The sequence below is a fragment of the Haliotis rubra genome, unplaced genomic scaffold, assembly GCF_003918875.1.
Source record: "Haliotis rubra isolate DU_JTF1 unplaced genomic scaffold, ASM391887v1 Scf371, whole genome shotgun sequence".
Classification (NCBI taxonomy): Eukaryota; Metazoa; Mollusca; class Gastropoda; order Lepetellida; family Haliotidae; genus Haliotis; species Haliotis rubra.
Genome location: NW_025767048.1, coordinates 283,500 through 427,678, shown reverse-complemented (window position 1 = coordinate 427,678; position 144,179 = coordinate 283,500). Strand labels below are relative to the sequence as shown.

General features: G+C 38.9%; 6 protein-coding genes across 9 annotated transcripts in view; 2 read left to right on the top strand and 4 right to left on the bottom strand.

Moving 5' to 3' along the window:
• LOC124285962 (delta(14)-sterol reductase TM7SF2-like) overlaps window positions 1-12,686 on the bottom strand; it is a 17,707-nt gene extending 5,021 nt beyond the window's left edge. The window contains exons 1-4 of one of the 2 annotated variants that reach the window (XM_046722262.1): window positions 12,628-12,686; window positions 10,780-10,829; window positions 1,242-1,497; window positions 470-658 (exon numbers count right to left, since the gene is read on the bottom strand). In XM_046722262.1, coding sequence (XP_046578218.1) covers window positions 470-604 — 135 coding nt within the window. In that variant the 5' untranslated portion in view covers window positions 605-658; window positions 1,242-1,497; window positions 10,780-10,829; window positions 12,628-12,686. Of the gene's footprint in view, window positions 1-469; window positions 659-1,241; window positions 1,498-10,779; window positions 10,830-12,097; window positions 12,209-12,627 lie in introns of those variants that run through there. The other variant, XM_046722261.1, reaches the window with a different exon arrangement.
• An 8,497-nt stretch (window positions 12,687-21,183) lies between these two features.
• LOC124285979 (EF-hand calcium-binding domain-containing protein 11-like) lies at window positions 21,184-25,310 on the bottom strand. Its single transcript, XM_046722285.1, has 6 exons — window positions 25,115-25,310; window positions 24,016-24,111; window positions 23,247-23,304; window positions 22,494-22,595; window positions 22,177-22,267; window positions 21,184-21,365 (listed from the first exon to the last, which is right to left on the bottom strand). Exons 1-6 carry the CDS (start codon window positions 25,205-25,207, stop codon window positions 21,287-21,289), a joined length of 519 nt encoding a protein of 172 aa, XP_046578241.1. The 5' UTR covers window positions 25,208-25,310; the 3' UTR covers window positions 21,184-21,286.
• Window positions 25,311-25,385: 75 nt separating this feature from the next.
• LOC124285944 (F-box only protein 11-like) lies at window positions 25,386-47,834 on the top strand. The gene is given in 19 exon segments (XM_046722233.1): window positions 25,386-25,581; window positions 26,247-26,444; window positions 29,017-29,161; window positions 32,136-32,265; window positions 32,952-33,002; window positions 33,005-33,034; window positions 33,260-33,502; window positions 34,181-34,292; window positions 34,412-34,518; window positions 35,118-35,255; window positions 35,503-35,720; window positions 36,636-36,721; window positions 36,825-36,919; window positions 37,309-37,431; window positions 37,670-37,755; window positions 38,777-38,997; window positions 39,564-39,782; window positions 41,281-41,389; window positions 41,703-47,834. Coding segments are annotated over 19 exon segments (2,637 nt in total). The 5' UTR covers window positions 25,386-25,484; the 3' UTR covers window positions 41,932-47,834.
• Window positions 47,835-55,338: 7,504 nt separating this feature from the next.
• LOC124285968 (probable alpha-ketoglutarate-dependent hypophosphite dioxygenase) lies at window positions 55,339-71,182 on the bottom strand. Its single transcript, XM_046722270.1, has 10 exons — window positions 71,070-71,182; window positions 67,220-67,322; window positions 65,398-65,443; window positions 64,420-64,488; window positions 63,196-63,272; window positions 58,929-59,015; window positions 57,848-57,934; window positions 57,483-57,611; window positions 56,465-56,641; window positions 55,339-55,737 (listed from the first exon to the last, which is right to left on the bottom strand). The coding sequence occupies exons 2-10, from the start codon at window positions 67,277-67,279 to the stop codon at window positions 55,678-55,680; spliced, it is 792 nt and encodes a 263-aa protein (XP_046578226.1). The 5' UTR covers window positions 67,280-67,322; window positions 71,070-71,182; the 3' UTR covers window positions 55,339-55,677.
• LOC124285966 lies at window positions 70,369-73,685 on the top strand. Of its 3 annotated transcripts, none has more exons than XM_046722266.1 (2): window positions 70,369-70,422; window positions 72,147-73,685. In XM_046722266.1, the coding sequence occupies exons 1-2, from the start codon at window positions 70,394-70,396 to the stop codon at window positions 73,066-73,068; spliced, it is 951 nt and encodes a 316-aa protein (XP_046578222.1). In that variant the 5' UTR covers window positions 70,369-70,393; the 3' UTR covers window positions 73,069-73,685. The 3 variants fall into 3 exon arrangements, with proteins under 3 accessions (XP_046578222.1, XP_046578224.1, XP_046578225.1); XM_046722268.1 differs by lacking the exon at window positions 70,369-70,422 and adding an exon at window positions 71,450-71,632; XM_046722269.1 differs by lacking the exon at window positions 70,369-70,422 and adding an exon at window positions 71,450-71,981.
• A 5,519-nt stretch (window positions 73,686-79,204) lies between these two features.
• Window positions 79,205-143,625, bottom strand: LOC124285946. The gene is made up of 24 exons (XM_046722235.1): window positions 143,619-143,625; window positions 141,768-141,834; window positions 140,669-140,769; window positions 135,085-135,174; window positions 134,319-134,534; window positions 132,898-133,023; window positions 123,790-123,854; window positions 122,842-122,942; window positions 120,758-120,911; window positions 115,900-115,971; window positions 109,328-109,477; window positions 107,337-107,484; window positions 102,926-103,021; window positions 100,563-100,636; window positions 98,515-98,598; window positions 94,370-94,513; window positions 93,379-93,468; window positions 93,094-93,142; window positions 92,133-92,250; window positions 91,549-91,681; window positions 90,815-90,961; window positions 89,229-89,363; window positions 88,435-88,606; window positions 79,205-81,084 (listed from the first exon to the last, which is right to left on the bottom strand). Exons 1-24 carry the CDS (start codon window positions 143,623-143,625, stop codon window positions 80,870-80,872), a joined length of 2,754 nt encoding a protein of 917 aa, XP_046578191.1. The 3' UTR covers window positions 79,205-80,869.
• Window positions 143,626-144,179: the final 554 nt, after the last annotated feature.

The following is a 144,179-nucleotide window of genomic DNA, read 5'->3' as shown; positions in this document are numbered from 1 at the left end:
GAACTAATATGTTTTGGGCACAGGAGCCACTGAAACCTATTGTTAATACTGACCAAATAATATTGCAGTCTTACATGGAAGGTTACAAAAATATCTTCCATCTTTTCAATGAATGAAACAAAGACCCTGAACACAACAGTTTGACCTATTCTTTATTCTTACAACAGTTACAAACTGAACTTGAAACCTGACTTGACAAATTATGTGTACTTTGAACTGATTTGTATTTTGTTTTGTTTGTTATTTGATGCAGCATTCAGCAATATTCCAGGTATATTATGGTGGTCTGCAAACAATCAAGTCTGGACCAGAAAATCCAGTGATCAACAGCATGAGCATCAATCTATGCAATCGGGATACAATGACATGTGTCAACCAAGTCAGCGAGCCTGACCACCCGATGCCGTTAGTCGCCTCTATGACCAGCACAGGTTGCTGAAGACCAATTCTAACCCGGATCTTCCTTTACCTTAGTGCATGCCAAGTTGATGTAGTACATGACCAGTGGTAGGGACAGGGTGATGAAAAGGGCCCCTACAGGACCCCCAAACTCAGTTTCCCTCGTTTTGGGTGCAGGCTTTGCCTTTTCCTTCCTGTCAGCCATGTTGTTACGGACTTCAGTCTTTAACTGCTCAGCAGACCTCAAGGACACCTTTTTCTGGATTTGAAGAAACACAGTAAAATATATGTTCATAACCACCAGCAGAAAGACTTGAGTTGAGGAGCTGGTAAACAAAACTGGGATTAGCATACAGATGGAAAAGCAAAGGGGCTAATTAGTTGACTGCAAGGTTTAAGATTAGTTCCTTTGTTGTTATAATCCAAAACACATTAAAGAGATAACAAAATTTAATCTTGAATAATCCTGATAAAATTCCTACTGTCATCCATCTCTTGCAAAATCATTCAACTGGATTATTATTTGATTACTCCATGCCATTTAGAAAGTGGTCAAACGTAACATGTTATATATGGGATTACTTGGGTTATTTGTTCAAATGGGCTTGTTCAAATGTTATGTAACACATTTCAATACAAGGAGTGTGCATGTTTAAATCAAATTACAATCTTAAAATGAACTTTGGGACAATTTCCTTTAAATCCTTGACACGTGTAACAACTGAGACTTGCATCAAGTAAGGTTTCCTTCCGCACTGACGTGACCGCAGTTATACAACTGGAAAACTGTCCAAAGCAGCATATCAAATGCCACTCACTTACAAGAAAGTAACTTGGCCTACCTCGTGATCAACAATATCAGCAATCCGTGTTGACTGTCTGGTAGGAGTGACCACTATTTCCTTCTTTGACAACAGTTGTTCTTTCTCGTGTCCGTGATGCTCTAGACGGAGACTTGGACTGCGTCCTTGAGGGTGACTTGGACTTTGTCCTGGCGGGGGACTTGGATGCTGAGCCGGATGACTTTCCTGTGGATCTACCACGACTTCGGCTCCTGCTGCGGGATTTACTCCGGCTCTTTGAAGGAGGCGACTTAACCTGAACAGAGTGATCAGTTACTCAGTAATGCAATAAGACGAATTGTGATCTACCTTGTATTTTGAAAATATCGGTAACCATAGTTATATATAACCATATTAACCTTGATTCAAATCTACATGTAATGGGTCTTTTTGGTGTCAGAAATGGCTACATTTTCACCTATTACTGTTGCTAACTGGATGCTAATAAATATTGAAGTAACTATTATTTCAGAATCAAAAAGAAGCAACAAATCTATGAATCCTAATTGCATGATACCTTTCAAGTTTAACATCATATTCAGAAATCAATAACCAGTTACCATGTTACCATGGAGACCAGCAGCAATATATGGTGTAAAATACAAGCAGAGAAAAAACTAACAATGTGTCACTGTGTCAAAGTGTTCACATCTCCTGATACAAAATGCTGGACATGAATGAACCAAGACAGACACATTCTGTCAAACTAGCTTTACCCAACCTACATGCTTGGAATTTAATCCTATCCCATTTTGACTGAATAAGTAAATCTGTAAAACAAAGTATACTACTGACCTAAAGTAAAATCTTGGTCACCATCATGAAAAGTATTAAAATTGTCAGGTTACGAAACATCAATGAATGAAAAAGCACCTGCTCAGCTGATCAGACCACTCGTATGAGAAGCTACAAATAGACATGCCATACCACAGTAACCTCTAACCCCTGATATTTGCATTAGTATCAGCTGGGGGAAACTAGTGTACTATTTATAGATTTGTCCAGCCAAGTTATATCCTGTTTCAAGTTTCTATACAAAGCTACACTAACAATGAACTGTTGTTCTTTGGTGACCAGTTAATTTACTTCTTTGTTTAACAAGCACCATGCCTCCTGGTGAGAATAGCTTTCTTTCAATACACTTTGATATATTTCATGGTCTTGTGCATACACAAAAACTGGAGTACAATTGTACAATGTTCACTTGCACACTCCTTTCTTTCCTTGGATTCTTAATGTTTTCCTGTGGTAACACAATCTAGGGACCCCTAAATCTTGAACATTTATCAATACGGTTGTGACAAGGACCCTTGACATGTGTGCATAATTTGGACACTGGTGATTAATTTGCCTTGACCTGATAGGTTATAGACAAGTTTGATTCTCAGAGTATATCGCCTTTCTTCATAATGGGGGTGGTAGTGGTGGTCTCTAAAAGCTTCAAACCTTTTTTAAGTTTATACTAAGTTTACTGTTTGGCAGTAATGTTTAATCTCCAGGATGACAGTCTACAAATAATCATGTCTGACAAGACAATCCAGTGGTTGACATAATGAGCATCAAATACTTGACTGGGATGCGATGAAGAGTCAGCCAAGTCATCAAGCCTGACCGACAGATACTGCTTCTTTCAACAGGAGAGGGTGACTAAGACCAGTTCTAGCCCGGATCTTCTATGAAGAAATGAGTATTAATCCAAGACCCAGATTATCAATAAGATTAATGATGTGATAAATACAATAAGGTAAGGAAAGAATGTTTTGTTTATTCACGTGTGATTGTGACGCTATCCACTGATTGCAGTAGAGCTCTGTATGTTTTTGCCAATTTCTAAGGTTAAGAAAATTCTGTCTAATAACATTTTATGTCCCTAGACAATATATTATTCACACTTTGCTAAGGATCACAAAACTTAGCAACTTTCCTTAAACGTAGATTTATAATTTAAAATCGTATCCATTTAAAACTGGATAAATAATGATATGGTAACACATCTTTAGGAAAACAGCCACTTTAAGCTAACCGTATGCACTTGATACATGAATAACCATAAAAATGGTTTTCATGTCACCAATCAACCATTCTGAAAATCATGGCACGGGTCATTGATAAGCACACAACACCTGTCAATAGCAGGTTTGGGAACCACAAGATGCAGTTACATACTGAAAACTTTGATACATGCTTACAACAGACTTAGATATTTAAACCAAATTTGACCCCACATCATAGTTTTCTGTTGAATCAATGATTTGATCCTTAGCAAAGTGTGAATAGTATAAAAAGGCTTTGCATGCATGAAACGTATCCTCTTTAATTCTATGTTAAGGGCCTGGATCCTTGAATACTGAACATACTCAGCCAGTAAACGTTGACGTCTGGAGACTGCAGCTATTGACATCTTGAGAAACAGTCAAGGCAACTGGGATTCAATCAACTAAGTCAGCGAGCTTGTTCACTCATCTCTTACCCTGCTGGCTCTAACACACCCTGTGGTATTATGTAAACTTTACAAAGTGTTCATATTAAATAACTATTCATTGGACTCTAGCCAGAACGGAAATTTACTAAATCAAGTTAATAAAGTCTTGGTTATCAAAATACAATATTTACCATCTCTGCTTCAACAGTGTTCAGGCAGTAACTTCAGCAATATAAACCCTATGGCAGCATATTTACTTTCACTGTTTTCAAATATTGGAAATATGATATGGGGAACTCATATGGAATGCTGGACATTCAAGATGGAGTCATGGATACAAGCCTGTTTGTGACACTTGACATCTAAAAAAGGTCACCAAGTTGTCATCTTATCAGTTTACATGTAGTGGTCACTAACTCATATACATTCAGGTCAGAGGTTGACTAATCTTAGCTGGGCAGGGATTTATCTAGCATTCTTATCTAAGAACCTTTGTCAGGCAAACTAAGAAAAAAATCCTCATACTGTTCAAATTTGTTTTCAAAAAATAAATAATTTTGTTGTTGTAAATTCTGAGGATTTAGGAAGTCTTGTTTAAATTGGTAATTTTCACTGTCAATTGCTGAGGACATCACGCTGGATAATGGCCTCTGAGCAGGTCCTAATAAATAACCGCTGGGGTGGAAGATGAAATAATTTCATCGAAAATGTGTCTTTTTTCTTTGCTAAATAACTGAACTAAACATTTCACAAATACACACAAAAAATAAATACTTTTTGAGACAGACTGTGTTCTTCCCACAGAGTATGTTAGCTATTAATAATAACGACAAAAATTACTAGGTTGAACTAGAAGTACTTGAAGTAGGGAAGTAAATTCAAGTAACCCTTGAGTTTTCTTTACAAATAACGAACACATTTTCTCACCATTTTAGTTTTACTTGATGGACAGCATGGACATTTCTTTATGACGAATATGAGATTACTTTCCGAAACATTGTTCTTATTTTGTTTCAACCAGTGTGACCACCAACCAGTATTGGTTTTGAAAACACAATCCTTAAACCCGAATACTGAAAAAAGAGGCCCTGTGGTGGCTTGTAACCACTTAAAATTTCATCCCCTGCAGCTTGCTGTTAAAGGTATCCTAAGGGCCATTACAATATGTCATGTATCTTCAAAATAAGACTTTTATGAACATTACCTTGAACTTATCATCCCATTTCTCAGTAGACCCATTCATCTGACAATTTTCATCTCTTATTTCGAAAGATTTAGCAACAAAAGCCCTTGTCAATGGAGAATGGCAGGTATTTGCCTTCCATGCTCTCATACAATGAGGATTTCAAATTATCCACGTTTCACCATTCAACTGTACACCCCAGTGCACATTTACCTTGAAACGGGTCAAATTCACAAAAACCATGTCACTAGTTGGTGATACGGAATCTAACATACACTGAATACCTAACAGCAGTCTACAAAAACTGAATAAAGGATATAAAAACACAGCTGTTAACTTATACAATTTAGAAATTAATACAGTTTAGATAAAAAGAATACTACATCCCTGAAAATCTTCAGCTTAGAAAAATAATACAATAGAAAGAAAACAAATTTGCAACTTCTAAACAAAACATAACTAATGTAAACTAATGGACAGAAAAAAACACTTTACAATCAGCCTCCACATAAATCCACTTGTCACTTACTATGGAAAAAGAAATACTAAGAAAAGACTTCACAAGACTTTCCATGTCTTAATGATATGGATAATTCTGGTACAATAAGCAACTGTAGAAAATAGTAAAGGCACATGTCGTTATTATTTAATGTTGGGTGACCATTAGTATGGTTGTTCAGGACAACTCGACGAGATTACATTATCATGATTACTGGCATATACACGTCTAAACCAAGCTGTTTACATTTTAGTGAGGTTTTTTTACATTTTAAAGACCAATTTAAAAAAACACTATTCTGACAGCATATGTAAGAAAATGTCCTCTTTTGAAATTACAACTACCCAGGTCATGCTAATATAGTAATGGTACAGACTTATCAGGGTGCAATTTCACTATTTACAACCTGCACTGGTGCATGTTAACAATGGCTGGGTAGGCCAGACCAATTTTATTTTTTGTTTTACAGATATTTGTCCTCAGAAAACCTAAAGGCAGGAGGGGAAACAAAATCACCAGTCAAAGTAATATTCCTTCTAAATACTCAAAGTATTTTACTTCTGGCAATTTTGTATTATATATTTATATGGAGCAAAAAACAATCTAAAAAAATTTTTCTTGTAAGTATACATTTTGGCCAATAAAAACATTAGGATTTTATTTTTTGAGCAGGGAAAATTAAACTTTTTTAAATAATTTTTTGTCTTATTCTTGAAAAAATATGACAGGCGGATCCGTAAAACAAGAAATAAAATTGGTCTGGCCTTATCTTCAGTAACAATTTGCATCCACTGCTGGTAACACTAAATCCTCCAACATCTTATAGTTGTCATTGTGTGTTTTAATTGGGAAGTTAGTGACTGAAGTAATGCGATCTTTCCATGAGACTTGTTACAAGCAGAAACATTTGTGTACTCATAAATCAGTTATGTAGCTATTATCATATAATTGAGATTCGAAAATAATTATTTATTATTTATCATCATGGGGTTTGGTTCTGTTGAATGTATCTGATACCAAGTACTTGTTATGAAAATTGCTAAACAGGTATTTATCTTACTTTTTAGAACCAGAGACATTATTTTAAGGTGCAACCAAAATTTTGATGGTGCAGCCAAACCTAGAAGCATGTTTTTACATGACACATGATTCCTGCGTATTTGACGCAACAATTTTGTAAACGACTCTCAAAATACTATCATACGAGTCAAGCTTGACGCAAGTTTTATGGGTGGCCCTCACAAGTCAGTTCAATAAAATTGATTGTATAAGCAAGAAATGATATTGTTCGATGAAAGTTTGACTTTTACAGAGCTGTCAGATTGTTCCAGAGAACTCATAGGAGATAGTAATCCTGGCTGTTTGAATTGAATAATGCTGTAGTTTCATTTGGTGGTGTGACATAGACAGTTACATACTGAGAATGATTAACACAAAGAAATATTAAAATTTTCATGACTCTCAAATATTGAAAAATGACTCCTAAATAAAAATATTCTGAGTCACCATGACTCCCAGTTTTAAAAGTCTGCGTAAAACCCTGTATAAGCCAGGGTGCACTTAGGTACTGAAAAAAAATAACAACCCCGAAATCGCACCTTGCTTACATATAACAGATAATAACATGACCAGAGTGAGAAGGCTTAAACGTTCATTAACATGATCAGCCTGTGCCAAAAACTTCATAGTCTACTTGCCAGAACATGGCCCTTGCATAGGCGCTTGACTCTGATATGTTTATAAGTATGACCTATATATATAAGATATAAGAAAGGTGTGACAGTAAATCGAAACAAAATGGCGGCCAGGCTCGGCTCGGCTGGGTTTCGGTCTGACAAACGCTTCCATCGCTTTGACCGTTGAAGAAACTGCACAATTTATGCTCAGTTGACCTCTGTAAAGTACCTTGCGTATCACAAACCTGGTGATTTTATTCTCATTTAAAGCTTTCAATAATTTTGTCGTCCATTTCATCGCACAAAGTCAGGACATATGCCCGGAAGTAAACAAATCTCAGGCTACAGATATGCACCGAATAGCAGAGCGAGTCTCTGACTGGATAATATAGTTGCACGTTAAAAGAGGTGGGAATAATAGAGGGTGCTATCCAATCAGAGACTCGCTCTGCTATTCGGTGCATATCTGTAGCCTGAGATTTGTTTACTTCCGGGCATATGTCCTGACTTTGTGCGAGAATGGACGACAAAATTATTGAAAGCTTTAAATGAGAATAAAATCACCAGGTTTGTGATACGCAAGGTACTTTACAGAGGTCAACTGAGCATAAATTGTGCAGTTTCTTCAACGGTCAAAGCGATGGAAGCGTTTGTCAGACCGAAACCCAGCCGAGCCGAGCCTGGCCGCCATTTTGTTTCGATTTACTGTCACACCTTTCTTATATCTTATATATATAGGTCATACTTATAAACATATCAGAGTCAAGCGCCTATGGGCCCTTGTCACCATTTCGATTAGATTCTCAAGTTACATATGGAATATATTTATCACCAGAGCTCAGAAATTTGAACACAATTTTACTAGACTCAGTCACTTAGGCTTAGAATTAGTGAAACAAAATTTGCAGACCTGTCTCGTGTTCATAAAAATAATAATGTTTTGACAATACCACTAAATTTACAAAAAAGGGAACAATAAAAAATACTAAAACCAAAAAGATATAAAATAACACTTTTCTCTCCCAAGGTCAAGGTCAAGGTCAATAAATTTAGAATTCTAACTAATTCATGTCTTGGTTAAGGTATTACCATTCCAGTAGTCATCTCGTCTCACTTGCAATGTAGTTATAGCACAATACTACACAACAGCCAGTCCCTGCTGGCAGTAGGTGTAATCCAGCTGGGTAACAGGTTGTGGGGGTGTAGCACAATGTCTCCTCCACCAGCTTTCACCACCGATTACATCACAGATACTAGGCACTGACAATAGAGCTGTAAGTCCCTCTCTACATGTGTTAACTTGCTGACTGACCCTCATTACATAATGGTCGGGACAAATACACGACTGGTCCTTTCACTCAGCTTGCAAGGTGAGCCACTCAATTTCACCACACAGAACATGTCAGAAATACATGCATATGCACAATTACGACCAGGTTTTAACATGTTCAAAAGCTTTGCAAGCATGTAGCCCATCCCTAATGCTCAGATCATGGTTATCAAGGTTATGTCAATACATGAATGCACAATCATTTATATTTGCTATTTCAAAGTGAAGTTTGTTACCCCTATGGCAATCAGTATTCCCCCCCTTTCATTTTCTGATAACTTATCTTAGTCTAAAAGTAGGTAGTTTAACGGGTCTAAACAATCAATTAGCATGCTGATCAGGACACTAGCACCTTGTGATTAATGACAATTGAGTGACTCTAGGCATATACATGTGACAGTAGATGGTAATGAATAAAATAATTCAGTCTCACTTTGTCATGAAGCCTACTGACACCCACCCACCTCTAGCTGGAGAGGCCAAGAAAGACATCCATATTGATACTATTCAAAGTCTTCCTGCTAGCCTTGAAAACAGTATTTAATTTTGTGCATTACACCGCCATCTATCTTTGGAACTCAGTGTCAAAATCGTGGGGCATGTGTCATAACCCAAATGTTCAAAGATAAAGATTGAGAGAGCCCAAAATACTACAGGAGGAATCTCACACACCCCAGATGAAGAAATGGTGACGAAGATCTGAGGTACAGATGTTGTAAACATACTGACAAATCCACAACTTGCAAACTGTGTTCAATACTTAAAATAACAATAACAAAACTTAAACACACAAAAAAACCTTAAATGTCTTTACGATGTGCTGAAACCAAATCTTTCAAAATATATGTGCCTATCATCTCTAACTAAACATTTCTACCAGCAGTAACACAAAGATCAAACACAAAATTTCAAGAATGCATTGAGTTATTCACACATAAACACATCTGTTACACTAACAAAGAGGATGAATTCATTCATACACCTGCCAAATCGTTAAGTCATTTTTCTTCTTGAATGCATGGTTTCCAAAGAAACTCGCCAAGCATGAAATAACACAGTGGCCATCACATGAGCCATTACTCTCTACGGTCAATCTGGTCAATAATAGCATGGAACCTGATATGCTGAAAATATCTAAATCTATAGCATTAGGCTGTCATTGAAAACAGAAATACTGAATTCTCCTTAAAACCCCTGAACACCTCTCTTCATTTACAGAATGTTGTGCAATCAGTATTACCTTTATGAAGACATAATTCAAATACATAAATGATAAATCATATAAGGCTACATCACAACATGCTGCTTCAAGCAGCTTTTTAAAAGCTCACGTCAAATTTAATTTCTTTGTTATTGTTCTTATCTGTTTACCAAGTACTCCAACATAATTTCACAGCTGACTGCTGAATTACAACGACTGAAACTTTATAAGAGGGTAATCTTATCAGTCAGATATGACAAAAGTGAAATCTTAAATGTGTCAAATATGTAAGTGATTATGCAAAATCCTGTTAGGGTATCATGCAGAAAGAAAAGTTACTGTAAGCTAATTCTAGCTATCAACATAAATAATAGAGATCCAAAACTGAGAACTAAATCATATTCTAATATTGATAAATGTTTGAAAAGAAACTTTGTGTGAAATTACAAAAAAGGTCTAAAAGAAATCAACATGCAACATGTATTTCAGTGAGTTAAGTTTTACGCCGCACTCAGCAATATTCCAGCTATATGGCAGCGGTCTGTAATTAATCGACTCAGGACCTGACAATCCAGTGATCAACAGCATAAGCATCTATCTATGCAATTGGGAACCGTTGACATGTCAACCAAGTCAGCTTACTGTCGAGGAAATGATATGCAGATGTTGCAAAAAGTTTTTAGATCCGTGGAATACCGCTGCCTATCAAATTTAGTCCTACATAGTTGCTGTGATCCCGTTAGTCGCCTCTTACGAAAAGCATGGGTTACTGAAGATGAATTCTAACTCGGATCTTCACGGGTTACATGTATTTCATATCATAGGTGAGTGGTAAACATTTATGAATGGAATACTATCAAAACAGCATTTTGAACACAATTAAGAGCCCTGAGAAGAAAGATTTAAATTTGTGTCGTGTGTGTAAATTAAACTATATTTCACCACAACTGATAAAACAAAGTTTCAATAATGATTAATCATTACCAACTTTTCTCATTGACAATATTTCAGATTATCTATCTTTTAGCCAGTCCTACACCAGTCAATAGGCCTAACTTTGGCACATTCTGAACATGTTGAAGTTAATTCAACACCAGACACAAGCATTCATCACCTTACACAGCTGAAGAAAGGTCAATTTTGTGAGAGAAACCGGTGTTAAACATTCATTAAACTTTATAATAATGACACACATGACCAACAGAAAAATAATCCACATTATCTCACCTTTCTAGCTGGTGTTGGCATCTTGGTGGCTGTTGAGTTGTCAACAGTACCTGAAATATAAGGTCAACATAAGGTCATTAATTCTAGTGAGGGAGAATGTACAAGGGACAATAAGGATTGCTGAAGACAAGTAACCTTACATGTATGTTATTCAAAAGCTTCTTCATTTAGAGATCATAGTAACCCATGTGGAAGTTCCAAGCAGCAAATGCCTCCAGCATAGACTAACGCTTAGTCTCTGAATATATATAATTTTGATAGTAACAAAAAGCCCATTTAAATTGAACAGGAGCCCCAGGGAAATCTAGACTTGCTTTATTTAGGGCTTTAGCACTGCAGATGGGGCTTGGCAGTAGGGAAAATAATGTGGTTCAGGGACTGTGAGACAGACTACCCCCAGCATTGTCCAAAGAAGGACCCTAATATCAGGTTGATTACAATGTTAGTTGCAGTTCAACATCTTTTTGTATCCAACCCATTTTCTTGAAATTTTGGTCCTCCTGGGTACCCGAGGATTGCTCCTGTAATATCTGAACGATGCTAAGTGATACAAGAGTACATTGTGTTAAAAATAATAATAACTTAACAAGGATTTTCAAACAAAATCTATGTGTACTAATCAGCATGAGGCTAAAAATATTTTTGATCTGTCACTATTTGAATGAAAAAATACAAAAAAAGGAAAAATAAATAGAACACTGAAATATTAGCATCCTAGTACCACATAAATATTTCATGGTTCCCAAGCCTACTGCACTGCAGCATGTGGAATACTAACAGCACAAGTTAATACATATCAGAATTTCCTAACATGTATCTAATGTTAAAGGTATTGTGACATCCCTTAGTGCTCTTAACAGTATCCTTGTATGCTGTCATTATTTACTAGCCAGTATCATAAAGCAGGAATATTTGCAGGAATATTGCTGAGTCAGTGAGTGCACGATTAATCAACAAACTCTTCAGACTGGTATCCGATTCTGGTTAAGTAAAGTGACTTCAAAAGACAATTTGTACTGAAAACTATTGAAATTTAGTTCTGGTGGTAACATTATGCTAGATCATATGAACGAAAAGCTGGTATTTCTAACATAGAGTACCGCCCTGATAAACATTCCTCACACGTCTTGTTAAACAATATTTATATAAGCCTGCAGACAAGGGGAAATTACTTGAACCTTCCCGAGAAACTAGGTCGCGTCACTGGCCTCAATTCTGCCGAAAATCAGCTGACAACAAAACTATCAATTTAGAAGAGAAGGATCCTGCAAATATTTCCTGTTCTTTTCAAACAGAATATTTAATAAAGCATCTTTACACATGTCGTGTCAGAAGTGATTATAAACAAAGAACAGCACTGATGATTAACGTCATTAGCTGGGTCCGCATTTGGCCAATCCACTCGTTTAGGCATATCAATACCGCTTTTACAACCACTGTGCGCACGACAAACACACACATCAAGAAGTTGCAGTGACCGACATTATCATGAGCGGAAGCCGGTGGTTGGGCATATTTTCATATTAGTGACTTAATTCGTTATTGAATGCAATTCTTATCCGAATACATGGAACTTATGTTTCGGAAACGGAGCGTATCCTTCTAAAACATGTCAGAAGGTGCTATCTTGACGCGCAACAAAGAGGCCAGTGACGCTTCACTCGAGACTTGAGAAAATGGAGTTGGCCTAGCGTGACATTTTGTCGGCATACAACATACACAACTAATCGGCAAGAGTTGACATGAGAAATCTGTATTCTGTGTAAGGCAAATGCACAATTACATCAAAGTGTAAAAGATAAAATGCATGATAAACCATTTTAAAAAGTGTACTTAATGGCTACTTACGATAAGATTTCTTGACAGTAGCGGGAACCTGAGGACTGACGCTTGGCGGGCTAGCTTTTGATTGGTTGCACGGTATTAAAGGTCATGACGTAAACATTCTCACAAATTCGATTGGATAAGAAGGGGATACCCCGCGAGGGCGTATAGTCTGTTTCATAAAGGTCGATGTTTACATCGTTAGGGCAAAAATATGCACAAAAGCATTGCATAACAGCGTATTTTACGTGAACGAATATTTTCACTGTTTATTAAAAACACACTCAATGTTGTTTATTGTTGTTTATTTCCAAAATGCATGTGTGGCCATAGGCCCAAATACATGACACAATAATAATAATATGGGTGATATTATAATTTTAAACAATCATTTTCGCTTCTTAAAACCAACATGAATGAATGCCATTAATTTTGTAAGCACAGAGTGTGAAGTTGTTGACATAAGTTTTGAGAATATTTGTACTGATGGGTTCCTGATCACATAACTTGGTAGAATAGCTTTTCTGATGGTGTCAAGGGAAGGGCATATCAAAGTAAAATATGATACAGATCTTCGATTTCATATCGATCACAGTGTGGACAGATACGTTGCTCACGGGGCATATTTAATATCCGGCCTCTGTCAGTCTGTAGACCTGTATGTCCAACTCTTGCATGAGCAAACTGGCGCGCAAAAGTTTGTAGTGAAGAGTCTAATAAGTATTCTTCAGCACCAAGAGTTGTTTTGTATGTTGAGTATGTATCATATCTTGAAATCCTGGTTAAAAGTCATGCCACTGTTGAGAACTGATATCTTTTAAACGCTGTTTAAAGTCCTGAACAAAATATTCCGTAATACCAACATCTTGTGAAACCCAAGCATATCCCATTCCAACATTTTGTAGTAAGGTTCTAACGTCGGAACACCGTGTATGTCGACCTACATTGTCAAGATTATACAACATGCCATATGCCTTGCGTGGTAGTCGATGAGACGGGAGATGAAGGAGTCTGGTCCAGTACTTGATGCATCTGACGGCACTATCACCATACAGAGGATGACGTCCACACTCTCCAAGGGCCATAGCATTTGGTGTGTTTGTACCGGTTCCAATGTAGCGTTTACAAGCAAGATATTGAACTCTCTCAATTGCGTCGACTCGTGTGTGTCCCCATATTTCACTTCCGTATAACAGGATAGGCTTTATTTTGGTGTCGAATATTTTGAAATAGGTCTTGAATGGTAACTTTCCATATGTCCACATTATACGTAAGATGTTCACTAAGGAACGTTTGCCGTTAGTTGCAAGGTGAAGGACGGATTGGCACAGAGACAGGGTTGGTGTTAGCATGATCCCTAGATATTTGTAACTTGACACAGGCTCGATCTCTTTGCCGTTGTAAAACCATTTTCCACAACGTCTAAGGATTCCCCCTTTTCTAAAGACGACAACCTTTGTCTTCTGTAGATGAACTGACAGGCCCCATGTTTCACAGAATGTAGACAGGATGTTGAGCTGTTGCTGGAGACCGTTGACCCTGTCATACATTAGGATTACATCGTCAGCAAACAAGAGTAGAAATAGTTCGTATAGATCTGGGTATAGCTGTACTCCGCCTTTGCACTCCTGTAATATCATATCAGCGAGTCCATTTATGAACAGAGAGAAAAGGACCGGACTAAGAACACATCCTTGTTTGAGACCAACTGGACAATCAAAGACTTGCGTGTACGATCTCCACTACATCTAACAGAAGCTGCCACTCGTGAATACATAGATTCAATAATGTGAAGCATTTTCCCACTCAAGTTGATGTTTCGAAGTACGTCTGTTGTGCCTGAATATTCATGATTTCTGTGCACTTAAGACCATTGTGCGTTTAAGGGCACAACATACGTCCATCAGTTTTGTTCTATTGATAGAATCAAATGCTTTCCTAAAGTCAATTAGAGCAACGCATAAGCGACCTTTTCTTTTACTGAGATATTTCTGTACGCAGGCAGTTAGTGTGAAGATGTTGTCCGTAGTAGTGTAGCCCTGACGAAATCCTGCTTGTTCTTCACATATCTTGTGATTAATTTCAGTCCACGTCGATAGGCGCTTGTTAAGGATAGATGTGAAAACCTTTCCAAACACACTGTTTAAGGTAATTCCCCGGTAGTTATTCGGGTCTTTGAGACACCCGCTTTTATGTATAGGAACAATAATGCCACTTCCCCAGCCGTTGGGGAAAACACCTATATCAAGGATTTTGTTGAAGAGTTTTTCTAAGTAAGGCAATATATACTTGAGTGATGATTTTAGTAATTCTGGTATTATATAATCCGGACCAGATGACTTTCCACTCTTTAATTTATTCACAGCTTCCGTGATTTCTTTAGCTGTAATGGGGACATCAACAGTATCAACATGGTTACTGTCTACATCATGATTCCCTGCAGTAGTCCTTTCCTGGGTATCACCTGCTGAGAAAAGTTCTTTAAAATGGTCAAACCATTCCTGAGGTGGAATGGAGTAATCTTGCCTCACAGTACCATTCATTTTCGTGACCTGCTTCCAAAACGCTTTGCTATTGCATACAGTTTCTTCCAATAATGATGTCTGTTGAAGTTGTAAAGTTCTGTGCTTGGTTCTAACAGAGGTCTTATATCTGTTACGCAAAACTCTGTATGTATCGAAATGAGACTGGATCTTCGTAGTCCTGTATTTTCGCAATGCTTTTCTGGCCTCAACTTTGTTACCATGACATTCTCTACCATACCAAGTGTTCTTAAGCCGCTTACAGAAAGGTTTGACTTTCCTCTTAAACATAGATGCATGTTCAAGTATATTTTCCGTGAATAAACCAACAGATTGGTTAATGCTACTGTCAGTTAGGTCTGTAGCATTATCTAGAGCAAATAGAAAATCTGGAGACATATGAGCTAATTCAAATTGCCCACGTAAGCTTTCCTTCCACACATATCTGTAACTGTGTGTATCCTCTGCCCTGGCTGTGTTGGTGTTCGTTGTCAAACTAGACGGTAATGTCACTTTCATTGCTTGGTGTTGAGACTCGACTCTTGGACTTGTATATCGAGAACAAGTGTGTAGATATCAGACAATAGTCTATGAGACTAGATCCATTGTGGCATAGGTATGTACTCACGCCGGTACTGTGTTGTCTTGTACCATGTCACCAACAGAACACTGACAAAAGGACTGAATGAAACGGTTTATAAAAAAAGAATGCAGCATTGCTTAACAAAAGTTATTTGGGAAACAACACCTCAATAATGCCAAATGCAGCCACCGAGGCTTCCGTCAGAGACGGGGCGGTGGGGCAGCCAAGTTGTTGAAGCTTTAGCTAGACTCGCTGACTTGGTTGACACATGTCATCGTATCTCAGTTGAGTGGATCGATGCTTATGCAGTTGATCACTGCATGGCTGGTCTGGCCCAGACTCGATTATTTGCAGATCTGCGCCATATAGGTGGAATATTGCTGAGAGTGGCGTGAAACAACAAACAGACGAAACAAACGATCGAGAGTGGTCACAAATTAAAATGTGGGTAAAGGAGTTACTGGTATGAATGTTACCAGATTTCCAACCTCCTCATTTTGGGAATGCTGAATGAGACAGCGGTTTTAGAATGTTAATGAGGCACTGAATTATGTTGCAGACCTGGGATAGCCTATATACTGAGTATATGAGCTATAGTCGGGATTCGAATGTTATCCTTGGTCTTGCGTACCGCTCTGGAGGGATTCGCCAATGAAATGACGCATACCTGTAGGGTTACTTTGATTTCCAACTAACGTTTGAGTGGTTTTGTGTCACCGAACCGATCATGGAATGAAACTGCTCCATTACATACATATCACAAGTGTGTTGTCGTTATAACGGGGACAGGAGTCTCCCGTGTATTCTGTACGTGAAAATATCGTCCTGAATGCGCAAAACTGACGCATGGAATGACTCCACATGAAATGAACATGGAATGAGGCGTCCACATGGAATGACGCATGCACATGGAATGAGGCGGCGTCCATTATGGAATGACGCATGCACATGGAATGAGGCGTCCACATGGAATGACGCATGCACATGGAATGAGGCGTCCACATGGAATGACGCATGCACATGGAATGAGGCGTCCACATGGAATGACGCATGCACATGGAATGAGGCGTCCACATGCAATGACGCATGCACATGGAATGAGGCGTCCACATGGAATGAGGCGTCCACATGGAATGACGCATGCACATGGAATGAGGCGTCCACATGGAATGACGCATGCACATGGAATGAGGCGTCCACATGGAATGACGCTTGCACCTGTGGAAAAGCACAGCCAACTACCTGACATCAACTGGAGACGTAACGGGAGAAGAACCAGTTTTTAAAAAAATCGAAATTAAAGCGCCCCACAAATACCAATATTTAGGTCCAGAAATGTTCTTTCTGGTGCTGAACTCGACACGTGCTGTGTACCGGTGGTAAGACTCTGACGTTAAATCATCTGAGGTGTTGTCCTGTGCTTGACTACCCATGTAAATACACATGGAGGGACATATCTGCTTGACGTCACATCACTTGCACCAGCTGTCCCTGACCATAGGGGCGTCTCGTAATGTATATCTGGTATCAGATTGGTATCTCTCTCCATAGATACTGCGACAATATTCTCGTGATTTCCTTGTGACAGTACCAGTATTTGCTAATGACCCATGCTTGTTAATGACGATTACGTTTGCATTTCCGTGGCAGGGCCAGACTTCTTGTTTACGGTGTCCTGTCGTAATCTGATTAACCCTTATATATTCATACATCTACCAGTATTTTCGTACTGAGAGATATTGCTTAAGTCCACCAACATTGTGAACTTGGGCAACACAAACTATTATTTCATGCTTGACATCGAGGGTGGAGATCTTCGACCAGTTGATCAATGTTGCATCCTGAACTGATTCCAGATGGCAATGGAGAGTCTGAGTCCCACTTCTCACGAAACGTTTCAAAACTAACTACTTATACGAAACGAACTCAAATACAGTAACCTATAATGTCAGCTCTCAGCTGTCCTTTAGACCAGGGAGACTATATATAGTATGACCAGAAATTATTAAGAATTTTAGGAATATGTTTAATTGGATCCGATGACATGTGTCAACCAGGTCAGCGGGCCTGACTGGGATGCTGAAGACCAATTCTAACCCGGATCTCCACGGGTCTAGGCCTGCTTTGAGTCTTGCTGCTGCTGTTTGCTGAGGTTTGATGATGATGATTTTTATAGAGAAGCAGAGAAGCATGTGCAATGCGAATGCCGCCCCTAAAATATATGTACAGAGTACGTGACCCCCCTGCTTGTCATGTACAAAATCAATGCCCCACCCCTTCCTATAAATTTAAGCATAATTTTTATGTACAAAATTTGCTGCCCCCCCTACATGTGTACAAAATGCCCCCCGACAAAAAAAACCAAAAAAAAAAACCCAAACAAACACACACAAAAAAAACAAAACAACAACAAAACAACAAAAAACGAAAACAAAATGGGTGACCTTCCTTTAAAATCATCATCCTCCCTAGCCATAAATTATATACTGTCTCTTATGTTCACATAAACCAATATTCATCAGTATTATGGCAGAATGTGCAACATTTTCCTCAAACTGTATGAGTGAGTAAATGCCAGTGACAGCCAACAAAATTCTAGTTTAGAACCAACAAACAAGTAAACAAACTGAAAGAATGACTCGGCCAATCATAAAAATAATAAATTTTAACATCATTTAGGGATTGTTTCTTTAAGGGATGAGCATATGATAAGTCCTAAGATAAATCCTAATATGACCAGTCCCACCTGTAAATTGATTTTTTGTGTGTTATTTGTAAGTATGATTCAAGTGAAACTACACTGATCCATCCAGCTGTGTTACCTCCCCTAACTGTTGACCACGCTACATATCACACATGCATATTAATAATGTACATTTTAGTTATGCACAGGTTGTGATAATTGCTTCACAGTTGTTCATTATTGTCACACTTGAGGTGAATAGTTGCATTCTATGGCTGCTTTGAACTGTATGACACAAGGTCAGCTCAGTGTGACACATGTAATTGTTTACTGCAGGACAACTGGCTCATTAAAGTGGGCCACCTGTGCCAGGAAACACTAATGAAACATGATTGCAGATGCAGCATAGGTGGTTGATGCGGCATAGGTGGTTGATGCAGAGTAGGTGGTGATGCGGCATAGGTGGTTGATGCGGCATAGAGTTGATGTGGCATAGGTGGTTGATGTGGCATAGGTGGTTGATGCGGCATAGGTGGTTGATGCAGCATAGGTGGTTGATGCGGCATAGGTGGTTGATGCAGCATAGGTGGTTGATGCGGCATAGGTGGTTGACGCAGCATAGAGTTGATGTGGCATAGGTGGTTGATGCAGCATAGGTGGTTGATGCAGCATAGGTGGTTGATGCAGCATAGGTGGTTGATGTGGCATAGGTGGTTGATGCAGCATAGGTGGTTGATGCGGCATAGGTGGTTGATGCGGCATAGGTGGTTGATGCGGCATAGGTGGTTGATGCAGCATAGAGTTGATGCGGCATAGGTGGTTGATGCGGCATAGGTGGTTGATGCGGCATAGGTGGTTGATGCGGCATAGGTGGTTGATGCAGCATAGAGTTGATGCGGCATAGGTGGATGATGTGGCATAGAGTTGATGTGGCATAGGTGGTTGATGCGGCATAGGTGGTTGATGCGGCATAGGTGGTTGATGCAGCATAGGTGGTTGATGCGGCATAGGTGGTTGATGCGGCATAGAGTTGATGTGGCATAGGTGGTTGCTGCGGCATAGGTGGTTGCTGCGGCATAGGTGATTGATGTGGCATAGGTGGTTGATGCGGCATAGGTGGTTGATGCAGCATAGAGTTGATGCGGCATAGGTGGTTGATGCGGCATAGGTGGATGATGGCATAGGTGGTTGATCACGGCATAGGTGGTTGATGCGGCATAGGTGGTTGATGCGGCATAGGTGGTTGATGCGGCATAGGTGGTTGATGCGGCATAGGTGGTTGATGTGGCATAGGTGGTTGATGTGGCATAGGTGGTTGATGCGGCATAGGTGGTTGATGCGGCATAGGTGGTTGATGCGGCATAGAGTTGATGTGGCATAGGTGGTTGATGGACAGTCAATGCAAGGGTGAGTGAGTGAGTATGGTTTTACACTGCTTTAGCGATATTCCAGCAATATCACAGCGGGGACACCAGAAATGGGCTTCATAGATTGTACCCATGTTGGGAATCAAACCCTGGGTGACAAATGTACACTATAACCACTAGGCTACCCCACCTCCCCTCAATGCAAGGGATCTTATAATTAAAGACTGCCCAAAAATTCCACAGTCAACAGCATAATTACTACAGATCAGTGGGAATTTTACTAGGATTAATACAGTGAACAGTGCGACTTCTTTCACAGTTATATCACATTACAATTTACAAAACTGACATAAGAATAGGACTGACCAGGGGCTGTCTCAAAAGTTCAGTCAGCAATTAATGATCAATCATATATATTACAGGAGTATGCTTGACAAATACAATAACACATACATCAAATCATTATAAATCTTTACTCCTATTTCCACTGTAAAAGAATTCTTATTAATGAGAAAACAGTTTTCTTGGCTTCTGCCAACATGCATATTCCACCATCCCAGATTAATGTAGTGAATAGTGGACTTTTTTCATCGTTTACACTTTCAACCACAATACAAATCAGTTATACATCATTGGCAGATCCAGAGGGCGGGTTCAGGGGGTTCGAAACACACACCCCAACCCCACCTTTTCAAAATTCCTGGATCCGCCCATGTACATTATGCTTAATGTTCATGTCATGGGATAGGTATCAAAATGTCTGTGAAATGGTTCCCTTGATATATGACGGTAATTTAGACAAATGGGAGATGGTTATTCCAGTGAAAAAATTCATTGTCAACAATCCTTCATTGTATATGGTGTGATGTTCCTCGGGAGATAAATATAGATATTATATGACTACATATATATAGTACTTATATGACTACATCATTTATCAAACTGAATGCATTAACTGGGCAAAGTCTTCACAAATGGTCAAAGGTTCCAGATAATACAAAATACTCAAACTGTGTTCAATGTGAGCTTTTGAGACAGTTCCTTAGCCAATTTCCTTTCTTAACTGAATATGTTACTGGCGGACTTTCTATTATTTTGGTCAATGCCGTATGCAAAGTACTGCTTGTCATCAGTTCCAAGGATAGAACAATAATGTTGACAATTCAGCAGGAAGGCTGAGGAATCTTTTAGGGGGGTAACAAGATTATAATATTAAAGATGCAAACTTTAAAGAGCCCCAGGACAACCATGAAAGTTTAATAATGAAAACAGCATGTAGCAGTTTAGTACAGAACCACTTTAATGCACTACCATGATAATGACTAAGTGTGTCCTAAATTGGTTTCATAATCCTATCAACCCATCCTGGCACTGTCATGGGACGCAACTTGGTATTTCGAAAAAGAAATAGGACAGAAATAATGATCAGACATCTCATAAAATTTATTTGTGCAGTAAAAATAAATACAAAATTATGAAAGTAAATGTCCAGGAATATCACAAAAGCTGTTTTCAAAATGTTTCTATATCAACTGTCTTTGCCGTATTTCATCATAAAGTCGAAGTCCCTGTAGCTGATTCTGCCATCGCCATCCCTGTCCAGCTCCCTGAAACACAACACATACTGACTGACAGAGACTTTGCCATTGGCTGGAGAAAATGATGAGTGAGTTGAGTTTTATGCCGCACTCAGCAATATTCCAGCTATATGGCGGCAGATTGTAAATAATCGAAGCTGGACCAAACAATCCAGTGATCAACAGCATGAGCATCGATCTGCACAATTGGGAACCGATGACATGTGTCAACCAAGTCAGCGAGCCTGACCACCCGATCCCGTTAGTCATCTCTTACAACAAGCATGGGTTACTGAAGATCAATATTCTACCCCGGACCTTCACAGGTACTGGAGAAGAAAGACTTACTACATTCTATGGCTTGATAATCAACATCTGCATAGTGGTAAGTGTGTTTGCAATATTTCAGCTGTATGGCAGCAGTCTGTAAATAACTGAATCTGGGTCATAAAACCAGTGATCAACAGCATGAATATCAATCTACTTAATTAGGATACGATGACATGTGTCAACCAAGTCAGCGAGTTTGGCCACCTGATCCAGTAAGTCACCTCTTACGACAAGCATGGGTTACTGAAGATCAATTCTTACCCGGATCTTCAAAGTTTGTATAATAGTAAGAAGTTGTGCTGATTATGGCAATATTGCATCTATGTCTGAAGAATCTGACCTTCAATGTGACAAGTCTTCAGGGTTGACTATGGAGGGAATGTTAACTATTACAAAATGTAAGGATGAAACACTGCTATGTCATGAAAAAGCATGTTGCCACTTGTGCCTCTTACATGGCGAGTGTTCCTGGTCTGCGTTGATGGTAGCTAGTAGAAGAGTGATAACTTACTTGAAGGCAGCTGCTACTGCGTGTATTGGAAGGTGGGGAGCGACCTGGGCGAAGGTCTTCTTCAGGTCCTCAATAGTCAGGAACCCTCGACCTGAAGTTAGAGCAGTGAAACGTACTTCCATCATACTCACATTAACCTGCATTGAGGAATGTTACAATGTTATCATAAAACATTTCAGCATCACAACCACTGTTCCAAACCACTGTCCTTCCACAAGTAATGGCAACAACTTTGTTATATGTCAAAGGCCAAGAATATTGTGGTTCATTTTACCACCACAACTACTGTAAGTTCTCTACTAATATCATCAACCTACACTGTGTGTCGAAGGCCAGGAATGTCTGTCGTATTTCCTCATTTTCATCCTGAGTGCTCAGTTTTGGTGCCATGGCATCATGGAACTTGGGCAATGTCAACACTGAATAAGAAAGTCTGTTCATGAATAAACTTCATAGCAGTAATATTGACTCTACTACACAAGTACTGGTGCAGACTACAGAAGAAATTTAGAAATAGCCACAAGCTCTGTGACTTCTTAGGATTCAGTTGATCTTTTTCGCAAAACCATAGGGTCAGTTGTTAAAATTCACCTGATGAAGGTGTCTTCAGATCTCCATGTAGAGGGTTATTACATGGAAGTAAAGGAATTGAATGATACACTGACTGACTGGACTTGACTGACTAACTGAGTTTGGTTTTACGCTTTTAGCAATATTCCAGCAACATCACGCATGGGGACACCAGAAATGGGCTTCACACATTGTGCCCATGTGGGGATTCGAACCCGGTCTTCGTCCGTGACGAGCCAACACTTTAACCATTAGGCTACCCCCACCGCCCTGAATGATACACAGGTGTTTCTTTCTTTAGGTCCCTACAAAAGAGGTTGCTGGGGTGTGTTTGGGCGAGGTGTTTGTTTCCACTCCACAGTTGAAAAAACAAAGGAAACGGCATAACATGAGTTAGGATCAGTTTAAATGTTTAACAAAGGCAGAAGATACCAAATGTTAAAATTTAAAATATTAAATATATTTCAACCTGATTACAATGCTGTTTTATCTGATCATACCTTTGACGTCATCTTGTAGAGATTCTCCATATTTGTCCAACAGTTGATTCACTTCATACTAAGGAAATAAAATGGTGGGAAAATGATGTATTTGCTCTATAAAAACATTATGATTACATAAAACAGAAAATAAAGCTTATCATATTAAGTTTAATATTGTGCCTTTTTTGGTGTGCAGGTGAGCTTATTGGTGTTAACATTATCCTTGATAATCCAGTGTGTGATATCTCCATTCTATTATGGTGAATATCCTGGATTCGTTTTCACAAGTTCACCTCTGTCTCCATCTCTCTAATCAATGACTTAGCTGAGGATTTCTCTCACTGACAATAATCTGACTGGACAGCTAAATAAACTGGGCCGTTTGTTGAATAAAGCTTAAAACAAAGCTGTGGGCTCTAATGGATTATTTTTAAGGAAATACAAAGTAAACATATCTTATGTTTTGAAAATATGTTTCACTGTTCGCTAATGTATATTCTTTTGATTGTATGGCATGATTGATATGTTTGGCCCAAAATATCCTGAAGAAGTTGCTGACTGAATGTAGAGGGTGGAGAATCTGTACTTGGTTTAGTTGCAGTCTGAACTTGCACTGATAATGTCAATGTTTGTAGGATAATGGCAAAGTTGTGTTTTGTTTCATAACATATTGCAATAAAGGCCCGCACCTATGATATGAATGGCTGTAATCAAATATACTGGAAACATAACCACCCAAAACAATGGAGGTTGTAGGAAAGATTACTAAAACAAATAACATATATACCTTTGATGGCTTGTACCCATACAGTGATACAACAGCTATCTTGATGTCTTCTCTCGTCAGGTATCCCTTGTTGTCTGTGTCACAATTCTGAAATACCTGTCAACATAGAGGCATGATTTATGTTCTTGTCAAAACTGCAAGAAGATAATATATAAAGGAACCCCAACCAACACCTTTTTTCTAACATATATATAACTTCAGTCGCATATGATCGTAAGTCATTCACATGATAAACTGATTCTAATCAAATCATAAGGCAAATGTCAACTGGTTGAATGAATGATAAATGGTAAAGAATTTATATTGCAAATAGATATATAAAATCATCATCATAAAATCATCATCATTTCTTGATGCATCTCATTACTTGATGTATCTTTGTACTTCGGATTGAAGCATGCATGATTTTCACAGCCATTGCAAGTGTTTGCAACTGACATTATAGAGATAGGTGCGATTCCTGAGACAGCAGCATTATGTTGCATGCAGAGCCCTAAAAATGAGGTGCAGTACTGTTATGGAGTAACAATAAGGAAAACAGCATTTTATGATTTACAACCTCTGCATAGCAAAACACATGACACATTACAAGATACATGTGTATTGGTTTAAAAATTTGAACAATAACACAAACTGTTCAATAAACAGCTCATCTTATGCAGATTCTCTGGTACTTCCCAGTTGTCTATAAATAGTATAACTTTCACAGAGCTCCCTTGCCTAAATGTTTCCACCTTTTTTCAGTATTTGAAAATGAAAAATAAATGATACAGGGATGTGATTCACCTGCAAAAAAAAATCCCCAACAAATATACAAGATAAATTTGGACCGTACTGGCTAGTATACTAGTGATGTATACAAGTAAATGCTCCAATCATGCCCAAGTCTATTTTTTTCCCTGTGCACTTATGTTCAAGGATATAAACCACGACTTTGTAGCAAGTCTCAGTTTTAGATAATTCATAATGTTTCACGATTAAAAATCTGCACAGAAGTACTGCCGTGCAAATGTTAAAGCCACGGCTGCAACCTCGTGATTGACAAGGGTGGGGTTTGACAGATGAGTGATGATCGAAATCTGAACAACTGAATACCAACCGAAGACAGCAATTTTCTGTCTTCTGCTGTGACTGGTTTAGGTATCACACTGTAGCCGTAGCTTTTCAAGTTAAATCCAGTGTATAATGACATCCTTAATTAGTGGAAATCGTATGTTGTGTGTGGTTGTTTTTCAATGTTTGGTTTGACTCCGACCCAACAAATCAAGGGCGGCCATATTGGAATTCCTGGGCTATCCCAGTAGCGATATTGTGATTGGACAACGGTATCACGTGGGCCCAACGGGTTGGTTTCATTCGCTTTCGGTCCAGTGTGATAAAATAGAACAATTCAATATGGCTTCTCATGGATGATTCTTTCTTTTCAACTGGAATCTATTTAAACAATATAAACTGTAAATCAGCTTATTATGTCCAACCCTTCGGTCCGTTCCACTAGGCTTAATGCCAGGAAGCGCCGAAAGAAGGCTAAATCGAAGCCAGTGCAACGGAAACGACGAAGTGCTGGTACGTAATGTTTGCTGTCTGAAAGTCATTGTCACAGTCTCGCATTTCTGAGTGTCTCCATGGACTTGTAGGCAGACGCCTTTATTGATGTTAGCTGTGTGATTTTCCGCAACATTTGATGCACCCAGTTTCATTCTAGCCCTACATGATTGATATGAGATGCCTCGAATGGAAATTTATCGTATTACTTTGTATCACGAATTTAGCAGCATGTACACAAACGTTTTTACTCTGAAAGATCAACCTTTTGACCCCATGAATCCATTTGTGCACAGATTTATTACTTCTACCCTCTTGGTTGTATAGCATAGTTTAAATTTTGAATGTGTATATCACACACGATTAGGTTGAAGGTACATTTTCCTGCAATAAAGATAATCTATTTTGAAGAAAGAGCCTCACTTTGCAAATTATATGCAACCAAACCCATACCATGTATGCTAGATTTCTGATAGTCATGATGTTATACTATAAAACATCACCTTTACATGGCATTTGATGATGAGGAAAGAGGGAGAGAGTGCTACGGATAATTCATGAGAAACCTCAATATTGATTATTACAACTAGTAGTATCATGCATGGGGTATCCATGATCTCATCATTGTCTCTGCTGAGTTGGCAAATAGTTATGTGAGGGATTTCTTATTTATTACCAATTTGCAGACACAGACATTCTGGAAGAAGCTCAGGAGATTCAAGCTGGACCAAGTGGAAGTAACAGCAATGGTGGCAAATACAACTTACGTCGAAGACGAGCTACTGATTTACAAACAAAGGAAGAAAAGAAGGAAACTAAGCCAGTTGTTCCAGTTAAACGAAGACGGAAATTAGCAGCTGTAAATCCTGCACTTGTTCCCACTGGTAAGTATTATTTATGATTTATCATGACTGTCATCATGGGGAGTTTGCTTGGATTTAACTGGATGTTGTTGCCAATTATTTTGTCGATGGATTCACCTTATCTGATTTTGTTTACCAATACAGTCTAAACCAGTCCAGGTCAATATGTTATGGACGGTAATGCTTTGCAAGTTTGTGATATTCGAAATTAGTATTTCATCCCATGCCTCTATTACATGGGTTGGGAGTGGCCAGGAATAAATTATGATGCAAACGTGCCCCTCAAGTAAACAAAATTGTTTTGAAGTCTCCTAATCTGAGACCAGGAAAATTTAGGAAAGACTACTGATATTTCCTCATTTACTCCCAGTTGTTGCCAAGATGTCAGCTGTGTTTAGTATCAGATTTTCTTTGCAAATATTTGCTGACATCACAATACTCTAGTACTTGAAGGCATTTTTCAGGTAACTAGTCACATACTATGAATATGCTTCCTTAATACATTTCATTTGCTGACACCAAGTGCAATATGTGTTGACATCTATATCAAACTAAAACATTTGGTGCAAGAAGAAAAGACTTGCTAGTACATTGTTTCCATATTCAACTAGGACAGCCAAGAGTTTGACACAGTTCACCTCACTGCACAGATCTGTATAAAACTGCAATAGAGTTCTTAATTACTTAATGCTGAACAGGAATAATTTTTTATGGATAGACAACGTCTATATTGCAATGGTTGCGACACTTTGATGTAGATACTAACATTGTGATCAAGCAAGTGACCAGCTTCTAAACGTGACTCAAAGCAGTTTCTTAATGCTAGTTAGTTTGTCTGTGAACCTTGGGCATCATATCATGTTCAGGCATGGTTTTAAGCATTTGTATGCAACAATTTACACTTATTAATTTCCGTGGTCCCTAAGAGGGCGGGGCGGTGGGGTAGTTTTGTGGTTAAACTTAAGACCTGGTTTCGATTCCCCACATGGGTATTAGGGTACAATGTGTGAAGCCCATTTCAGGTATCCCTGGACACGATATTGCTGGAATATTGCTAATAGCAGCATAAAACTAGACGCCATCACCCTAAGGGGGCTGCCAGGTTAAAACCAGTTTTCATGAACCAGTGCTTGTTGCGTGACACAACATAATGAGGCATGTGGTAAAGGCCAGATGACATGTTTGATAGTGGATACCGTTAGGATGTGGGACATTGTTCAGAATCATGAATCACTGATGGACAGCATCGTGGTGTAGTGGTTAGAGCGTCCGCCCGGAGAGCGGAAGGTCGCGGGTTCGATCCCCGACCGCGTCATACCAAAAGACGTTAAAATATGGTACTTGTTGGTCCCTGCCTGGTGCTTGGCATTAACGGGTACAACAAGGACTGGTTGGCTCGAAGTCGGTATAATGTGTCTGAGTGGGGTATTCATGCTTCACTGCAGCATTGGCTAGCACTATAAAACCAGCTTCAGTCTGGACTAGTACAAGCAGCCGCACATACACATACACACGCATGCACGTCGTCATATGAGTGAAATACTCTCAAGCACGACGTTAAACCCAATTTCACTTCACCTCACCTGAATCACTGATGTGTCAGGTCCAGACTTGGGTTATTTACAGGCTACAGCCATAGGTTGCAGTGTTGATGGTTAGAATCAGTCAGAAGAAACAGTTGACAGAAATGAACTGGATGGTCAGGCTCTGTGACTTTGTGTGTCAATGTGCCCAAGTGGTTCATGCAGTCAGCCACTGGTTCACCTGACCCAGATTCAATTTCTGACTGTCCAGTGAGAGATTGCTGGAAATATCTGTTACTCTTACATTAGGCTGAAAATAGAAAATGTTCCTTATCATTATACTACTTTTGATCTAGTAAGTGCTCTAGTCATGTGTCACGCCGAAGACCCGGGCTCGAATCCCCACATGGGTACAATGTGTGAAGCCCATTTCTGGTGTCCCCCGCCGTGATGTAGCTGGAATATTGCTAAAAGCTGCGTAAAACCAAACTCAGTCAGTCAGTCAGTCTAGTCATGTATGGGTTATTTTTACAAAAAACATGTGCATACTCTGTCTCGTGTGATCCATGTGGTTTGCCTTTACATGTATACCATTTACATCTGGGGATTCCCTGAATTTCTAAATGATTGTTACTAATGTTAGGGTTATGGCAAGGCATCCTTGATGTTAATGCCTCATATCAAACACTAACAAATGATCATGATAATTCATCATTCAGGACTGCAGTGATGCATCATGTGAGCAGACATCTTAATTGCTTATTTCTTGTATTTAGCACAAACTTTCATCTGCACATGAGCTTAATTTGAATGGACAGCCATATATGGCTTTGTACCATAGGAATCAGACTCAAAATCAAGCTCAGGTGGTGATTATGTCTGAAGTATTATCACAACAGAACATAGATATACTGCATTGAGTATTGGGGAATGTTGGAAGATATAAGGTTGTGGTACATTCTAAACATGAATGATGACATTTGTACAGGTGATTGTAATGATTATGTGATGATTATGTTACAGTATTGCTAATGTAGTTGATTATTAATCGTAATCCTTGTGTGCACCAGGTGGTGTGGGAGCCAAATACCTCCAGGAGGACTTGCCTGATGAAGTGTTACTGAAGATATTCTCCTACCTGCTAGAGCTGGACCTCTGTGTGGCGGCACAGGTGTGTCGTCGCTTCAGGGACATTGCCAATGATCTGGAACTTTGGTGAGTATCTTGGGATACAATAATGTTGGTGTTCTAACTACACTGCAAGGTAAACTATTCTTATCCATAAGGGACCTGACTCATGAAGATCCAGGTTAGAATTGGTTTTCAGCAACCCATGCTTGTCATAAGAGGCGACTCACAGGATCAGGTGGTCAGGCTCGCTGATTTGGTTGACCACATGTCATTGTGTCCCATTTGCGTAGATCGATGCTTGAGCTGTTGATCACTGGATTGTCTGTTCAGGCTCAATTCTTTACAGACCGCCGATATATAGGTGGAATACTGCTGAGTGTGGCATTAAACAACAAACCAACCAACGCATCAGGGACCCCTGATCATGTTCATGGAAATGACATTATTTTCTCTAAATAACTTAACTTTCAATGGTGCTATTTTGCTTTTGTTTGTTGTATAACCTACATGGTGATATGGAATTTAGATGTTGCAAAAGTCTAGATTCTGATTCCAAATAAATAACTGCAACTTAATATATACTGAGTGAAATGAATAAGGGGAACGCATGTGTATATAGAAAAAAAATGTTTTATTGACTGGACTTTGTGAGAGCAATGTTAAAAGGTCACGCACACTGCAATTGAAATGTCAGTATCTGGTGTGCCCCCCATGCCTCCGGATCACTGCTTGGCATCAACATGGGACACTTTCGGTCAAATTCCGGATTACAGCCTGGGGAATAGCCTGCCACTCCTTTTGGAGAGCTTGGAACATGGCGTCCCTCGTCTGTGACTGTACAGCGCAGGATCTGACACGACGTCCAAGAAGGTCCCAAAGGTGTTCAATTGGGTTTCGATCTGGACTTTTCGATGGCCATGGTAGAACTCGGATGTTGTTTTGCGCCAGAAAATCCTTGCATATGCGAGCAGTATGTGGACGGGCATTGTCGTGCTGGAAGTAAAAATTCCCACCTGTTCTTCGCTGGAAGGGAACAACTACTGGCTGCAGCACTTCATCTCTGTTATCCTTCCATCTAATCACACTAGATCAGTTCTCCGATCGTAGGTGATCCCACCCCACATCATTACTGATCAGGCGCCATATCGATCATGCTGTTTTACAGTACATGGGTGATGACGTTCATGGATACGTCCCCACACACAGATACGACCATCTGCAAAGTCCTAATTGAAGCGTGACTTATCGCTAAACATGGTATAGCACCAATGTCACCAATGTCGATGCTGCCTAGCCTAATCTCTTCTGTGTTCTGCAGAAAGCTGAATTCCCACAACTGGGTGACCTGATTTTAAACTGGCTGATTTGAGTCGATTTCTAACTGTACGTTTGCTTATTCGTAACTGTGTTATTGCTCTGAACTCAGTGTTTATATTCGAAGCTGATTTGAACCGGTCTCGCAAGGAAATCAACAGTATATGACGATCTTCATGTGCTGACGGTTTTTTTATTGGGACCACGACCAATCGTCTTATCTTAACGTCAGCCTGTCTGGTGGTATAAGTTCCACAGTCATGATATCACACTGTTTGACTTGTTAAAGTCTCTTCCTGTCTAACAAATTGATGTCCCACCGTTTATGCTCCTGATTGCCTGCCATTTCTCATTTTCAGAAAGGTATCGGCGGGCATGATTTCAAGGTTTTGAGTGTCTTGAGCATTCGTGGCTCTGTAGTGTTAAAAATTGTCCCCACGCTTTTATAGTCCTCATGCTTAATCTGCACGTGAAAAATGATCGCTGAGGATGAGTTTGAGGGCAATATTTTCAGTCAGTTATGGTTAAATTGTTCCTTAAACATTTGGAACAACACCGCCTTTTCACCTTAACAAGTAAGCGTTCCCTTATTCGTTTCCCTCAGTATATATTCCATATCCATCCATCCTTTCAGTTGCAGTATGGATGTCTGTCATCAAATTGTTCATGTTCAAAAACTTTACAGGGATCGGTTTTGCTATATTCAGACTGTACCAGTGCATGTAACTTTTATTGTGTGGTTGCACCAAGTGCAGGAAACATTGCCAAAAGTGCATAGTAGCAGTTTCATTACTGTAAATTTAAGTATTAAATAAGTCTTCTATTGTCTGTACCAGATGAATCAATTACCAGAACTAAAAAATGTAAACAAGACTGCTTTCATGCTCATTGCAAAGTTCACACAATGTACACATTCTTGGGATATTTCATGTAAGGTCAGATATCATTGTGTAATACATCACGTCCAATGGTGAACAAGTTGATTTTGCCAAACGGAAAAGAAATGATATTTTTTAATGAAAATGTCAGTTAAAAAGCAAAAAATCTTTCAAAACATCCCTTCAGACATCAAGCAATGTTTCCTATTCTGTAGTTAGCAACGTTGGTTCTGAAAATAGTCTGCAGTCAGTGACAGCGATGGGACTGCTTATAACATGGTGCAGCCAATATTTTAATGGTGCAACCTGATTAATTCACTTGGCCACACATGTTGCAGGTCGTGAAAATAATTGAAATCATACCCTACTTTATAATTTTCTTACATAGCAGCTGTAATGTTTCAAATTCCACAAAGATAAGCCAAAACTCCACTTGGCTCATTAGGTATTTGCATAATATATCCCATGGATTTATCCAAGTTTCCCAACCCATTGTCCTTGGTATACAAATTGAAAAATCTTCATATCTCTCAAAATAGGATTCCTATTTCTGTGTATCTGAGGAATCAAATGTTTAATTCCAACTGGCAATAATGGCTTCTTAGCAAGTCTGTGTGAATCCCTCAGTTTGCCTTTCCAACACATTCTGCCATTGGAATTGTTCAACAAAGTGCTAGGCCTTCTAACTGACATGCTGGATTCTGTGTTGCCATCAGTGTTATGGGGGTACAATTGAAAACATTCACATGCTTGTATTTTGTTTCACAGAAACATATGTTTCAGTCCACCTGGTGGCATCAGATAATCTAACTTATCAGCTGCCGACATCACCTTTGCTGTTACTTTATGCTGAGTGTCTCTTTCAGGAAAAACTTATACCAAGATGTCTTTGAGTATGATAATCCCTTGCTCAACCCTGAACCTAGAGTCTTCAAGTTCATTAACCCAACTGATTCCGAGTTTGAAAACTCCTGGAGAGAAAGCTTTAAACAACTGGTCAGTATTCATCAATTGCTAATGCTGTACATATAACCTGCCAGTTTACTGTTGCTGTATACTCACATGTAGATATTATGTTGATGGACTGCTAGGAGGTATTATTTTACTTTAGAAGAGTTAGACTGGAAACCTGTATTCAGTTTGTTTCCTCTTTTGATTACTGGTGTTGGGAATTGATTAATATCTCATAATTGATGATCGATCCATTACAACCGATCAATCATCGAAAGTAATTGGTTAGCGTCATTTATCAAATGTTCCTGTTATCTTTGTTTATGAAAAATAAAATAAAGAAAAACACAACGTAGTTCTTTGTGTTTTTTCTGCTAATTGCACAAAATGCATTTGCAAATTTAGCTTATTTAAAGGATGATTAATATGTTAGGAACATAGATTTCTTGGAGTCTTTAAGATGAATTCAATCATGACTTGGAATGAGCTTGTAGTGCTTAAGAAATAATTTTTGTAAATTTAATGGCACAGATAAAACCAACCTTGTGAAAAATATTGTCGACGCAAACAAGCGTTCCAAGATTGTTTGTGTTGGATTATGAGAAAATATGTTCGGTTTGGTTGTTTAGTCACTGCGACCAATCCTTGATTATTTCAAGCAATCGGACCACCACTATTGATTCCTAGTTTTTGTTTTCACCTGGATTTGATAATGTATTTTGCTTTCACAGTATCGTGGCTTCCATGTACGACCTGGTTATGCGTCACTCTACAACCCACGGGGGGGAAACGGTTAAAAGGAAGAAATCTCATGGTTGGTACACCTGGTATAAAACAATTGATGAGAAATGTAACATTGGCATTTTATTATCTGCTGCTGTATCTTAATCTGTCCTTGATTGTGATGACAGGATGGTGGATTTATGTTAAAAAGTTATGAAGTGTTATATTGGGAAATATTTATGCATAATATGTTATGTGTCTTTGGAATGTTGTGTTCACACTGCTGAAAGGATGTTGTATTGTTCTTCTGTTTCAGTGTTTTGAATGTATAGAGCAGGCATACAGTTACGTGGACACAGAGGAGGTGGAGAACCCTCTCATCTTCGTTCACTCCGGTCTGTATCAGGGGGAGTTCCTCCTCATCGATATCTCAGTGTCAATCATTGGAGCCGCTCCGGGGAACGTTATGGATCATGTGATAATCGAGCGGGAGAGTGAATCAACTGTAATGTTTGTTGATGGTGCTAAGGGAGCGTATCTGGGATACCTCACATTGAAGGTTAGTGTCAGTCTAGAGATTATGAAATTCTGTGTTACAGGTTAGGTGAGAAAGTCGAGGTGCCCCTGTCATGATCCTTCTGTTTACCATACATGATTTAATGGGGTATCTAGATACTGTAAAGACTTCACTTTACACTGCTGTTGTTATGTATGATTTGTATTTAAATCCTCCAGAGCCTTCTTGACAAAATTGTGTTTGTGTTAAATTTCAGCAGTGTTAGTGCTGACATGACTTGCAGAATATGGTTGTAATGGAGTTACAAACTTGGAAAGAGATTGATTAACAGAAAACAGGCTTTATTTTGGAACACAAAGAAAACAAAACATGAAGCTACATATTGGCAAATTCTGTAGTTCCTAGCTGTAATCATTGATGTGACTTTAAGGTCTGGATTAATGATGTTCAACTGCGGTTAGTATAGGAAGTATTTATTGCTGTTGCTATGTTCTGAACCTCCTCTACAGGCTTTTCACAGCACAAAGATGATGAGAGGAAATTTTTGTTCAAGGGGAGGTAATTTGGATTATCTCCCTTAGAAGTACCAAAACGTGCCTCCTGAAAAAAATTCCAGACTGTGTGGTGAATGCAAATTTCCCATTTGTAATTTATGTGAGGTTATTTATTCAGATTGTTTATCAGCGGTAGATTTAACTGTACCCAATTATTGACTTCCAGTTCACACCTGACATCACCTCATCAGTACCCCACCACCGGCATTACTCACTGGAGATAGCTGAGAATTGTACACCCACGGTCGACCACTGTCGCATCAAGAGCACATCTGTTGGTAAGGGATTGGTCTTTATACAATTTTGTCAAAAGTGCCAACTTCAAGATGTTGAAAGCATGTTTTTTGTTTGATAAAATAAACAGGTTGTGAGGATAATGTGGTGTTGTTACTTTCAGTGGGAGCTGCAGTTTGTGTGTCTGGCTCTGGGTCAGACCCAACAATCAAACACTGTTTAATCAAGGACTGTGAGAATGTTGGCCTCTACATCACGGACTATGCCCAGGTGAGTGCATCGTTATGAGTGAACCACAACTTGTTTGTGGCAGACAGATAGTGTGAGTGGTTACAGTGTGTGATCTGAATGATAGTGCCTTTGTCATGCCTTTACAGCATTGCTCTGACCTATATTTACAGGATGCTCAGACAAAACATTTTGTGACAGTGCATGGATAAATAGGACATGTTGCAACACAACACATTGCAAACAGTGGAAAGTGTGGAGCAATTTGAGAGCCTGTCAAATATTGTATGAAGCAAAAATGAAACTGTTCAGCGAGAATAAATGGCACATTCCCATTTGATGCCGCACTTGACGATATTCTTTCTATGATGGAGGTCTGTAAATTATCAAGTTTTGACCAGATAAACCTGTAATAGATATTGTGAGACATGATTCACAAATTAAGCCTCTTCTTATGACCAGCAGAATATCTTGTCACCTATACTCACCCAAAATCTCCACTATACTTTCATGTACACTGATGTTTCAGTGGCCCAGTAAATGCATTGCTACGAATGTGTAAGAAAATATCTGTAGATTGTTGTGACTTTTGTCAAACGGTGTTTACAAGCCAGTTAATAGAAACCCATGACCTTTTGCAGGGTGTTTATGAGGACAATGAAATCAGTGGGAATGCTCTGGCTGGTATCTGGGTCAAGAACCATTCCAACCCCATCATGCGCAGAAACCACATACATCATGGGCGGGATGTCGGAGTCTTTACCTTCGATAATGGCTTGGTAAGTACTAGTAAATGACTCTCTCTCAGTCAAGGGTCTTTTTGTCAAGATAAATATTTCTTTTTGGCATATGAATTTGAAGACATTAGGTGACAGCCAACTTTTGTTAAAGTTTCATTTGAACAGTTGTGGGAGATAATGGGTAGATTTTTAGAATATTCTCAAACCAGGTTTCTCATCTTGCATTTGTTCAGTGTTGGAAGCACAGTATGTAGTCTCACTCACTCACTATGGACTTTCTGTACAGGGCTACTTTGATTCCTGTGATATCCACAACAACCGCATTGCTGGCTTTGAGGTGAAGGCAGGGGCCAACCCCACTGTTGTACGCTGTGAGATCCATCATGGCCAGACTGGGGGCATCTACGTACATGAGAATGGCAGGGGGCAGTTCATAGAGAACAAAATACACTCAAACAATTTTGCTGGAGTGTGGATCACATCCAACAGTGATCCTACAATAAGGTAAGGCTTTCAGGGGGGTGACAGGTCTAGTAGGACATATGTTGTCTGTATAATGGTAAATGTGGTGGTAACAGAACTTTTCATGGAGTGCCATCCTTCCATGTTTATATTCTATATTATACTTCTCTGAATCATATAGACAAACTTTATGGATAAGAACTTTCTTATTTCATGAGTGCAACATTTCTATATAGATTCTTGGACCGTTGTCAAGAAACAAGAAACAAATATCTGTATCGAAACGTCACACTCACGAAATAAAGAAGTTGTTATCCATAAAGTTTGTCTATATTGTACTTGCCAACTTCTAAAATGCCACTCACAGAACTCTCTGAATCTAAAGAAAAAGCAAGCTAGAAACAGTTCTGAGATAATCGTAATGGTCAATTTGTTTTTAATGACGGCCATATTGTTAGTGGTATTTGTAGCTGTTGTTCCCCATTCAGTCAGGTACATGGATGAAATTAGGTGTGTTTCTACTGTGCAGTGTTAACTGTTGAGGGTTATGTTCTACCCATATGTGTGTCAGTGTTGGTAATGTTAGAAAATGTCCTAAGGTCTGTACAGTATTTCATTAACAGAAGAATAAATGTTTTGGGGGTCGGGGATATTGCTATATGATATCGCTACTTGGACTAGTTATCTTTCTATGTCAATTTCCATCCCTACGATATATGTGATGAATGGTGTAAAATCTGGATCACTTAAGACTGTCTTCTCACTGTGTCACATCAGGCTGTATTTGGAGCCTAATAAGAACTTTCTATCAAGCTGCAACTTTTTATTAAAAGCACTTTTTACACAAAGCTAGTCTGTGGTAGGTGAGCTACAGAGCTTATTGTGTTATTCAAGTTTTTCATGTTGTGTTTATTCCGTTAATGAAGATTTGCTATAAAAGTCTCTTTCTTTTTTCAGAAAAAATGAAATCTACAATGGGCATCAGGGTGGTGTGTACATATTTGGGGATGGACGAGGGCTTATAGAACACAACAATATTTATGGTAAGTTGACTGCAATTTAACATGCACTTGAAAAAGAAATAACCAGGAAGTAATGTGTTGCTGTTTGTTTTAACGATGTAAATGATCAAATACTTTGTTTTAGGCAATGCTCTGGCTGGTATCCAGATTCGAACTAACAGCAACCCAATTGTAAGACACAACAAGATTCACCATGGCCAACATGGTGGAATATATGTGGTAAGTCTTCTGCTTTTGGGTAGAACAGGGAATAGAAAGATGATTTCAGTGTCAGTGTCCCTGTTTCACAAAGATATATTAGCTTGAACTTTGGCAAGGTCGTCTCTATTTCAAGACTTAGCAAGATACTCAGGACAATATATAAGACTTACAACATGTTGAAAAAATGTTGAAGTAAAGAACAGTTTACTGCAGTATATTTGTGTTGTGACTACTTTTTAAAACAAATTGTTCAATGCAATATCATTGTTCAAAATTAAGAGGAATCCTTGATGTTTTCTGCCACAGTAACTTTTAACATTATTAATGAGGACCCTTCGGCACTTTTCCATATTATTTAACATTGCTTGTTTATCCATTTGCTGATTGTTGACTTGTTGTATTATCAGCATGAGAAAGGTCAAGGTCTGATCGAGGAGAATGAGGTGTATGCCAACACTTTGGCTGGTGTGTGGATTACAACAGGTAGTACGCCTGTGCTGCGTCGAAACAGAATACACAGTGGCAAACAGGTGCGCTATTAATATCTTTAATGATTGGGACAGGCAACATTTTCTTGTGGACTCCACATTTACCTTTCGATGGCATTTAAATGGATTAGTGAAAATAATTGGTTTTCAACATTGTGTCCCAAACCCACTATGGCATTTTGAGACATCTTGCATTATTAGTGGAGTGTTGGTATGTTACCCTAACCTCTGTTGTAGATATTGACATTAAACCCCCCCATCTTATCACTGTCTGTTCCAGGTTGGAGTGTACTTCTATGACAATGGCCATGGTGTGTTAGAGGACAATGATATCTTCAACCATTTGTATTCTGGAGTACAGATAAGGTTTGTTCTTGGCTGTACATTGAATCAGTCACTTTTACTCGGTCATTACCCATGAGGATTTTTGTCCAAACAGGCAGACCTGTGAAGATCTGGATTAGAATTGATCTTCAGTAATCCATGCTTGTCTTAAGAGTCGCTGACTTAGTTGACACGTCATCGTATCCCAATTGTGTTGATCTATGCTCATGCTGTTAATCACTGGATTGTCTGGTCCAGACTCGATTATTTACAGACCGCCACCATATAGCTGGAATTTTGTTGAGTACAGCATAAAACTAAACTCACTCACCCAAAATGGACAGTGTTTGTCCTATCATGGACGGCATGAACATGTCTAGTTGACATATTCTGGATTAGTTGATTTTGGCTTTACGAGAAATTTTGTTAAGTACTGAACAAGTGATTGAATTTTCACATCATTGTACTAGTGCTGGTATTGGCTTACAACCTGGGATACGATACATCACGATACTAAAATTGTAGTCACATGACGATATATTGCCAAAGTATTGTGCACTTGAGCTGCGATACGCTACAAATCCCGATACAAGGGTGGCAATACAATACTAAAATCTTTAATTCTAACACCAACTATGAAACACCTTAAGATCAAACAAAACCATTTTAAAGTATTTTGTCAATGTTCATTCGGAAATGAGATAATTAACTTTATACACGGACTTTGTGAATGTAAATAAAATGCGAGCGCTATGTTTGACACAGAATTTCCAAGAAACTTTTGAAGGGAAAATAAGTATGCATACATTTTAATCATCAAACAAAAGTAAGTCTTGCTTGACAGATATCACGATTCGGCAATCAAAGTTAAACATCGATGTATCATGGCCCATTTGAAGTATCATATCGGGATATACGACAATGTAAAACTTTGTATCGATTCACAGTATCGGCGGCCCATGCATCGATGCATATCGATGAATAGTCACATCACTACATTGTACATGTGTTGTGTTTGATATTTTTATTCTTGCGTACATGTTTTTGTGAATTAACTTTCTAGAACTGGGAGTAACCCATTGATCCGCCACAACAAGATCTGGGGAGGCCAGAATGGTGGTATCTTGGTGTACAACAGCGGGCTGGGAATGATAGAGAACAACGAGATCTTTGACAATGCCATGGCAGGTATTTGGATAAAGACTGACAGCAACCCAGTGCTACGTCACAACAAGATACATGATGGCCGAGATGGTGGGATCTGTATCTTTAATGGCGGGAAAGGTAACCACACTGTTTCCTCAGAATCTTAAGTTTATGGGTATTCTGAGCATTGGTGCTTACGTCTTCAGTATTTTGTTTGCCTGGTCAATTTTTTCTTATTTGTAGGCCTCTGTCAGCTGTTGAATTTAACACATTGAACTGTTGCATAAAACAACACTAACTCATATTCTTTGATAAAGGTAGTAGCTTTGAGTAGCAGTCACTTGATGACCCAACCTCAAACCTGTATTTTGGTGCATTGTGTCAAATTTGGGTATCCCCTTTTATGAAGTTCCCATAAATATGACATTCAAACCATTGCTTTAAACAGCATCCCAGTTATATCCACTTACTGTCAGAGGGAAGTCTGAAGTGAATGTTTTCCACTTAGCTGAAACAAGTGAGCATGGGTATGACAAGATTGTATCAATAACTGAGGCAAACTGAGCATCAAACCCTCAGACACAGGGTGCTTACATGCCAAAGGGAGGCAACTCTGCACAGCAAATTGTGGGGCCTTAGACAACTGGCAACCTGTGCCCCCTCGATTGTGGAACCATAATGAATAACAACCTTTCTATTGGCAGGCATTTTAGAAGAGAATGACATCTTCCGCAACGCCCAGGCTGGTGTCCTCATCAGTACACAGAGCCATCCTATCTTGCGAAGGAATCGTATCTTTGACGGGCAGGCAGCTGGTGTGGAGATAACAAACAATGCCACAGCCACATTGGAAGAGAACAAGATCTTTAACAATAAATTTGGAGGCCTGTGTCTTGCCAGTGGTGTCAATCCCAAACTGAAAGGTAAAGAAGTCAGTGATTGATATATTAGTTACAAGTTACAGTGATACAGCTTGGCACAAGCCTGATAGCAACAGTCTCACATGAAGTGTATTTGCCACATAACTTCTAGGTTGATTTCGGACCGCTTCCATCGTGTAGTGGTTAGAGTGTCCGCCCGGAGTGCGGAAGGTTGCGGGTTCGATCCCCGACCGCATCATACCAAAAGACGTTAAAATATGGTACTTGTTGGTCCCTGCCTGGCGCTCGGCATTAATGGGTACAACAAGGACTGGTCGGCTCGGAGTCAGTATACTGTGTCTGAGTGGGGTATTCATGCTTCACTGCGGCATGGTATCTCAGTGGGCTAGCACTATAAAACCAGCTTAAGTCTGGGCTAGTAAAAGCAGCCGCACATACACATACACACACATGCACGTCGTCATATGAGCAAAATATTCTCAAGCTCGACGTTAAACCCAATTTCACCTCACCTCACCTAGGTTGATTTCTGTTCAATCCTTATAAATGGCCCTTAAGAACATAGATTTCCATGAAAGTCTGAAAACTAATTTACAGCAGTGCAGGAGTGAACGTATGATTGTCATGTAAATGCCAAGTGGCCTTTTTCTAATTGTTTTATTGACAAGAATTTCAGGTTTTCCAGGTGTATCCTTATATGTTCACTGCTGTTTGGTTACCATGGTAAATGTTACAGGTTAAGTGTCCTTTCCTAACTTGTGTCAATTTGAAGGTTAATGTTAATGCTTACAGCAGCCAAACCCAAATACTGTGCTTTTACTACTGTGGTTAATGGGCTTAGTGGTAAATGTAGGATCACTGTGCTGGAATCTTTCCAAATATATTTCAATTGAGAAGAAGCAAATGTCAGTGGCATATAAATCTGGTCTCCAGCAATCTATATCTGACTGAATGGGTGAGGTGAGGTGAAATTGGGTTTAACGTCCGTCGTGCCGGAGAATATTTCGCTCATATGACGACGTGCATGCGTGTGTATGTGTATGTGTATTCAGCTGGTTTTATAGTGCTAGCTCACTGAGATACCATGCTGCAGTGAAGCATGAATACCCCTCTCAGACACATTATACTGACTCCAAGCCGACCAGTCCTTGTTGTACCCATTAATGCCGAGCGCCAGGCAGGGACCAACAAGTTCCATATTTTAACGTCTTTTGGTATGAAGTGGTCGGGGGTCGAACCCGCGACCTTCCCCTCTCCGGGCGGACGCTCTAACCACTACACACGGAGGCGGTCTGATTGAATGGGATGGATGATTATGTGTTATGTTGCATATTAGGTGAATCACTGGTTTGTCTGGTCCTCCACTTTTATTTACATGCTGCTGTTATATTTCTGGAAATTTTTCTCACTTTGACATTAATCACAAAAATCAGTATATTTGTGTTTAAGCTGTGGGGATGTGTCAGTCAGTTATATTGAATGAGATAAGTACTCGAGGGTAGATGGTGTGAAGTTTCTTCATCTGTGGCATGTGCTTCAGACAACAACATCAGCGGCAACCACAACATGGTGGAGAAAGCTGTGGGTGCTGGCCAGTGTCTCTACAAGATCTCCAGCTATACAAGCTTTCCCATGCATGACTTCTACAGGTAAAATTTTACTGCTTCCAACTTTCTCTCTTCACTGATCTGTATTAATCAGTATTGAGTTGGTATTACAACCACTTTTGTTTTCTTCTGTAACAGCTGACCACAGTTAAAAGAAAACCTTCTAATTGTTTTTTGTGTTGTGAGAACAAATTTCACAGTCACAATGTCAATTCAGACCTTCATAATCTGATGTTTGTCTTCGAGTGGACTAAGACTTGAAGTTTTAGAATCTAATTACTTTTTGTCAACATTGATGAAAGGGTTAGTCGCTAGTGAGGTCGATCTTTCATGGAATATTTGCCTTGTGTTGCAGATGTCGGACATGTAACACAACAGAGAGGAATGCTATCTGTGTGAACTGTATCAAAACCTGCCATGCTGGTCATGAAGTAGAGTTTATACGACACGACCGCTTTTTCTGTGACTGTGGAGCAGGAACCCTGAATAACCAGTGTCAGCTTCAGGGGGAGCCCACGCAGGACACAGACACTCTCTATGACTCGGCTGCACCCATGGAGTCACACACACTGCGAGTCAATTGATGTGGGTCCCCTGCTGGGCTGGTTGTCACTTTCCTGCCACTGTGTGGCGGACTGGGTCCCATTCTTAGGGAGTCGTATCCAGGGTAGTTCCTTGTAAGCTTGGAAGTCTTCACAAGGATTGTTGTCAAGATGATACCATGCCTTGAAGAGGTGTGTTCCTTGCCCTAATCGGCCTTCTGAAGGTTTTGTGGGCATTACAGTGCAGGAGCACGGTATGTGACGACATTGTTGAGGCAGCCGGTGTCTCACAGAGAACATTGTGAGGTGATCCTTGGTATGGCTAATGGAAGAGAGGGCATCTACTCTGTCCTAGCTAGAAGCTCAACATCTCTGACTATGCAGTCAGATGTATCATTATATGAACCTACGCCTATATTCATGGCCTTTTTTATGATGTCCAAAACATATGCATCAAAATCTGCAACCAAAGACTTGTTTTGTATATATATCTACAATATTTATGCTTGAATGTGCTGTTTTATGTTAACGAATGACTGTACATACTGATCTGTAGAGTTTTGTTGTCCCTCTGTTGTGATGATACCAAGTCTGTTAAACATGACCGTTACCTCAGTTCTTCCACACAATTCAGGCCAGTCGGGGTAGGGTAGGAGGGAGGAGGGAGCACAAAAGGAACAGTGTCGAGGCCAGGAGGCGAGATGATACAATGGGGATCTCAGATTGGGGGAGGGAGTATGAAGAGATGGCGTTGGGTGGGGTGGGTGCTGGTTGTTGGTCTAAGATTTTGAGCAAGTAGGTTCGATTCCAAGTGAAAGAAGTTGGGGGTAGGGGGAGCCATAGGGTCAGTACAAGAAGAGTGTTTGGAATTAGGGTGAGGGGGAGCAGAAGCGATCTGTGGGCATTGGGTTATGGGTATTTACATCGTGCCAAACAGGCATGCTATATTTACATGTTATACTCTGTTAGTTTTGCAGTTTTATATGCACAGTTCTGAGGTCTGTTGGATGGGTTCACCGCCTTAATGTGTAGCAATGTTGATTCAGTGTTCATTTGGGAAGCAATTCACACCTCATATGAAGAATGAAAGATAATTCGTTTGAATGAGTGGTGATACGTATGATTATCATTTAGACATGGTTACTATGGTAATGATGTGCATATCAGTATACTCACGCACCGCACTGCCGTAAGCACAGACAAATCGCTTCGCCAAAGAGGACAAGGAAATCAAATTCACCGAAACTCCCTATCATTAGCCATATGATGGATCAGCTCTTCACAAACACAATGTCCAAACTTGGTGTCAAGATGGTCCTAACACCACAGGGACACTTCACATTGGATAGAGAGGGTGTGAAAAGGGCCGACACCAGTGTGCATCATCAAGAGGGTAGACGGAATAGTGCTATGACAGAGAAAGGACAAGGTTAAAACAGTGAGGTGCATCAGTGTTCAGAACCTTTCTACATTACAGATGGACTATTTTAGATTCATGAAGGAAAGTAGGGATGTATTCTGTCAAAGGTTCTGCTGGCAGTTACAGACTTTGGACTGGTGGGCTTAATTTTACAATGTTTGCCAGAAAGTTTGAGAAGTGCCCACTGGAATGTAGAGATGTGTTTGTGTGTGCAGGCTACAAGAGGTCATGTCTACATGCATGTCAGTGAATGGTAGACGCCATGTGGTCTGACTTTTTCTCTCAAGACGATGGTGTGTCTGAGTGATTACAGTCATGTCTACATAGGTGCAAGTTGACGCAGATGTTGGACACCATCTGGTCTGTTGTCAAGGTGATGGATACAGTGTAGTGTTTGCAGGCTACTAGAGTCGCATCTCCATGCATGAGATACTGATGTCATGTGCATGATTGATGTTGTATATCTGGCTGTCATGTGTCTGATGTCTGATATTTCATGTTGGACCGATGTCACATGTGTGATCTGACTGTTATGTTTGTTATTGATGTCACAGGTAGCATGACATGTAGCATGCTTTACTGACGACACGTCTGAAAACTGATGACATCATACATGTCCGATCTGACAGACTGATAACATGTCTGGTGTCTGGTGACATGTGTCTGACTACTGACACGTCTGACTGCCCCATGTGTGATGGTTGATGTCACTCTGTAGCTTGTCAATGGAACTTGATCTGAGGTTCAGTACAGTGTTCAGATTGCTTAGATCTCGACTGGTTCGTTCTTTTCAGAAACAGAATATTATCACTCTTTTAAATTCAGCTCAACAGTATTTCATTTGTGTTCATCCAAATATATGAAGCGAATGTTCTTCATTAGTCCAGTGCATTTGGTGTTACAGAGTACATGGTTATTATGTCCAGTTTGTCAATAGGTGTACTACAGTCATATTCCTAGACCAATTTTTGTGGTGTGTTAGGTAATGGAGCCAATCTATAATGAATTGCATCTATTGCTTTCTCCAAATATCCACAACCAAAGAATACTTTGAAGTCTTCCATAATTCCTATCAAATGTATGTGTTCAGCAGTGTTTGCTTGACTTGGGCCCATTGATTTGGGCCATGTTTCTTTAGGTCACTTTAATTTGGGCCATGCAAGCTTGTGTCTGAGAACCTGATTTGGAACGTGTGTTTGGGCCATATGTACCACGTTGAGAAGGTCCTCATGGTGTCTGTATGAATCCCAATGTTGTACACCGTTTCTATCGAGCAGCATGGTTGATGTGATTGTGCCCCTTGGTTAGGTCACAGTTATTGCCTGTTTCAACATGTCGTATAAATATTTTCTGATCAGCCGGTCTGAAAACTTTGTATCAGGGTACTGTTCGTCCTGCATGGAAGCAATGCTGTCGATGATTGCTTTGAATCTGTATTTAGATATTTGGAAACTTATACCAGTGTACAGCCGTACTGGTCTGCTGGGCATACACATTTTTATCAATGTTTCAAAACATATGTATATAGATATATATATTATAAATGTAAATCAATATCATTATTATTTTTGGTGAAATTATATAAAGTTAGTGATATATAAGTAGTTGATTTGTGAATTACTTTTCCACAAAACTATTTCTTCATAAACATCTAACTCTTTTGAGCACTTGCTATATCACGGTGTAACCTGTTTGAAATCTATGTTTTTGCTAATGCTCTCTTGTTGGTACTACTGTTGAAGGAACGTGTGCAGTGTCTGCTGATCGCCATTGTAGGTCATAAGTATCATCTATCATCACCTTTTGTATCCTGTACAAACCTCGTGTATATATGAATGTACAAAAGAGCTCGGGCCAAGTATTTATACGTAGCTTTCTGCTGTTAACCACTAGGCAGGTTACTGGCCATGTATGTGCATCACGTTCACACAGCAGAAACAATTATGCATGCTTGTTTCTACTATAACTGATGAAATTGCTATGGACAGAATGAAACTTAATGTGGAGCTGACCCAGACTGAAAGGACAAAATTCAAGTATAAATTGAAAAAGATTCTCTCTCCAAAGAATAAGAGGATGTTGAGTTTATGAGAACTGTACTGTTTGTTCTGTTGTATTATTTATAAGTTGCATAGAAATATAATGATATTTCATTGCAATTATACCAATCTTTATCCTTTTCGTATAGTGTATCCTTTTTTATCATTATTTGTGGATCATTATCACTTTTGGTTCATCAAGTGTTTGGAACATTTCTAGGGTCACCAGCATGTAGTTTTGTTCTGACCATGACATGATGTTTCTAAAGGTTATTGGCTGCATGAACTATTGTGTTTTCATTTGTGTGTGTGTATGTGTGTGTGAGAGAGAGAGACTGTTACCTCGTGGTTGTGAGCTGTGCAGAGCAATGTTACCCGTTGTTAGGTAGTTGATGTCTGTCGTTACCACTTGTCCATAAATCACATTTTGTCAAAATACACACATTATCATTTATCATGTTTTATTTCATACCGAGGATGGAAGTGAGATTTTTGCCAAGAATGGGGATGTTTATATTTATTAATTTATTAAAAGTGACCATTGTATTCATCGAGTTTAGTACTTGCTGGGAACATGTGGAATTCATGAGAATATAAATCTTGGTCCTAATTATTCTTTTGATGAGGTTCCTTAGTTTTACAAAGATACTTCAAGGTTCACATGGATTTTACTTCAAAATGATGTAATGGTTGGACAAGACTGCCCTGAGGTTGGCAAAGACGTCACTGATATCCCTAGGTTGTATGATGTAAGGGGCTGGGAGATTGTTTTCTGTGATAACTAGATTGTTGTTGCCTAGGATGGCAGACATTTGTTGTTCAGTCAATGCCATGGTAACAGGGCAATTTTTTTTTTTTTTTCATGTGTGCAAGTCTCATTTACCAGTTTCCTTTTAGACAATTCTTAAGTCAAAGAATCTGTAAGTGTTACATTTCTATGTTATATGTTTGCATGGATTATTTACACAAAGATACTTACACAAGAGGTGTGGTTTCCTCCAAAAATCGTCAAAATTTGTGATATTTTTCCCCTAGTACATTTATACTTTTCACAAAACTAAGGTGTTGCATTCATGTCAAAAGCGGTATTACATATTTTATACACTGTAGACGTTTCATCTGCAAGTCCATTAGCTGCTTTATCATCACACAATCTCAGCAGCTCAGTCTGTTTTGCTTTATGTCAGGCTTCGGAGTGGATGGCAGCACAAAAGGTTATCAAAGTTCGGTTCTCTTCATTACAGGAAGAGAAATATGTGTTGTATCTTTAGTGGAGTACATAGATCTCTCTGTTCTAGTTATCCTGTTTTTTTTAGCTCAGGACTCGCTGACCTACATTATCACTGTTGAAAATATTAAATTCTTATGCAATATAAAGTCATGAATATTTGAGTTATCACTACGTAGTTGTACTACATATTTTCAATAACTGGGGAAGGTTGTTTCAACTGGCTCTATTAATAAGCTTACAGTTAAGGTTTATATATATTTGCTTTGTTAGTTATATTGTTATGAAGCCAGGTCAGAAATTGTATAGCTATCAGGTTACATTGCCTGTCTGAAGAGTCTATAGATTTTAGAATCAATTAATTTTACCTTCCCAGTTATGTTGGCCCTCCCTGTGTCTCACCTTCACCCACATGTTCATGAAGTCACTGTTTTAAACATTTTTCAGGTTTGGTTGTTGTACATGTTGAACTTATTTTGTTCTGCACTGCCGATGTTTGTTTTGTGTCTGGCGTTAGTGATGGACGCTCGTCATGTTGAGAACATATCCCTACTTTAAGAGGAAGACTGTACAACTGCGGCGGTTCTCCCTGTCAGAGTGGTGTCTTGTTTATACGTCCGTCAATTAGGAGAGTGTGTGCAGCGTACACCGATATAGATGCAGTGTTTGTCAGATAATCTGTCCATGTCATCTTATTACTTCTCTACAATTGTGCATTTAACCTTCATTATAGTCATAGCTGCTTGCTTGGGACCGAGTGATATGTAGATTAGGAACCTGTTTCAACAATTTTGGAGATTTGTATACGATTTCATCAGGTGTTAAGAACACCAGTCATGACTTTAATACCAAACATAACCTGCAGTGAAAATATATTTCATTTGATAATCAACATTTAAGATGGTTCTGAATTATTAAGAGCATAAATCTGAAAAACTCTCCTGTGTTTCATCATCAGTACGAGTCCCATATTTCAGTCTTTTCACAAATACCTCAACTATTGCCCAGAGTTTTCTCCTGGTTAGTTCTCTGCTTTGATCTGTGTTAATTCTGACTCTGTGTGAACAGAGTTGTCCCTTCCTGGTAGGGATGGGGTTGTACACGTGATTACCGTCTGAATGGGTATGTTACTGTCAGTGTTATATGTATGTCAAACGTTGTCTGGGCAAGGTGTGTTGCTGCTGGTCGTACAGTCCTCATGTGCAGTACTGCAGCATTGTTGAAAATGTCTACAATAAATGCATTTATGAACATAAAACAGGATGCTTGCTTGTTTGTCTGTATTGAATCAACAACGCCTTCAACATTAAACTTGTATCAAATTTCAGAATAGGATCATGATGTTTAGATTTGTCAGCTCAGTTTGCGAGTTACAGAAAAGTTTCCCAGTATCACTTCATCCCACATCATGCTGTTGAAACACTGTTCAAAGGACCATTAAACAAAATAATCTAACTGATCTTGAACTCATGAAATAACTGACACTTGGCTCAGAAATCAGTGCTCGTAGATGTTTTAATCCGTGTGAGTAGAAATGCAACTGATGCGTGACTGGAAAATGACACCCATCCCCCCACTCAGTCTGGATTCCATGAGTGTTGGATATTTGTATATCAGTATAACAATGAATTTAAAATGTCAGGATAACAATAGCAATTAAGAAAATACTGTTTATTACACATGTCAATTTGTAACTGTAAAAAAGCACACTTGACACATTTTCTTCTATAAATCAGTCAAATAGTCTCAGGGCTCAAAAGATACTGCAAATGCTGGCTGTACATACAAAAATCTTTTTCAGTTTTGAACTGATTTTCAGACCAGCCAAAGTGTAAACTGGATATATATTCTGTCACTAAATAAAAAGGATCACCTTCACCATATAATAGCAATAAAAATGTTATGAAACATACTGGGTAAATAGCATGAGAAATTCTGCAATATAACACAAGACTTTAAAGTAATAGACATTGAACCAGCTTGAATACTTCCATACCTATGACAGTAATGAGGTTTGATGTCGCTGATTTTTAGACCTCAAAAAACAATGTAAACAGTATCATAATGAGCCATCAAGAGATTTTGTCTGAGGTCATGACTGAAGGATTGAGACAAACAGAATATCAAATAGTCGATCTTGATCAAAGTTGCCTTCTTGTAGTATTATGAGGGTATTAAACCTTCACTGCATGGACAGCATCTACTTGGAGTGAGTGAGTATTTTTTTAGCAATATTCCAGCAATATCACGGCGGGGGACACCTGAAATGGGCTTCACACATTGCACCCATGTGGGGGATCGAACCTGGGTCTACGGCGTGACAAGCGAACGCTTTAACCACTAGGCTACCCCACCACCCCTTGCATCTACTTGGAACATTTGCAGATACCAAAACTGTCAGGCCAAGAATAACAAGAACAGATTCTTGGGTAACTGCTGTTTTGGGCAACTGCTGTTTTGGGTAACTGCCAGTCAATGTTGTAAGTGTACTGGTATGTCAAAAGCAGAAAGAAAATGCTTCCCAACGGACTGTTTTCACTGTTACAGCAGCATAGTGTCCCAAGGCCATATTCTGTCACATAATAACCAACCATCATTGTCAACACTTCACGCCTCTATGACCTGTGAATACATGTATGCTTTGTTATGTTACTTTTTTTGACCAACCATCAAGCCAGGACCTGGCTACACGAGGAGTCAGTGAGTTAGTTTTACGCCGCACTCAGCAATATTCCAGCTATATGGTGGCGGTCTGTAAATAATTGAGCCTGGACCAGACAATCCAGTGATCAACATGAGCATCAATCTGCGCAATTGGGAGCCGATGTGTCAACCAAGTCAGCGAGCCTGACCACCCGATCGATCCTGTTAGTCGCCTCTTGCGACAAACAAAGGTTGCTGAAGAGCAATTCTAGCCCGGATTTTCACGGGTCGTTTCACGTGGAGGGAAACCAGTGAGTACTAGACCAATGAGCACTTTGATTGGATTGACAATACGTCTCATGCAGCCAGTGACACGGCCTTACAGCTTCTACTCTTCACACTGCTTCAGTGTCAGCAAGTGGTTACCATAAGTCCATGCAGAGAGTAAGGACAATCCTGTGAACTATTAATGCCCTCATTTCGTTACCTGACTAAAAACAGACATGTATCACTATTACACCACAAGGGTGACAATGTAATGTGTCCAAAAATGTTAAGTACATGTAATACCGAGATATTGCACCAATAAAGCCACGACCATTTGCAGCTTCCTGGGGATACAAGGTGAGGTGAGGTGAAATTGGGTTTAACGTCGTGCTTGAGAATATTTCGCTCATATGACAACGTGCATGCGTGTGTATGTGTATGTGGGGCTGCTTGTACTAGCCCAGACTTAAGCTGGTTTTATAGTGCTAGCCCACTGAGATACCATGCCGCAGTGAAGCATGAATACCCCACTCAGACACATTATACTGACTCCAAGCTGACCAGTCCTTGATGTACCCATTAATGCCGAACGCCAGGCAGGGACCAACAAGTACCATATTATAATGTCTGTTGGTATGACGCGACCGGGGGATACAAGCTATGCTGGCTATTTGGTGTTAGCAGGATAACAATCACATATTTATTACACAGGAGCAGATACCCATTTCCTGTTGGATGAAAGACGTACATTTTAAACAACCCAAGGAGGCACCACATTAAACACATGCTGCAAGGTAGGGCAGGACGAAGCCCTGGTAACTCTGGAGTCCAGCTACTGAACACAGTCAGTCACCCAACCACCTATTTCTCCTGAATCACTGCTTATAGTCCGTTTGGCTCAAAAGCGGACCGATGAATTGCAATCTAACTTGAAAACTTATAAACATAACATACTCAATGAAACGCTGATCATAATCAAAACATCATACCCACTCTGTGAGGTTTTTGCAGAATTTTTGTCCAAAAAATAATAAAGTTGTTTAACAAACTATCATTAAAATATTGACACAGTTCACTATTTGTTACGAGGGAGGAGTGCAGAGAAAGGGACAGCCAGGTGTTCGAGAAGCATGTTCACAGACAAAGTTATTTATTCATTAACCTGCGCTGTGCCGTCTCCATCCGTTCTCGAACACCTGGCTGTCCCTTTCTCTGCACTCCTCCCTCGTAACAAACAGTGAACTGTGTCAATATTTTAATGATAGTTTGTTAAACAACTTTTATTATTTTAGGACAAAAATTCTGCAAAAACCTCACAGAGTGGGTATGATGTTTTGATTATGATCAGCGCTTCATTGAGTATTTTATGTTTATTAGTTTTCGAGTTAGATTGCAATTCATCGGTCCGCTTTTGAGCCAAACGGACTATAGTGTTCACCTGATTTGTGACCACCACTGTATCACAGATGATCAACCATAGGAAGTTGTCTGTACACAAATTATGCAAATATTGCGTCTCTTTAGGTCAGACTACATAAGACAAAAAATAAAACAACTGTATGCGTTTTTCCTCAGTATACTGGAAGCTAGAAGCAGCCATGGTTAAATAGTTACGGCAAGATTTATTTTGCCATGAAAATCTGCACTATTTTGACATCCCAAGAATTTTCTTTCAAATTTCTGTTTTGACAAGATGTGATCTCTGTCAATTATAGTGACAAGCAGATATAACTGTATGGCCTACAGCACACAAAAAAACAACAACAACAAAAATGAGTCTAAAACAAACATAAACAAGAGTCATCAGAAGATGACATATCCCCCCCGGCCCCCACACCTTTGAAAGAAAAAAATCATCTGACAGTTACTTAAAGGGCAAGTGTACACGAAAATTAACCTTTTTGTCATGCACTTTTTCTTCATAAAAAGTGTTTATCAAGTAGTTTTATATCCAAACCAGTATATATATTAGAAGTAACTAATTTATTATTTGCGTTATATCAATTCATATTTTCAACATTTACCAAGAGTTCTATATCCACAATAAACACACCATGGCTTATGTCCCTTGGAAATGACGTCATTGGTGCCCAAACGATAAACGAATGACGTCGTCAGAACTTATTAGACCCATTTCGCGTGGTGCAGGTATAGGTGTGGTTCTTGTGTCTCGATGCGCTGAGCTACTGTTTTAATCCACATGTTGCCTAGCCGTCAGCTGGCTATGTGGTCAGTTCTACACTGTAATGACGTTGCTGTATACATTGTACTAAAAGTGTTACCACGTAACCAAATTGTATAACATATTCAACCTGAGTCGGTTAAGCCTTTCCAACAGTATCTTTTTCATGAAACCTTAAACGTATATGCACTACATCTTGCTTGCCATCGGTGAATGTGCGGCATTCGTTTGTTACTAAAGTTCTTACATAAATCGTACGATTCATCGTACCTTCACTTTTGATATCGATAGTACATATCCAAATACATCACGCAGATAAATGCAATTTGCAGTTTTGAACACTGTTTGAAATTCGTTTTCTATGATATCATCCGGCATTGTAGATCAAATTTACTGAAAATTACATGCTTCAGAAATCTCGCCAGTTTTGATTTACATTACTAAATCACCATTCACTGCGTTTTATGCGTAATTTATGGTATGTCTTAATTCAAATGTCAAATTTTACTGGGAGAAAGATGTGATCATTGTGATCCGCGATAGTTTTGTTGTTGTATGATCGAATCACCAAAGCTCGTTCTGAAACATTATCGATGAACCGAGAATCGCTGAGAATGTTTAGGAAAATCATAAAACGTCAAAGGGAATTTTTCAGCTACTTATATTACATAGAGTTTATAAAATCAATCCGTATAATCGTTTCGTTTAGTCCATGAAATCAATTGTATAATTCAACATCATCTTCCTTACATGAATCCTGAATTCCTCATACAGTTCAAAATAAACTGACAAATGGACACTGTCACCAATACAAAGACGAAGTGTTTCAGTGAAATCTAACGAAATATATCGAGGATATAAGATGCAGCTGTGAAAAGAATACTTGTTTTGAAATGTAATACAAAGCCAGTCTCAGATTTTACACTGTGTATCCGTCAAGCCTACTTGTTGCATACAATTGCTCATTAGTTTTAGAACATGCTGGGAAAGGTATCGTGAAAAGCGATATAGTTAAATAAAACAGGTGTATTCCAATGATTTTCTAGATTCGTCACAACATATAGTTTTTGGAAAGCATGGCTAATAACTGACGAAACTCACGCGCACAACGATGACGGTACTTCTCTTAATTGATGACTATTTCCCTTGGTCACAATAAAACCAAAAGAAAATAACAAACAGCAAACTGACAGAATTTTCGGACTACTTACATGTCACATTTATGCATATCGTTGTTTGAAACAACGAAAATTTCCTTCAAAACTCCGGGCACTCATGTCAGTGAACACATGCATTTGAAAAAGTCGCTTCCCGATAGTGATGTCATAATGGACGTCAACATTGTTATACATATTTGGTATTTTCTTTGGGGTGAGGTTATGAATGAAAATATACCACCCATCAATCCGTCCTGCTGCTTACATGTTCTGTTCTTATTCTTCTTCAGATTTTCACAAACTTTTTTCACGTGATTTACATCAGTTTTATTATCTTTTGATTTGGGACTAGACAGGAGACTAGTTTAAAATCAAGTGGCACCAATTACGTCATAACCAAAGGGCGGTAACTCTGGCCTGTTTAACTCGGCAAACAAATACCTCATATTGGCATAACATTTCAGCACTTATTTTGAGGGTTATACTTACATTGTAAGAAAAATGAGTGTATATTTTCAAACATTGGTATTAACTAATTAAAACAGTTCACTTTGATTCATATAAGAATAAATGTGATTTATTCGTGTACACTTCCCCTTTAAAGTCCAGCTTGATTTTAGACTAAGTGCAAATCGTTTCCATGGAAATGATGAAAAACATAAATGAAAAAATTTGCAAATAGCAAAAGGCACCACTTTGGGATCTGCCTCACATATCTGCCAAGTTTTGCTGAAAGATATTAAGAAATTTTCGAGTTGTGCTCCAGAAACGAAGCCCACCCCTCCCTTTTGAGACTAAGTTCGATTTGTTTCCATGGAAACCGGGAAAAATAAAAATGCCAAAAATCTGCAAATAGCAAAAGGCACCACTTAAGGTTCTGTTTGATATATCTACCAAGTCTTGTTGAAATATATTTAACGGTTCTTGAGTTATGCTCCGGAAACGAAGCCCACCCCTCTTTAAGACTAAGTCCAAAACGTTTCCATGGAAACCGAGAAAAATAAAAATGACAATAATCTGTAAATAGCAAAAGGCACCACCTTAGGTTATGTTTGACATATCTACCAATTTTTGTGGAAAAATATCGAACGGTCTTTGAGTTATGCTCCGGAAACAAAATGATTACGGACGGACGGACAGACGGACAGACGGACGGACCGACGGACGAGGCGATGACTATATCCCCCCGCATTACATGCCATGGGGATATAAAAATATATACAAACACTGGGTACACAAAAATGGTTAAAAAAAATAAAATAAAATAAATGGAAATTGGCTACACAACATTCAGAGTATGTTCTTACTCCTTCATCAGGTGCATGAGAGTTAAGAGCAGACATCTATATATGTACATGAGAGAACAAAGCAACAACAAAGCAACAACATCACAGTGAATCCGTCGTAGTTATTGGCACTGACTGGTGATGGTAAAGGACAAATGGACGCTGGAGTAATTTCAGGCAAGAGTAGTACCGATAGGAGATATACACTAAAAGGTAATTAAGTACTGACGAGAGGGGAATAGCTCTGATTGAAGGTGGGGACAGCTGGCTACCATGTCATCACTATTACCAATCCTAGTACAGAAGATGACACCTATAAACATTGTCCCCTTTCTGTGCATTACTTCTAAACACCATTCAAGAGTATGTTAGTAATAATCCCCATGTCCGATGGTGTGTTTGCCATATCTGACACATGATACTTACATCAAGAAATGTGATAAGGGACCGTTCATAATTTATGGCTTGGGGGGGGGAGGGGAGAAAGAACGAGAGAAGTGATGATGATTTTAGGGGGAATCCATTTTTTTATGGGGATCTAGGGGTAAGCAAATTTTTACACATGTATGGGGGCCAGCAAATTTGTACATAAAAATATGTTTAAAATTATGCTTAGAAATTATGGGAAGGGAAGGGGGGTCATTGATTTTGTACATGACATGCAAGGGGGGTCACTTATTTTGTACATGAATTGTAGGGGGTGTCATTCACATTGTACATGCTTCTCCATAAAAATCATTCCCCCCCCACAGCCATATATTTATGAACGATAAATAAAACATAAAAGTTTTTTCCAAACCCAACATATTATAAACTGTGTACATCTCGATTACACCAGCCCTAACAGTGATAACAATGATGACAGTTAGACAAGACCATTGTTTCCTGATACCATTACATTATAGAATTCAATGAGTCCTGTAATACAAAATAAGGACAACTAAACTGATTTTAAAATGCTTTAGTTCCACTATGAATGATGCATATTTTGACCTCAAACTTTGGTCCACGAATCTGTCACTTCAGGATCTGCTGTAGTGATCTACATGCTGATATATTCCATAGACACATTACCAATGCCATCATAGTCACGTACATAGTTAGAACAAATCGAAAATGCTATTATTTCTTCACCTGGAATAACTACTCTGTTGTGAAACCAGTCATACCTTTACAAACAGGATACATCACCACAGTATTTCAAACCCATCACCTGTATTTAAATCTATTCATAATAAGTTGTGAAATCTAAAATATTAAGTCCCAAAACAACAATATATTTGCATTATCCTAGCTAAGCATCTTATATAAAATTAGTGAAAAAAAACCATAATTCTCACTTATTTCTCATGTATATTCTTTAGGAATTTTTGTTTTGGAGTGGTTTTAACATAAGATATTTACAACTTGATGACCAAGTACAAATTCATGAAATTATACGTTTCAATCAAATAGAGTTAACATTGCAACACCCTAAAAATTCTACCAGCCCAACTATAACTGTTAGTGAAACTGGTCTAAGCAGGCCAGTTCTAATTTCTATCCTTGTATGAGCCCGTATGGTGTCTAGACCTTGTCTCCCTTGTGGGTTTGCCCAGAATTCAGGAGGCCAGACATGGCAAGGCCCTGAAAACAACAAAATATACAGTCCATTATAAACACAAGCAGTAGTGTGTATAACTGCAAAAACATCAAGCACTACTTCTCACATATTTCCAGATTAAAGTCAGTTTAACATGATGTTCACTATAATAATAAGGGACATTTGTAATGTACTGAATGCAGCACCATGGAGGGGCATGCTCAAAGACCTACAATATCATTAACGTTACCCAGGATATCCCAAGCTGCCTTTGAGGCGTTAGAAGGTTATAGTCACATGATTTATCCCACCAGGTATCCATTTTCAGCTTGGTGATCAGAGGCAAGTTTGAACAAACTCACTTGCCTAAGGTTAGACCACATGTATCACATTTCCATATTAAGGTCAGTTTTACTCGATGTTTATTACCTATCACATATTTTCCAATTAAAGTCATTTTAAAAATTCATATCCTGTATCAATTATCAGAACACATATTTTTGTAATGAAAAAATAACCTATTTCAAAAATTGTATTCTTAATCAATGTTTATAAAATCTTAAGTCACTCTTAAATAATATTAGCATTTGTTTTAATTTATACATGACTTCAGGATATGACACTTGTGTAGTGGCACAGAATATGTTTATTCACCATACATTTGTCAGTCATGACACCCCTACATTTTATAGCCACAGTTTTTGTATAATAATTTGTAAGGAAAACAACATATAGATAATAAAACACGAACATAAATCAACTTATCCCTACCTTTTTGCCGTGATCGAAACCCCTGTCTCTCATGGACTTGACCATGTCTGCTGGCCGGAATGCCGTGTCGAAGGCACGACGCTGGTTGTCAGTGGTGTTGCCGCGGGTGTAATGTAGTGTGCGGCCATGGTGGAGAGTGCACGACCCCGCCTTGATCTCCGCAGGGGAGCCCTCCGCCTGACAATACATGGCAACAACAATATTTTATACTTTTTATGTTAAGGTTGGATCATTTTTTGCTTACTGTTGAAACAAAGTCTTAGGTTTAGAATCTAAGCACCCAGTATATGTTTCAATAGAATATTGTTTTGAAAATTGCATGTAAGAAGATATATGTTAATTTGTAAGAGTGAGTGAGTGAGTATGGTTTAACACCACCTTTAGCAACATTCCAGTAATATCACAGAGGGGGGCATTAGAAATAGGCTTTATTCCGTTTACCAATGTGAAGAACCTGGATCCTTGTCGTGATGAGCAAATGCTTTAACCACTCGGCCACCTGATTGCCCCATTATTCAAGATGTTAAATGCATGCAATTCTTATATGACAACTCAGTATTATTATCACCTTATATTTCCATAATATGAAATACTATTTATGACATATGATTGCATGATTTCCCATAATTCCCAATAGTAAAATATGAATTTGGTGCATTAATTAACAAATGTGTATCAATAAACTCATATAAACCCTTTCCCATATTTGTTTGGACAGATGAAGCAGAAAACAATGACATTAGACAAACCTTTAAAAAAGAATTATCCATCAATTTCATGACTGTCAGTGAATGACTTTGTTTGTTTTATTCTGCTTTTATAAACATGATGACTGCACCATTTTAACCTTTAGTATTCCATACATAATTCAAATGACACGTAAATCCGACTTGTTGAATAATTATTGCAAGTTTTATTTGGAGATGTCATTATGCTGCTCTCCTGTCGAATGGGTTCAACAGTAGCATTGAGAGGATTAAAATGAGTTTTCTGTTGTCATCTCTTGGAGAGCACCCACCTCGCTGCCTTCACAGGTCAGAACATGGCATCCCTCTTTCTGGGGTCGGTGAGCTCGAAGACCATTTTTGTGGGAGCCAGGTGAGAACCACATACAACCAGAATCCCGGAACACATCATCCATTGCAGTCTGTGACAAAAAATCTTGATGAAGTCATCTTTGTCATGGTAACATCATGTTAATTCATCAGAGAGAGGGTTTTACAGTCTCCCAAAATAACAGTGCAACTTGTTCATATCGGAGTCACTTGCTACTCCAATATTACCTTTAACAGTAAGAAAGTGGTGAGGATGCTTACAAGATCATATTGCTATGCACCAATCCTTACAAACTATAATTCAATTTGTACATATTCAGTGACCTACCCAGAAGCTGACGGAACGCTTGTCATCAAGGGCTGGCCAGTAGGACTCGTCCTGGTGCCATGGCGTCTCCGTGTCGGTGTGAGGAGCCTGTCATACAGAACATGTTTGATCAGCATTCAGGTGACCACTACACTGACTGTATGACCATTTGTAACCATCTACTAACATGTGTCCTGGCCAACTCAAACAGACACACCTTGCCTCCTATAGAGTGAGTGAGTGAGTGAGTTTGGGTTTACGACGCTTTTAGCAATATTCCAGCAATATCACGGCGGGGAACACCAGAAATGGGCTTAACATGTACCCATGTGGGGAATCGAACCCGGGTCTTCGGTGTGACGAGCCAACGCCTTACCCACTAGGCTACCCCACCGCCCGCCCCTTGCCTCCTATAGAGATAGGTACGACTGACATTACACAGTGCCATCACAGCAATACTGAATATTCATATCAACACTTCTGGCTGAAGACTTGTACTGTTTGAGAGGCATCCTAGAAGCTGTAAGCAATAGGAATGACAAGTCTTTAACGATGATCAACTTCTGTACAATAGTGACGGTTCGGTATAGATACTTATACCATTTTCAAGCATGAAAATGGTATAAGTGTCATTCCTGAAGACTTATAGGTTGTGTCTTCAGTATGCAATGACAATAAACAGCTAACAATATACATGTATAAATCTTTTCCTAGTGATTTATAATTGAAATTGTTCTAATGTTTATTGCAAAAAAAACCCCTGAAGACACGTCTCATATTTGAAATCAGTCGACATCTGGGACATAACTACCCCATCCTCATTACAAAACCAAATAGCTTCAAACTACTTAATCGAAATCTATTTTCGTAAGACTAAAAAATCCACCCAATCCTTCCCTCACTGAAAAATTGAACCCAATTACTAACCAAACATTTTAACTTTATATAAGCACCAAAAGTCCTAACATAACCATCCATTACTCATCCTACACACATACACCATCCAATTCCATTTATTGTGAATTCTATTGAAACACATCAAGTGAAGTTCTTCAGCGACTTCAGCATGTCCTACTGTGCTACCTCATACAAGTCTAATCACCTTAGAGAGAACCATGTCAAAGTCGAAGTCAGCATCGTCTCCAATGATGATTTTAGCAACGGCCGATGTTCGTGCATGGAGGGGACCCTAGGGTGAAACAATCATCTTATTGCTGCATGAATTATAATATATTGAATCTTGGTAATTATCACTACTAATTCACAGACTTGAACATAATCATAAAGTAATTTAGTTCAGAAAAGCCTTAAATATTTTTCTGCTTGTCAAGAAGCACACTGGGCTCTATGTTTAATAATCCAAGGTGACACCCTTGGTAAGACATCACAGACTGATTTTTTAATCATTTTAATCCAGTCATGATACAGAGTCCATTAGCAGGAATGGCCTAATGGAAACGTTAATGACAAATAGAATGCTTGTTTAAACAATCAAATAAATATATAATGTGGTGTTTTTGGTAGAGGATAATAGTGCGACGTTGAGATTCCGGAGAACAATAGCATGACATGGAGATTCAGGAGAATGATAGCATGACATGGAGATTCAGAAGAATGATAGCATGACATGGATATGCAGGAGAACAATAGCATGACATGGAAATTCCGGAGAACAATAGCATGACATGGAGATTCAGGAGAATGATAGCATGACATAAATATGCAGGAGAATTACAGCATGACATGGAGATTCAGGAGAATGATAGCATGACATGAATATGCAGGAGAATGATAGCATGACATGGAGATTCAGGAGAATGATAGCATGACATGAATATGCAGGAGAATGATAGCATGACATGGAGATTCAGGAGAATGATAGCATGACATGAATATGCAGGAGAATGATAGCATGACATGGAGATTCAGGAGAATGATAGCATGACATGAATATGCAGGAGAATGATAGCATGACATGGAGATTCAGAAGAATGATAGCATGACATGGAGATTCAGGAGAATGATAGCATGACATAGAGATTCAGGAGAAAAATAGCATGACATGGAGATTCAGGAGAATGATAGCATGACATGAATATACAGGAGAATGATAGCATGACATGGAGATTCAGGAGAATGATAGCATGACATGAATATGCAGGAGAATGATAGCATGACATGGAGATTCAGGAGAATGATAGCATGACATGAATATGCAGGAGAATGATAGCATGACATGGAGATTCAGGAGAATGATAGCATGACATGAATATGCAGGAGAATGATAGCATGACATGGAGATTCAGAAGAATGATAGCATGACATGGAGATTCAGGAGAATGATAGCATGACATGGAGATTCAGGAGAATGATAGCATGACATGGAAATATGCAGGAGAATGATAGCATGACATGGAGATTCAGGAGAATGATAGCATGACATGAATATGCAGGAGAATGATAGCATGACATGGAGATTCAGGAGAATGATAGCATGACATAGAGATTCAGGAGAATGATAGCATGACATGGAGATTCAGGAGAATGATAGCATGACATGAATATGCAGGAGAATGATAGCATGACATGGAGATTCAGGAGAATGATAGCATGACATAAATATGCAGGAGAATGATAGCATGACATGGAGATTCAGAAGAATGATAGCATGACATGGAGATTCAGGAGAATGATAGCATGACATAGAGATTCAGGAGAATGATAGCATGACATGGAGATTCAGGAGAATGATAGCTTGACATGAACATGCAGGGGAATGATAGCATGACATGGAGATCCAGGAGAATGATAGCATGACATGGAGATTCAGGAAAATGATAGCATGACATTAATATGCAGGAGAATGATAGCATGACATAGAGATTCAGAAGAATGATAGCATGACATGAATATGCAGGAGAATGATAGCATGACATGAACATGCAGGAGAATAATAGCATGACATGGAGATTCAGGAGAATGATAGCATGACATGGAGATTCAGAAGAATGATAGCATGACATGGAGATTCAGAAGAATGATAGCATGACATGGAGATTCAGAAGAATAATAGCATGACATGGAGATTCAGGAGAATGATAGCATGAATGAACATGCAGGAGAATAATAGCATGACATGGAGATTCAGAAGAATGATAGCATGACATGGAGATTCAGAAGAATGATAGCATGACATGGAGATTCAGAAGAATAATAGCATGACATGGAGATTCAGGAGAATGATAGCATGACATGACATGAGAGAATATAGCACGACATGGAGATCAGGAGAATGATAGCATGACATGGAGATTCAGAAGAATGATAGCATGACATGGAGATTCAGAAGAATAATAGCATGACATGGAGATTCAGGAGAATAATAGCATGACATGGAGATTCAGGAGAATGATAGCATGACATGGAGATTCAGGAGAATGATAGCATGACATGGAGATTCAGAAGAATGATAGCATGACATGGAGATTCAGAAGAATGATAGCATGACATGGAGATTCAGAAGAATGATAGCATGACATGGAGATTCAGAAGAATAATAGCATGACATGGAGATTCAGGAGAATGATAGCATGACATGGAGATTCAGGAGAATGATAGCATGACATGGAGATTCAGGAGAATGATAGCATGACATGGAGATTCAGAAGAATAATAGCATGACATGGAGATTCAGAAGAATGATAGCATGACATGGAGATTCAGAAGAATAATAGCATGACATGGAGATTCAGAAGAATGATAGCATGACATGGAGATTCAGGAGAATGATAGCATGACATGGAGATTCAGGAGAATGATAGCACGACATGGAGATTCAGAAGAATAATAGCATGACATGGAGATTCAGAAGAATAATAGCATGACATAGAGATTCAGGAGAATGATAGCATGACATGGAGATTCAGGAGAATGATAGCACGACATGGAGATTCAGAAGAATAATAGCATGACATGGAGATTCAGGAGAATGATAGCATGACATGGAGATTCAGAAGAATAATAGCATGACATGGAGATTCAGGAGAATGATAGCATGACATGGAGATTCAGAAGAATAATAGCATGACATGGAGATTCAGGAGAATGATAGCACGACATGGAGATTCAGAAGAATAATAGCATGACATGGAGATTCAGAAGAATGATAGCATGACATGGAGATTCAGACTGACTGACTGACTGAGTTTTAGTTTTACGCCGCTTTTAGCAATATTCCAGCAATATCACGGCGGGGGACACCAGAAATGGGCTTAACACATTGTGCCCATGTGGGGAATCGAACCCGGTCTTCGGCGTGACGAGCCAACGCTTTAACCACTAGGCTACCCCACCGCCCCTGGAGATTCAGAAGAATGATAGCATGACATTGAGATTCAGAAGAATGATAGCATGACATGAATATTCAAGAGAACAACATTCAGGAATGGTGAGCAAAGAAAATCATAATTAGACTGTACACTGCATACACAGCCATTGCTATCAGAGAAGGCTTGACATATATACATGACTGTGCTACAAGGCCAGCTGACACTGTTGATGAACATTACTGTCAGTTGATGGCCATCCAAACCATTAGCTGCAAGGTCAGTAGTTGCTATCAGGGTACAATGCCACTACCTTTCAGCAATTTAATTATTGAATGGTTTTGAGTGTCAATTCAGTATATGTGCCTGGCTACAGCTAGTTGTTCGAGATTGAAAGAGAGTGTGTCTGTATGTGAATGTATGCCTGCATGTGTGCATGCATTTGAATGTCAGCACTGAGCATGCAGGGCCAAAGCCAGTGAATAGTCAAAGTGTGTTTGGTGAAGAATGATCCGCTTATACAAAACTGAGCTACGAGAGCTCCGTAGCCACAAAAGGTTTGGACAGAAACTTTCTACAGGATCAAAAATTTTTTTTTTAAATTAACAAGCAAGAAAGCGTCAGCCAACAATGAAGTTTATTTCTGTACACCATTATATGAATCTGAGTCTCAAATGTTTTCCTGTGTGAGGACATGGATCATCTAAGGCACTGCCACCTTCTACAGATGGTTTGCTGAGGTAAACTGTTGGTGTAATGTTTTAGCTAGTAACTTGCCGGCAAGGAACCAAACCTGTCCATCATATTGATAAAAGGACCATTGTATGTTGGAGAAAAGTTCAAAGTGACCCAGCTCATAAATATTTACTACTTTGGTGTAAGTCGCAAACTTGACTTGACAAACCATGGTTCACAATAAGTGAAAATGTAGGCTTGAACAAATGAGATCTTGTTCACCCACTGACACCACATACAGGTAAAATGGACAGTCTAACATGCTACAAGACAACTATAAACTACCCTCACACTGAACATGTCCCCTACCTCATTCAAGTGGTCCACAAACAGACTAGGCCACATAATCTGGCAGATATTCTCCTTGTCACTTCTCTTCCGGTCCGCTGCCACAAATATACAAGTCTGTTTCACATGCATTCTCTGGTGCAATTTTTCTGTCAGCTGTCACCAGCTATCTACAGTATGTACTACAACACTCACAGCAACTATGCAACCAACAGATCCAACATGTTACTTCACAAGTGATAAAGATCTAGTATCAGCTTCAATCAAGCTACCATTTCCTCTATTATGAGTTTAAGGACAACAATGTCATTAAAATCAGCTATGCTACGAGAAACAGATAAAGGCACACAGGGAAATTCAAGTGTTCCTATGTTCGATATGTTCCAGTTTTCATCACCAGCTTTGAATAGCACTGTGGGAGGAAATCTGAGAATAAATAAAGGAACACTGCCATGAAGTGGCGTTACCGTATTTGTTTCCTTCAGTATATTTCAGTTTTAGTGTAAAAAATTTCGATACCTGTCATAGAAATTCATTTATCTCAACCTAACTCTTAACATGTTTAAAGAATTATCCACGTTATCACTGTCATAGGCAGAGTGAAAGGAAGGAATAAGTTATATCAATGACTTTGTAAACAGGACTCTACCAATCCCACATTGATAACTTGCTTTCATTCATTTATTGCCAAACTCAACAGGGCGTAATAATGATTGACAAGATTTATACAGTACTGATTGACATACAGTTTGGACTGATTGAGTAAGACTTAGAAACAAATAATTTCAGGCGCTTTTATCCCTTTAAATATAATGTGCTGTTGCATTTAGTTTGAAAAACATACATGACTTTGGTATAGATTCAGCCCTGCAAACAACCCAATCTCTCGTCAAGACCTGACGGACTGGGAACTTTCTAATCAGTCAAATAGAATAATTACATTGAAGGCTTCCTATTCTCATTATTACTGAGCAATATGTTCAAAGCAGTAGATCTTATTTCTGTATCTCAAACATGAATGTAAACAGGCAGTTCTGAAGTGAGAATGTTGATCGTCAACACAGGAAAGAACGCACTATCGAAGGAGAATGTGTGATCGTCTTGGTTTTCTTTTGTTCAAACTAAACTTTCCAGAATCAAGCACAATGACAGTAAAGAAATATATCAAACAGAAATAGAAATTGATCATGTTGAAAAAATTAAGATGAAACTAAAACAACACATGGAATGGAAATTGTGTTTTACCATGGTTTCCGAGGTCATGTCGGTGAGTAGACGTATTTATCTCCCCTGAAAGCATCTTCTCTACCAGGTCTGAAGGGAAAACGGTTCATTGGTAAATACAAAGTTGTGCTGCTCAAATCTAGCAATTTCATTGATAATTGGCTGCTTCAAATTTTAACCAATGATTCAATTGCTAAATTTGTGCTAATCCCCTTTTACTCAATCAGAATGTCCTAATAGTGTGTTTTAACACTAATTCAGTATAAAGGCTGTGGAGCCTGAATTGACCCCAGTCTTAGATGTTTACGTTTGTGAAACCTATGAAAATAAACTATTTATTATGGTGCTGACAAAACCAGAACCAGAATTATAATCTGTGCACATCAAGGACTCAAACCCACAATCGTATGTTTATGATATACCTAAAGATTGCGAGACATCACATCAACATTTTGGCATCTTTGATCATAAAAAGGATATAATTTCAGTGCATCTTTCTTTTAGCAGAAATGTTCATATTATTATACCTTTGGCTAACACTGTAAGTTCCAGATTAAATTTCCAAATATCTCAAATGCTGGGTATCACCTGTATGTCTGAAAACATGTTCATTTATTAAACTGAGCACTTGACTGAATAACAGTATGGATCTTAAGCAGTATAAAGTGTTATTTAAACTGACATGGGTTGCACAACAACTAGATATTGTGATAAAAATCAGTGAGTGAGTGAGTGAGTTTAGTTTTACACCGCACTCAGCAATATTCCAACTATATGGCGGCTGTTTGTAAATAATCTAGTCTGGACCAGACAATCAAGTGATCAACAGCATGAGCATCGATCTGCCCAATTGGGAACCGATGACATGTGTCAACCAAGTGAGCCTGACCACCCGATCCCCTTAATCAACAAGCATGGGTTACTGAAGATCAATATTCTAACCCGGACCTTCACGGGTCTGATAAAAATCAGGAAAAGGGCAGTCAATACTTGTCTTACCTCGATAAACAGCCACTTCCTTTGCATTGAGGATATTCTCAATTATCTGCAATGAAGAAAAATTCTAATGACAGTGGAAGTCATCTGTGAGTGAGTGAGTGAGTGAGTGGAGTGAGTGAGTGAGTGAGTGAGTGAGTGAGTGAGCGTATGACAGCAATGTCACATGAGAAGTGGAAGTCATCTGTGAGTGAGTGAGTGAGTGAGTGAGTGACAGCAATGTCACATGAGAAGTGGACTTCACACACTGTACTATGCAGGCTTCATGCAGGTCTTCAGAGTGATGAACAAACACTAAACCACTATGCAACCCCTGGAAGTCATCTGTATTGATATTAATATTACTATTATTAACACTTTTAGAAGGAATGAATGATAGTATTGTACATGGGATTTCTAAAGAACACTTTAATCACTCATTGTATGTGCTGTTTAATCCCCATAAGAGGATAAACATAATAAATAAGATCAGTTTGAAAATGCAAAATCTGTCTTCTAAAACAAACATATAACCAGTGTATGAAATAAGCCAAAAACCCAGCCACACATTAGGGCTGGTAACTTCAAAATGTTACCAGACCAGACCCCAAGATATGGTGAATGGAACATCTAAATATGTCATCAGACCATCGGGCTGGCTAGCTGTAAATTTAGACCGTCCGTCAGAAATCTAGCCCGTTTCGGGCGGTCAGACGGGCCTTATTTCATACACTGATATAACAGTAAACATGTAAACATGCGAAAAACCAGTGCATGCAAATCTGCTGGGGAACGATATTTCATGCATTTTTAATCAAAAATGATGATTATGTATATGATGATATAGTGATGATTAAGTATATAATGATATAGTGATGATTATGTATATGATGATATAGTGATGATTCATGGTATAAGAACTCACATAACACTTCAACGTTTGGTTGCCTAATCACAAATGAAAGTGACATTGAAAGCAACATGGTCTCAGCGATGCCTATGTTTCCTACTATCATGGCCAACAAGCCACTGATGTTGTGGGGAATGAGAACAAGCACTGCCCTGAGAATTGGGAATATTCATGAAGTGGAGAACTGACTTTAATTTCAATTCATGGACTCTTTTTATCTAAACTTGAGGACAGATGAACAGGCAGTCAAGCAGATGACACATTATAACTACCAAGTCCTCTTTTAGCCTTGAAGCTTGACAAGCATAGTGTATCAAAGTTATATTTGTGACTCAGAGTTCACACTAAGTGACATTGCACTCAAACAGGGATTTTTTTCAAAATACAATTGGGAATTTTGTAATAGTGCATATTTTCTTACATTCAGGGGTATTTAAACATTACTGTACATTTAATCTACTACAAACCTCCTTTAACTTATCACATGTTGCTTCTGTTATCATTAAAACACAAGCTTCCTCAGCTAATCCTTTACATTTGTAAAAACTGTATTTCTGATTTCCAGAATGCAAACCTTAGCTAACATATGCTACACACTTGCTCCTGAACATTTGCCTCTGAGAAGTTCTAGATAAATCATGGCAGGAAAACATTCCCGGCGACAATTTCTGGCTCTGATTCACCACAAGGGATTGCCACACTATTAACCTTATTTCACTCTGTTGCGTGGTACATTCATCTCAAACAGAAACCCAAACAATGGATTTAAAAATACCATGAAATGATTAAAAGCATTTGTTGAAGTTTTATAATGAAAGTAATGTATTGAACTTTCCTTTCTATATTGTTTGTGAATTGTTTAAGAATTATGGATAGGATGGCCTACATTTCTGAAATAAAACAATACATGTAAAACATATTTAAAACCATTCTTACCAAATATCCATCATTGTTGAATTTTTCTTTAAATGTTGCCATGGTTGTGTCTTCAACCATTCATCAATGCTATTGACATCTGTCCAAGACACACATGGTAATTCTGAAAAACAACACCGTCATATTATATATCTTTAAAGCTGCAACATAAATGCTGACAGTGTGATATATCACAAACAGCATAAAGACCATTCAATGAATACACAATGACCTTCACTTTCACTGCGAAGGATTCATCACCTGCTTTCCCCATAATTCACATGGATATATATATATGACCTGAAAGAAGTTTGTCTTCTTCAGTGATGATCATTATTTCCACTGTGTCTGGACTCAGAGTCTGGAATGCAGTGACTGAGTGAGTTTGGTTTTATGCCGCCTTTAGAAATATTCCAGCAATATCACTGCAGGGAACACCAGATCTGGGCTTCACACATGGTACCAATGTGGGGAATTGAAACCCGGACCTTGAGCATGCAAGTAAACACTTTAACCACTAGGCTACCCTACTGCCCTGTCTGGAATGGAGGTTTCATCAATAGTCACAAATTGTTTCAAGAAGGGTGTTTCAAGCAGCGGTGGCAGAGTAGGCTAGAATAGGTGCCTGACTGTGAGTGTGGGTTTGAATCCCGAATGGGGCTCAACCTAACAAAAGTACTGGAATCATACTTCACTGAGAAAGTGTAAACACACATAAAACATGTATTACATATGACCATTTCTTAATGGCATTGTGTGTTCACATATCAAACGCTATCTATATACCATGTCTATTGTTTATTGTATGTTGGAATGAACTATGGGATGACAAGGAAGGATAAAAGCTGTAATTGTCTAAGGGACATGAACCCCTTTCTCAAGCATTTGCAAGGACGTATCATGGTACTCTTTGTTAATTTTATTATTGGGTTCACAATTTTAGCTGCATAGATTCTTCACCCAAGAATACCTAGAGAACAGGATGAGGTGGTTGTCAAATTTAATGGCTGAAGGAAACCTTCATGGAAATTCTGCCCAAGCTACTTTAAATGGTTAAATAAAGGTAATTCAAAAGCCGATGCACCCTCAAAGTGTTAGCATCTTTTAGTAAGCCTTCCTAGCTTCATGTTTTTTTAATTAAATGTGTTTCCTCACACATATCTTCCCGGGGCATAACAAATAACTGAATTGTTAAATATCAGGGGCGGTGGGGTAGTCTAGTGGTTAAAGGGCCACTGATCCAGAGCAATTTCTGTGGACTGGTTGTTGCTTTTGTTATTGTTTTTCACCAGTGAGTACCCGGATGATATCCCAGAATTCATGACTGGTTCGTTACCTCTGCTGCGCCACCCGCATGTGCAATTGATAGTATAAGAATAGACTGATCAACAAAGATGAAATCTTTTTTACTCGATAATCTTATGTTGATTTTGTTGTAAAATTATGTAGACTTTGATGAATAATTTGGTTTCTTATAAAAAAATATTCACTTTAATAAAAATGCTGATTTTGATGTAAAATTTTGATTTCATAGTAATGTTGACTTTATAAAAATGTTAACGTAAATGCATGTAGAATTTGATTCAAGAAATAGTTTGACCTTGAATTTCGTGAGAAGCCTGATATAATAGCATTGTTTTGAAAGTAAGGCTAACTAAGTACATGGGGAGTCTTGGGGAGAATAGTGAGCTTGGGTTCACTACTAGACAATCTGAAATGGCATTATTTTCATAACAAATGCAAACATTTTAAGTTTAACAATCTGCCAGTGGTAAAACATGTTACGACTGAAATAACGAAGTCAATGTACCTCTTTATATTTTGTCTTGGAGAATGTATCCATCAATATCCACATAAAGGAATGAGATGCCATTCATCTGCAGCTGACAAAGTATCCTGTTCCATGTCATGTGTCTTTCAACAGTCTAATATGCGAAAAAGTGATCTATCGTTTCAGGTTTTTCACATTGGTGTATAGTCCCATTGGTCACCCAAGATAGCACACCTGGCAACTAATTGCATGATGTCCGCCATTCTTTCAAAAAGTAATTTAGTTAGCCAATAATGAGCAATCAATCAATGTATTGGCGTTTAATCCTTTGAAGGAAGGGCGTTGTTTTTACACAGGCACTTTACGACAGGGTGTATTCAGTATAGATGAGTAAATCTACATACATAAACACAACCTTTTGACAAATCCGCTGTGCAGGATAAAAGCAATTAATCAATCAGTGTATTATTGGTTAATCCTTTGATCGATGTTTGTTTTGTAACTCAGCTGATAACTCCTCTTATTGCACTTCCATGCACATATTACATAAGATGTAACACATTTGCCACATCAGACCTCAATTTATAATGATGAGTATTTACTCCAGACACAAATGCCAAATGGGAACCTTTGTCGGGTAATCTGAGTCAGGTGTTATCACTAATTTTACCTGTTATAAATTCATTAACTGACCCTCAAGTGAATGATGACAAATAACATGTGTAGGTTTACCACCAAACAAGGGTTACATCAAGAGAGTATTAATCGCTATATTGCCTGCAAGTTTGATTGCCTGAAAAAAACCTTATGGGCCGACACTTTTTTGAGGATACGAACGGAACTTCATTGTTACACAAGAAATATATATAAGGTTTTGCTGTGTACTTAGTTAAAAACTGTATATACCTATGTACCTAAGTAAAATTTCAGATGTATTTTGCAATGGCAAAGTGGCGTTGTTTAGTCTATGGATTCAAATATATCAAATGTGTATTTTTGATATCATAGCATACATAAAAGACATCATATTTTTACATGATTAAATATTGAGGTAAAAAACACAGAAATAGGATCAAATTGGATCAGTCACTACAACATCCAAACATTTGAAAATCTGAAAAAGCCTATACACTGCTGGGATACTTTATTACAATCAGACAAGAACTACCGGGGATATTTTCAAATAACGGCATCTGATGGGCATCCACCCTTCCTAATGTCCCACTGATTAGTTTGAAAAAATTATGCCCAGGTGGACAGTAGCCCAGTCCCCGCGTGTCCGTCATGGTCGAGGGAGCAGGGGCCAACCAGTTTGCGGTTAGATTTCGTAATTAGACTGTTGGCGAGAAACATCAATCGCTCTGGATCAGTGGCCCTTTAAAGCTTTGGCTCGTCACGCCGAAGACCCGGGTTCGAATCCCCACATGGGTACAATGTGTGAAGCCCATTTCTGGTGTCCCCCGCAGTGATGTTGCTGGAATATTGCTAAAAGCGGCGTAAAACCGAACTCAGTCAGTCAGGCAATTAGTTAAATATCATCATTCATGCATATTCTTGAAGTCATTTCTATTTTTTTCTCAGGCTTAATGTTACTTCTGTGTGAACAATTTTGATTTTCTACATAGGCGCCCGACTCTGATATATAAATATATATATATAGGTCATGCTTATAAATATATCAGAATATATATATAGGTCATGCTTATAAATATATCAGAGTCGGGCGCCTATGATTTTCTACTAAATCTCTAACTGCAGTTATTGTCAGATGCTAATGACCCTTTGAAAATAACCTTACAACATGATTCCAGGCCGATCTTTTGAATATAACATCTGGCAGTGTTCGAAATGTCACAGGAGATAAGAAAGAGTAGGGCCACTAAACTACCTAGAATAGCCTACATGATATACCGAATATTTCCGGTTACCAATCTACCGGAGTACGACCTGTTTATAAAAGTAGGCTGGCTATTACTGATTGTCACTACAATCTGTGTTGTACTTATAACATGTCATGTACAATATTTAGCATGTTCAGAATCACAACACGTACTGCTCAATATAAACTGTAGCCAAACGATATGTAGTACCTACACATACCTGAATTTCCGTTCATATTTTTCTCTTGCAGTGCTGTTGACATTGTTGTTGATGTTGGGCGTAGATCAAGCTCCTCTCAGCGACAACTCGTTCCCGAAGCTTGCATAAACTTTGAAAATGAGTGTGGCGGCGCTGTTGAGGAGCTTGCCTCCAATGACGCGTGCTACTTGATGCACAACTAATAAGTTTTATAATTAATTGATAAAAATAACAAAACCTTTTCACAAATGCTTGTGAAAATATGTAAAACAATTTTTATTTGGACTTATTTCTTACAAAATGTTAAATTAAGTTCAATAATTTTATGGCAACTTTGTTGTTAGATTGTGTAATATACATTGAAGTAATTTGAGTTGCTCGTCAAGAGATAGTACAAATTATTTCGTCTGCAAACTTGGATTGCGTATTTCACATAAGAAAAAAGTGTTATGATGTTCCCGTGTTCGAAGTCCAATGTGCACAAACAGCATAACAGGCCTTTACACACCAGAAACCCCAGAAATTTAAGTGTGTCTGACATTTCTGTTAGTTTGAAAATACGAGTGACGACTTTGTTCCAAGAGGTCAGTTGAGCTGAAGGGTAGTTGATCGAGTCAGTACAACATATAGGCCCGAGTACGTTGCTGTACACAGAAGTATCGGCATCAGATGGGCATCCATTGTTCTCTGCTTGTTTAGGTTGAAATTAATTAACATGCGCCCTTTTGGTATGTGTATCAACATTGTCCCAAAGTCTTTATCCATTGCCCTTACAGATATATTTTAGTTTCATGATAATGACATTAATGTCCAATATTGCATCCACTGGCAAATCATCTCATGGCAGCTTATGAGACGTAGGTGGCAGTGTTAGACTGCCCGATTGAAAGCCATAGATCAGTATCACTGTCTCCATGCTGTGTCCAAAACCTGGTCAGTAAAATGTTTTCTTGATGATGTAGATTGTATGAAACATTTTGACGGGAGATTATTTCCCAAACTGGAGTAAAATATCTCCCTGATGAGTTATGTTACTGTTCTAGTTAATAGTTGTAATTTATTAACAAGAAATAACTTTGTTTTAATTACATCTTTCAGGACGGACACCAAGATGTGTGATCTTGACGAATTAAAAGACGGTTGTACGGAAAACTCAGCTCCATCAGGATTACCTCCATCTGCCCCACCTTGGCTTGATGTTGAAAAGTTTAACAGGGGTAGAAAATTCTTTCAGGAGTATTTATGCAGCAATTTTCTGGCAATGTTTACATCTCTTGTTGGTGGACTGAGTGTCATAAATCTTCTGGAACCTCTTGTTTTCACAAAAGCCTCAGATGACCCCAAGAAATCGTTGAAAAGGTACTTCAGCACATTTCACCATGTCACATGTTGGCACTATGGTAATGTCTGGGATAGTGAAAGTGATGCATATCAGTCTGTCATTTATGTCAGGAATATTCACAACAAAGTTGCAAAGCAGATGAACAGTTCACAGCAGCCGGAAAGACTGTATTTCTCCCAGTACGACATGGCATTGGTGCAGTGTGGATTTATGGGATGCATTGTCCTTTATCCAGAATACTTTGGGGTTCCTTTCAATCAACAACAGATTGATGATTATGTATATTTTTGGAAAGGAATGGGATACTTGCTGGGTATATCTGACAAATATAACATATGTAATGGTGGTTATAGTTGTGCTCGAGAAAAGTGCAAAGGTATTGAAGAAAGAGTTCTTATTCCTGCTCTGAACAATCCACCCAAGGATTTCCTTCCAATGGCCGAAGCATTCATAGGAGGAGCTAACCTCCCATGGAAATTCAAACTGTTGTCCTTTGTGTCAGTCCTAGCTTTTGGTCTGGAAGCTATGGGAGAACCAAGACCCAAGCTAGGCCTGAGTGATACTTTGAGACTTTATTTCCTCAAGACTGTGGTGGTACTAGTGCGTTACAGTGCTTTCTTTCGAAGACGGATAAACAGAGCCATGGAAATGATGATGGGCTGTTCAAAAATGACATGATATCCTTCATATATATATATGAAAAAGATTCTTCTTCTAAAAGGCTGTGAACACTGTAAATATGCTCTTAATTTGTTTCACTATTGCAGGTTTTTAGAAAGCTATGATAAATAATTTAGCACTTTAGTTTTTACATAACCAAAACAGGAGAGAACATGAGGATAAGTTTTTGCAGAGGCTGATCCCAGTAATCATGCATATTGTCTAAGACAGACCCACAATTAATCTTTTGTTCTTCTGCTGATACATTATTCCATTCCAGTAGCTGTACACAGGTATGAATGAAAAAAAATTTCTCCATATTGCCATTAATAATTTCAGTGTTATAAATTTCAATCTTATAAATAGTTTCATGAAAGTGTTTACTGAAGATAATATGTATAGAAATCGATATGACAATGGCAACACCAGAAGTAGATTTTGTTATTTATACCGTGCATATGGTCTCGTGTTTTAAATAATTTTAATTCTATGGACCAATATTTGTTTAAATTGACAGCCTCAGGGTCGGATTAGAGCTGTTGGTATAATCAAGTACAGTGACCATTTCGCATGAAGTGATTAGCAACAGACGTATCTATTGTACATGATATTAATATAGTGTTCCTTGATCCCCACTGAGGAGTTATGCATTGTTTCCCCCATACATTGCTTGTTAACCTTTGTCAGATTAGGAAGAAGACAAAGCCTTTGAGAGGAAACCTTTACAATCCAAACCAGGGTCTTGAAGGAAAAACAAATTGCACCCATAACAATTCTCCAAGTCGAGAGAATGACTTTGCGAGTTCAAAGGACTGATGCCTCCCTATGACACTAGTGAAACAAAAAGTGAGTGAGAGTTTAGTTTTACGCAGCACTCAGCAATATTCCAGCTATATGGCGGGGGTCTGTAAATAATCGAGTCTGGACCAGACAATCCAGTTATCAACAGCATGAGCATCGATCTGCGCAATTGGGAACTGATGACACGTGTCAGCTAAGTCAGCAAGCCTGACCACCCGATCCCGTTATTCGCCTCTTACGACAAGCATGGGTTACTAAGATCAATATTCTAACCCAGACCTTCACGGGTAGTGAAACAAAGAGCATTATCATTTTCATATTTTATTTCACCAGTTAAGTCACATTACATATCACATCAAAGTACAACAATACACAGACAAAAGGTTCAAAGCTCTTGTAGGTACTGTTCATACCTATTATAAAATCACATCACAATAAAAAAGAGAAACAGATGTAATAAGTGCCTTTTTCCAGAAAAAAATCCAACACACAGAGTAAACATTCAAACAAAAATGTACAATTGTGAAACACAACCAAACAGATGACATGATATAACAATGGAATGTACAACACACCCATGTAAACAAAGCACTTAGAAAGCTGATCAGGTTGAAGATAAAGACAAAAGAGAACACAATCATGGTTGTAAAACAATGATGATAATGTAAATCAGATTGTTCATCACTAGATGTACACATATTAAAATGCAGACATGTTGTATCATGGCTTGTTTATTGTACATGGAGATCTATACACATTGTATTATATACATATGGTTATGAAGAGAAGTCTATATTCCCTTATATTACATGCCCCTTGACCATCTTCTATATGAATCTGTAATAATCTTCACAAGCTCCACTGTGTAACATCTAAAATCTACAGCAGTGCTGAATGGGTTCTTAATTGCCATGTGACTTCTGACAATATCTTCAATATTTAACAGTAAAACCTACTTCACAAGCTTCAAAATAGTTGCTTTTAGTGTAAAAGACTGATATAGCTATGTAAATGTGATACAGATCTAATAAAGGTTATACATACATATATACACCATTATAACACCTTATCTCTGTGACAACAACATACACGACTTACCAAAGTATCACAGACAGATCTAGGCACAAATGGCACACTACAAGAGATTACTAACACCTAGTGGCATGACATTCATTGAACATGGCCAGCTTTTACTGGGCATGTAAGTTTATAACTGGATATGAGTCATATTCATAAAATGAGGCATATTCTTAGTTATTCTTATAAACAGATGTTTCCTCCTGAAACACCTCAGGAATAAGATTAAGGAGAAAACTAATTACCTATCTGATACCTGACAGGTTAGATAAAATTTTCCAGTTTTTCAAGTATTTAATTCAAAAAGGTAAATTAGTAGTTAGTGCTTTTATCTGTTAACCAAGATTAAAATCAGACCTGAAGGAGTGCAATATTTTCAGTTTAGTCTCTTCTCTAACTAAATCTACCATTAACCTCTTACATATCTTCAGCAACATTTCCAAAGTGTGTATATATATATATATATATATATATATAATCATAAGATTAGCTTTATTACTTTTGTCAGAATAACTTCTCTTAAGTTCATGAACTATGGTTAAATGGCAGTATCTTTGCCATGTCAAGTAATCCTGAGACCATCATGTCAACATGCCTGATGCAGATACATTTGCAATGAGCTCACAGTGGGAAATGAGACATTATAAGTGATCATAATCAATGGCACACCAAGGGTACAGGTCACAAGTTTTGACCAATCCCTCTGAAAATGTCCCATCTACTAAAACTCCTATAACCACATCTTTGCTTGAGTAAGATGATTCACTGTCACATTATAATGTTAAACAAAACCATATCATACACAATACATTTATTCTGTACCATTTCACAAAATCAACCTCATAATCTACTCATCAGCAGTGATGAGTTTGATAGCTAACAAAATATTCTGACATTCATTTGAATTGTCATGGCAACATTTTTTAAAATTAGTTTTGTTTTGAAGTAAAACAAAAAAGTTAAAAGTGATTTGGATAGGAAAATCAAACTTTGTTATTTATTTTATCAAAGTCATAAAATATTCATGCAGTTTTACTTGCATATTGTGACTGATATGAACAAAACATCATTTTACGCACCTCGTGACTTCGCCTCAGACAGACTATTTACACTCATGGTATCTCCCTCCCTCCAGTCATATGACTTATGTTTTGAGTTACTCTTGCTTTTTGTTCATTGTCTGTTGAGCATTTGAGCAATGAGTCTAAAATATTGAAAGAAATTCACTGGACGGATTTATCTAAGCTAAACAGACCATTCTGTAAGAGAATGTCTTAGGTATTCTATTTATCATGTATCAAGCCTTTCATATTCACCTGAAAATACTATTTGCATAGTAACTATACTGCAGCAGTAAACCCTAATAACCAATCAAATAGCTCAACATCAACTTGCTTTGCTAAGTTCTGGAGTGAGTGAGGCAGTTGGGTTTAACTCAGTTTTGAACAATTCCAGTTGTCCCAGCATGTCAGGTATTTGTGGGAAGAAAGTTCAAAGTGATGCAGATCTCGGATGTTTACCACTGAAATCCACAAGCATGGAAATGGCACTGATAAATCTAGATATACTATTGAGGTGAATGGGACCCTAATACACAAGGTGAACTGCAGCTCCTCAGGCAAACAATGAAATGAACAATGAGTGTAATATAGTCACAAGCTTTTTACTATAATCATTCATGCAAACATTCCTGGCCTCATCCTTGGCCAGCAGTTTTCAGAATTTTTTACTTCATGACTAGACAAAAAATGTCCAGTTTTGACATGAACATTCTCATGGTGCTCTAATCAAGACCCGTCAAGGCGATACTTGGGTTTGAAATCAAGATCAGCAGATCCTGACACAATAAAGAAACATAACTATCTACGGTAATTTGTAGTATCGTTGTGCTCTCCAAAATTGCAAGATATAAACTACATTAACTCCTTAATACTTTTAAATCATTATTGTCATATTGGTTAATGACAAGCACTTATAATCAGGTATGTTACTATGGTACCTGTCTTTGTCAAGATCTGAGAATGCCTCCATAGAACAATGAGCAACCTTTGACCATTCAATCATATAGTGAAGGATTAGTGGATTCTTGAATTCACAGCTGATACCTTGGCTATGTTTCTTTACAGCCTTAATTTCAGAAATTTCAATCTCGGCCAAGGAGAACCACCACACATTGAGAGAGTGAGTTTAGTTTTACACCGCTTTTAGCAATATTCCTGCAATATCATGGCGGGGTACACCAGAAATGGGCTTCACACATGGTACCCATGTGGGGAATCGAACCCAGGTCTTTGGCATGACGAGCGAACTCTTTAACCACTAGGCTACCCCACAACACAAACATACCTTCCATAGCAGCCCCCTTGGGATCCAGATGCCATGGTGATCACAACACGACGTATCAAATATTCACAATAGCACAGCGTTATTTTTTCTTATTTGGCTTACATTGATTATACTTGTTACCAAGATTCAGAAATTAGCTTTGCTTGTCTGAATGCTATGATGACTTGTACTGAGAACTTAGAAGCCCTGTGATTGGCTGATATCATAGTTCACCACATGGGACTTCCTATGGAGGTGTCCTCAGATGCTCATCAAGGAAGGTAAAATATTGGAATGTCACATGTGGTTTCAATGTGATTGGTCTGATAACAGCTTTGTGATTAATGAGAATTTTTTTCCCACTGAATAGCCGTTTTATTCAATCTATTCTTCTGATACAAAACTCAACAATATTTCAACACATAATTCAATGTTTGCCATAAAGAAAGGTGATAAGGTTCAACACTGGCAATATCATTCCATGAACAATCCGCTGCCCGAAATGATGATTTTGTGTTTCTGTCTCTCAAGTGTTTTGTTACCACATTGATTTTGGACATTGCTTTGACTCATGATGTTGGGGACAAACAAAACATAATCTAAATGACATTACTGTTTATTCCTTGGAGATCTAACATAAAGGACTGCATGAACTGGAAGTTGGTCAGGCCTTACATTTTTTCAAGTTTGATTACATGACACACCAATCCAAAAATAAACCCTGAAATTAATAATAAATTTAGATACATAAAACTTGTTTGAACAAAACCATTTCCAAGTCTGTGGTACAACTGGGAACTGTTTTCAATGTTGACTTATGTCTGCTTGTTATGAAGGGTCATTTTGATTGGTTGTTGACTTCAAGGTCAGTTAGTGATACAGGAGACCGTGACATCACTAATCCAACAAAACGTTTGGTGGCTTATGGGCCCAGGGTTTGTGTATCATAATGGATGTATAATAATACCCTGGACAATCAAAATGGGAATGACTCAAAGGGCCATTACCTCCAAATGAAACAAAACTGGTCCATTATTGGACCCTGTACCCCAAAGTAACCCTTTTTCAAATTTCAAATAACAAAAATTCAACCCTGAAGTACCTATCAATAACAATATACAAAATGTTTAACAGTTTGATTTTGAACAATGAACAATCACACAACCACACAATGGACAACTGGCAATATGCATCAATATAACTCCACGGGTAAGTGACAAGGTGGGCTAAACAGGTGATTTCAAATGGTATCTGAAAACAAAACTCCAAAGAGGAAAATCTAGAATATTCGGCAGTGTCAACCAAGTTGACAGGGTTGACATCACTATACCGCATTCTGCCACATATATCAACATGGAATTAACTTCCAGATATGCTGTGTGTGGACAATTATTCCAAAGATGGAATCAAATCTCAGTGGTTTTAAGTAAACACAAATAATTCAGCAAACATACATATCAAAAAGTGTGGTCCCAGTTGTAAAAATACTTTTAAAAATCTGGAATGAAAAACGAATATACTGATGCAATTTATGGAAACACAAACAAATGCTTGTTAACAAAATTATACTGCAATTGAATAACCGAATTAATACCACTATAGAAACAAGGGGTAACTACGTACAATATACCATGACAGGGCTCCAGATAACGTTTCAACATCAGGAGTACGTACTGCTATATTTTTTAATATAGGAGTACTGGAAAACAATAAGAGTACATTTAGAGTACTGAATGGAATTTAATGGAGTATCAGTAATCTTGTGTTTCGTTTCATATAAGCACCACAACATTGCTACTCTTGTGTAAACAGGTCAATAAACAATAAAGCAATACTTTTTTAGATAAATACGTCTGCAAATGATTCTAAGACCGTACCATTGCTGTGGTGCGTATCTGCTACGTTTTCTAAATTATTTCCTAACGTATCGTGCTTGTTTTATATCCGTACATACGCCTATACGGCCCTTATCTGATGCCCTGCCATGATGCTCTGCTGTTGACATAGCAATGTGGTTGTTATGGGTTATAATCACGGGGCTCACAGTATCTCCTATGGTTGATGAAGGTGTTGTGACCCAAAGAAGCACTTGGTGTGGATCGATGTCAATGATATCCTCATTACAAACATTTGGTGCATTGCTATACAAGAACAAGTTGGTTCTGTGGAACATTAGAGCTCAATATTAAAGCTTCATCCATCACACTGGCTGTTAAGTAAAACTTATCTTTTGTAAAACTGTTTCCTATCGAGTTCAGATCAAACACAGCATGATATGAATCATAAGTAACTTTCTCTGAAGACAAGCTTGATTTGTTACAGTTAGGCTGTCATGATACTCCCAACCAATGTATTGATACATACTGTGATACTAGACATGCCACAGCCACAAAGATATGTAGTGTGAAATTTCAACAAGAGAGTGTTGATATCAAACAGTGCCTGTTCACACTCGCACACTAGCCAGCTGATTTAGACACATTCTAACAGTATGATGCAATCGTATTTAGCCATTTGTTTCATGCAACAAAACTATATCTGAGATTACTTTCCTAGTGAGGCATCAAAGTAACACTGTAGAATTGTTGTCATAATCTGACACTTCCCATTTCAAACTTAATGCTGGATCACAACCTGAATGAGGTACATAGCTGTACCATGTTGTCATGTAGTATTTGCAGTTCATTACTACATGAGTGAATCAGGAAAGCCCCAGGAGAAAGTGTTACATAATCCAACTATTTAGCAACATGTCAGGGTGTAGTGGAGACTAGACAAGGTCCGATAGGACTAGTTGGGTTTTCTAGATGAATTACTGAATCTGTTTTTGTGATAGGTTAACAATAGTTCCTCCAACAGATTCAGATTTGCGTTTCTATTCCCAGTGGGCTGCTTCCAGTGGGGTTGAGATTCTAAGTACATGTGCTGGTCTCTTTAAATCGGTGGTGAGATCAGGTTATTCAGATCTGCGTAGTTCTGTTCCCATTGAAATGGATGGTTCTCATGTTAAATGCCTTATGCATTTTAGTGATAAAATTATTCTTGTATCCATTTCTTAAATGAAACCAATTTTTCAAAATATCAGAAAGGAACTGAATGAAAGATAGGACATTGATAGAACTATCAAAGTAATCATTCTCTTTCAAAGTTTTATGCAAATATGGCAATGTATCACTGTTTGCTGACTGATTTTACCTATGATTGAGTTTTGTATATTACAATCTTGAGTACTGGTATAGTTTTGTCATGAGAATCACTTTCATCTCAATACATTTTTGTATGATGATTACAATTACCCTGGGTATCATAGTAACTGTAACAAGGATATTTCTTGAATAACAATTTACACAAAAACATTCCATTAATATTTTGGTCTGTTAAGACAGGTTGACATATAGGGTTAGGATGGCATTTTTATATCACTTAAATAATTAAATTGTTGGACCCAAAATATTTGGTTTATCAATTTAAACCAAACATCCTGAGGCTCTGTTTGACAACTGCTATGCCGAGAAATACTATCAGCGAAATAATGGTAATGAGTTATACCATTTGTGTAAGTACAAAAGAACTGCTGTGTTATTCCTAACCCAGGATTTAGAAGCCCTGTTCTTCCCTAGAATCTTTCAAACAGAGCTAAGTTTCCACTCTTCTTCTGGTTAACTCTGCGATCCCATACCACAAACAGAGCCAATAGTATCAGCCCCACAATGATGCCTCCGAATGCTGAACCAATGGGGTTAGGTGGTGTGAACTTGGACAGCTTTTGTTTCCTCCAAATGTCGTACAGCGAATCTCCACAGTCATCCAGATCTGCTGTCTGCGGGGCCACTGAAACAGATTAATACACCTACAGTCATCACCTTCTTCTTATGACAAGCATGGGATCCAGCTGCAATCCCTTGGAGACAAACGCATAGCACCAACTAAGTATAAGCTTATTTGCAGTGTTGCATAGTTTTAGTCCTAACACGGTGGGCGAGCTGGCTAAGGCGCCAGGCTAGTGATCCAGTGAGGTTGAGGTGTCGGGATCGAGCCCACCTCTGACCGGGTAGAACCTTGGAGTCAACATTGTGTGCAGACTCGTTCCATGTTGTCACAACCCCTAGTGTACAGTACACAACCCTGTGCACTTAAAAAGAAACCAATGAATCTGTTGGTATATTACCAGATAGTGGCCACATGAATACGTGCAAACACCTGGTTGCCGGTACAGCAACGTGCAGTGACTTGGACAAAGTACTGTGACTATGTGTCCCAGTCCACCCAGTTGTAAATGGGTACCTCGTTAGGATGAGAAAGCCACAATAACTTGGTGCGCCTAGTGGCTGCAAGAGTTGTATACTCCCCAGGGAGTTGAGATAGATAATACGAGGTGCCGTTGAGTTTGACATCCAATGATCGAGGGAAGAAATACCAGCGCCTTGAGCATGCACTAGTTGCGTGAATATGTGCGCTATATAAATATCCAATAATAATAATAATAAAAATTAATAATGTAATTTTTAGAGTAAAATTGATATTTTATACTTATCCTGACTCATGCTCTTTTGCTTGTCTTCTTCTTCTTGCGAACATAGTGGAACACTTGTATCTCCTTATTTGAAGCTCCCTTCAAAATAAAATCACTAATTGGTACTCACCACGAGTTGCTCCCCTTTGTTTCCCCTGGCGGGAAAGGTGTCGCCACCCTCTGGCCATGTGCTCCACTCTCTCCTGATTTAGCGAGCCCAACACTTGAATTTACAGGGAAATCCAAAGTGTTATGTGGGGAGGATGGGAGGGCTAACCTTCATGAGTCAGGATAAGTATAAAATATCAATTTTACTCTAAAAATTACATATTTTTTCCTTATCCTGACTCATGCTCTTTTGCTTGTAGCATCCTAATGAACGGAGGTGGGTAACAGAATACTTTGGATTTATAATTAGTGATTTTGTATAGATATACTGTAATATCTCCCTACGGAACTTCATGAAGGCTTAGATTTAGGATGTTTCCTGTATAAAGAAAACCATAGGTTATATAAAGCCATTAAAGGGGAATTACATTATGAATATATTGAACAATACATATAAATTATATATATATATATAGGTGACTCTGATAGAGGCACTGAACTTGACTATACTGAAAGTATATGCTTAAGGTTGAATACTTGCTGAACATATATACATAGCCCTAAACTCCGTGAGAGTTATAAGCTAGATGAGTATGTATAAAATACATATTAATCTTGTGAGGATAATATTTTAACGCCACGCAGGGACTGTCAGTTGTTGAGCTAGACCAGTGGTCCCAAATGGTGAATGCCAGAGACATCTTCTGTAGTGATGTCTCTCAGGTAGTGATTAGCAAATACCATGTTAGATTTCCAATAGCATCCTTCCATAATCGTGTTCAAGGAACAGTTACCGTAGGGCGAGGGTAGAGGCCAGTGCCCTGATCTCATGTGGATTTGATGCTGTTGGTGGGTCCAAGCCTGCTGCCTTGTAGGCACGGAGAATGACAGTCCTTATCCAAATAGATATTGTGGTCCGTGACACTTCTGTTTGATTCAGAGGCTTATAAGGGGATGAATAAACGCTTGAGAAATCTTCTCCTTGTTTTGGATCGTCAGAAATAAACTTTGAGCTCTTACCGGACACAGTGATAGGTCTTGTGTATCTTGTGATCCGAGAATAGAGGATAGCCGGATGTGGAATAATCTGTCTGGTTGACCTGGCAGTTGATTTTTTTGCGATGAAATCCCATCTTAATCCGAGGTGCGCCAAGTTATGATTGTCATCAAACTGTATCCTCTCGTAATCCAGAGCGTGAATTTCAGACATTCTTGCTGCTGTGGCTAGCGATAGCAGAAACAGTGTTTTCTGTGAGAGAAATTCAAAGTTTGTCGATTCCAAAGGTTCATAGACCTCACTTGTGAGGTGTTGTAACACTACATTCAGATCCCAAGCTGGGCGTGGAACTTCCGCTTTGGTCCTCCAATCGGAAAGCTCAGTAGTAAGGCCAGTAACTCTGGAGATCTTGTCAATTTGACACCCGTTCTCATGGTGATTACAGAACTAAGCTGGCAAGATATGTTGATATCGCTTGAACCTTTTAAATGTTTGTTTTGGCGTGAGGTAACACAAAATGGTCTGCCACTTGAGGTTGTGAAGCCTCTCTTGCTGTAAACCCTTTCTTTGTTGCATAATTTTCGAAACTGTGCCACTTGTCGTCGTACAAGTTAAGAGTTGAGTAACGTGAAGGCAAGCTGTGACTGCTTTTGCCGCCCTGGCAGAATATCCTCTCTTGTTTAAACACATTTGTATACAGTCCATACGTGTAGTTGGAACATTGCTGGGTTTCCGTGCACTTGTTTGGTGTGAGGATGAATTAACAGGTTTGGCGCCGCTGGGTAGCTCCAGTGTTGGTTGACCGATTTCTTGAATTAGTATGGGAAACCACGTTCTGGCCGGCCAGTAGGGCTGACCAAAGTGAGTTGTAGGCTCTGTGTTTGTCTGATTTTCTGTAATACTTGAGGTATTATTGCTGGCGGCGGAAACGCTGTCGCATTGAGGCCTTCCCATGATAGACTTAGAGTCCGCTTGCCCAAGCTTGGGGTCTGGGACTGGTGACACTAATGTCGGTAGCTGATTGTTGAATCGCTGCGCGAATAGGTCTATTAGCGGCGCTCCTAATTGCTTGATTATCTGTGCAAAATTTCCTGTTGATCATCCACTCTGTCGGTGATGGTAGATGAGGCCGAGAGAGCGTCTGCTAGTATATTTCTGGCTCCGAATGTGCACTGCTCTGACATGTAGATTTAGATCTTGTATTAAATCGAACAGTTGAAAGCTTAGGTTCAAAAGGTTCATCGATCTCGTTGAGCCTTGCTTGTTTATGTAGAACGCCACTGTCGAATTGTCTGTATGGATCATTAGGTAGCATTTTGTAGAAATGTGCTCCAATGTAGAATGGCGTTGATTACAGCTTTCATTTCTAGACTGTTTATATGGAGTTTGCATTCTTGCTGATTCCATAATCCTGATATCGCGGTGGTTGGTGAGATGAGCTCCCCAACCTTGGAGTGACGCGATCTACATACAGATGGGTTTTGTATTCCTGCTCTGCTAAACAAATCCCTTCGCAGACATTCGATTTCTTGGTCCACCATAGTAGATGCGGTCTGAGATGTTTCGGTAGACTGAATGGTTGTACATCGTTGAGATGTCGTTGATGAGGACCTGTAGGGGACGAAACTGTAATCTGCCTGTGACAGTCATGTCTTGGGCTGATGTGAGAAGACCTAGTAGGCTCTGCCATTGTCGCGAGTGGTAACGGAGAGAGTAGAGCTGGTGGAATGGTCTGCTGTATCTTGAGCCAACGGTCTTCTGGTACCATAATACGGTTCGCGATTTGTGATGAATCGAATACCTAGGAACTGCAGGTCTTGCGATGGTACTAGGTCCGACTTGCGTAAGTTTACTAACCAACCTAGTTGTGTTAGTAGCTTTATGATGTAATTTAACTGTAGTTTGAGATGCAGTGGATCTTGATCTACTTGTATCCCGTCGTCGAGGTAAAACGCACTCGTAGAGCCTTGACGATGTAGAAATTTGATAATCGGTTTCGCTTATCCTCGTGGAATAGCCAGGGGCTGATGATATTCGAATGGGAGTACTTTCCACTGGTAATGTAGCCCTTCTAGAGTAAATCGTGGGTATTTCCTGGAATCGGGATGAATGGGGGATGTGCAGGTAGGCATCCTGTAGATCTATGCTGCCCATGTAGTCCATAGGACTAATCATCTGGCGTAACTGAGGTAAATGTATCATCACTAAACCCGGTGGTTTGGCGTAGATAGTTCTTGTTGAAAAAGCTCATGTTGTAGATGAGTCTGTATTTCTCCGTGGAGTTTTCTTGGGAACTAGGAAAACTGGGGAGTAGAAACCTGGTTCGGACGTTTGCTTGATCTATTACTTCTATGGCTTGTTTGGATAGGAGTGATGAAACAGCCTCTCTTATCTTTGGTAGTTGTTGCGCTTGTAAATCGAACCTGGGGGGTTTGATTGTCAGCGGAGGCTTGGCCTGTAGAGGGATACGAAATCCATGTTGAAGAATGTTGGAGACGTAAGGGTCTTGCAATATTCCCCAGTTTTCCCAGTGTAGTTGGAGGCGTCCACCCACTTGAGCTGGCTGTACTGGAACGGCTGGGGGTGGAAGACTCCAGTCGTTCCGAACCTGTGTTTCAGCGTCTATAATTGCGGGAACCTCTGGGTGTCCTGCCTCTTCCTGATCCTCCTCTATAGTTGCCATATGGGCGACGAAAAGAATCTTTACCTCTAGAGCTGGCTATCTTCCTGTCTCTTGCTCTTTGTAGGCCCGTGAACTTAGATCTGCCTGAGTATCTTTGTGAAGTCTGACCGAATGGCGCTGGCTAGTGTGTCCATCGATCTAATCATAAGGACTTCCCTGGAATCCTTAGAGACTTCCTTGGCGACTTTGTCGATTTCTCCGTCAAAGATGGATGTTGTCGACCACCACGGGCTGTATAAAGTGGGGCTGTAAAGTTCTCCCCAATTACAGGAGGCGAGGAGGCCTTGACGACGAGCTAAGGTCAGTGCTGCTGAAACAGATGTAAGATGATCCGTTAAAACTGCTGATCTTTCTTTGCATAAGTAAGGCAGAATAAATCATTCTATCATCTTCCGTCATGGAATCCCGGAATCTAGTAATAAGAGTCTCATTGATCGTCCTAGATCTATTTAACCCAAAGAACATACGTCTCGTCATGGTTTCTATATGAGCCAACTTACGATCATCCATCTTGTAAATCTTGTTCTTTACATCGCTGATGATCTTATAGTTCTCATCGATGTCCTGGGCCTTGTAGAAGGAGTCCATGTTATCGTGGAGAACTTCTTGGCTTGAAAGTTGGGCAGATGTGGTGTTTGAACTTTCGTGTAGCTTTCTGGAAAGCTGCATCTAGATTCTGTGGCACTGCCGCTAATCGGGTCGATCGGAGGGGTAGAGTGATTGCATCTGGATCATCTTCCTTCATCAAATATCTCTGCTGTATTGCCACTTTTAGATGGTGATGTGAGATCTAGGTTATTGACCATCCAATACCGTATCTCTGCATCAGAAAATATGATTCTCCATCATCCTCAAAACCATCATCATTAACAAATTGTAGATGCTCTTCGGGACTGCGTGTAGCTGTCTGTATATCTGATGAGGTTTGTGGCGATCTAGTTGACTTGTGCGCTCTATGTGGAGATCTGACGGTGATCGACCTGGTGATGAACGGCGGAGATCGTCCTATGGGATGATCTTCTCGAGACTTGTGAGGTGAATGTTGATAGCTTCGCTGAAGCTCTTCGGCAGTCCCCGATGTTCTTCTAGATGATGAGGATCTGGAATCATATGTCCTTCGCGAATGCCTTCGCGAAGCTTCATTTAACGTCGGTCCGGGGATCGATGATATGACCTTCGAGAAGGCCTCCGTGATGTCTGATGGTCTGAGTCCATATCTAGAGATGAAATCGAAGATGGTGATGACCTCTCCCGCCTTCGCGAAGGCCTTCGCGAAGGCTGTACATCTAGGTCCTTCGTCAAGGTGGTGCGGGACTTCCTTCGCGAAGGTGACATCGTCTTGGCTGCTACGTTGACGGGGGGTGCCTCTGGGGTGCTGTTCACGCTTGGAGCCTTCGGAAGCTTCGGACCCTGCTTGCGCGGTTTGTAGTGGTCCTCCATGATGTTCATAATCTGCCGCATCATGTCTTCTGGGATGATCTGTAGCCGAAGTCGCCGCCGTCTTTTCTCTGCGATGGGGTTCACATCAATGACGTCTGACGTCGGTGTAGAGGCATCAGGCTGCATGGTGATCTCTGCAGAAGTCACAGTCGCTGACACCGGTCGCTTCTTCTGCCGTAAGTTGGGGATGATTATCGGCTGATCATCGTAGAGGCCCAATTCTGCTGCTGGAACGATCTCGGCTGAGAAAGTTCTTGCTGTCTTCGTAGATTTCCCTTTGGAAGTCTGCTGCCCTGGGTGTCCTCAATCTGCGTTGAGGCGGCGATGAGGCCCTCTTAGACTTGGTCTGCAATGACGGGATGTCTGGGGAGGCCGGTCGTTTCTTCGAGGTAACGGACTGCGTCCCACGTTCCTCTACCGAAGGGTCTCTAGCAGAACACCAGACGGGAGAGGGTCGATCGCTAGCAGCTGACTGGATGGAATATCTGGACTCTCTGCCATGTTTTGCCCTTGTTTGCGTGATCTATCTGCAGTACGCCTTAAGACGCAAAAAGATGATATTTATTAAATGCAGAATGAGATAAATTAATGCAGTAACTGCAACGCGAATTAAACGCTTGCACGGTAGAACAACTAGGGCATATTACATGTGGATCGGAGGCAGAAAAAGCGTAATCTACAAATCGTACAGATTTTCATCAACGTAAAGCTAGCTGAACAATCACTAATACACGAATAAACAGTAGAAATAATGATAATTAATCAATACAAATAGTAAAGGATACTAGCTATACCTCTATAGAAACCTATGAGAGGTAAAAACTAAGAGATTATCAAAGGATATGGTGTGTAAGGAGACACGAGGCGCTCTCACATCCTGCTCACTGGGCGAAGAAGGAGAGAGTGAAGCACATGGCCAGAGGGTGGCGACACCTTTCCCGCCAGGGGAAACAAAGGGGAGCAACTCGTGGTGAGTACCAATTAGTGATTTTATTTTGAAGGGAGCTTCAAATAAGGAGATACAAGTGTTCCACTATGTTCGCAAGAAGAAGAAGACAAGCAAAAGAGCATGAGTCAGGATAAGGAAAAATATATCCTTTTTATAACCTTGATATTATTTTAAATATATACTGAGGGAAACAAATAAGGGAACACCACTTCTTGGCAGTGTTCCTTTATTTATTCTCAGATTTCCTCCCACAGCACTTTTCAAAGCTAGTGATGAAAACTGGAAAATATGAAAGGAACACTTGAATTTTTCTGTGTTCCTTTATTAGTTTCCCTCAGTATATATATTGATTATGAAGCATTTTTTCAATCATGTTCAATCAGACCTATTAATAATAGGTAGGTTGGTTGGTAAGGTTTTAGGGCGACCTTGGGCCTGAAAAGGCCTATATGTGCCCAACAAGACCTATTAATCTTTTGGTCAACACCTACCTCCCTCTACGACTGTGACCATGACCTTCACTGGGGGCGTGGCATTACAGTCTAGCTGAGACGCAAAGTACAATCGGCCAGCCTTCCTGAGTGGGTGCAGGTGGTGGGTGGTGTTCTCAGCCGGCCCTTCCAACATTGTGGCGTCAGTGAAGTTGCAGCTGTTGTAGGCGGACTGCAACACAAAACAGTACACAGACACTGGTTTCCAAAGCGCAGAAAGTTCAAGTGTTAGTGTGTGCAAGATGCCTTCACCTGTAACTGACCTCTGATCCTCAGTGTTTGAAACAAGCATAGTGGTCAAAGAATCCTCATTACTACTACAGTGTTAGCATGAAAAGATTTGCCGTTCCTTTACCAAATATAACAGGAACAAATCCTGTGACCGCCATGAACAAGGAGTTTTTATGGACAAACAACTGTATGTTACAACTGAGGAATGTTTTGGTGTATACACTACATTGATAGCACACAGTGAAGTGGGCACATGCAGATACTTTCTGTTACACTTCATACCTTTTCAGCATTTGACAAGGCTGTGATCATTACTTGAGAGCGTATGTTTTACTAACTTATGAATCAAGCTTCAAAGAAGTAGACAGTGAAAGACATAAATGAGTCTTGCACAAATATAACACTCAGCTTTATTCCAAGCTGGTGGTATTTTGAGTTTCTGACCTCAATTTCTATATTCTGTGAGCATGAGATGAGCCTGGGTACATGATACATGACCTGTAAAAGTTGTTTCAAATAGAACCGTGTATTCTGTATGGTTAGTTGTAAGGACACCAACCTACCTTGGATGCCATGAGGTAGACTGAATGGTTGGAGGAGTATTTGAAGACGAGTCGGTCTCCTACTAGAGCATAGACACTGGGCAGATCTTTGTCTCCGACAGACCAGAAGTGGTCACTTTCACCAATGAAGAAGTCCTGAAAGGAATTTTCTAATTTGAAAGACAGTGTCCATGTAATACAGAAAAGCGGGAAGATCAAAAGTACTAGTTTACCTGAATGTGTCACAATGGAATTCTACCTTCAGCGCCAATGTAAAGCCAGGGCTCCAGATAAAATGTATGTACAGATATAAAATAAGCACGTAACGGTAGGAAATAATTTAGAAAATAGCAGATGCGCACCACAGCAATGGTGTACGGTCTTAGAATCATTTACAAACATATTTATCTGAAAAAGTATTGTTTTATTGTTATTGACCTGTGTACACAAGAGTAGCAATGGTGGTGCATATATGAAACAAAACACAAGATTACTGATACTCCATTAAATTCCATTCAATACTCTAAATGTACTCTTATTGTTTTCCAGTACTCCTACATTGAAAAAATAAGGAGTACATACTCCTGATCATGAAAAATTATCTGGAGCCCTGTAAAGCTTTACCTTAGTCAAATATATGTGACACAAAATTACTTTATTTGAATATACAGTGATGTATCCTTCACCTTAGTGACACTAACCCCATCTGAATAGTTCTACTGTTTGACTGTAGTGTCTGCAAAAAGCTAGTACTTTGTCACAGTATTTGAAAATCATGGTAGCCACAAGGTTTGGTGAAGAAATTCATGGAGTATATGTTAACTGCACTGCACTAAGATTCATCAGTAGACAGGGAATCTATGCCGACATTGCAATATGATGAAAGCCTTTTATTGGGAATAAGCAGCACATGAGAGGAGAGCTTGATAGCTATTTAAATTCTTAACTGATAGGATTTAGATAATTCTGAGGTTAGTGACAAAAACCTAACAGTCCCTCCTGCCCACAGAGTAGAGATAGCACAGATGGGGTGTTCCAATTAATTGAAATAATCAAATATTGGTTGCAGTGACAAAACAACCAAGCAATCGATGACATTTTCTCATAATAGAACACAAATGATTTTGGAACTACTGTTTTAGTGTTTGAAACACTCGACGATGGAACATATGTTAGAAGTTGTCAGGGCCTGTGTTTAATTCTTAGAAAACTCACTTTACTTACTGAAAAATCATGACTAAGAAAACTCACTTTACTTACTGAAAAATCATGACTAAGGGAAGTTTATGTTCAAGATATATTAGTCATGGCTTTACAGTAGCAAGCTGCATAATTTTACATTGAATGTAAAATTTGTAAATGCAATTTGAGCTGTTTCTACATAAAACAAAAAACAACAGAGAACCATGTTATACTTATCTGTTATAACAACGTAAAAACGAAAATCCGAAAAAGGAAGCTAAGTTTTCCGATGATTGATTGTTGGTCATGAACCAATAATCAATTTTGAGAATTGAACCAATTCCCAACACTACTTCCTACACAGTTGTATATGTACAGATAGCACAGACGGGGTTCCTGACATCAACATTGCCCGTGATGCCTACCTTTGGGCTTGTGCACAGATCCCTTGTGATGGTGGGGAGACTGACATTGAAGGGCTTCTTCCCGATGACCGGGCTGTGTATAACCAGCTTGAGGAGGCCTGATGCCAGAGCCTGGATCATGGCCTGGGTGGACTCGGGAACTTTACCCTAGCAACACACAAATTCAAAATAATCAATAATCCTAATAACATGGGCAAATAATAAGTGAATCTGGAAACTATATAGTTACTCGTATATGCATTAGGACCGTTTCTTCGTAAATATATGATAGGATCTCACAGATCCATTACAAGATGGTGCACTACAAGTGATCACTTGCAAGTATGACTGCAAGACACAACACACATCCATTACCACTGCTTAACAAAGACAATTTAGACTATACTAGGTGTTTAGACTCAGCTATGTGCAGCAAAAGAGGTTTTCTAGGATCACAACAATCAACCTCTGGTCCAAATTTAATGTGGACTCACCCACAGCAAGTGATCATGTTTAATGTTGTTGGGTAGCTGGCAAGTTATGTTCTGAGGAATGGTAGAAGAAGCTGGTTGTTGGGGAAAGTTAAATATTAAGTTTAAAAAAGTTAAACGGATAGTTAAACATCTGTTTGTGTGCACATTTTCATATCTGTTCTTGAATACAAACGAACATACAACAATGACCCAAAACAGTTGTGTCACAATTGGGCATTATTACGGTCTCACATTACTATCCTTAAACTGGTGGAAACTCACGTGAGCCTTGTATGCTTTGACCCTGTCCTGTGAAGGATGTAGCTCAAGGGTGATGGAGATGTTGGTGGTGAGGATGGTGAGGTTGGCTGTGACCGAACGCTCAGCTTTCTTGGGAATGTTCTCCACCAAGATACTGCAGATGGACATGCAGTATAATTTAAAAGAGAGACCAGTATGATTTCCAGACACAAAGCACGTCCATTATCATTCGTTCACAAAGACTGTTAGTAGTACATGTATGTTTATTGCAAGGGAGTACCCTGTGTATGGTATTGAAGACCTGTACTTGTGCTGAAAGAGATAAATCCTGAGACATTCCCCGAACCCTACAATGGCAACTGGCCCTTATCTACAAACACAATGTCACCAGTCACTGACCTGTACTGTAGGACGTCCACCCTGTCCAGGACAAACGCCCCGAGCCCCACAGTGGGGACTATCTCTGCCCCTCATCCACAAACACAAGTCACCAGTCACTAACCTGTACTGTAGGACGTCCACCCTGTCCAGGACAAACGCCCCGAGCCCCACAGTGGGGACTATCTCTGCCCCTCATCCACAAACACAAGTCACCAGTCACTAACCTGTACTGTAGGACGTCCACCCTGTCCAGGACAAATGCCCCGAGCCCCATTGCTGGGACTTTTTCTGCCCCTTCATCCACAAACACTGTGTCGATAGGCAGCATGTTCACCAAGGGACCTGACAGTAAAATATGTCATAGCAAATATAATTGGACCTAATCGTCACCAAACACAGTTATCCAACAAAGCTATGTCCAGACTTCAGTGATTAGGGTAGAATGTTTCCAGCTGAGTCAGCAATACTACAGGAATATCAGCTGGGTTATCAACCCTGGACAAACCATCATTTATACAATCCTTGTTGTCGGGACATGAAGACACACACGGATCTTTGGCAGCATCTCATCTAGGGCCTTCTCCTACTCTTCAGCTACTCTTATTAGTCCATCTGAACACTTAACAATGAATACTGGGTATCTTGGTTGGTTGTTTAACTTTTTTAATATTTTTTTTAGCTATATGACAGCAGTCATATAATCAATGTAAATAATCGAGTCTGGACCAGACATTCCAGTGATCAACATCATGACCATTGATCTGTGCAATTGGGATACGATGACATGTGTCAACCAAGTCACCACCCAATCCCGTTACTCAGCTCTTATGACAAGCATGGGTTACTGAAGACCAATACTAGCCCAGATCGTCACTGGTTACTGGGTATCTATACTGACACTAAATCCTCATTTGAGGGAAGCTTCTTGAACACACAGCAAAATACTAAATCATCCTTTGAATCAGTTCTGGGGTGGTGGGGTAGCCTAATGGTTAAAGCGTTGGCTCATCACGCCGAAGACCCGGGTTCGAATCCCCACATGGGTACAATGTGAGAAGCCCATGTCTGGTGTCCCCCGCCGTGATGTTGCTGGAATATTGCTAAAAGCGGCGTAAAACCAAACTCAGTCAGTCAGTCAGTTGAATCAGTTCTGAAGTGTATGTGGTGTATCTATGCTAGACTTACATGGTGCTCCTTCAAGCTGTGTACAGTACCAGATCCCTGGGGAGCTCAGCTGTGGAACAAAGACAGAAGTAAAGAGAGAGTCAATAGTGAAGCAGCCCTGGTGTTGTCACTGACAATGTCATTAGTACTTCTTAAATTTTAATAGCATGTATGTGTGGATTTATCTTCATTTCTGACCATGTTCCAAACTCAACAGCAAACAGACAGCACATTGTGGAAGAACTAAACCCTCTCACAATTCTAGGGAGACAGCACATTGTGGAAGTGTCATGTCACTACACCTACCTTGCCCTCGATGATATTATCACCAGTAGCCTTGACCTTCACACTGATCCATCCCTTCCAGAGGGCCAGCAGGAATTCACTGCTCAGATCCTGTCCATGTTGAAAAATGTCATATAATTTACATACACGATCAGTTATCTATATTGTGAATTAGAATGTACAGCACTAATAGCATTCAGTCACACTGCTGTAATATTGAATAAGTCTTTACATTTAACAGTAATTCCATTGTGTCAGGGGTCACGAGTGAGTGAGTATGGCTTTATGCCACTTTTATCAATATTCCAGCAATATCTCGGCAGGGGGACACCAGAAATGGGGTTCACACATTGTAATCATATGGGAAATCGAACCTGGGCCTTTGGTATGACCAGCAGAAAGTTTCACCACTAAGCTATCCCACCACCACCCCCATGTGATGAAGGTCAAGCACATGTACAAGTTTGTGATACCCACCAGGTCAGGCATGGTTTTGACAGAACAACGATATGCCTCATATGTCAAAATATATCAATATCAAATGATAATATTTATAACAAAAATATATATTGTAATATAACTGATACTAACCAAGCTACATAGCAATGTCTATGGACAAAATATGTGGTCAGTATGTAAAAAGTTAAAAGAAGGTTGGTTTTCTATTGAAGAATATTCATAATAATAAATTTGAATCAATTACAAAGGTATCTTGAAACAAAACAATTTCAAAGAAAAACTAAAATACTGAGATAAATTGTCTTTGCCAACTTTATGAAATAACCGGGAGAGGGATTTTCAGCAACTGTTATTTTTTTGGCCTTCCCTATCTCACTGAATACACCACACCAGTGCACCCACTACCTGATACATAACAAGTGACAGCTGGAGTTATCTGAGCCAAATATCTGAGTAGGTGCAAACTATTTTCACTGCTATCAAGCAATGTTTATCATGAAACATAATATATGCTTTAGCTGTGCTTCTTGTTATGCTTCCCTGAGAGTCCTACCTTAAGCCTGCCTTTCACGACATAGTCCCCTGTCTTGGAGTTGACGATGTTGTCAGTGAGACTGTACATGGTGGCTCCGTTCACACCCCACGTGGCAGGGCCATCCAGTGTCACTGATGTGATGTTGGTTTGAATGTTTTTCAACTGCAAACAGGCATATTAGGAACTAATTTACAGAAAATTACACTTACAGGTAAATATTCATTGTATATACAGACATGAATTTATAAGGTGCAGTATCTTCCATACATGACAATTTATAAGGTGCAGTATCTTCCATACATGACAATTTATACACTGCTGTATCTCAGATACATGACAATTTATACACTGCAGTATTTCAGATACATGACAATTTATAAGGTGCAGTATCTTCCATACATGACAATTTATAAGGTGCAGTATCTTCCATACACGACCATTTATAAGGTGCAGTATCTAAGATACATGACAATTTATACACTGCTGTATCTTCCATACACGACAATTTATAAGGTGCAGTATCTACCATACATGACAATTTATAAGGTACAGTATCTTCCATACACGACAATTTATAAGGTGCAGTATCTTCCATACATGACAATTTATAAGGTGCAGTATCTTCCATACATGACAATTTATAAGGTGCAGTATCTTCCATACATGACAATTTATACACTGCTGTATCTCAGATACATGACAATTTATACACTGCTGTATCTCAGATACATGACAATTTATACACTGCTGTATCTCAGATACATGACAATTTATACACTGCAGTATTTCCATACACGACCATTTATAAGGTGCAGTATCTTCCATACACGACAATTTATAAGGTGCAGTATCTACCATACATGACAATTTATAAGGTGCAGTATCTTCCATACACGACAATTTATAAGGTGCAGTATCTACCATACATGACAATTTATAAGGTGCAGTATCTTCCATACATGACAATTTATAAGGTGCATTATCTTCCATACATGACCATTTATAAGGTGCAGTATCTTCCATACACGACAATTTATAAGGTGCAGTATCTACCATACATGACAATTTATAAGGTGCAGTATCTTCCATACATGACAATTTATAAGGTGCAGTATCTTCCATACATGACAATTTATAAGGTGCAGTATCTTCCATACATGACAATTTATAAGGTGCAGTATCTTCCATACATGACAATTTATAAGGTGCAGATCTGACTGATTTATAAGGTGGTTTTCCATACACGACAATTTATAAGGTGCAGTATCTTCCATACATGACAATTTATAAGGTGCAGTATCTCAGATACATGACAATTAATTAGGTGCAGTATCTTCCATACACAGCAATTTATAAGGTGCAGTATCTTCCATACACGACAATTTATAAGGTGCAGTATCTCAGATACATGACAATTTATAAGGTGCAGTATCTTCCATACATGACAATTTATAAGGTGCAGTATCTTCCATACATGACAATTTATAAGGTGCAGTATCTTCCATACATGACAATTTATAAGGTGCAGTATCTCAGATACATGACAATTTATAAGGTGCAGCATCTTCCATACACTACAATTTATAAGGTGCAGTATCTCAGATACTTGACCATTTATAAGGTGCAGTATCTTCCATACATGACAATTTATAAGGTGCAGTATCTCAGATACATGACAATTTATAAGGTGCAGCATCTTCCATACATGACAATTTATAATCTCAGGTGCAGTATCTCTCATACATGACCATTTATAAGGTGCAGTATCTTCCATACATGACAATTTATAAGGTGCAGTATCTTCCATACATGACAATTTATACATGACAATTTATAAGGTGCAGTATCTTCCATACATGACAATTTATAAGGTGCAGTATCTTCCATACATGACAATTTATAAGGTGCAGTATCTTCCATACATGACCATTTATAAGGTGCAGTATCTTCCATACACGACAATTTATAAGGTGCAGTATCTACCATACATGACAATTTATAAGGTACAGTATCTTCCATACACGACAATTTATAAGGTGCAGTATCTTCCATACATGACAATTTATAAGGTGCAGTATCTCAGATACATGACAATTTATAAGGTGCAGTATCTTCCATACACGACAATTTATAAGGTGCAGCATCTACCATACATGACAATTTATAAGGTACAGTATCTTCCATACACGACAATTTATAAGGTGCAGTATCTTCCATACATGACAATTTATAAGGTGCAGTATCTCCGATACATGACAATTTATAAGGTGCAGTATCTTCCATACATGACAATTTATAAGGTGCAGTATCTTCCATACACGACAATTTATAAGGTGCAGTATCTCAGATACATGATAATTTATAAGGTGCAGCATCTTCCATACACTTCCATACATGACAATATAAGGTGCAGTATCTCAGATACATGACCATTTATAAGGTGCAGTATCTTCCATACATGACAATTTATAAGGTGCAGTATCTCAGATACATGACAATTTATAAGGTGCAGTATCTTCCATACATGACAATTTATAAGGTGCAGTATCTTCCATATACATGACCATTTATAAGGTGCAGTATCTTCCATACATGACAATTTATAAGGTGCAGTATCTTCCATACATGACAATTTATAAGGTGCATTATCTTCCATACATGACAATTTATAAGGTGCAGTATCTTCCATACACGACAATTTATACAGTGCAGTATTTCCATACACGACCATTTATAAAGTGCAGTATCTTCCATACATGACAATTTATAAGGTACAGTATCTTCCATACATGACAATTTATAAGGTGCAGTATCTTCCATACATGACAATTTATAAGGTGCAGTATCTCAGATACATGACAATTTATAAGGTGCAGTATCTTCCATACACGACCATTTATAAGGTGCAGTATCTTCCATACATGACAATTTATAAGGTGCAGTATCTCAGATACATGACAATTTATAAGGTGCAGTATCTGAGATACATGACAATTTATAAGGTGCAGTATCTACCATACATGACAATTTATAAATTGCAGTATCTCAGATACATGAAAATGTATAAGGTGCAGTATCTCAGATACAAGACAATGTATAAGGTGCAGTATCTCAGATACATGATAATTTATAAGGTGCAGCATCTTCCATACACTCAATGTATAAGGTGCAGTATCTCAGATACTTGACCATTTATAAGGTGCAGTATCTTCCATACATGACCATTTATAAGGTGCAGTATCTCAGATACATGACAATTTATAAGGTGCAGTATCTTCCATACATGACATTTTATAAGGTGCAGTATCTTCCATACATGACCATTTATAAGGTGCAGTATCTTCCATACATAAGAATTTATAATGTGCAGTATCTTCCATACATGACAATTTATAAGGTGCAGTATCTTCCATACATGACAATTTATAAGGTGCAGTATCTTCCATACATGAGAATTTATAAGTGCAGTATCTCAGGTGACGCATACATGAAAATGTATAAGGTGCAGTATCTCAGATACAAGACAATGTATAAGGTGCAGTATCTCAGATACATGACAATTTATAAGGTGCAGCATCTTCCATACATGACAATTTATAAGGTGCAGTATCTTCCATATAAGGTGCAGTATCTCCATACACCTTTATAAAGGTATCTTATACATGACAATTTATAAGGTGCAGTATCTTCCATACATGACAATTTATAAGGTGCAGTATCTTCCATACATGACAATTTATAAGGTGCAGTATCTTCCATACATGACAATTTATAAGGTGCAGTATCTTCCATACATGAGAATTTATAATGTGCAGTATCTTCCATACATGACAATTTATAACTTGCATATTTAACATATATGACAATTTATAGTATGATTGGCCTGTGGCCCTTACTGAATAAACTTGTCTGTCTGTCTGTCTGTCTATAGTGCAGTATCTACCATACATGACAATTAATAAGGTGCAGTATCTTCCATAAATGACAATTTATAACATGCATATTTAACACATATGACAGTTTATCAAGTGTAGTATCTCCCATACATGACAATTTATACGGTGCAGTATTTGCCATTCATGCTATCTTTTAAGTTGCAGCATAAATCATAGCATGCCTTCTTTACACAGCAAGAATTAGGTAAAAGTGGTAAAAGGTTTTACTAGTATTTCAAATGTCAACCATCTTCCTTTAGTAAACTGAAATCCTCCAACACCATAGACTTTGCTGTTCATCTTGAGAATGCACTAGAACAGATATGAAAACATTGAATAAGTGAATAAATAAAACTTTTTCTGTACTCATCAAATTTGTAACCATATCATGAAGAAATCACATTATGACACCATTGACCATGTTGAAATATACTGAACAAATATAGAAACTTCACATGCGTTACTTTATGTTCCAAACATACCCATATAGAACAAAATGTGTTGTTAGTGGATAAATGTGGTATATGGGCATGATGTGAAGTAAATGTGAAGTTTCTATTTTTGTTCAGTATATCTGTACATTATATGCATCGAGTGAGTGAGTGAGTTTGGTTTTACGCCGCCGCTTTTGGCAGTATTCCAGCAATATCACGGCGGGGAACACCAGAAATGAGATTCACACATTGTACCCATGTGGGGAATCGAACCTATGTTTTCGGCATGACGAGCGAATGCTTTAACCACCAGCCTACCCCATCGCCCCTATATGCACAGAGAGCTGTAGGGTCATGGGTGCACAGATGGCCCAGTCATTTGGCCTCAGACCACAGTTACCACCCTTAACTTTTACCATGACCCAGAAGGAAAATAGGAGAATATAGTGCCTTGTTTAAATGGGCTGTTCTGATTGTGCTAATTTTTTTCAGTGTGACTTGTGATAGCTTAAATGAAAGGTAAGACTTTGTACTTTATTGCAAAATGTTTTTGGTCCACAATCTACTCATGGTATTGACACCAGCCTTCCATGATTTGACCCCAAATTCAAGGCTGTCTAGTGTGTTTCGGCTCGAAACTTCAGGTGACCATTGTTTACAGTGGATACAGCAAAATTGACATGGTCGATCCAGGCCCATATTTTGCCGGTTAAGTGACAAGTGGCAGGTTGGTCAGCATGCAACAGGAGAACAGCCTACGACCGGTATTAATTATGGTGGACTGGCATGTCACTGTAGATAGCAAAGAAGGAAAATAATTGTGGTCTGAGGCCATTTACATCACAAATGGCTGTGCAAAGTTGCCTCCCTTGGAGGCATCTTAAAACTGATGACAGTGGGTTCTAATCGCAGTTGTTCCTGAAAATATTTCTATGGTTGTCAGCACCACAACAATGTTTGTGGGTTCCAACAAGGTGGTAAACATCTGATACCAGTGTGCGAAATAGCCACTGGCCCGCTAGCCCATGGCTAGTAAAAATCCAGCCAGGCCAGTAAATCTCTACAGTCACTGGCCTGACTAGTAAATTTTCATGGGGTCATTTTAAAAAATAAATACCTCTAACTCGATTTGTTAAGCTATAATACACTTTTAAATCAGCCAAGGTGAAGTGAGGTGAAATTGGGTTTAACGTCGTGATTGATAATATTTCGCTCATATGACGACGTGCATGCATGTGTATGTGTATGTGCGGCTGCTTGTACTAGCCCAGACTGAAGCTGGTTTTATAGTGCTAGCCCACTGAGATACCATGCCGCAGTGAAGCATGAAAACCCCACTCAGACACATCATACTGACTCCGAGCCGACCAGTCCTTGTTGTACCCATTAATGCGAACGCCAGGCAGGGACCAACAAGTACCATATTTTAACGTCTTTTGGTATGACGAGGGATCGAACCCGCGACCTTCCGCTCTCCGGGCGGACGATCTAACCACTACACCACAGAGGCTGTCTTTAATCAGCCAAGATAATGGCCTGATAAATAATGGTATTTTACCTTTTTGTAATCTTTTGCTTCTGCATTCAAATTTCAGGCTAGTGAATTATTTTGCTGGTGGGTAACTTTTAGACTCAGCTAGCCCAACTGGCTAGCAAAACACACTGCCTGAGACATGCATCTCTTTGGGCTTTGATCCCACATTAACCTGGCATGCGGTGATATACATGGAAAAATGTTCAAAGTGGTGTTGAACTCACTCACTCACTCACAGCTATATTCATACAGAGCTGTATATATGAAACTCTGAAAATACCACCTACCTACAATCTGTGTCAACTTACATGCATAGCCTGTTGTAGGTTGCCGTCTATTAGCATGTCCAATGTACGTAACACTACCGTCTTCAGGAATCTCACTGCAAGCAATAATAATATTCATTATAGTTAATCAATTCCTGGCATAAGCACACCACTGTGCTCACATTGAATGTAGTCCACATTATAAAATGTTTCATTCTTTCAACAAATATTCCTATCAGCATTGCTATTCAAACACTTTTTGTACTAACATTCAGGCCTTATGATACAAACCCCCAAGTACCTAAATTTCCACAATGTTTCCAACTGTAACAATAAACCTTCTAATTTTGAACACTGTTGTAATGTACACCTCTTACATTTACTTTACATAAAGTTTTGATTAATCCTTAAATATATCTTCTGAGGAGAATGTGGCATTTTGTAATGCTTTAAAATAGTTTTAGTAGATTCACACATTAACATAAACGAGGCCAGCTTCTGCAGTCTGGTAATTTCAGAGATGTTTACAGAGCTAAGAGGCAAAACGAGTTTTAAGAGCATCACATTTTAAAATTTTTTCAATATTGTTCTCATTTGATCCCAAAAAAGTAATTTGAGATGTGACATTGACAATGGTGTCTGTTCTTACCTGAACCGATGTATGGTATCTGAGATGTGACATTGACAATGGTGTCTGTTCTTACCTGAACCGATGTATGGTATCTGAGATGATTTGACAATGGTGTCTGTTCTTACCTGAACCGATGTATGGTATCTGGGATGTGACATTGACAATGGTGTCTGTTCTTACCTGAACCGATGTATGGTATCTGGGATGTGACATTGACAATGGTGTCTGTTCTTACCTGAACCGATGTATGGTATCTGGGATGTGATATTGACAATGGTGTCTGTTCTTACCTGAACCGATGTATGGTATCTGGGATGTGATATTGACAATGGTGTCTGTTCTTACCTGAACCGATGTATGGTATCTGGGATGATTGACAATGGTGTCTGTTCTTACCTGAACCGATGTATGGTATCTGGGATGTGACATTGACAATGGTGTCTGTTCTTACCTGAACCGATGTATGGTATCTGGGATGTGACATTGACAATGGTGTCTGTTCTTACCTGAACCGATGTATGGTATCTGAGATGTGACATTGACTTACCTGAACCGTGTATGGTTCTTACCTGAATCGATGTATGGTATCTGAGATGTGACATTGACAATGGTGTCTGTTCTTACCTGAACCGATGTATGGTATCTGGGATGTGACATTGACAATGGTGTCTGTTCTTACCTGAACCGAAGTGTATGGTGTCTGTTCTTACCTGAACTGATGTAGGTATGTGACATTGACAATGGTGTCTGTTCTTACCTGAACCGATGTATGGTATCTGGGATGTGACATTGACAATGGTGTCTGTTCTTACCTGAACCGATGTATGGTATCTGGGATGTGACATTGACAATGGTGTCTGTTCTTACCTGAACCGATGTATGGTATCTGAGATGTGACATTGACAATGGTGTCTGTTCTTACCTGAACCGATGTATGGTATCTGGGATGTGACATTGACAATGGTGTCTGTTCTTACCTGAACCGATGTATGGTATCTGGGATGTGACATTGACAATGGTGTCTGTTCTTACCTGAACCGATGTATGGTATCTGAGATGTGACATTGACAATGGTTACTGTATGGTCTTACCTGACAACCTTACCTGAACCGATGTATGGTATCTGGGATGTGACATTGACAATGGTGTCTGTTCTTACCTGAACCGATGTATGGTATCTGGGATGTGACATTGACAATGGTGTCTGTTCTTACCTGAACCGATGTATGGTATCTGGGATGTGACATTGACAATGGTGTCTGTTCTTACCTGAACCGATGTATGGTATCTGGGACGATTGACAATGGTGTCTGTTCTTACCTGAACCGATGGTGGTGTCTGTTCATTGACAATGAACCGATGTATGACAATGGTATCTGGGATGTGACATTGACAATGGTGTCTGTTCTTACCTGAATCGATGTATGGTATCTGAGATGTGACATTGACAATGGTGTCTGTTCTTACCTGAACCGATGTATGGTATCTGGGATGATTGACAATGGTGTCTGTTCTTACCTGAACCGATGTATGGTATCTGGGATGTGACATTGACAATGGTGTCTGTTCTTACCTGAACCGATGTATGGTATCTGGGATGTGACATTGACAATGGTGTCTGTTCTTACCTGAACCGATGTATGGTATCTGGGATGTGACATTGACAATGGTGTCTGTTCTTACCTGAACCGATGTATGGTATCTGGGATGTGACATTACCTGAACCGATGTATGGTATCTGAGATGTGACATTGACAATGGTGTCTGTTCTTACCTGAACCGATGTATGGTATCTGAGATGTGACATTGACAATGGTGTTGATGAAGGGAGAATCATCATCCTGTTTTGTAACAAAGAAGGAAGGAGAACCTGCAACAGAAATATTTTTTCTGTTAAGGTTTCGTCACTGGATGTAGATGTTTGCAACTTGAAACCCATATTAAAGTAGGCAGGTTGTGAGGTGAGGTGAGGTGAAATTGGGTTTTACGTTGTGCTTGAGAATATTTCGCTCATATGACACGTGCATGCGTGTGTATGTGTATATGCAGCTGCTTGTACTAGCCCAGACTGAAGCTGGTTTTATAGTGTTAGCCCACTGAGATACCATGCCGCAGTGAAGCATGAATACCCCACTCAGACACATTATACTGACTCCGAGCCGACCAGTCCTTGTTGTACCCATTAATGCCGAGCGCCAGGCATTAACTAACAAGTACCATATTTTAACGTCTTTTGGTATGACGCGGTCAGGGATTGAACCCGCGACCTTCCGCTCTCAGAGGCAGGGTGTGAGCAAACAGGAACTTCTATTACCCCAAGCTATGTGACCTTGTCAGGCAATATTGACAAAAACAGACAAAAGTCTTATTTTGTTCAAAATTTCATTTCTTCTCTCCTCTAACTTTTGGTATGTTGACATTGCAGACAACACAATGCATCAAAACCTCATCCTCCTAATGGGATATGTTATCTGTGAATTATCAGCTCAAAGCCACACAAAATAATAATGAATTTGTAACCATGGTAATTGCAATTTGGGAAGTTTTACTAAGATTAGCTCCGGACTTATGGCCAAACATTAACCTTTGAGCAGGTAGTGATAGAATCCCTGACAGACAAAAGACCTCTTCACCATGTTGTGACAGGGCTCAAATTAGTGCTTTGTTACTTGCACTAGTGCAACCCAATATTACAAAGTGCAACGTAGTTTTAAGTCTATCTTACACCAGGTGCAAGTCACTTTTTGAGTGGGAAAACTTCTGAACGAAACATTTAAATAATGGCATCTACATATTACATTTAAAGCAGTGCAACTGGAACTGGCTGGTGCAACCAGGTTTTTATCTTAGGTTGCACCTAGTGCAAGTAGGTTCACATTTCTTAAATCGAGTCCTGTGTGATTACAGACAACTTAAACATGCAGAGACTTGTAATGTCTTCTGCCTTCACCTAGCAACAGACAGAATCAATACAGCAATTTCAAGCTTTAAAAACTTTAACCGATGTAGAAAATGTATTTGTAGATTTTGCATGAAGGTGTTCAAGACTATTGTCTTACATTACATTACTATTAATAGTTGGCAACAGCATTGTGTTTGTTTAGACAAGCATCATATATTGATCTGTTGAAGTTGCAGAAAACTTCAAAATTGTCACTTGTTTTTAGCTATGAACACAGCTGAATGGGTCTGATTTCTTGTTGAAGTTGAAAGAAAATTTCAAGTGAGGGATATTTCAATCAGTGGTGCCCTTTTCAAGTTATTAACACTGACAAGGTTAGACCAAGCTTACTGATGCCTGTCCACACCCAAGACACTTTGTGAGAAATTTTCAGTGAATGATTTCTGAACACTTTCCATCCCTTGACCATCTTTCTCTTCATATGGCTGCACAATTCATTTTATTTTGCAATATGACTCATTGTCAGGAGGGGTATTTTTGAGGCACTGATTTGATATAACTTTAATAGAACATTTAAGAACACCATCTGATAGTCAATTCAGAGGCGTCCAAGTGCCCAGCATTTATTGTAACTTGCATTTACATCCATCTGTAAGCCGGACCAAAGTAAGGCAGCAATGCCTATGTAAAGATTCCAGTCTACACTCTGCACTGCTGGAGGCTTTGAAACACTGCAAGTGTCTGAAGTCTTGTCCACTTCACAAATATTTTCAATTTTCATTTCATTTTTTTTGTGGTGGTGGTTGTGGTTGTGTGTGTGTGTGTGTGTGTGTGTGTGTGTGTGTGTGTGAGTGAGTGAGTGAGTGAGTGAGTGAGTGAGTGAGTGAGTGAGTGAGTGAGTGAGTGAGTGAGTGAGAGTGTGAGTGAGAGAGTGAGAGACCCGATTAATGTAATGCTGTTAGTTTCATCTTATTTGTTGTTTTTTTACATCCATATAACCGTACCTACTGGGGTCTTGTGACATGTAATATTTGCAAAGTAGATGATAATCAACACAAATCATGTTCATCGCATTAGAAGCATCAAGGATTTGTGTATTCACTCATTCATTTCAAGTCTTGAGTCAAACACAAACTAATTAGCCCACAGACTAATCCTATCCTCTGGTCAAGGTCCTAAAAACCAATCTGTCCCCTCAGTTAAAAGCATACAGACTAATCATAACTCATAGTTCAATACCTTTAGACTTATCCTACCGCCTAGTTCAGGTCCTTCAGAGTAATCTTAACCCCTAGTCCAGGTCCTTCAGAGTAATCTTAACCCCTAGTTCAGGTCCTTCAGAGTAATCTTAACCCCTAGTCCAGGTCCTTTAGTGTAATCTTAACCCCTAGTTCAGGTCCTTTAGTGTAATCTTAACCCCTAATTCAGTTCCTTTAGTGTAATCTTAACCCCTAGTTCAGAGTAATCTTAACCCCTAGTTCAGGTCCTTCAGAATAATCTTAACCCCTAGTTCAGGTCCTTCAGAGTAATCTTAACCCCTATTTCAGGTCCTTCAGAGTAATCTTAACCCCTAGTTCAGGTCCTTCAGAGTAATCTTAACCCCTAGTTCAGGGCCTCTAGTGTAAACTTAACCCCTAGTTCAGGTCCTTCAGAGTAATCCTAACCCCTAGTTCAGGTCCTTCAGAGTAATCTAAACCCCTATTTCAGGTCCGTCAGAGTAATCTTAGCTCTTAGCTCAGGGCCTTCCAAGTAATCTTAAGCCCTATTTCAGGTCCTTCAGGGTAATATTAACCTCTAGTTCAGGTCCTTTAATGTAATCTTAACCCCTAGTTCAGGTCCTTTAATGTACACTTAACCCCTAGTTCAGTGCCTTCACAGTAATCTTACCCCCTAGTTCAGGTCCTTCAGAGTAATCTTAACCCCTAGTTCAGGTCCTTCAGAGTAATCTTACACCCTATTTCCGGTCCTTCAGAGTAATCTTAAACCCTAGTTCAGGTCCCTCAGAGTAATCTTAATCCCTAGTTCAGGGCCTTCAGAGTAATCTTAACCCCTAGTTCCGGTCCTTCAGAGTAATCTTAACCCCTATTTCCGGTCCTTCAGAGTAATCTTAACCCCTAGTTCAGGGCCTTCAGAGTAATCTTAACCCCTAGTTCAGGTCCTTCAGAGTAATCTTAACCCCTATTTCAGGTCCTTCAGAGTAATCTTAAACCCTAGTTCAGGTCCCTCAGAGTAATCTTAATCCCTAGTTCAGGGCCTTCAGAGTAATCTTAACCCCTAGTCCAGGTCCTTAAGTGTAATCTTAACCCCTAGTTCAGGTCCTTCAGAGTAATCTTAACCCCTAGTTCAGGTCCTTTAGTGTAAGCTTAAGCCCTAGTTCAGGTCCCTCAGAGTAATCTTAACCCCTAGTCCAGGTCCTTCAGAGTAATCTTAACCCCTATTTCAGGTCCTTCAGAGTAATCTTAACCCCTAGTTCAGGGCCTTTAGTGTAAGCTTAACCACTAGTTCAGGTCCTTTAGTGCAAGCTTAACCCCTAGTTCAGGGCCTTCAGAATAATCTTAACCCCTATTTCAGGTCCGTCAGAGTAATCTTAACCCCTATTTCAGGTCCTTCAGAGTAATCTTAACCCCTATTTCAGGTCCTTTAATGTAAGCTTAACCCCTATTTCCGGTCCTTCAGAGTAAGCTTAACCCCTATTTCCGGTCCTTCAGAGTAATCTTAACCCCTATTTCCGGTCCTTCAGAGTAATCTTAACCCCTATTTCCGGTCCTTCAGAGTAATCTTAACCCCTATTTCAGGTCCTTCAGAGTGATCTTACCCCCTAGTTCAGGGCCTGCTGACAAATCCAACCCACTACCTCAGGGCCTACTGACTAATCTTACCCCCTAGTTCAGGGCCTACTGACTAATTTTACCCCCTAGTTCACGGCCTTCAGAGTAATCTTAGCCACTAGTTCAGGGCCTACTGACTAATCTTACCCCCTACCTCAGGGCCTACTTACTAATCTTACCCCTAAATACAGGGCCTACTGACTAATCTTACCCTCTAGTTCAGGGCCTGACTAATCTTACCCCCTACCTTAGAGTCTACTGTCTAATCTTACCCCCTAATTCAGGGCCTACTGTCTAATCCTACCCCCAACCTTAGCGCCTACTGACCAATCTTATCCCCTACTTCAGGGCCTATTAAATAATCTTAACCCCTACTTCAGGGCCTATTAATTAATCTTAAAAAGAGGTACAGAAAAATCTATGTCCTTAGTTCAATGCCTTCAGAGTAATCTTACCCCCTAGTTCAGGTCCTAGAAGATGCACAGACTCAATGGGTTTGTCTAGGCCGTGAACGGCTGCTGTGATGTAAGCTCGATGGTCGAGAAACGACACGGCAACCACACCATGGAAATCATTCTGCAGCTCATGAAGGTGAAGGAAGGCCTGGAAACAGAGTTAGGTACAGTGACGAGAACTATAATCGCATGTCTGTAGAAGAACAGACTCTACAATTACTGCATCTGGCTTCACAGAGCATCAATAAAACAGCAAATGGAGCCAGTAAACTGCAATACCACAATTGCAGACATATTAATCACAATTTGGTTTTATATCTCAACTTGATCAATTATCTGTTGAACTGGTGGTTTCAGACCCTTGTCCTCTGAGGTATAACAATCAGTATGGTGAATATTTACAAAATATTGTTGAGTGTTCCTATAAATTATCCTTTCAAAGTATATTTTTCTAAATTAGTACAGCAAAGTTAAACAAAGATGAGCTGTGTCTCTTGAAATGTCCTTGCAATAGTTGAGAGTGTAGGAGTGAGTGCGTTTAGTTTTACGCCGCTTTTAGCAATATTCCAGCAATATCACGGCGGGGGACACCACAAATGGGCTTCACACATTGTACCTATGTGGGGAATCGAACCCGGGTCTTCAGTGTGACAAGCGAATGCTTGAACTATTAGGACTACACCCCCTTGTGAGTTCTCTCACTAAAATATATTGTGTAGGTTCGACAAACATAGCTAATTGGGGATTCAGTTCTTAATTAATGAACTTATGTTCATATTATGTCTTAAAACTGTTTGAGAAAAACCTGGACTGAAGGGTATTATACATGTACTGTAACAATATGCATTCCAATATGTTGCCATGTTCTTGTATAAGGATAAAAATACTGTTTCTATGGTTTAACCAAGGATGTTTCCCTTCAAATTTGACTGACAAGGTGGTGGAAAGATTGAAGAGATTTTTTTTCAGATAAAGTTGTCTCCCTTGTATCTATGGCTACAAATTGGCTGCGAATGTTCATACTCAGTAAAAGTTACTTCAGTATGTGGAAATTGGGATCTGCCTGCACAATACAAATTCCGGTATTGTAATTGAAAATATTTTTTTTGACCAATACACTGTCCTAGAAGTAACCCCAGCACCCCATGTACAGATACTGGCAAGGCATGAAATGCATGGACTAGAAATTATTTGAAATTATTTAAACATTATTTGAGTTACACTTATGTAAATACTATCTCTTTCAGTTTTGAAATGATTGCTAAATTGAAGTGACAGAAAGCCAATTTCACAGCAGTGCCTGCTGTTGTGTGAGAAATGTGGCTACATGAATAGTGAGCACAGACTTATATGGCACACATTTTGTTTACTAATGGTTTTCATACTCTCCAGGGGATTGGCACTTGACACTGAGGCTGATAACAGTGAGCATCGAGGTTGTGGTGAGACTGATAAAACACTCCACGTGTCCATCTTAATCGCATGTAATGGCTGATGGACAGAACATCAAACCATTTTCTGACACAAGTACTTCTGTGACAAAATGAACGAGATTAATTATTGACAGTTCATTTTTTCAAACGGGAAATTTATCTAAGATGATAACACATTGCTCAAGTCGCTTTTAGTTTTGAAGAACACTTTCTAAAGAAGCATTGAGTTGGATACTGGTGAAATTAAGGTGATGCAAGTTCTTGAAGACTTACTTCCAATCAAGCCAAAGAGGGCCAGTTATGAGGTGCCTGACTTGAGAAACTAATGTGAGGTGCCTGACCTGAGAGACTTACCTCAGTTGTGAGGTGCCTGACTTGAGAAACTTATCTCAGTTGTGAGGTGCTTGACCTGAGAGACTTACCTCAGTTGTGAGGTGCCTGACCTGAGAGACTTACCTCAGTTGAGAGGTGCCTGACCTGAGAGACTTACCTCAGTTGAGAGGTGCCTCACCTGAGAGACTTACCTCAGTTGAGAGGTGCCTCACCTGAGAGACTTACCACATAGTTGTGGGGAAGCTGTACACAAGGACCTACTGGCTCCACATAATTCGGGTACTTGCTGGAGGGACCCAAAAACTTACGTCCAGATAACCAACCCTCAGTGGTGTATGGACTGAACAATGCATTATAATGTCGTAACTTGTTGTACTGAAAACAAAAAAAAGAAAGAATATTAGGCCAAACTAATTGCAATGCTTCATCTTGACTAGAAAAGAATATTCTCATTACAGATCTATGGCTGCCACTTGTCAACAAAATGACTGAATATTAGCTGGAGGCCGAGGCTACAGAAGTACACACTCTTCAGGGTCAAGGAATGTTTAAATATGCAAACCAACAAAGTAGAAATAATTACAATATACAGAAAACAGCACATTTTTGAGAATGCCAGTTCAGACAATTTGCACTGTAAATCAAAGGAGAAAGGAAACCTCAGAAATCATTTACATGCAAAGTAGCTTGATTCAATTAAGTATTTTTATAGGACATTGTATGAGTTCAGTCTTAGGGGTTGAGTTAATTATAAAGTCAATATGTTGACAACATTCCTGATGGAGTCGGTAAATGAAAAACATGATTGCAAAGGTGGAGAAACCTTGAATGAGGTTAACTTTGAAGTATTCACTATTTGTCAGTTCTGAAGGTTCAAATACTGCGTCAAACACAGTGTTCCCCATCTGTTGGTCAGTTTACCCAGAAACCACCCTTATTCATTGGTTCTGATAAATGTAACATTTGTTTGGACTTGTACCTAGCATCAACCCTTATTCCACAAGCATTCTTATTTATCGGTTCTGGTACATGTTACTCCCATCTGAACCTATGCCCAACAACCTCATTCATCAGTTCTGGTACATGTTACACCCATCTGAACCTATGCCCAACAACCTCATTCATCAGTTCTGGTACATGTTACTCCCATCTGAACCTATGCCCAACAACCCCATTCATCAGTTCTGGAACATGTTACACCCATCTGAACCTATGCCCAACAACCCCATTCATCAGTTCTGGTACATGTTACACCCATCTGAACCTATGCCCAACAACCCCATTCATCAGTTCTGGTACATGTTACACCCATCTGAACCTATGCCCAACAACCCCATTCATCAGTTCTGGTACATGTTACACCCATCTGAACCTATGCCCAACAACCCCATTCATCAGTTCTGGTACATGTTACACCCATCTGAACCTATGCCCAACAACCCCATTCATTGGTTCTGGTACATGTTACACCCATCTGAACCTATGCCCAACAACCCCATTCATCAGTTCTGGTACATGTTACACCCATCTGAACCTATGCCCAACAACCCCATTCATCAGTTCTGGAACATGTTACACCCATCTGAACCTATGCCAACCCCATTCATTGGTTCTGGTACATGTTACTCCCATCTGAACCTATGCCCAACAACCCCATTCATCAGTTCTGGTACATGTTACTCTCATCTGAACCTATGCCCAACAACCTCATTCATTGGTTCTGGTACATGTTACTCTCATCTGAACCTATGCCCAACAACCCCATTCATCAGTTCTGGAACAGGTTACACCCATCTGAACCTATGCCCAACAACCTCATTCATCAGTTCTGGAACAGGTTACACCCATCTGAACCTATGCCCAACAACCCCATTCATTGGTTCTGGTACATGTTACTCCCATCTGAACCTATGCCCAACAACCTCATTCATCAGTTCTGGTACATGTTACACCCATCTGAACCTATGCCCAACAACCCCATTCATCAGTTCTGGTACATGTTACACCCATCTGAACCTATGCCAAACAACCCCATTCATCAGTTCTGGAACAGGTTACACCCATCTGAACCTATGCCCAACAACCCCATTCATCAGTTCTGGAACAGGTTACACCCATCTGAACCTATGCCAAACAACCTCATTCATCAGTTCTGGTACATGTTACACCCATCTGAACCTATGCCCAACAACCCCATTCATTAGTTCTGGAACAGGTTACACCCATCTGAACCTATGCCCAACAACCCCATTCATTGGTTCTGGTACATGTTACACCCATCTGAACCTATGCCCAACAACCTCATTCATCAGTTCTGGTACATGTTACACCAATCTGAACCTATGCCCAACAACCTCATTCATCAGTTCTGGTACATGTTACTCCCATCTGAACCTATGCCCAACAACCTCATTCATCAGTTCTGGTACATGTTACACCCATCTGAACCTATGCCCAACAACCCCATTCATCAGTTCTGGTACATGTTACTCCCATCTGAACCTATGCCAAACAACCTCATTCATCAGTTCTGGTACATGTTACACCCATCTGAACCTATGCCAAACAACCTCATTCATCAGTTCTGGTACATGTTACACCCATCTGAACCTATGCCCAACAACCCCATTCATCAGTTCTGGTACATGTTACACCCATCTGAACCTATGCCAAACAACCTCATTCATCAGTTCTGGTACATGTTACTCCCATCTGAACCTATGCCCAACAACCTCATTCATCAGTTATGGTACATGTTACTCCCATCTGAACCTATGCCAAACAACCCCATTCATCAGTTCTGGTACATGTTACCCTTATACCATGTCCCCTCTCACAACCATAATGTAATGAATGAAAGTTGATCAACTGCAGCCAGACAAAACAATTATAGTTTATCGGTAGATATGGGTTGTAAAGCTTAACCTAAGTACACTGCCTAAATGAACATGACCAGAGTAGTCTTCGGTAGCACAGTGCCAACAAATATCACACTGATTCAGAGACACACTGTCACACAATGATACATGCATCTGTCACAAACTCATTAACATCACATTTCTTTCCATGATTTCATACGATTCTCTATCATGATCTGCAAAATCTTCAATGACAGTACCATCAACTGAGTTTTCAATACAGCCAATCAGCACAGAGACATCTAAATTCCAAGATGAAGAATCCCAAGCGATTTTAGTATCTCAAAAACAGTATCAGCAGAATGGCATCTAAAAGGCGTTTTTAGCGGTAGGGCTAAATCTTGAGCATTGTGGTAAATAAATAACAGTGCAATTGTTTAAGAAAGCAAAAATCTACTTGGTTCCAAAACCTGACAGTGATAATACTGATTTTGTGGCCACAGTTTACAGGATTTAGTAGATCTCCTGTTGAAGATTTGTCAGATCTACAAGAAGGGTATCAAATCAGGGCAACAGATCTGATTTTGGAAAGCATGTTTCTATTATCATTGACATTTTTCATCTTACAATAATCCAGTTTAATATCTGTTATTTATTTAACCCTGTTATATCTAATATTAAATAAATGTTTGATTATCTGAATATTTTGGCTTTATGATAGAATGTCCATAATTTAATTTCATGATGTATTCTCAGTTTATTAATATCAAAATTGTCCTTGTAAGAAATTAACTGATTTAGTCAAAAGTATCTGGATGACTGAAGACAATATTACTCTGATATGTGCTGCACGAGATCAAAACAACATAATACATCTTCTATGGTTTACATATAACTAATAACAAACTGCTTTTCTTCACAATAGGTATTACTCCAGATATAATATGAAACATTTTTTCTTTTAAGAAAACCCTTAAATCATTTCAAATCCTGCAACAAGAGTAAAATTGTAAATGACAATTTTAGAAAATTGCTTAGAAAAATTGTTAATCATGAAACTTGCTGTCATTTACAACTACTTACTTTCTGTAATACAAACATTAGTTCTGAAAATTAGGATTATCTGTTTATCAGTTCTGTTGTGTAACTGTCATATCATAATTAGAAAACTTCTTTGTTTTCAGTTCTAATGCAGGAGCCATAAATTGAAATTGAAACTGCTGCTGAAGTGAATTCTGAATAAATCTAGTTGTCATCTCTCCACAGGAAATATTGATTGCAACAACAATCTGAAGTAACATTGCAGACTCTGGAGCTCCGCTCAAATTTCAAAAGGACAATTTGGAGACAAATCATTTAGACTTTGCAAAATCTTATTCCTTGCAAAGAAAAAAACAGTTTAGCTGTCATCAATCTTCACATGACACATGCAATTAGCAAAAACAAGAGTTGGTTGTACTACTATTGGTCATATTTACGATTACCTAAAAACTAATGAAATTGATAATATGGTTCTTAAGAAACAGTTAAACTAATCTTTTCTATAGTCTGTTTGCAGCGAAAACGTACCCATGAATTTCACTTTTAACAAAAAAGTAAATCAAATTAAGTGAAATTAAGATTACGAATCCTCATAATTTTACCTTGCCAAATGAACATTTAAAATCTCAGAATTTTATTCAACTTGGGATAAAAGTTGTTTAACAAACAATCATAGATTTAAATCGCTATTATTGGTTTGTATTACAAGGGGGTAAGCGCAGTAGATGGAACAGTGAAACAAATGCACGTGCGGTACGTGATGAGCGTTAACTTAGACCAGCCCTACTTGTTCTCGGTGTTTCATCTAATGTGCATACCCCCTTGCAATCCAAACCAATAATAGCAATTTGAAACTATGATTGTTTGTTAAACAACTTTTATCCTAAGTTGAATAAAATTCTGAGATTTGAATCTTCAATTGGCAAGGTAAAATTATGAGGATTCGCAATCTTAATTTTCGCTTTAATCGATTTACTTTTTTGTATAGAGTCAAATTCATCGGTACGTTTTCACTACAAACAGACTATATGTAATGAAAGTCTTGCACAGACAAAAATATTTTAAGATGTGTTGGCTTGTAGAACTATGGTCATAATTTCAATAAAACCTAAAAACTAATGACTATTGATAATATGATTCTCAAGAAACAGTTAAAACTAATATCTAGTCTCTGTAATGAAAGCCTTTTACAGAAAAAATAGCTGCTGAATTATTTAAGTAAAATATAACAGAAAGGAGCCCACAGATTCCCTTTGTTTTCTGACTACAGTAATCTAGCCAGTAAGTATTATGGACTTGCTGTGTTTTGTATCTCAGGGTCGGTATGACAGACTAGAAACAGCTGGCATGCACCACATACTCATCTTGAGGCATTCAGGATTTAATTATAAACTGGCATCTTAAACCGCTGGCCCACCCTTGCTCCATAATGATACAATATTGACTATATTGTTTGACATGTGGTTCTGAAGACTCAACTTCCTCATGTAGATGGCTGAGGAAACATGATTACTAGAAGTTCTGAAGCTCACCTTTATCAAACTTTGAGATATGTGTTTATGCCAAATTCATCATTTTGTATAAAAACATACTATCCAGGGCTTAAATATGATGGTGTTTTGTGTTTTGTTATGTTTACAGTTCTTTGAACATTTTACTTCTGTATGACAGTGTATGTTGACAGAACAATAATTACTACAACTTGTTCAGCTTGACCTGAGCTACTGTACATATGCATGACCCAGGAGGTCAAATGGCACAAACGGCAGGTCGAGCTACCTTCATTAAATATGGGAGCAGAGGATGTTACTAATGCTGCTGCTCACTGCCTAAAAGCCAGAATCAGAAACATTAAACCGTATGTAGCTTCTTTTTTAAGATTAAAGAAAGTTGTGACATTGCTGACAATTTCTCGACACTGAGATGTCAAGAGGCGACCTTGTCTTGGCTATTCAGACCTGTTGACAATCACCTGACAAAGGTGCACCCATTCACAATAGTAGACCCAACCAGTTGTGACACGGTCACACAATGCATTAGTATTCACTTGATCAGGTCAAGCTGAACAAGCTGTACTAATTTAGATTCATATTTCCCAGAAACCTATGATTTCAGTTCATTCATGTGAACATTCACTCAGACATCCATTGATGGTAACATCACAACAGGTCATCTATCCAATACTTGAATACAATGGTGTTGTCGTTCTTAATGATCTTTGAACATTTTGTCAAATCTTCAAATCTATGATTTCAATTAATTCAAGTGAACATTCACTTAAAACATATATTAGCAGTACTTTTATGAAAAGGAAAATTCTCCCTTATTTTCATTGGCTGAGAAGTGATCAGATGACAGTCTGAAGAAATTCATACTGCCTCAATCCCAAGTCTGATAATTTACGATATTCACTTGAATTACTACGACCTTGGTCAATATTGCCGAGTCCATAACACAGGCACTGTCCTCCTGAAATGTCTAGAATTGTATAATATTACTTAAGGTAATATCTGAGATAATATCCCACATCAAACCTGTACAACTTAGAACCCTGTAAAATATAGTCTAATATATTCATAGGTTCCAGGTAAGTTTTTGTGTATTTGAGTGTGATTTTGATTTGGTTTCTACAATTTTAGGGGGTATTTTTTAACCGGTTATTCTTTTGACATTTGGGTATTTTAACTGAAAGTCTGTTTCAGAACAAAGCCTTATTTATAAATCATTCTGTCAGCATAACATTCCAAAAAGCATTCCAGACAGATTTATAACAAGATTGCAAAGTTTTTTAAAAGGCCATGTAAGATTCTTAAAATGTGAGAACAATTTCTTTGGTTAAAACAGAACAAACGTTTCAATGTAACAAACAACAAATAATTATATGTTTCTTACACATACCTCCTTAGATAGCTTAAGAGTGCCATTCCTTTCTCCTTCTTTGAATGTTACCACCACTGTTAAATCAGCACTCTGAAAAAATAATATACAGACTAGAGCTTCAATAAAAGAACTGAATCTAATAATATAGGCACATTATAGTCATGCAAAAGTAGTCCCAAGGCACTGTAGCTCAGCTGGATATGTATTGAATAATCTTACAACAAAAACACACAGCCACTGGAAAAAAGTTGCTGTCGGCATTGGTAAAGTCTAATGAAATAAACAAAATATGAAGTCATGATACCATGAAATTATGCACACCAAAAGTTCAATAGCCTCAATCTGGCAACTTCAGAGGAGAAACAGATTACACAAGAAAATGAGTCTTTTGAGGGGATTAAAGACCATGGTCGAATATGGTCAAAATTTCTGAAATGAAAAACCAAACAGAACATATACAATGAGCCCTACTACTAACCACATATGTATTAAAGGCACAATGGTTTTGAAGAAAAAAGGGTGAGCAATGGCCATATAAGATGTTTTGTATTTCAGTATGGTCAACTAGAACAGGTCAGATCAAAGTCAAAAGTCAAAATTTAAAATAAAGCAAAAACATAAAAAAATTGACTACTGACTACATTGTACCTATTTTAAACATTTCGAACAAATATAGCTGTGTAATGGCCTTTAAAAGGTGTATTGATATGCCTGCAGTGGTGACTGAATTGAGCATTATATTCATACATTTCGAACAAATAGGGCTGTTATTAGTGGTCGGAACAAGTACGCGAAGTTACACCTTTATTGGTCCAATGTGTTTCTAAGGAGATTTGTCCACTTGAAGAGAAAATGACTAACTGCACATCTGACAACAGATAAAACGGCAGGATGCAAACCCTCTTGACTTTATTCAGGTGAGCTAAATATTGCACATCAAAAGTAGGTCCCGGTGACCAAGTAACATACAGACGTTTCAAAAGAAATCAAATCTAATCTGGATGACTGACATTTTACACTACATTATTCCCTCCATATCACTGCAGGCTGTACATAATGCCCTCTGGTGACCCAGTGGTTGATATCATTACCAGACCTCCACCGTGTGACAGGTCAAGCACTTACAACAATCAACACTGGTAACACTGGGAGATTAGGTATCCTACTCACAGATTGCTAAGGATCAAAACGATCCTGTCCTTATTTGTACACGCCTTCGAACAATCATGGACACTGGTAACACTTGGAGATTAGGTATTCTACTCACAGATTGCTAAGGATCAAAACAATCTTGTCCTTATTTGTACACGCCTTCGAACAATCATGGACACTGGTAACACTGGAAGATTAGGTATACTACTCACAGATTGCTAAGGATCAAAACAATCCTGTCCTTATTTGTACACGCCTTTGAACAATCATGGACACTGGTAACACTGGGAGATTAGGTATACTACTCACAGATTGCTAAGGATCAAAACAATCTTGTCCTTATTTGTACACGCCTTCGAACAATCATGGACACTGGTAACACTGGGAGATTAGGTAAACTACTCACAGATTGCTAAGGATCAAAACAATCCTGTCCTTATTTGTACACGCCTTCGAACAATCATGGACACTGGTAACACTGGGAGATTAGGTAAACTACTCACAGATTGCTAAGGATCAAAACAATCCTGTCCTTATTGTCCTCATGGACACTGGTAACACTGGGAGATTAGGTAAACTACTCACAGATTGCTAAGGATCAAAACAATCCTGTCCTTATTTGTACAAACAATCATGGACACTGGTAACACTGGGAGATTAGGTATACTACTCACAGATTGCTAAGGATCAAAACAATCCTGTCCTTATTTGTACACGCCTTTGTCATGGACACTGGTAACACTGGGAGATTAGGTATACTACTCACACATTGCTAAGGATCAAAACAATCTTGTCCTTATTTGTACACGCCTTCGAACAATCATGGACACTGATAACACTGGAAGATTAGGTATACTACTCACAGATTGCTAAGGATCAAAACAATCCTGTCCTTATTTGCACACGCCTTTGAACAATCATGGACACCGGTAACACTGGGAGATTAGGTATACTACTCACAGATTGCTAAGGATCAAAACAATCTTGTCCTTATTTGTACACGCCTTCGAACAATCATGGACACTGATAACACTGGAAGATTAGGTTATTACTCACAGATTGCTAAGGATCAAAACAATCCTGTCCTTATTTGTACATGCCTTCAAACAATCATGGACACTGGTAACACTGGGAGATTAGGTATACTACTCACAGATTGCTAAGGATTAAAACAATATTGTCCTTATTTGTACACGCCTTCGAACAATCATGGACACTGGTAAAACTGGGAGATGAGGTATTCTACTCACAGATTGCTAAGGATCAAAACAAGGGTTGCATCAATTTGTGTGCATCTGTTCAAATAGTCAAAAACATATCAGTAGAAGAAATGTTTAAGGAACAAACAACATTTGATCAGTAATCAGTCAGTTCATCCATCAAAATGAGAGTATGTGACCAGAACTGAAATGCTCTCAAAACATGAAACATGAAAAAAAATTGATCGTCTCTCACATAAAAGCAACTACTTGCTGTGTGGTGAAACACTGTCGACCATCTGCATGTCACTGGGAAACTGATCCAAACAACAAGTACCAATTCCATGTCCTTACCGATCACACTTTTGCCGAGTCAAATGATGTTTGTAGTGTCACGAGATGTTGACCAGGTTCAGAGCATCTGCCAACTCGTAACGACCCGGGTTAGAATTGGTCCTCAGTAACCCATGCTTGTCGTAAGAGGCAGCTAATGGGATCAGGTGGTCAGGCTCGCTGACTTGGTTGACACATGTCACCGTAGCCCAATTACATAGATTTGATGCTAATGATGTTGATCACTGGATTGTCTGATCCAGACCGCTGCAATATATCTCGAATATTGCTAAGTGCAGCGTTAAACAACCAACCAACCAACCAACCAATCAAAGCATCTGCCCTATTTCGTGGTCATCAAGCAACATCATTGACTCTGAGGGGTTATGAATACATTCAGTTGATGTAATCCTCGGTAGAAAACCTTGTTGTTTTGTCAAGATACATCTGAATGCAGGTTTTCTGTGCTCATCCTGCCATTGACTGCATGTCTCTGTCACTTCACAATGAAATTAAAGTCATATTGAGGTTACTGTATTGTTTCTTAACCAAGATATTTCAATCTATATTTCTTGGGTCACTTTCTCTATACTATGTTCTTTAGCAGATTCTGTGTAGTCATAGGCGCGCCCGACTCTGATATATTTATAAGTATGACCTATATATATAAGATATAAGAAAGGTGTGTCAGTAAATCGAAACAAAATGGCGGCAGGCTCAGTTCGGTTTCGGTCTGACAAACGCTTCCATCGCTTTGACCGTTGAATAAACTGTACAATTTATGCTCAGTTGACCTCTGTAAAGTACCTTGCGTATCACTAACCTGGTGATTTTATTCTCATTTAAAGCTTTCAATAATTTTGCCGTCCATTCTCGCACGAAGTCAGGACATATGCCCGGAAGTAAACAAGTCAGGCGCCTATGTGTGTAGTATATGACAAGCTATTAGGTCACAGTGACCTGATACACCATAAATCAAGTTGCTTCATGATTACTTTGAAGAATCTTCCCTGCTTATTGATCCCTGTCCCTATTACAGTGGAGTCAAAGAAAGTCAAACCTTTTATCAAAACTTACTACTGCCTGTATGAGGGGCGTGTGGGGTAGCCTAGTAGTTAAAGCGTTCGCTCGTCTCGACAAAGACCAGAGTTCTATTCCCCACATGGGTACAATGTGTGAAGCCCATTTCTGGTGTCCCCGCCGTGATATTGCTGGAATATTGCTAAAAGCGACATAAAACAATACTCACTCACTGTCTGTATGACATTTACAAAGCATGTTATGATGGTTAAGGCTGACTTCCAGAGTTCATTTGACATCAGAGTGAGCCAATTTATCTGATTTATGCAATGATAGAAGCACCCCCAGATTGTTCTTTAAGAAAAGTAGATATTTGGATATTCTGTTATTTGAATTAGGTTCCTGTTCCTAAAATATATAAAGATGTCCAATGCAAAAACAGAACCAGTATGATCATCTGCTGTTTATGAACATTACCTGGTACATTCCCTCCTGCAAACTTGAATATGGAATTCCAGCAACAATTGACCGCCTCCGTGGTGTAGTGGTTAGAGCATCTGCCCGGAGAGCGGAAGGTCGCGGGTTCGAGCCCCGACCGTGTCATACCAAAAGACGTTAAAATATGGTACTTGTTGGTCCCTGCCTGGCTCTCGGCATTAATGGGTACAATAAGGACTGGTCGGCTCGGAGTCAGTATAATGTGTCTGAGTGGGGTAATCATGCTTCACTGCGGCATAGTATCTCAGTGGGCTAGCACTATAAAATTAGCTTCAGTCTGGGCTAGTACAAGCAGCCGCACCTACACATACACACGCATTCTCAAGCACGACGTTAAACCCAATTTCACCTCACCTCACCTCCAGCAACAATTGATACAATTGTTCAAAATGATGCTATGATCTTGATCTTTGACAGGCATGCCACTGAAAATTATGTGGATGGACTTACGAACACAAATATTTGATTACATGGAACATGCCTTTGAAACAGTTAATGACAAATAAAACCACTGAATGCCATCCAATCATGAGATTCACATACATTCAATGGCTGTTTTAGTAAAGTTTCAATCATTCCAGGAGCAAATAACCACAATGTATTCAATGAAGGAATGATTGTGCTTAAACACAACACGCAAATAAATAGAAACATGCAAGTTTTTAATACTGTACCTCTAATCTGGCAACGTTTTCAGATGAGATGCCTGACCAAACAATGGCAACATTATTGTCGACATAATTTGCCCGTGTGATGTTGTAGGAAAACAACTCTGTGGTATTTCCAAGTTCGTCCACGAAGACTATGTGAATCCTCTGTACTGAATCTCTGAAACAAGCATTCCACTTCAAGATGAAAGCTAGTAATTGTCATTTCATTGAGGCTGTTCCCTTGACAGATGTGACAAATTGCTTTTAATGTAAGACCATAAATTTAGTGATCAGTGCATTTTGCAAATATTTCTTCCTTTTTTCTCTAATTAAATTAGACTCTCATAATGACTTTCATCATGGCATTTCAAAGATAATGTTTTTATAAAGTAAAGAAATAAATAACTTGTGAATGTTGCTGATACTTTCATCTTTTAATCTATGTTCCTGAGATCAATATTAGGAAGCTAAGCCAGCATAAAAGCAACAACTGAATGCTCTCATGAAATGGTGATTTAAGAACCCTTATCTATGCAAAATAATAATGGTTTGCCTGTTTATCCCCATCGAAGACTTTAAAGTTTCACTCTTTCATACTGGAGACATCAAAGTGTCACTATAGTAGACAGGAGATGACAAAGTGTCACTCTTTCATACAGGAGACATCAACGTGTCACTCTTTCATACTGGAGACATCAAAGTGTCACTATAGTAGACAGGAGACATCAAAGTGTCACTCTTTCATACTGGAGACATCAAAGTGTCACTATAGTAGACAGGAGACATCAAAGTGTCACTATAGTAGACAGGAGATGTCAAAGTGTCACTATAGTAGACAGGAGACATCAAAGTGTCACTATAGTAGACAGGAGACGTCAAAGTGTCACTATAGTAGACAGGAGATGTCAAAGTGTCACTATAGTAGACAGGAGACATCAAAGTGTCACTATAGTAGACAGGAGACATCAAAGTGTCACTATAGTAGACAGGAGACATCAAAGTGTCACTATAGTAAACAGGAGACATCAAAGTGTCACTATAGTAGACAGGAGACATCAAAGTGTCACTATAGTAGACAGGCGATATCAAAGTGTCACTATAGTAGACAGGAGATGTCAAAGTGTCACTCATTCATACAGGAGACATCAAAGTGTCACTATAGTAGACAGGAGACATCAAAGTGTCACTATAGTAGACAGGAGACATCAAAGTGTCACTATAGTAAACAGGAGACATCAAAGTGTCACTATAGTAGACAGGAGACATCAAAGTGTCACTATAGTAGACAGGAGACATCAAAGAGTCACTCTAGTAGACAGGAGATGTCAAAGTGTCACTATAGTAGACAGGAGACATCAAAGTGTCACTATAGTAGACAGGAGATTTCAAAGTGTCACTATAGTAGACAGGAGACATCAAAGTGTCACTATAGTAGACAGGAGACGTCAAAGTGTCACTACAGTAGACAGGAGACATCAAAGTGTCACTATAGTAGACAGGAGACATCAAAGTGTCACTATAGTAGACAGGAGACATCAAAGTGTCCCTATAGTAGACAGGAGACATCAAAGTGTCACTATAGTAGACAGGAGACGTCAAAGTGTCACTCTTTCATACAGGAGACGTCAAAGTGTCACTATTTCATACTGGAGACATCAAAGTGTCACTAGTTCATACAGGAGACATCAGAGTGTCACTATAGTAGACAGGAGACGTCAAAGTGTCACTCTTTCATACAGGAGACATCAAACTGTCACTATAGTAGACAGGAGACATCAAAGTGTCACTATAGTAAACAGGAGACGTCAAAGTGTCACTATAGTAGACAGGAGACGTCAAAGTGTCACTCTTTCATACTGGAGACATCAAACTGTCACTTTAGTAGACAGGAGACATCAATGTGTCACTATAGTAGACAGGAGACATCAAAGTGTCACTCTTTCATACAGGAGACATCAAACGGTCACTCTTTCAAACAGGAGACATGAACGGGTAGATATAGTAGACAGGGACATAAAAGTATAATTCACCTTCATACAAAGAATATCAACATGCAATCCTTACTACCAAATACATCAAAGTATAGTTCTTTCATATTTCAGCCTTACCTGTCAGTTGTCTGTAAAGGTATATCAAGATTCAGATCTTTCCTATAGGGGTCAAATCTCCCGAATACCAAGGGTTCATTTGTGGCATTTTGTTTGCTTGTCTGCAATAAATAAAAAATATCTAAGTACAACATTTTTCTGGAATACCTACTGCTTGAATTTCATATCTTATATGGCTGGTCACATACAAATCTATTGAGAGTTTTCAGACACGTCTTTAACTATACAAAAGGTTTGACCAGTGAAGGTCCAGGTTAGAATATTGATCTTCAGTAACCCATGCTTGTCGTAAGAGGCAACTAACGGGATTGGGTGGTCAGGCTCGCTGACTTGGTTGACACATGTCATCGGTTCCCAGTTGCGCAGATTGATGCTCATGCTGTTGATCACTGGATTGTTTGATCCAGATTAGATTATTTACAGACCGCCGCCATATAGCTGGAATATTGCTGAGTGTGGGGTAAAACTTAGAACTCACTCACTCATTCACTACAAAAGGTTTGTGGTGGCCGTTTGATATTCTGCCTTGGAATTGCATAAAACATTTCAATGAAGAAGGCTGAAAAAGAAGATTGCTAACAGAACATGCTTGACTCTTTGAAATATAATTGCAGTGGGTGCTATTGAAACTGTAATTATCTGTGTTTCTGAGAATATATTTCCACAACACTGAAAATTGAAAAAAAAAGGGACCATGTTGCTGATTTATTTTCATACTGAAGCATGAAAATATCCCCTTATTATCTATGATCCCTAACTTTTTTCCCCGTATATTTTGAAATGCTGACTGAAAAAGATATATTTTGTTTCAATGAAAAATCACAGTCTACTTCTACGCCTTCAGATTGTTAAATGTCAATCTCTTAGCATGAGTGGTTGGAAATGTTCCCATACTGTGTAAATAGTCGCGCCACAGCAATCCCTGCTGAAAGACCCACTCAGTGATACCACATCCGTAAGAGCTGGCCATTCATCAAGAGCCGCGGTCTCCGGCGGCAATTCTGTCTGCAATTCTGTCAATTGTCATCGCACCAATGACTGACCGTATCAAATTGAGACATTCTGTCTTGTACTTGTGAAACTTTTAAACATGTGCTCATGCATTTTTAATGATTTCATAACAAAGTGGTGTTAGAATCTATATCCATATGCTGCCAGTTAAAGGAGCTCTCAGGGACATGTCAGGCAATGTATTTATCTAACAAATGGTGTGAGGCTTGACAGTAGCTATAGATATGTGTGTGTGCGGAACCATCACTTGAATATATCTGAGTGGGTATGGTTTTACACTACTTTTAGCAATACTCCAGCAATATCATGGCGGGGGGACACCAGAAATGGGCTTCACACATTGTACCCACGTGGGAAATCGAACCCAGGTCTTCAGTGTGTCGAGTGGATGCTTTTACCACTAGGCTACCCCACCGCCCCTCTGTCAAATGTAACACAATAGTTAGCATTTGCAACTGCACTCACCATTTGTGTATTTGTACTGCTGTGCACCAAAAGTAGTCATATTAACTCTTTCAAGTCAATGGATGATACAGACATTTCTTTGTTGAGAAAATACAAATATCCTGTACCCTCAGTGAGTGAGTTGGGTTTCATGCTGTTCTTAGCAATAGTCCAGCAATATCGTGGCGAGGGACACCAGAAATGAGCTGCACACATTGGACCCATGTGGGGAATCAAACCAGGGTCTTTGTCAAGCTTTAACCACTAGGCTACCCCACCACACAGATTCATGATAATCTTTGCATTCCACACTTTAATGCATTCAAAAACATCACTGCCTCACTAGTCCATCAGGTCATGCTGTTAGTTGTTTAAAACTGCACTCCATGATATTCCAGATATATGATGGCAACTTGTCTGCATCCAGAGGTACAAATAAGCTGCGTATCTCCATAAATTACACAAATATTTATGTGAAAACTCAATTCCTATTAAGTCTATTGCATAAAAGTACGCTTGAATTTTTGTAAATACTCAATAAATGTGATCTCACATGCGTACACACAAAAATGTCAAATCCTAGCTTGCGTACCGGTGGACAGATAAAATAACTGAGGTATATTGAGTGGTTCTATTTCAGGACATGAACTTGACAACTTGCAGATCAAATATAAATAGCAAACACTAACATTTAAACTTTATTATATTTTTAAAATTAATTGAAAATGGCAAAATACTCAAATGAGTTTGAGTGAGCTGAGTACAATTTATTTGGTTACTCAAAGAAAATTTGGATACCCAATTGAGATGAACACAAAAAAGTTATCTGTAGCTCTGGTATCAGAAAATTGATATTAAATGATATCATAACCATAAGATACATAATTGGTGAGATACATACGATGACCTGCATTTAACAAAGTCACTGAGCCTGACCACGTAATCGATAGGGGGGGCGATAATACTGGTTAACCGGTAAATTGCAATTTGAACTTCACAATATGGCATATTGCAGTACATTTTTCGCGAACTGGTTCAGCCGATACGATCGGCAATTTCCGTGACCATGATCGGTAATTTTTGACATAGTCAAAAACACTAATAACATTTGTATTTCCTTTATATTACGATACATTAATAGATTTAAGAATGTTTATTGGTCATATAATTGCATTTGCATGACTTTTAAACTATATAAATAAAACAAAATAGAATTGGTACTGGCACTCGTTCAGTCTAAGTAAACTTAGACTCAGTATTATTCACTACACTGCTATACTGAGTCTAACAAACCCTAGTAGAAGGTCGCATCAGGTAACCTTTGAGTGACCTATGACCGTCCAATCAAACGCGAGACAGCCAACGCGACTTAACCAATCAGACAACAGCTACTGTTGGTTCGGCGGACTTACAAAATGGATTTTCTCTTCTCCGGTTGCCAACACTGATCTCCCAACAAATGAAAATAAAGCACAGATATTAGAACTGCAGTATATACGCTTTGGGGTTTCTGTTGACATGGTTATCATTAGCTAATATTTTCGCAAGCTCACATGCTTGAATACTGACAGTTTAGTGACTGTTTACTCACTGCTGTGGCGTCCATCACTAGGAACCGATCGTACAGAAAATAGCATTCGAATCATTCGGGTACAAACCTTTTCAAGGTAAAAGTTCAAAAGGTATGTAATTTCGCGATTTGGTAAGCTGTGTTCTGATTGGTCAATTGAAAAGGTTACCTGACGCGACCTTCTACTAGGCTTTGTTAGACTATAAGCAGTGTAACAAATAATTCTGAGCCTAAGTTTACTTAGAATGGGCACTTGTTGTTGGGATACACAAATCAAAATGGCGGACGCGGCTGCTGATGCTTTTTAAGTGAAGTCTTCAATTTGGAAACATTTTCAATTGATATCTTGTAAAATCACATCTGAGTTCTGACAGTGGCCAGTGGCATTGTTTCAAAAGAAAGGAAACAGTCATTTCATTACCCTAAATCCATGTGTTACACTTTCACAATATATTGCAATACATATTGCAATACGCCAACACATATCACAATATATCGCAATACCCAACTCTAGTAATCCATACACTTGCTTCTCATGAGAAGAAATTAGGTTGCTGGAGACCTATTCTAATGACATCACCACAGTGTCTTGGCCTGACTGAGCTCCATTAAAACCTTTTAAAAATCATTGTGGTTACAGAACATTCTCTCAACATTACAGAGCATACCTTTAACATTACAGGGTACACCCTCAACACAACAGTTGATCAGAAAACATTTAGACCAGAACAAAAATCATTCTCAATGAATCATGTCACTTGTCTAAAAGGTCATTTGATTCGATAAGCTCAATAGACCACTAGAGTTTCATATGACTGCACTAAGTAGAGGTCCTGAGAACGTGTTTGGTCATATCCAGAGCAGAGAAGATTTATAACCTTATCATTGCAAACATGCTGAAGCTGTCGCTCTCTCAAACATCCTCAGAAAAACTGCTTGCACCACGACAACCACGACAAGCTTATGACACAAATGGCAGCAGTTATCCACTCTTGACTTGTGTCTTTGAAGGGGAAACCAAGATGGCGTCCGTGATAGGCTCCAAAGTGGAAATACAACATGAAGTGGAAGTCGAAGTCACATTCTACATGAAATGTTAATAAACATAGGTGGATCCAGAAGGGGTGTTGTGCAGGGATTTGTCCTGTAAATTTATCAAATGACCATTGAAACTTTCGTAATAACGGGTGAAAATGAACTGTGCACACACCCCACACCCCCTTCAAAAAGCTGTATCCGCCCCTGTTTAACAAATACTTAAACCAAAACTATCACTTGAAATTATCAACTTCAGAAAAATTTGTGATTTGGGTGATACAGGTAGGACAGGTCTTGCTCAACCTTTTCTTGAATGCCTGGCGTCATCACAGATTTTCAGTGATCCATTTCTATCATTTTCAGTTATTTTTTCCCATACACCAAACGGAATTTATTTCTGAGGATAGTCAAGATTGGGACTTTGCACTGGGTATTCTATATTTAAACAGTGCCCATCTCACTTCAGAAGAAAGACCTACTTGCGTTAGAGGCTCTGAACATACTGCACAATTCTATTCAAGATTGAAGTCTTTAAACAATGAATACAAGACGGTATGGTCCCTTACAAACAAGAACATCCAAAATAGAAGCCATTAATCTTGAGTACCACAATGAGGTTTGATCACTCTCAATGCCAACAAGGACCAACTGTGTCACAGTGATCGTAGCCTGACAACTGACTGTCAGGTGCACAGTGGTAAAAGCCTGTTGGATGTTATAAGGAGTAGCGAAATGGCAGTTGTCGATGCTTGGTTAAAGTCGGACACTTCTGAATACATACACACGTATCTGTCATCAAACAGACTCATTCATTTGTAGTTCAACCCTTTTAGCATTACACAAGAATTCACATCAGATAGCAGCTGGCGTTTGTTTTCATAGATGTTGAACATAACAGGATTTTTCACTGTTAAAAATGATGCAGATGACATTAGCATTCTTGAAGGTTTCTGGGACAATCCTTACAAAAAAGAGAGTTAGTAAGTAAGTTCAAATTTATAGCCACATCGGACAAAACAGAGAGTTAGTAAGTAAGTTCAAATTTATAGCCACATCGGACAAAACAGAGAGTTAGTAAGTAAGTTCAAATTTATAGCCACATCGGACAAAACAGAGAGTTAGTAAGTAAGTTCAAATTTATAGCCACATCGGACAAAACAGAGAGTTAGTAAGTAAGTTTAAATTTATAGCCACATCGGACAAAACAGAGAGTTAGTAAGTAAGTTCAAATTTATAGCCACATCGGACAAAACAGAGAGTTAGTAAGTAAGTTTAAATTTATACATCGGACAACAGAGTTCGTTAGTAAGTTTTTAAATTTATAGCCACATCGGACAAAACAGAGAGTTAGTAAGTAAGTTCAAATTTATAGCCACATCGGACAAAACAGAGAGTTAGTAAGTAAGTTTAAATTTATAGCCACATCGGACAAAACAGAGAGTTAGTAAGTAAGTTCAAATTTATAGCCACATCGGACAAAACAGAGAGTTAGTAAGTAAGTTTAAATTTATAGCCACATCGGACAAAACAGAGAGTTAGTAAGTAAGTTCAAATTTATAGCCATTCGGACAAAACAGAGAGTTAGTAAGTAAGTTCAAATTTATAGCCACATCGGACAAAACAGAGAGTTAGTAAGTAAGTTCAAATTTATAGCCACATCGGACAAAACAGAGAGTTAGTAAGTAAGTTTAAATTTATAGCCACATCGGACAAAACAGAGAGTTAGTAAGTAAGTTCAAATTTATAGCCATAGCGGACAAAACAGACAGTTAGTAAGTAAGTTCAAATTTATAGCCACATCGGACAAAACAGAGTTAGTAAGTAAGTTTAAATTTATAGCCATCGGACAAAACAGAGAGTTAGTAAGTAAGTTTAAATTTATAGCCACATCGGACAAAACAGAGAGTTAGTAAGTAAGTTCAAATTTATAGCCACATCGGACAAAACAGAGAGTTAGTAAGTAAGTTTAAATTTATAGCCACATCGGACAAAACAGAGAGTTAGTAAGTAAGTTTAAATTTATAGCCACATCGGACAAAACAGAGAGTTAGTAAGTAAGTTTAAATTGATAGCCGCATCGGACAAAACAGAGAGTTAGTAAGTAAGTTCAAATTTATAGCTGCATCAGACAAAACAGAGAGTTAGTAAGTAAGTTCAAATTTATAGCCACATCGGACAAAACAGAGAGTTAGTAAGTAAGTTTAAATTTATAGCCACATCGGACAAAACAGAGTTAGTAAGTAAGTTCAAATTTATAGCCACATCGGACAAAACAGAGAGTTAGTAAGTAAGTTTAAATTTATAGCCACATCGGACAAAACAGAGAACATAGATACTTAGTACCATGTCTATACTGCACAAAAACACATCTATTACCTACAGAGGCTTTCTAAATATACAGTCAACCATAGTTGTGACAAATTCTAAGGGATTATTTTAATTCATTTGTTATATCCATTTGTTTGTTATAAACATGACAAATGAAGATCTGTGTTAGAATTGGTCTTCAGTAACCCATGCTTGTCTTAAGAGGCGACTATCGGAATCGGGTGGTCTGAATTGCGTAGATCAATGTTCATGCTGTTGATCACTGGATTATCTGGTCCAGAGTCATAGCTGGAATATGTTGATTGCGGCATTAAACAACAATCAATCAGTCAATGTAATAATCATAGTTTACTGTATAAGCTTTGGAATGAGTAACTGGTGTTATCACACCCACTCTGCAAATACTAACAGCACAGAGATTTGACATGCATAGGTGGATCCAGGGGGGGTCCACCCCCACCCCCACCCCTTTTGTGCTGAAAGTTTGTTAAATGACCATTGAAACTCGGGTGAAAATGAAGTGTGCACCCCTCCTTTTCTCAATAGTGTGCATCCCCCCTTTATCAAAAAGCTGTATCCGCCCCTGACATGGTGCCATAATATAACATGCTTCACAGATATAAATACTTTATGGCATTCTTATTCACAAATGCTTGACCAAAACAAATTGAAAATCAGAATTGAAAATAATCATACAAAATAATATTTAAACTGCAGCAAAAGGTTAGAGTTAGGTTTGTTTGTTCTGTTTTGGGAATAAGTTTACAAACAAGACACAAATTTGATCACAGGATAGGGCAAAACAAATGATTGGACAGTTGCCGAAATTGTCTGAAATTGTTGGTACCAAGCAAGTCTGGTAGAGACAGATTCCATTGTTCTGTTGCTGTTTGAGCAACTGTGTGGGATACGACAAATAACTTCCAGAATCAGGGGACAAAGAATTAAAGCCATAAATCACAGACACAATAAATAGGATGACTGCATGAACAGGTGTTCCAAACCTTGCAACAAAGTCAAAGTTCTTATCTTACAATATTGTATTCCCTTTTTGTTCATGGAATAAAAGCAAGATTTCACTCTATCCCTGATTGAGCAATTCTTCATTGCTTCTGGTCAATATGGACCAAACATCACTTCCATCCATCTTTACATCAATTATGGTAACCAACGACAACCAAAATCCGAAAGATGTTTGACGATGAAATGGAGTGTGCCTGATAATGTTGCTATGACGACATACAGTCCGACAGATTAGCTCTAATTAATGGATCATTTGTGTGTCTGCCTAAGGAACATGCCACAGTGTGTTTGTTTTCTAGATATTACATCCATTGCCCTACTGATGCATTAATTCCCATACAAATGCCCTATTGCAATGAACACTTCCTTCTGTATGTACAGACCAGGTCATTACAAGTGAGTGGTTGACATTACTAAACTGTAATTATAAATTAATAATCTGGATGAAAAACCATGACAACTTTGTTATCCCATCAGCATGTAATGTCCGTCCGTAATCATTTGTTTCCAGAGCATAACTAAAAAAACATTCAATATTTTTCAACAAAAATTGGTAGATATATCAAAGAGAACCTGAAGGGGTGCCTTTTGCTATTTACAGATTTTTGTCATTTTTATTTTGATTGGTTTCCATTGAAACTATTTGAACGTAGTCTCAAAAGGGAGGGGTAACCTTCGTTTCTGGAGCACAACTCGAAAACCATTCAATATCTTTCTTCAAGACTTGGTTGATATATCAAACATAAGCTAGACTTGGTAGATATATCGAACAGAAGCTAAAGTGGTGTCTTTTGCTATTTGCAGGTTTTTGTCATTTTTATTTTTCTAGGTTTCCTCAAACATTTTGGACTTAGTCCAAAAAAATCAAGTTGGACTTTAAGCAACTGTCAGTTGATTTGTTCTTGCAAATTTTGGGGGGTTGGGGGGATTTGTCATCTTCTGATGACTCTTGTTAAATATTAGTTGAAGGTCGTTACTTCACCTGTTCGTTTGATTAGCATTTAACGCAGCATTTAGCAATGTTCCATATTTGTGATGGAGGTCTGTAAGTGATTAAGTCTGGACCAGACAATCCAGTGACTTACATCATGAGCAGCATTTAGGCAAGTGGGATATGATGAGATACATCAACAAAGTCACGTGTGTGATGACCCAATTTCATTAATCACCTCTTACGACTAGTAGCGTTGCTGAAGACCAATTCTAACCTAGTTCTTCATGGGTCATTACTTCATCTAACTGTCTTACAACTACAAAGGTGAACGTGAAAGCCCGTTAGTTTGTTTGTTGCTTAACACAGCCCTCACGAACAGCCAAGCTGTAAAATGGCAGCCTGTAAATAATCAAGTCGGAACCAGACAATCCAATAATAGATATTGTGATGCATGATGTCGAGGTATGATGATGTAAATCAGCAAAGTCACCTGATCAACTTATTCGTTTGCCTCTTACGACAAGCATGTTTGCTGGAGCTACTTTAACCCCAAATCCCCATGGAACCAGTAAGTGTGTCACAGAACACAGCTTGGGACACCATTAACTAACATCCGAGTTCACACTGAGAAGCTGTCAGGTCTGAGGAGTGGAGGACAACTGTCACAGTTTGAAGATAATTCCGGATCTTTCCATTTAACTACAAAAACATCACACACTTTTTCAAATTCAATGACATTACAGATTCAAGTCAACTCCAATTCAATCTGAGGTTAGGTTGCCATTGACATTGCTATTAACAACAAGGAAGATTTAATTTTACAATTTAATCAATATTTGTTGAAGACAATGAACAGCTGCAGGTATATTTATGTGTTTTACTGGGAAACCTCATCAACACAAAGTCCTGGGGGCTCCCCCAAATCACTGAAGTTATCAAACCTTTTAATACAAGCAACTGTTTGCTAAAAATGCAGATAGCAAATATGTCTTAACTACAAAATCAAACCATTTTAAATGCCTTGTATGTGAAAAATAGTTCATTCAGAAGTTGCAAATCATCTTTTTTTGACATGAACAGCTACAAACACACTCACTTCTGAAACCTTGTGGCTACAATGTAATATTATCCCTGTCTTCAGGTCCATTATATCAAATCATTACAATAATTGTTTCAATATGAAAACAAAATGTAGTCATAAAAATCTTTCATCCCAAGAATCAATAATGCCTAAGTCTAAATTCTACAGTATAGAATTACTACAAACATTTTTGCTGCTTGCCTGCTGCAAATTTATTACACATGACATTTCATTTTTATTTCATGAATACGTTATTTGATTATACCCTGGCATTATGTTTGTATTTCTTGCTTCTCTACATGTGCATTAGCTTGTCCTATAAGGTGAACTATAGTACCATCATTGTATGTAATTCCTAATGCGAATAATAAAAATAATAATAATAACCTAATAATAAGATTCAGGAAAAGCATGATAAATATCCAAAATTGACCAACTTCCAAAGGGCAATAACTCCGACACTAAGATATCGTACGGACCTACATTGATGCAGACTTGTTCTTATAAACACTATATGAAATGTCTCAACTCAACCTAATATGCCTTTAAAAAATTACTGCTTATCATCCCAAGTTTGGCACACTGTCGCCAGGCTCCTCATTGTTCTCGGTGCCCTTGGTTTGGTACCTCCTGATCTCTTCCAGACTTTCGCCTGAAGCAGATCAGGTCTCATTTGCAGAGTGCCAGGCTCCTCATTGTTCTCGGTGCCCTTGGTTTGGTTCTCCAGCCCGGGAGAACAGCCCTTCTGACACTCTGGGTAATTCAGAAGGCTGCAGTGTTTGGGAGCCTTCATATTCTCCGGAAAGTTCTTGGTGGGTTCGACTAGGCAGCGTTTCCTGGGAGAAGTCCCATTCGCTGTCTGGGCTGCGTGTAGAGGGGGCAAGGGCCCTGAGCTGATGATGAGCCTTACCAGCCTGACTGTGCCAGGATCAGCTGAACCCTCTCTGCTGCATACTATCTTTAATCTGTAAAACATAATAATAATGCTAATTTTTACGCCTAGAATCCAACACGATGCTGCTCTCTGGCATTACATTATTACCCTGACGGAATTGTACTTTCAAAGCTGCTACTAAGTGCTTCACGCGACCGTATAGGTCCGTACATCCGCTTCTCATTGTTCCCATTGAACAGCTGGGTGGAATGAGAATAATGTGGATGAAGTGCCTTGCCCAGGGACACAACACAGTATGAGACCCAGGTCACAAATTTTGGTGTCTCCACTTGGATTCGAACCCGGGCCTTTGGCGTGAGAGGCCAGCTTTAATCTCTACACCACCGTGCTCCCTCTATTACATCACAGCCATTATTTCTTTGTAATGGATGTCCGCACGCTATGAAATTTCAAGATTTTCAAGATGTTCCTTTAAACTGTCAGCTATCAACCAATCCAAATGCAGATTGTATATCTCTGACAAAACATACTCATCTCATGCATAAGGCACATAATATGTCGCTTCTTTTCCCAAACAGAACATCCAAGATACCTGAAATGTTTCTAGGGAATAATCCTGGTGTAATAGAGTTAGTATTCTTAGAATTACACACAATGATAATTCCTTTGAGTACACTACCTCTATTACATCACAGCCAGAACACACCAGAGAGATGGTGGAATCTCATAAATCCCAAATTGCTGACAGTTGTGAATGAATAATACATGGAGTAGTACTGGTAGTTAGATAAGCCAAATACCTGTTGTTGTTGGGGTTTTTTAAAAACTGTGATTTGGGCTTGCTTGTGATGTAACTTTCAGATATCATGATGACATATCCAATTCCAGTGACCTAACTTCCTGTCTGTATAATGTCACTACCTGAAGGATGATGTCACTCCAAGCCATAATGACATCACGATTGATTTCCGGTTCTGATGCCGTCATTTCTGATTCTGAGGTACTAGATCTTGACATATCTTTCTCCTGATGATGCCATTTCTGATTCTGAGGTACTAGATCTTGACATATCTTTCTCCTGATGACGCCATTTCCAGTCTGGATGAAGGCAATTCCGGTAAAGACAACATAATTTGTTTAGCAGCAATCATACTGAATCCAGAGTAGGACCATGCAACCTCCTCCAGATGTACAAAGTGAAACCAGCCATTAACACTGATCTGTTTACCCTGGCAAACAATCTGATCAATGTTATCTAACTTGATAGGGTTGCCGACTGCTGGAATACTACATCCCTCCAACATCCCCAGAGAAGCATCATCTGAGTGTCTGGGCAGCCACGAGTGGCCCCAGACAATACAATCTAGATCTGAATCATGTAAGGAGAAGGTATTATGTGAACTCCATTGGCAACCTGAAATGATTTGTTCTGTAGAAACTGCATATGCAAATCTCGTGACTTTTCAAGGCTTAGTGTGGCTAGTTAAAATAACTGTCTGTGATGGTAGCCTTTAGCCATCCTGCTACTGTAGCCTTAATGATATCTTTGTCTGAATAAGTCTTGCATGATAAAAAGAGGCATCTTCTAGGCCTTTCATTGGCTGCAAGATTTTTAATGCTGTTATGAGACATAGCAGCCTGCCTGGTCTATCTGCAACTTTGTCCGCCCCTGGTCCATCTGCAACTTTGTCCGTATGGACAACATCTTTGACTTATTCTTGGCTACAACTTCAACTCTAAGTACTTCAATTTTGACCATGAGTGAGTGAGGAGAAATCAATGCCCTTCAACTCTGAAACGTCCTGTTGGCAAAGATGGGGCTATCACAATTATGTCACAATCTGTTTCCTACACCTTTTTTATGACTCTTTCTTTAAGACACTACAGAACGATTTCATAAGCAACTCGATCCTTCTAACTCATGGACAGAGCATCCACGTGTACAGCCTGAGGTCTGGTACCAGACTGATGCTTGGAGAGTTTATGGTTTAGGCAGCTGGCAAGAAGATCTGGAAGAGAGGAGTCCAACTTCATCATACTCCAACAGAATATCTCTGGATGGAGTGAAAGACAATCTGACAATCTGACAGGATGTTGAATTTACATGATGGGTGACCACACTGCAGATGATCGAGTCTACCAATTTGAAACAAGAGTCATCAGAAGATGACATATCCCCCCGGCCCCCACATCTTTGAAAGAACAAATCATCTGACAGTTACTTAAAGTCCAGCTTGATTTTAGACTAAGTGCAAATCGTTTCCATGGAAATCATGAAAAACATAAATGACAAAAATCTGCAAATAGCAAAAGGCACCACTTTGGGATCTGCCTAACATATCTGCCAAGTTTTGTTGAAAGATATTAAGAGGTTTTTGAGCTGTGCTCCGGAAACGAAACCCACCCCTCCCTTTTGAGACTAAGTCTGAATCGTTTCCATGGAAACCAAGAAAAATACAAATGCCCAAAAGATGTAAAGAGTAAAAGGCATCACTTTGGGATCTGCCTAACATATCTGCCAAGTTTTGTTGAAGGATATTAAGAAGTTTTCGCATTGTGCTCCAGAAAACGAAACCCACCCCTCCTGTTTGAGACTAAGTCCAAATCGTTTCCATGGAAACCAAGAAAAATACAAATGCCAAAAATCTGTAAAGAGCAAAAGGCACCACTTTGGGATCTGCCTAACATATCTGCCAAGTTTTGTTGAAAGATATTAAGAAGTTTTCACGTTGTGCTCCGGAAACGAAACCCTCCCCTCCTTTTTGAGACTAAGTCCGAATCGTTTCCATGGAAACCAAGAAAATAATAAATCACAAATATCTGTAAATAGCAAAAGGCACCACTTTAGGTTCTGTTTGATATATCTACAAAGTTTTGCAGAAAAATACTGAACGGTTTCTGAGTTATGCTCCGGAAACGAAGCCCACCCTTCCCTTTAAGACTAAGTCCAAAACGTTTCCATGGAAACCGAGAAATATAAAAATGACAAAAATCTGTAAATAGTAAAAGGCACCACCTTAGGCTCTGTTTGATATATCTATTGCATCAATAGGAGCTCAAGTGAGTGTATAAGCCCCCAATATATAAATTATAGTCCAAATTATTGTCGAAAATCTGTGACATTGTGTCTTCCTTTTGAGCAACATGTAACACATAGCATTGTCAACATCAAAAAGCATACTTTCAGCATCATGGCATTAATTCTCCATACTGATATTTTAGAAGCAAATAACAGGCAATTCTTCGCAGATTAACAGTGAAATGGCATCTAAATGCACTGAAGATAACCTCATAGATATACCAAAGAATTGTAATGTTTCGCAATTGAAGATCAAACAAATTCACATTAAACTCTACCAAGCATTATTGTGTGTTTATCATCTGTAAATTTTATGTTGTCTCAAAGAATTTTATGACAGTTATACTTTCCATTGACACTTGTATATTTTTATACTTTACCTGAGTTTATGCATTCATGAAGTCTTTGGCCATTGACATGCTGGACACTTTCCATGGATCACAACTTCTTTCTTTTTACAATGACATTGAAAGCTACAACTGCACAGTGATAAAATTGATTTATCTAATTGGGGGAAAGGCAAGCAGGAGGTTACCATGAAACACTGTTACACACAATAAAGAAACTGTTATTCATAAAAACATCAACAAATTGAATTAAGGTCCAGTAATTTAATATCCAACAAAGTTATTAACTGATTAAGCTCTGAAAATCCACACATAATTACAGTAACATGATCTTATTTTTCTTTTATAATGAATTCGTGTTTACATGTGCAACTGTTATCTGTGCCTCCATTAACAGTGAAGGTGGAGATGAGACACACTTAGATCCCATAGTATCTGCCCAAGATTGTCCAATAATGTAAGGGAGCCAGTATTCTGTTCAAATGTTCGTGTTTTGCATGTCTACTGAACTAATGACATAATTTCTTTGTGAACATATTTTAAAAAAACTTCTGTATAACAGATAAGGTACCATGGTCACAGTTACTGTAAGGAGACAGTTTCTACTCAATTCTAGTGAAATAGCATCTCGGCCACAACCTGCCAGTTTCAAGCCAGCATGTATGCAATGGTTTTGGATGAAATGAGTGACACTGACCCGTGCCAGTATTTGCCCATCAAACTGATCACAGGTTGGTAACAGAGGAAGTGTCACAAATATGAATCTGACTACTTTCTGACTGAATATCCTGGATGTGATCTTGACATGATGTTAACTGAATTTAAATAAAGTATTCTGAACCTTAGTCAACTGCATGAGAAGCACTGATATTGTATTGCTCCTTGAGTAAACGTGGTCTTCAGCAACCCATGCTGCTTGTATGAGGTGACTATAGGGATCTGGAGGTCAGGCTCACTGCCAGGCTTAATGCATGTCATTCTATGTATGTTTAGATCAATGCCAAAGATCGACCGTCACCTAACGGCTGGAATATTGCTGAGTGCTGAATTAAAAAACAAACAAACAGGACGAACATCAGGTACACTTTCCGTCATGATAAAATCACTAAACTGAGCAGTTAAAAAAACTGCTACACAGCCATGCAGGCGAACGGTGGATGCCAACTACAACGACGCCGGCTGGTGCAAGGAAGGGGGATAACTCCTGTCTATCGCCAATATAGACCAAAGGGGGCAATTCTTGTCACCTTACGTTAAGATAATTTTTTACCAAAATAAGACAAAGAAATCATAAGCAAACAGGAAGAAGGGAAAAACAATTAGATAAATACAAACACTACATATTAAGGTTAAAGTTGTCCCTAAAAACTGTAATATACCCTCAATTTTGTGTTCTGCCGAACCTGACCTCTTGGTACTACCAGCACAGATTGCCTGGGACAAACTCTACCAGTGCCTGTCTTTTGTTGCATACATGTCACATCTGGAACTTCCTTGTAACTTTGATTAAGGCATTAAAAAAAATGTTGTGGTTCCGATTGCCCAACCCTTGAATCCTGATGCCGACCCTATTTTTTTAAGCAGTATGAATAAAATAAGCTTTCAGATACCATTGTGTTTTTCCTGGCATCGAAAGACATCGGTCATTGTGATAGAGAAAGTCAACATGATGTCCACAAGCTTGATTAAATAAACAATTACACATTGATAAATGTGTTATTAGTTCGAACTTTACGTCTAAAAAAATATGTAAAAAAAAAAATCCTACCTACCTACCCTAAGAAGAAAGTATGGTCCTGTCTTACAAATATGAGATTATGTGGTGAAGTAGACATCAAATCAACTGTTTCATTCAGAGGTTTGAATTATCAACCATAATTCAGCATGATGGTACCAGCAGTCATCAAGAAATTATATCACTTCCTTTCAAACAGGAAGTCTTCATACTGAGCAAGCTTCGGGCTATTATTCATCATAGTAATACACAAAATGTTCAGTTTTTTTCTAAATGAGCAAAAGTTTGAAAGTACCACCCCCAGGTCTTATCATGTTTTTTAAGGAAGATATGAAAAGTGCACACAAATAAGTTTTTCTTGTCATATTTTTGAGAAAATTGGAGAATCAAAACATGCAGAGCAAGTTGCCACAAGTTCTTTTCTACAGGACTTGAAAAAACAAACAAGAAGACAAAGTCATCAATATCCCCCGCAATGGCAAAATACTCTTCATGATTATGTCTACGAGTTATGATTAAATATTTAGGTGTGTATATAAAATATTTAGGTGTGTATATAGAAAAGTGGAAGGAGAGTATTGAAAGGTTTTTAAAGTTCTGCTCCAGAAAGCAGCACTATCACCAATTTCAGTCAAACTTGTTGCCATGGAAATGCCAAAAATATTTTATTCAGAATTCCAAAACTACCAAAAGGCACCAGTACACCACCAGATCTATCCATGTACCAAGTTTGGTGAAGAAATATTGAACGGTTTCAGAGTTCTGCTCCGGAAAAGAGCACTACCACTAATTTCAGTCAAAGTCGAACTTGTTGCCATGGAAACGCCAAAAACATTTAATTCAGAATTCCAAAACTACCAAAAGGCACCAGTACACCACCAGATCCATGTATGTGCCAAGTTTGGTGAAGAAATATTGAACGGTTTTAGAGTTCTGCTCCGGAAAAGACAAATGTGCACGGACGGACGGACGCACGGACGGAGTCCATTTTAATACCCCCCGCAAAACGCGTTGCGGGGGATAATAACAGTAGACCATTTAGCTAAGTCATATAAGTTGTAAATATCATTTTGAAATGGTGGGACATGAGATGGTTATGAATAAGTGTTAACAGTTCTCTAAACAAAACACGAATAATGTTAACGTGAAATTATGTATAATCCATTAATGTAAAAATAAAATCTGAGTGCCCCCCCTAGTTCTAGAATACTGGTAATCAAAGGGATGTGGAATTGGAGTAACAAATGTCATGTCCTAAATCAAATTAAGCAAAAAGACTAAAATACATTCTTGCACAACAACAGACTCAACAATGGAACAACAAGACATTTGCACTAGGATTGCCATACAGCAGTCAAGTTTAAAATTAGGTTTTGAGTTGGTCAGTCTTTTCAGACCTTGTTTCAGTAGAAAAGAAATAGCATTACAACATACCGGCAGTCAATATTGTGCAAATAGTGTACTGTATAACAGTAGATAAAGCGAACTTTGAAGACCAAAAACAAGCAGTCTTTAAAAAGTGGCTTATCTACAGGTTACACTTTTGTCAAACTGTTTTTCTGGTAGTAAGAAAGCAACATTGTATTGCTTCGCGTAGTCAAGTGAATGAACAAGATACAGCAAGGTAGAAGCACAATGGTTTAGTAGTTTTTTTTAGCTTAATAGTTGGTTTCGTTAACATGGTACGGAAGGGAGATATGTAGAGAGTTTATATGAGATAGACAATGACATGATCAGCTGAAGGTAATAGTGAGTGAGTGAGTTTGGTTTTACGCCGCTTTTAGCAATATTCCAGCAATATTATGACAGGGGACACCAGAAATCGGCTTCACACATTGTACCCATGTGGGGAATCAAACCCGGGGTCTTCGGCGTGGAAAGTAATAGTGACTCACATAACAAGGGCTGTTGTTTTATACACTTCTCTGCAATACTAGGTATCATATCTACCTAACAACAAATCTTGATAACTCAAACCAGTGGCTGCTAGTAAAAGCATACACATAGGTGTACAATGATACACAGCCACTCTGGGCCCCGTTCCTCAATGTGATCGTAACGCCAATACTTTAACATAGACTTACGACAGTCGCAGCGCTACGATCGCTTTGAGGAACAGGGTCCAAGTCACTTTTTGCAACATCCATCTTATTCTAACATGGGTATCGAAATTGGGACTAGTTATGGATTTGGATATGAGATGGTTTGGAACCGCCTTTGAGATCTCAACTGCAACCACAAAAGGCCTGTTCTCATTACAGATAGTATGGCTTCACAATTCCATACTAGCAATATTCAAGGATGACACACGAGAAATGAGTATTTCATTTACAGCCGCTCACCTTGTAGATCTGTTGGGGGAGTGTATGGCCATGGGCCCATGAGGTTGTCAAGGTAGTTGCTGCAAGATGACAGGTTCCGACTCTGGCCCACTGGAGTTGGTCTGAATAGGAGAAAACACCAAAGAATAAAGATTATTCTACACTCTTCCCACAATCACAACAAATCTATTGTATGATTCAGGTACAAGCAAACGTAAGTGTTCACCTGCAGAAACATGGGAACATGGTTGAAGTCAATGATGCATTTGTCGAAAATGTCCTCCAAATATGTTATGAAAGCTTTGCCAAGGCCTTGAATGACATAATTCTTATCAAATGACTTTCGAGCAAGAATTGTATGATGTTCTTTGAAGTCTTTGAAAGAGCATGCTCAGCTATACCTCAAAAAGTTGGAGGATACACTTGAGTGTTTGTTGTCTGTTTAACACCACTTTCAGCAATATTACAGCAGTATGGCAGTGGTCTGTAAATAATCAAGTCTGGACCAGACATTCCAGTGATCAACAGCATGAACATCAGTCTACACAACTGTGATACGGTGATACCTGTCAACCAAGTCAGCGAGTCTGACACCCCCATCCCGTAAGACAAGCATGGGTTGCTGAATTCTAACACAGAGTATATACACTAAAGTGAGTGAGTGAGTGAGTTTGGTGTTACGCCGCTTTTAGAATTATTCCAGCAATATCAGGGGACACCAGAAATGGGCTTCACACATTGAAAGTTGAAAGTTCAAGTCACTCCTTCACAAATTGTCCTAGACCTCTGAAGACATAGATCATGTACATATACGATTTATATATACGTCTTTGCAAAGATGTAACTATATCTAGAGTTACCACTGGGGCGTGGGTAGCCTAGTGGTTTAAGCATTGGCTCGTCACGCCGAAGACCCGGGTTCGAATCCCCACATGGGTACATTGTGTGAAGCCCATGTTTGGTGTCCCCCACCGTGATGTTGCTGGAATATTGCTAAAAGCGGCGTAAAACCAAACTCACTCAATCAGTCAGTCAGTAGAGTTACCACCTTTAGTGAAATATATTTGTTACAACTGTAGTGTGCTGTATATTGTGATACAACATGTCGAAGGTTCCTCACCTTATCTTGATGTTGGCACAGCTGTAGAATACTTTGCAGGTGCTGTTCTCCCCACCACACTCGGCATCTGAAAAACAGAGGGATAGACAGTCAGTCACAATATTCACTCATCTTCCTATGTCTAAAGTAACCAAGTGCAAACAGTATGGTCACCCTTCTTTAAATTGCATTTAAAGGTTGGTATGATGAACAAGGGAGATAATTATGTGGATATCAGGGTTTTATGCGACGCGCAAATGTGCATTCAGTATGCACAAATGTAGAGAATGGACGCAGAAAAACAATTCGCACAATATTACTCACTGTACCCACAACACATCCATGACTTTGCTAAGTGTTCGGTAGTTTCTTTCAGAGCAGTTGCCAGTCTAAGTAAACTTAGACTCAGTATTATTCGTGCATCACTAGGAACCGATCGTACTGAAAATAGCATTCGGTATCGTTCGTGTCCAAACCTTTTCGAGGTAAAAGTTCGAAAGTTATGTGCGAATGTCCACTTTCGCGATCTGGTAAGCTGTGTTCTGATTGGTCAATTGGAAAGGTTACCTGACGCGACCTTCCATAAGGTTTTGTTAGACTCAGTACAGCAGTGTAACGAATAATACTGAGCCTAAAGTTTACTGGAGCATTTGGGTGCATCATTTCACCCATCAGTTCATATGATCAATGATTCATGCCAGGTTCTAAAGAAATTATCAAAACATACAGTTCTCTGCACCATTACTTAATAGGACCCTTGTAATGCCTGCAAGGACCCTTGCAAACTAATAATTTTTGGGTCTCCAAGAACCATATGTTTGCGAGTCGAGGTAAAACGATAACTTGATAAAAATGAAACTTTTAAGTCAGACGCAAATTCTTAAACATAATGTTCCTCCAAATCTGAAGTTACACCTAGGTGATCATGACAACAGAATATGTTTCTGAATTTAAATTTTTGGGTGTAATCTTTCATCAAAGGCTCACTTGGTCTAACTGACTTTCATCAAAATGTACAAAGGCTCTCGATTTACTGAAAAGCGTTTCTGCCAAAGTGGGGTGCTGATAAATCGTCTTTTCTGCTTTACATAGCCCTAATCTTGTCTAGATTAGAATGTGTCTGACAGGTTTTCATGAATGCTGTGATAATTCATTTTGTTAAACTCAATCGGGTACAGACCATATCTTTGGATATGTACTGGACCTAGAGTTTCGAAGCTCTCTTAGCGCTAAGATAGTCGTAAGTGCCATACATTAACATTAACTTATGACTATCTTAGCGCTAAGGGAGCTTCGAAAATCTATGCCCTGGGTCTCTTTCCTACCACTCCAGCTTCACCTACAGGTGGAATGCTCCGAACCTCCTTCGCAATATCATCATCTTAAAGTTGCTCTATCAGCAACTGATATATATAACAGTTTCAATGTAGATTCTTATATTGTTATCAAGCTAAAAGTGAACTTTTAGCCCTTTGCAGTAAACAAGAAGTTGTCATCCATAAAGTTGTATGTTTCAGTTTTGAATGATCATTTGTCTGTATGTGCTGCAGACTTAACAGCTAAACTTTAAACATTGAAATGGGTAAAGATAATGAGCATGCAATCTTTGAAGGGCATCTAGAAGTGGAATGCAAAAGAAAAGCAAGATTTATGGATGTCAACTTCTTTACTATGAATAACACAACATTTCGGAGTGTATGCTTGCTCCTTGATCAGGCAAACACTCCGAAACCGTGTGTTATTTACAATAAAGAAGTTGACATCTATGAATCTTGCTTTTCTAATGAGCATGAAGTAATAATTTTACCGATTTGTTATCAGCTGTACATGCCATTCAATCAGGTGTACAAGGTCAATGCTCTGACACATTACACGACATCTTGTATCTTGACATTGTTTTGAGCTTGAACAGTACATAAGCAGTGATATTGTATGAATTCCACATATGTTTTTAGCTGGAAATGAAGAAGTAGACAAACTCGCTAAGACGTGTCTGTGGAATAACTTGCCACCAAACATTCAGAACATTGAAGACATTGAACTATTCAAGCGTGTCTTGAAAACTCTCATTTTTGACAGTGCCTTTGCCTAAATGCCTCTGAGCAAAGATGTTGGAAAAGGTGCCATATAAATACTAACTTAATGATTAATTATCATAATCTTAAAAAAATGCAACTGGGCCCAAAAGAAATAGGAAAATGAAACTACTTGTGAACCCATGTACTCTGCATGTCCAATAGTAAACAAATATTTCAACATTCGTCTGCGTTATTGTAGACCAGTATGGTTGGCCCAGCACCATTGTACACACTGTCTCACTGACAACAAATACATTCCCTGCCATTGGCAGGTCAGACCAACATGGCTCTCTAGTTGACATCAGGCCCATAGTAGGCAAATCTCATAGAGAACAAACACAGGACATTCTCTGCC

Bases quoted from the DNA above. Each gene is read 5' to 3' on its own strand.
- LOC124285979 (XM_046722285.1), bottom strand. From the start codon at position 25,207: ATGTCATTATACACTGGATTTAACTTGAAAAGCTACGGCTACAGTGTG. The intron at 23,305-24,015 runs GTATATATGTTA...TTATTTCCTTAG, and splicing joins ATGGGTACAAGCCATCAAAG to TATGAAGTGAATCAACTGTT. The intron at 22,596-23,246 runs GTATGATCAGAT...TTTCTTATTCAG, and splicing joins TCTACAAGATGACGTCAAAG to TGTTGACATTGCCCAAGTTC.
- LOC124285968 (XM_046722270.1), bottom strand. From the start codon at position 67,279: ATGGTTGAAGACACAACCATGGCAACATTTAAAGAAAAATTCAACAAT. The intron at 63,273-64,419 runs GTAAAACACAAT...TATTTGTGGCAG, and splicing joins ACATGACCTCGGAAACCATG to CGGACCGGAAGAGAAGTGAC. The intron at 57,935-58,928 runs GTGATTAGACTT...TCTGTATGACAG, and splicing joins TTGACATGGTTCTCTCTAAG to GCTCCTCACACCGACACGGA.
- LOC124285966 (XM_046722266.1), top strand. From the start codon at position 70,394: ATGGGTACAATGTGTGAAGCCCATTTCTG. The intron at 70,423-72,146 runs GTGTCCCCCGCA...TACATCTTTCAG, and splicing joins ATGTGTGAAGCCCATTTCTG to GACGGACACCAAGATGTGTG.
- LOC124285946 (XM_046722235.1), bottom strand. The intron at 107,485-109,327 runs GTAAGTCTCTCA...CTCTGTTTCCAG, and splicing joins AGCTTCCCCACAACTATGTG to GCCTTCCTTCACCTTCATGA. The intron at 98,599-100,562 runs GTAAGTTGACAC...TATCTGTTCTAG, and splicing joins ACCTACAACAGGCTATGCAT to TGCATTCTCAAGATGAACAG.